Genomic DNA, 104,673 nt, shown 5'->3' on the forward strand with positions numbered 1-104,673 from the left:
ATCATCTGGAAAATGTAGTCTAAATTTATATTGCTTCTGCTGAAAGGAGTAATTTAACTGGCTGGAGAAAGAATATATTAAGCCATTATGTTTATAAATCTAGAGATAGGTTATAACTCTTTTTACACCAACTACCATTTTCTTGTTTGTTTTGTTTGTATGTGCTCTTCTATTGTTGCCTGAGTGTTGGGACTACCTTGAAATTATTAAGTAGCTTTATGTTCAAAAGAAAATGTGTCTGCAAGTTTAAATCTTGTGAAGATTTGAGAAAATCCAATGCCTTTGTTTGCTAGGGGAACATCACACGCTGTCCAAAAGCAAACTGCAGCTTCCTTTTCTAAGGAGATGTTCTCTTGTCTTTTTTTGATGCCAAGATATATAGACATGAATAATTGTGCCCCATATATGCCTAATGATTTCTGAAACATGAGTGTAAGCTGTTATTTCAAAGTCTCAGCTGCTGAAGTGCTATTTCATCAAATCCCAAGAGAAAGGTGAGTGGCTCCCTCATTTGCTGAATGCCTCACAGGATATCACAAAGGGACGGGTCTCCTTTCTCAGGGGGATGACACCAGAGGCACAGTGCTGGTCACATTGCCAGCCTCGGCCCTTTTCCGCAGAGAAATGCACAGCAAAGAAACACAGGAAGAAATAGCAAAACCACACCACAGTAAGAGGATCAGGAAAAAACTGATTCAGTCTTGGGGAGAGCTTTAGAACACAGGAATGGAATATTTTCTATAGAGACTTCTCCCTTAGTAAATAATTATTCTATTTCTTTGGAAATAGACATGAACAGATTTTAATACACATTTAACTCTGTGGGAGAGAGGCAATGTTGAATGCCATATAAATGGATAGATTGCTGGCTTTAGCATGTATGTGCAGATTTATTGCTGCGTTTTTATGGTCCTTTCACTACCTCTGAAATTGAATTTCAATAAGTCTTGAAACTAAAGCTTTTGAATCACATAGTGTCTCCTGCTGTACAGAAGCCAAACAGTAGGCCTGGTTATTTAACTATTGAAGACAATATGAGTCATGCAGCTCAGCCTGTCAGATGCAGGATAGGTCCCAATATTGTTCATCCTTGTTATTTCATTGACTTCATTCACATTTATCGTTAAAAATAATGTTAGTACAATTTTAAATGCATTTAGGTATTCCAGGCAAATGGTAATGGAATACTGAGCTGTCTCTTTTTAAGGTCATCAGATCAAAATTGGCAAGCATTAGCTTTAGTCTATACAACTACACAAATTAAGCTGACAGACTCCATGTTTTACAAGTGGACTCCATTCTTTGAACATGAGTAGTGAGTAGAAACATTTGTTAAGTATGAATACTGACTTACCTGAATTACAACTTTTCTGCTATTTTTCAATAGTTCTTGAAATGATAGGTCTCTTGCTCACTCTATAATACTTTTTATACTTTAGGAGCTTTATGATTATAAGATAATAAAAATATGTCCATTCTCACTACAAAGAATATTAAAGCTGACATTATGAAACACTTGTTCTTTGTACACTCCTAATGATAAGCTGACTGGAAAAGCAACCAAAACATGTACACCACCTTAAGAATAACTATTTTAACAGCAAACATGTAGCTTTAGTTGGTTTTGAGTCTATCTCACTATAAAAATACATATTGTTGTGAAGCATATATTAGACCACATGTTCATTTCAGTGTGCACTGGTGTTCATAAATCTATACGCTGAAGAAGATATTAGATCAACATTAGAATCTCAGTATTTGCACTGACAAAAATCAAGCCAGCCTTGAAAATTTTCTTTTATGAATCCAGCAAAATTCTCAGCATCTCAGGATGCTGAGATTCAGTGAATAACAGGTGTGTCATTCCCCTACCACCATCTGGAAAAAGGTGTTATGGCCAGTGCTCTATTACCAATCATATATTTGCTGCTGCAGCTCTCAATGAAGCAGGGATCAAATGGAAATCTAATGGACCATCAAGTTCCAGAGAAAACAGAGCTTAAATTGAATTGCTGTCCAGTCTTAATTTTACATCTAAGCATGCTGTCTTGAGACTACCACATTAGTGTCTTATGACCTGAGTAGTCTATTTAAAAATCAAAGAATAACCATTCAGTGTGAATTCATGTGACCACATTAAATATTTCCTTTTGACAGGACCATAAAGAACCTTGAATGCCACAGACTCGGCTTTGTCATACTCACAGCTAAGGCAGCTTGACACAAGTCCCAAGCAGGATGCCTGAGCAGCCTGTTAAACACACAGGCCTATTAAATTGGGAAAGAAAGGTTGATGCCCAATCAATACTGTAGTTCAGAAATGTGATAGATCAGAGTTGATGTTAAAGTAGCCCAACTGTTGGAAGATCCAAGCATCAGACTAGATAGGATTTTATCTGGGTAATGCATTCCCTGTGCAGTTTCTTAAAATGTTAGGCTATGGAGTGGGAGAAAGAAAGCACCATTTCCTCCATCTTTCAGAACAAAACTCAAGTTGCAAACTGTTAGCGTGCCAAGTCACATAGACCAGCCGGGGAAGAGAATGCCTAGATAGTGAGCCCCAAAGCAAAGCAGCCAAGGTATAAACACAAAATTCTCAACAACGTTAAGATTTAGGCTGCTAGGAACAGTGGTGACAGAATTGCAGTCAGGGCCCCTAGATGTTCTGAGGATTAGGCAGTGACTGAACAAGGCTTTTGAAGATCTAACTTTCAGGTTATATTGACCAATGTAGCTCTTAGACACTAAATCCCTGTGTGCATCCCTGTTTAGATATGGTACTGGTGGTGTGCCAGGCAGGAAGTTTATGGAGTGATATACTGTAATTCCTACAAAACTGTAATATCGGCTACTTTGATGAACATGTTTGAAGATAATCTTGCACATGCTCATATGACTACATCATAAACGTGCCTCTTTTTTCTCCATAGAGTCATTTCATTGAGGATGATTATCCAATTTACAACAAAGTCTTCAAACCAAGGACCATATCTGAGATCAGTACAAGGGACTAAACTGATCTTAGGTAACCCTAGGGATAAACTTGAAGTTATCTCTGATATACATCAGTACCCTCAAAGCACAGTTAGGTTTCCAGAATATCTATGCTAACGTCAAATGCACATTAACCATGAGAAGAATGCTGTAATAAGTAATTTTGAAGAAAAAGAGAACATTTCTCCAGGCAGTTTGCTGATAGCCTGTGAAATTTGTTTCCTCAGGGATTACAGAGTTTTATATTGAACTTTGAAAGGAAGTGATCATTTTAAGAACAAAAATTAAATTTTATTTCTGACAGAACAAATGTGGGTAATGTAACTTCATGCTTTTGGGCAGGAGCTGATGTCATAGGATTAAAAAGTAGAATTTTGCTTTTATGGTAACCTTCACACTGTTGGCAAGCTATGTTATGTCTGTCCTCTCCCTTCCACTGAAGCATTAGACAAAGCAATTGTTGGAAGTAGAATAATGTACCTGAAGGACCAAAAACCCAGTCTGGTGGAGCAGATTGTGTTTTTGTATTCAGAGCTATTTAACAAACCAACTTGTGAATTCAAAATCTGCAAAATCAGTACCTTGATAACTGTGGAGGATTATCTGGAGGAAAACGGACATGTGAGCAATCCAGCCCTAATGCTAATAGCAAGAGTGTGAAAGTAGGTTTTGCAGCCTACCGGTAAGGTTACTAGAGGGCATGCAATGTGGTGAGAAGCTGTCCTTGGAACGAGGAAAACAACTCCCAGATGTTCAGTAAGGAACTTACGGGCTTAGGGGAGTTTCTTTGCCTCCTCATGGACAGTATATGCTATCCAATCATATACCGTTCAGATGTGCGTGCTAAATGAACATGTACCAATCACTGTATAGTTTGATTCATGTGACCACGGTTAAGGCATATAAAAGATGCTATTCAGGCTTAATAAAGTGTCAGCATTTAATCATATTGATTGGCGTGCTGTCCATTAATCTCCTACAGATAACCTTCAAACAGGCTTTTATATTAGCCGGATGGATCATGGTAAAGCTTAGTCAAGACTGGAGTCTCATTCTGCTAGGTAATCAATAAACTTGAGAAACTAAGACTGGGAAAGAAAACAAACATGACACTTATAGTGTGCTATTAAACACAGTGTAGAAGTGCCTGAACTAACAGAAAGCAAATTAGCAGCACACCTTGAAGAGAGTATCCACCTCCGCCGCCTAAGGAGAACTTGGTGCTTTCAGGGGGGCTCACACCGTTGTAAGCTCTAACGGCCCCAGTCTTCCTGCTTCTCTCAGTCCACTATGACAATACCTAAAAATGCTAAGGGACACAAAAGATTACAAGATCACATATATTTGCTTAGCTGGCTTCTAAACACCTACCAAAAACAATTCTTACTATTACCTTCATATCTTTTACTCCCTTCTTCGTCAGGCATTTAATGTTCTTCTCCCAAGGCTTTTCAAGAGCCAGCTCCTTGAACAATTAGCCAGATCCTCTGCTAGCTCTGGCCAACAGCTTGGAGGTCCCTTTGTAATTCTTTGATCTCTTTCTTTGTTCTTCTGGATGGAGATACTGCTATGCTTCCTGCCTCGCTGCTTGCTTCAGCCAATATGTTTCAACAGAAATATTGAGTAGAATATTAGAAGGATTTACCAGTGCAATCATAAAAATCAGCAATAATAAAAAAAATGAAGAGCATTTTGAACCAGAGCAGCAGAAAGACACTTTAGCAATAAAAATTAACAATGTATCAGTTTATTGCGGTATGGTCCATTGCTTATTGAGTTAGTCCAGTTTCCTCTTCTATGGAATCATAAAGGCTTTCAGCAGGAAAATAATTTGAAAGACATTTGTTTATGTTCTTTCACTATCAAGAGAGAGATCAAACGTGTTTTTGAAACCATCTTTCAGAAAGAAGTGCAGTATAGAAAACAAGCTGCTTCCACTCAGCAAGGTGTGTTATGTGTATGGGAGTATTGCAAAGAAATCCTTCAGAATATCCATTTTTTCAAGGTGAAAGAAAATCTTTGTCAAATCCTAACAGTGAAAGAAAATGAGAAAGTATGATTAATAGCACCATTGAACATATCAAAATAAACCATGAAAGCTAAACAATCTAGCAATCTAGCATGTACAGAGAGCATATGAAAATGAAGACTCCATGGGATTTGTGTATGTTTTAGTTGTCTGCTGTATTTCTAAGTTCTAAAATTTATGCAAATGTGTTTCATTTGTGTAGTCCAGTGCTGAGCAAAGTTTCCAGCACTGGACTACATAAATATCCACTATCTCCCTTTACATTCCTACTGGTACAAATAGTGTATTCCATGGCTATTTGAGAGTTGTCAGTCCATGTTTCTCAGAGATTTGGGGTTTGCTGGGTTTTGGCTCCAGTGAGCAAGGCTGATTTCAGCCTCCCAAAGGAAATATATATAGTTTAAAGAAGAGAAAGCCTGAATCCTAAATATACCTTCTTTGCTTATTTCAAGATTTCAAACTGTTTCTTCTACCATTTTCTTTTAGAAATAGCAATACACAGAAAAGCCAAATAACAAAACCCTGAAGTAATGGTTTTCTCCCCTAATCCAAATCCTTGATAAAAACTCATAAGAATGTGACCTTTTCACTGAAACTCTGAACAAACACATTTAATATTTTTCATATTAAATATTCATTTCATATTGCAAAGTCTGCTTAAGCTGCAACTCATGAAATAGATACAAACAGGACTCACTAGTACCTGCATTATGTTGCTGTGCTAGTTTGAAAAAAAGCCACATAAAGGATGCTCAGAGAAAGTGATAAATCTGGGTAAACATCTTAACCTCAAGAATATTCCAAAGAGAGCTACATAACTGCTTGATCAATGCAAGATTGTCCTGTCACTACAACCAGTATTTCTTACAATGATGCCAAAAGAAAGAATTATATAGCTGAAACTTTGTATGTCTACAGCTAGACTCCTGCAAATGCATATACCTCTACCGCAACTCATATTGATTTTCCCACTATAAAATTCTTATTTGAAATCTATTTTAACTTTTTTGAAATAAAGAGGAATCCAAAATAAGACAAAGCATTCTCTTATAAAAGATCTCTGTCCAGGCAGGATACTTTCTAGTTCCACAGCATGGAGGAAGAAGTAGGTCCCAGCAACCCATTAGCAACCCAGCTGCACGAGTCTGTTCCTCTGAAACAAAGAATTTACAAGTCCCTGAAGAGCTAAATGAATATGTCTGAGGACAGTGTCCCACATGTTCAAAAATTCTCACAGGAAAGTTATAGTTAAATCCTCAAGGAAAGGTGGATCAGTGATGATACACAATTATCTTTTACCACCAGGTAACCTCTATTTTCTCAATAAAAAAAATTGTTTTACCCACCTGGGAAATATTCCTGGGTCACCAAATTAGTAGCACAAGCAGTCCCCTCACAGGTAGTTCTGATCCTTGTCTCCCTTTAATGCTAGTATATTTATGGTTCTGCTACCTCTATCAGAAACAGTATCAGTCAAATTAAGATCCTCTTATAACTCCAAAAAATCATTCCCTGATGCTGAAATTCTTGCCAGGTGTTACCCTCAACTGCCCAAGCACTCCTGTGGAAGGACTGTTTGACAAAATATTGGTTGTACTATAGGATGGATCTTCTAAATCGGGGAAGACCAGACATCCCACAGCCTGTCATTTAAATTATGCACATTTTTCATTTCCTGATTCTGGAAATATCACAGAATTTCTGTTACCACTAACTCATAGGTCACGAACTTCTATCATCTTGCTGTCATGACCAGTTTCGTTTTCCTCTGCTTAAAAACCACTGACACTATTTTTTTCTCCCTCCATCTCCCATGTTCTTCAGATTTATTCTCTGTTTGTTTCTGCACTGTTTCCCTGGAATTTATCACTTCCTTCCAGCATCCTTTCTTCTAACCTTCCACCTGCTCCCAAATGACTGGCATTATAGAATTCACAAATGGCTATTTTATACTTCCTTATAAAGCACACCCACACAAAAGCCCTAAAAGAACACATTTTAATAAAGCACAACCTTATTATTATAGAGTAAAAAAGCTGTTTATAGAACTTTTTTTTTTTTTTTAAGTCTTTCCACATCTCTAATTTCTATGATACTGTTGGTTTTATGACCACAGTTGATTGCATTTGTGCCATTTATATGATAGTTATACAAGATGCCATGCTACCCATTAGGTCAGCAGATCAGGTAATTGAAAGATTCAGAGTATATTTGACCAGAACCATGCAGTCAGCATGTTAGCAATAAAATTGGACATACCTAAATACTTTAAAGTATTATTATGATGAAACTTCCTTTTATCAGTTTGGTCTTAACTTGATATAAATTAGCAAAGATTAACTGATATGCCTAGAGCACTTTGAATTTAAATGAGCAGATTTGTCCCAGCTGCAGGCTTATTTGATTGCCAGAACTAAGGAGATAATCAAAACAGGCATGATTTCATTTGGGTTTGTCTTTTTGCTATAAACATCTGGAAAAAAATGGATCTTCTAACCATATAACCTTTGCTTGTGCTGCCTCTCAGAAGTATAGTATTTGAAAGGAAAGTACATTTTTCAGCCTACAAACTAGCCTCGCAATCCTTAGGTTAACCAGCTACAATGTTTCTCCAGTGTACCATATTGTGTACCTCTAAATGTATGAAATTACATAATTTTATAGATAGATGTCTCATCTTAAACATACCTTGCAAAAGCTGATAGCAAACTGCTGATATGAAGGTCAAGTATCACAGGCACTTTCATATACCCTGTATTCCTGTAAAGGTCAGTTTCCTATTAGTTTGAAAATACAAAGGTTGCTAGAGGGTACAGTATATAAACAAAAGAGCACTGTATTTTGATGCTGAAGATGACTATCTTTATTCTTTTATTCCATGCATCATCAGCTTTTTTAACATCCCACAGTTGAAAATTAATAGTTCGTGTTTGCCCCTATCAAATCCATCCTATTAGACTGCAGAGATAATTAAGATGTACAAGATGATTTTAGAAAAATTAAAGGAACTATGACAATGCTGGCAGGCTTAAAATTAAATATACCTGCTTGGCTGTTGTGAGTGATCATGTTTCCTTACTGCATCACTCTACTTACTAACGACACTCTTTGTGAACCAGCAGTGCACAGAAACATTTTAAATCTCTTGTCAGTCTCTATCTATCTCTAAAATGTATAAAAGGTGGCCAATTTAACAAAAAACCTTACACATTATTAAGTAAGTTAGGATATTATTTAAATAATTGACTCTCAGTATTTAGATTGAAAATCAGGCTTTTCACTTAAGTCTTGTGAATCAATCCTTCATGACAGATTGGATGCACATGCTGTCTCTCGTGGGGTTTTCCATAGGTTGGCTCCAGGAAAAGCTAACTTGGCTTCTGCTGACTTTAATGGGAATTTGATCGTGAATTTCCAAGAGACTGAGCTTAGTTAGTTGTCCACGGACACTATGTATAATTCTTTAGCTAAGAAAGCTAAAGCTAAGCTATTCTTTATATATAAACCTTTAACTTTTGTAGGTAAGAGTGGCATTGACAGTGCCCCTAAAGCTGCGATTAATGTTTTGTAATAAATATTTAGATAGCTTCATTCTGTTCCCTGGCAGAATAGTGTACATCACTACATCTTGGCAGCAGAATGTACCACCTAGGCAGAATAAAAGCAACTGATCCTTTGTCAAACCATCCCACAGAAAATGAACTCATTATTCCCGCATCTGAATCTGCAGAAAGGGGGTCACTCAGTGTCTGCAAGACAGAGACCTACATTTGATTGTGCTAATTCAAATGTACTGTCACAAAGCGGATTCATGCCATTCTCTGGATAACCTTGAGTAATACCTGAATTGTGACAGGTCACTCTTCCTAGTTCTGGTCATCTCAACTGTGCTTGATGGTCAAATTGCACATCTGGCCCTTGTCCTGGAGGGAAGCAATGGGTTTCTGCAGCCCTCTCCCCTAAACCCCAGAGCATGTGCCCAAAACCCTCAAGGAGTGAGACAGCAGAGACAGCTCCCTCATGGTGCTCCCAAGATGGCACCTAACCTCAAAAGACAAGACACGCAAAAGATGTAGGGCAATTAATGTATTTGGCTGCACATCTGACTGTGGAACACAAAAAAGCTAAAGGAAAACTAGCTCTACTCAATACAACAGAAGCAGGCAAACTCATCCCTGTGTGTTAGGAGTTCTGTTTTCTCCTGGAAAGAAACCTTATGTTTTAAGGAAATCATTTCTACTGCAAGCAAAGTCTGTGTTCATTTCACTGGGATAATACCACATCTGTATTTAACCAGATGTTTCCACATCTTAAACTCCCCCTCTTTACTCGGATTGTACTAGGATTGCTTTAATTTTCATACTTTGACCCTTTTCCCAATTAATGACCCATTTGTGGAAAGCATACACAGTTATATCTGTATTATATGACTCATTAAAGAGGTACTAGAAGCAGTATGTAGAATTTCCTTTGGTCTAAAATGAGTGAATTCATTAAATTCATACTATGAAATAGCCAATGAGGTCAATTTCTAACATCATAGAAAATAATAAAAGAAACAAATCTGTATATAAACATTTATTTTGTTTCAAAATAAATTAGCACCATTACTTTTAGGATTCATAACAAACACTCTAAACTACCATTTTTATATAATGACTCTTCATTTATGAAGTGCTGCACACACACATTTGTGTTTGACACAAACAGCCAAATGTCGCTTTCAGCTATTTGAGATGTTTGTATCAACCAGTTGTATTGATATATCAGGTGCTGGCAAAAAGAAGCAAAAATTTAAAGCAGTTAAATTCAGAAAAATGTATTTGAAATCCATAAACCCCTAAATTCATCATCAGACAATAGGTAAATAGCTAGATATTGGAAGAAAACATCCCATTGCATTCAGAATCATTGATGGCATCCAAATGGAGAAAAGAAATTTGTCTCACTTCTAAGGCATGGAGCATTATTGCGCTAATAGGCCATTAAATCACATCATCATCATTTGTACTACTACAGCAATAAACATAAATGCATCTTAAATATAAAAGCTCTTTCGTAAAGTTTATATTTGACAGGCTAGGTTCAGGCTAGCTTGTGGTAGTCCGTAAGCTTTCTTAGTCATGTCTTTCTTCACTGATAGGTTGAATCAAGAGGTTTTTGAAATGAAGCTTCATTGAAAAAGGTTGTATTAAAAATGGGGTCTTACTTCTTAACAAACTGGTGGCACATATCATTCAGACAAGGTAGACGCCCTTAGCACAAAACTGTAGAAATGTTTATACAGTGAACAAGGTGCATGATACAGGGATTAAAAGTGGATTTACCAGCAGGAGCAAGGAGGATTTTCAGTCCCCAGCTACAGCTGCTCAGAGCACTGCAGGTTCATTTGCTGAACTGAAAGGTCTTTCAGACTCCTGAGTAGGTGCCATCCTAAACTGCAGCATCCACACAGCAGTGTTGCAGGACGTACTAGGATCCAGACACATCATAGCCGCAAAAATGCCTTGCTGGAGCTTGCTCAGATTACGTTAGTCCTACTGAAAGGAAATACTTATTGCCCCTGGCTCTGGGGTGGATTGCTTGTGCTTATGTGACTGGTCTACCGGACTGCGCTGCTTCCAGTCTTTAAGTCGGATGGGTCACCTGAAACTCAGGACCCTCTGCATCACTTTCCCCTTCTGTCCTAACATCCTAAACAGAATATACTCTTAGTACCCCCATAAACAAGGGAAGGGCAGAGGAACCAGAGCCATCTGAAGAGACTGAAGACCAGCAGAATCAGCATAGACCCTGAGCCATGAAGAGTCAGGAGAACTACCCATGCGTTCCCACTACCTTAACTATTACATTAGCTACCATCAAAACATTTCTTGCTCCTTACTGCAATGTTAATCTCATTTACTTTATGTTGTCACATAAGATTTTCAGAGTATCCCCAGATCTTTGTGCTAACGAAGCACAACTGCTCTGCTATTGCAATGCAGAAATTTCAGTACACGGAAGGTAGGATTTCTTATGCACCCCAAATGTGTTTCCCTTGTATACAAAGCTAAAGTCCACCCAATAGTAGATCAAAGCTAAAAGCATCTGCTACTGACACAGCCAAAATTTCTGGCCTTCACGCTTTCTGGCCTTCAGTGGTAGCTGAATGGAGTTAATTCATGTTCTTCCTCACTGCTGCAGGAGAGTAGGTTAGATAAACATTTCTCAAAACGATTCAGATAGCATTAATTGAGCCTCAGCATGCACACAACATCGATGACCTCTCAGAGCCTCTTCTGACCTATTTTTTGTAACCTGTTTCAGGCTCTTCTCTTACAGATTCAGCTGGATGCTGCCATGTCTTCACATCTTCACATGCTTCTTTTAATGTCACAGCTTCGTTAATGGAAACAGAATTGCATAACCTGGTGAAAGAAAATTGATTCAGCTGAACACTTCAAAGCTGTCAAGGGATCTTGGAATACAGTGTTCAAAGGAACACCTCCCATCAAGACCAAATGTGTTCCTTTTGCTTTTGGTAAGGTTTTAATGTAATGATGTATCAGTAGCCAATAAAGAGAATGAGGTCGCACACTGTTGCTGAAAACATCAGTTTTAAGCCATGAGTAACAATGGATTTAGGTATTTCTGAAAAAGCTTCTCAATAATTTCTTTATTGGGAGGAATCAGCTGGTAATAGCCACCTCCCTGATTCAGATAGATATAACAAGACCTAACTTCACAGACTGCAACAAAGCAGATTTCACAGGATCAGTCTGTGCTATTCTTCAGATGCAATGCTGATGTCCCTCTGGACAGATTATTTATCAAAATATATTACAGCTGATTCATGGGTACTGAATACAAATAGCTACACTGATGTTAAGGATGTTGCTAAGCTAATAATGATAGCTATGAATCCTGGTTTACCATCACTGCTTTGCAACCATGTAATTCATTCCAGGAAGGTGAGAAAGCTATTAAAAAGTAGTATAATGTGCCTCGTTCTGTCAGCCAGTATAAATAGTGTAGGGGAATCAGAGAGTTTATCAGTGTCTCTCATGGTTTCGGATGTCTCCAAATGGTAGTTCTCTTCCCCTCTAGGCTAGCTGGGTATTTTGCTGCCTGTTCCTTAGTTACCTTTCAGAGAAATTGCCTGTAACTTTGTTAGTGGTAGAAGATTTTGGTTCTTTAGCTAATATTTTATGATTTCTTAGCAGAAGGACCAAAATTGAAAGCTATTTCTCTATCCAAAAAAAAAAAAAAAAAAAAAAAAAAAAAAACCACTCATCTGCTCAGGGTTTAGTCACAGGAATAGTAAAGAGGACTAAATCCCTCAAATAATACTCAGAATGAATGATTTACTCACCTTCAACAGTAAGTGCAGTTTTTTACATACTATGTGCTCTGAAACTGCACTCTATTCAGACTGTAATCAAAAGACAGAACAACCAAACAGTTGCCTTTTGAAAGAGGGCAGAAGTGGATCAAGGCAAAGGCACTATAGATGTGCTAGTGTTGTCTCCAAGATTTGTAGAATGGAAATCAGCCCCAGCCTGTCCTCTCTCCATCCAGAGATCCCAGAAAGATAAATTTCTCTTCATATTTTAAATGGTCTTTGTCAGTTCCTAGAGAATGCAAATAATAGTCAGACAGGAGGAATGGAAATGATGGTAGATGATAATATTCCCTAATAAAATGTATGAAATTAAATTTAAATTAATTTTAGTACATTCATTTTAGGCAAGAGATAATTATTTCCAGTGCTTAAAAAAATCTTCCACAGTTCTGACACAATAGTTATTAAATCTCTTCAGAAATTGTCAGTAGACTTTTAAAGCTGTAATATAAGCAGCCTTTACCTTAGGAAGTACATTCAGAGTGAAATAGAACCTGTAAATGGATTTTTCTTATCATCCATGAAGAAGTGTAAACTTAATCTAGTTGCTGTTTCTTTATCTCAATTCCTTTTTAATTGACATTCTGCTTAAACTAATGAAAAAACACCCTCTCTAAAGTCACTGCCATTAGTGCCTTATTCTGGTCTTGTCAAGAATGACTGACAGAGAGATGAAGCTTAAACACTGATAGTTGGAAATCTTTCTGTTAATCCAAAGTCAGTAAAATCTTCAGACTCTTCAAACTGAATATATAGCTATTATTCTTTGTATCTAACTTCAAGAGGATTTGAAATGGTAGATAACACGATTCAATAAGACCTTGGTACACTCTTAAAACTCCACTTAAAAAGCCTCACTGAGTTATTAGATATTGTGATTTATTCTAGAAAATGCTTTTAAAGGAACCTCAGGGAAAAAAACAAGAAAGCTATTGTAAACACAATCTTTCCTACCTTCCTATAATTCAAGCTGCCAATTTTCCTTGAATACAGCTGTTAGTCAGAGCTAAGATCCAGCAAATAAAACCAAGACTCAGAGAAACCCTAGGAAGTGAGGTAAATCTAGCCAAGTTCAACACAGTAAGTGTCTCCCAATTCCCTTGACTTGTGACAAAAGTAAATTTGCGGGACAGTAATGCAACTTGGTGACACAGGGCATTACATCTGTCAGATGCACATTACTAAGTTTACACTAGCACCTTATTACTTTATTAGATCATTGGGTTGGATGAAAATTTTCCAGTGAAGCAGGCTTTGGTGGAAAAGACACCCTTTCTAATGATAACCAAGAGTTTTTGGAGTTTTTCACCAAAACATTCTTGTTTTCAAAATTTTGGAGCAAGAAGTGAAAAAAAAAACTTGGTATAATTGAGAAAAGTTTTAATTTTTGCCAAAAAAGTATGTTTTGGATTGTAATAAAGCCATTCTCTAACCAACTCTATTAGTCAAGCATTTAATTAAGTTCACCAGTATTAATAAATTAAATACTAGCTGAGCAGCTGAGCACAAGAATAGCATTTTTATTTTCTTAAAAGTCCTATGACTGTTTACTTACTGTCCAGATCCAATATGGGGAGGGTTTTGTTACAATCCCAAGGACAAGATTAAGACGCTAAAACCGGTCAAATATTGTACAACCTTTTATTTTCCATGAAGTGGGGGGAAAGGTGGGGAAAGGCAAAGGGGAGGAGAGAGAGAAAAAGCAAGAGAGAGAGAAAGCGAGAGAGAGAGATATCACCACCTGTGGATCCAGCAGCATTCCGTTGGTCCTCTTCACCCTGGGTGTAAATTTTAGCGATGCACGTGCAGTAATTACAACTCGAGCAGGGTCCGACCCTAGGTTCCTACTGAAAAGCTCGGAGCCAAATCAAGGCAAATTAAATAAATTGTAATGACACACGTGCAGTAGTTACAGCTCAAGTTGGGTGCCTCTGAAGAGGGACCCCGAACAAAGAAATCCCTGGGCAATTATAGCTTTTTCAAATTAAGTTTCCCACCCCTCACACGGTAGTTCAGACCAATAGTAATTTTTAGATCTGGGGTCTCCTGCTCCTTATTGGGTCTCATCATTGTTCCTAGGCAGGCTGGTTTTCTCCCTTATCTTTACTGTTGTGGTTTCTGCTGACAGATGTGTTTTGATTCCTCGGGTCCCACCCTTGTCTCTCAAGGCCCTGACAGAGAGGTGTTGTTCCAGCAATTAGCACTGCCCCAGCAGTGACAGTAGGTGTTATCTTCCAAGGTCCTGATGAAGAGGATATAATCCAGACCCCCCCCCCCCCCCCCCCCCCAATTAACACTGTTTCAGCAGTGAGAGGAGGCTTTGTTTCCTGGGGTCCTGGTGCCCAAGCAGGCCTTACTTCAAAGCCTTGACATCCTCCCTCCTGGAGTGTGAAGCACAGGAATGCAAACTGCTTGTAACTCCCTTATCTCTGCAGCCTGCACCAGCTCTGGGGCCCTTTCTCACTGAACTAGGGAGTGCCAGCTCTGGGGCCCTTTCTCACTGAACTAGGGAGTGCGGCCTAAGGCTTCAGCAAATTTAGCTACTCATGCTAAGCAAGTTTTATAGAAGTTGTGCTAAGCGGCAGTAATTTACAGTCCAGGTCCCAAAGTCTCTGCCCGATTGTGGTCTGGTTCAGCGCAGGCTCGGTGTGTCCTGCGTGGTCGCAGGGAGACCATTTTGGGGGTCGCAGCAGCTTAGTCCTGTTTCCGCCAGGGACAGATGGCTTGTTTGGGGTTATGGTTTGCTTGCACCTTATGTACCAAGAAATGTTTAAGGCAAAAGTTCGCTCATCTGTCCGCCACACATACATTTTTCTATACAAACATTTTACCTATCAAGACATCTGGGGTGTTTTTGCTCTAATCATTTGAACTACAACTATCAACACACTTCTCAGAAACTAGGACTGTAATTCATTCTTATCAGAAACAGATGGCCAAGAAAGTGAAAGCAACAACAGCAGTAAAAGACAAGGCCACCTGGGTCCATCAAGCTGATGAGAAAAGCCTGTGAAACTAATGTCAGTGGTGTCTGAAGCCAACACAAGTAGGCTTTTAAAATGAGAAGAGCTAGGATTCAGACAGTGATAAATGGGAAAAAAAAAAAGAAAATCCCCATCAAGCAGTAGGTGAAGCAGTGCTGGGAATTTCAGGCATAGTCAGCATAATGAAACATTCCAAGTCTGAAGTGAATTAAAAGGGGGAAAAAAGGGACAGTCAAGCACAAAGCCATGGGGTTTATCTGGAACCACATTTGTGAATGATGCTACTAACAGGTAAAATCAATTCGATCTAGTATTTTCACACAATCATACAAATAAACAGAAATTAAAACTGTTGTTAAACTGCCTGGTCTATCTTTCCTGCCAGTGCAGGATGGTTTCTCTATTACAGAGATTTTTTTAAATATTGCATGAACCATCATAGGACATTCCCTGGAAATAGACAGATAGTTAGATTGCCACATAAAACTAAATTTCCTTCTCCTTTCTCTACTTTAAGCTGAACTGAGCACCTTCATTTCTACCAGAGCAGGTCTTTGTTCATAGGTTATGCCAGAAGAAACAGAATAACTTAGAATTTGTAAATAAGGATGATAATAGTAAGACTTCTTTTCTTCCCGAGATCCTATTGTTGACTGTCTGCACATGCCCTTGGAATCGGGAATGAAGCGTAGCTCAGCCAGGAGTGTCATTCAGTTCCAAAGTGATTTTCCGGTCTTTATTTCTCTTAGAATTGCTGTGCAGCATCAGTAAGTTCCAATAAGCACTCTGTAAGGCTTCTCCCTTTTTAATGACTTCAACCTTACCAGCTGCTTCTTTATTTTCTTCCTAGTTTATTGTGATTTAATAACTTCTCTAGCTCTGTAGGTATCTTCTGCTACATAGAAGTGAATGCTGGTAGATTTAGGGAAAAGAAATCCACAAATAATGCTGCAAATTTAAAAATGACTCTACTTTGACTGTGTTCATGCCCCATTCAAGCAGCCAACATACCACTTGAAACAAGTGCTACTTTCCATGAAGTTCTGCATCAAAAGCACAACTACAAAAGTTTCAGTGATTCCTCGAGGGAACATTAATAATAGTGGGTACTTTTCAAGCCCTTTATGCTTTTCCTTGATCATATCTATGGAAGAGCCCTGAAGTCTGAAGGCACAATGCACAAGATGCAATTCATGTGTTTGCTCATTGACCTTTCTGAGGAAGAATGCATACACACATATAAATAGCAGAAAATTGTTACATGATATAAAGCCACCAAGCTGGCCTAAATATTTCAACACAGTGGACAAAGTTAAGGAGTTTGGCTGAAAAAATCCTTCAGAGTTTGGTGGTCTCTCTTTATAGTTATCCATAAGATCACATGAATTCAAAAGAAAGCTGGCTGATCAAAATTTGTTACTCTTGTTATTTCTGCTTACAGATATAACATGTGACATGATGCTGAGTGGTACATATTCATAGCTGCCTACAGAGACTTGAGTCCCTGTGCTGCACTTACCAAAATTCACAAGGATACCCATATCTTACAGGCAAACAAGACTTAAAGGTACAGTACTTTTGAAAGATGTAGAGTTACAGTCTTAAATCACGATATTTATTATAGTGTAACAAAAGCTTTGTTCAAATAGAATTGCCAGTTATGCATTGCAGTAGCAGTTATCTGCCACTGTAGCCACTTTAAGCTTTTGGGTTTTATTTAAAAAGCTTAATTGGAAGTTTTTATTACTCCCAATTAAGCTTTTTAATTAAAAAGAAAGTTGAAAGAGGCTGGAGGCAAGTGTTGCTGAAACTCATATCCACAGACTCTGAGAAGAAAAAAAAAAAAGCATTTTGTAAAATTGCAATTGTCAGCCAGCTGCAGCTTTCAGTAACGCTTACTGCTGATCTCATTTACCTTGCCAGTGGCACACTGCAAATGCAGATACACACACCTAATTGGAAAAACAGGGTTTCAGCTTTAAATAGTACTACAAGGAAATGAATCCTGCTTCACTCCTGCAAATGACACATTATGTGAATAAAAAAATCTACCTATCAACACATCCCTGCTTTATTTTTTCTGTTAGCAATTTGAGCCTGGTAAATATTCTCTTACCTTCTACTATTCCAAGACCAGGCTAGATCCACCATATAATAAGCATAATGACATTCCAGTAGAAATGGGACTACCTGCACATTTCTGTCCAGTCTTCTACATATACAGACAGGGCTGACAGATGACCTGTTTAGAAAATGGGATCTTCTGACCCTTCCTTATAAAACCCAATCAATGCTTTTGGCCTGAAATCAGTTTTTATCTTTTCCCTCAAACTCACTTATTCAGAGTAGCTTTTGATTCTTTATTTGGATTAAGAAAAAAGTACTGTTTTAGAGAAAGGGTGAGAACTATTAGGGAGAGATCCTCTGCAACATTCAGCTGGCAAAGCAGAGATTAGGAAACCTTCACATACTCAGAAAATTGAGACTTTTATTATATAATCAAGATCTTACATCAAATCTCTAAAACTTCTGAGTGTCCCTAACTTCAGCAGTTTTGACAAGCCAACCTGTGGCCTCAACATTGCAGGAATGTTTGAATCTGCGGTTCTTATTTGCCCACAATAGAGCTATTGGTGCCAGGTACCACTTTCAGGTCCAAATTCTTTATTTTTCCCAAAGATCTGGGATGGTCCTTCAAGGTGCAACACTTTCCCTGAGCCCGACCCAAGGCTGCGGCGGTGACCAGAATCCATCCATATGTATATATGTCCATATATGGACAAAGTCCAGGTGTTAGCTCTCAAACACTGGCTTTAGAACCATTTCCCAGAGCAATGCTACTCAAATCTGGGCTTGCAGAGCTCCTTCAAATCATTCTGGTCTTTTCTTCTGCATGAAAACTGACCTTTGTCTCACCTATCTTTAGGTACTTACCGAAGCACCTAATTTAGGAGTCCAGCTGTCCTAAGCACTCTTGCTAGCAATGGACAGACATGTGCACTTGTCAGTCTCTCCACCCTGATTATAGGAGACCATTTAACTTAGGTGCCAAAATTAAATGCCTATGTTTAAGTGGAATGAACATGAGACACAGTGTCCTCAGAAAAAACAAATGCCATTTGACTGGGATAATAGATACATCATTCATTCTTGCACATTAACTTCTCCACTCTTTGGAAGCAAAGATGCTTCATGTTTATCCCTTCATCAGGTTTGTTCATAGAGTAAGATTATATTCTAAAAAATAAGGATGTCAGAATAGCGCTTCAAATTTACTCTATTATTTCTAGACAACATTTGATGAAAATATTTTCAAAATATATCCAGTGAGAAAGAATTTAATTTTAATATACACATTGTCAAAGTGCAGCCTAGTTAGACAATGGATTCTTTGTGAAATACGTATTCATTTTGAAAATGTAATTTTAGATATGTTTCCTAGATATAAATCTCAACAGAACTGCTTTTTACCCCACCTTTGCCTCAGGTTAAAACCTTATTGTGAATTACTCACAGAGAATAGATGTACTTTGCATAGGGCTTAGAGGACAAAGTTGTAGAAAGGAATGAAGATTAGTATTGCATGAATTTTTTTACATAGTTGAAGAGTGAAAAGTGAAGAGATTTTCCAACCTTCAAGCGGAAACATTTTTCTCATGAGCAAAAGGCATTTAATTCTGTGAGAAATGAGGGATTCAAGAAAGGTTGATTTCCTCCTTGTTAGTGTAGGTAAAGCTCAAATGTTGCCTCTGTTTTGAGCTAATACTAGAAGGCGAAGTGTGTGAATAGACACATACCATTTTTCTTAGAATGATATAAAACAAAGATTTAGAGATGTTCACTTGCTTAGACACAGTCCAGAGAGGGTTTTGATATTTTTAATAGAAATTATATGTCATGCTGGGTAACTCTTGAAATAGATAATAGAATCACCTAAGTATATTAATCTTAGAACTTTCACATCTTCCCGGTTCTGTATCTTTCCATCTCTTCAATATTTAATTCTGAATATTTGCCTGTTGTTTGTATGTCAAGGTCATCACTGAACAGCTTACTTATTTAAAGGGAATGTGCTTCCCAGATATTAGGAGTTTGAGAATCTGAGATCAAATTATAATGCCTCCATTTTAAAAATCTTTAAACTGATCTTATTTATGTCAGAGCATAGTGATTAACCCCATAAAATACAGTTAGCAATCAAAAGCTGTGTCCTGAAAATATATTGCTTTTTTTCTTTCCCGTCTCTCTGTGATTTCTTAAGCCAAAATGTCTCAGGATTGCCAGCACAAAGGATTTCTCCTACCCAGTGAACAGAGACAGCGACAAAGGGCATAACTTGTAACTCCCTAGCTGTGAATTGCGATTGACAGTGAATTCAGCAAGCGCAGCCTTGTGCTCTGCTGGCAGAGCACCCCTCTTCTCATACCCGTGTTTCGTTGTGCAGGCTGCTCCCCTCAAGGTCACAGCAGGAGCAATGAAGGAAAGCAGCTACATCTAAGCATCCTTCTCCTTCCTTTCCATCCTTCTCTCTTCTGCTCACAAACATAAGGCCCAAGGTGAGAAAAGGGGGAGTTCTGGTTCTATGTCCCAAACATAAGTTAGCACAGCTGAACCAGGGTGAGTCTGAGAGAAGAGCTCTGCCACTTATCAAAACCAATGGCAGCTAAGAGGCCTCTGCTGTGTTTGATCCTGAAGTAGTGCAGCTCTAATACAGACTATAATTCAGGAGAGAATATGGTATTTCAATCTACAATAAATACAATTAATAGTAACCATTTCATACTATGTAAAGATGCCAATCATTTTGTAGATTCTAATCTTTAAAATAGAGGTGAAAAGAAAAGATTGTTTCTCCTTCATTCAGTGCTTCATTAAGAATAAGCTTTTCTTTAAAAAAACACTGCAGGCAATATTGTAAATACATTTATTCTGATTTATTGGAGCCCTGGGATATTTTTTCCTGGTTATGATTTCATGTATTTCTCATGAATATGTCTCTTAGATATAGGCTGGTAACATTGTTATATGAGTCATTAAATATGTTTTAGCAGGGATTACAATAAGTTTACTTGTTCCCATATAGAAATGAGGCTATGTTGTTTGTTTTGCAAAATGTTTCTACTACTTACTGAGAATCTGCAGTGACCATGGTGATAAGACAGGGATAAAGGTTTCAAAGCCAATTTCATTTGTTACAAATGCATTATGTCATCTGGTATATACCAGCAAACATCTTTAGCAAATGAGACACCAAGGCAAATAAATCAGGTATAAATCTGAATCACTGGCTTTATTGTAAGAAGAATCACATTATTTACTCTGAGAAATTTGGTAGAATTTCTTCTTTAAAAAAGTTGTATCTCCTGCAGAGTGTGATACTAGTTGCAGGATTGATACCAGCATGGCTCCAGTGCCAGTGACTGGAGGGATGCCTTTCCTCTGATCCAACCAAATGAAGCTCATTGGGCTCTGAACCACGGACATAACTTTGGAAAACATCCAGGATTTGTCCTAGATTGGGGGGGGAGGGAACTTACTCAAATAAGTCTACATTTTTCCTTTTTTCTTACTAGACTGGCTATAAATGTCTGCCTTACCTAATCTTTCAATCAGTCAATCTCTCAGTCAGGGAAGTAAGGGCTCTTAAGAGCTGCTATGGTTCCGAGTAATTACCTGAACAAAAGACCATCTGGGATTGGACTAACTATTGGCTCATCTGTATTCAGCTGCATTTTCAGATCATGGAAAGAGAAACCTGGAAAGTACAAGGGAGGAGATGCAAAAGACAAATGAAAAGGAAAAATATATATTGTAAATGTAAACTGCAAAAAAAAAAAAAAAAAGGGTAGGGAGCTTTCACTAAGTTGCATTTTTGTTGGTTGATCAAAACAAAGATTTCTGTGAGAATATAGAGGTTACAGAAAAACTGTAATTAAGAAGGCTTCTCTGCTTGAGAATTAAATTTCTGCTAAAGTAAGAAATAAGGAGATAATGGACATTTGAACTACCAATAATGAAACACTCATCTGGGCTGTGTGAACCCCAGAATTAACTGCTATTTCAAATCAGACACAGTGGAAACTTAATATTTGGTCTCTCACATAAATCTCCGGATCAACAAGCTATTTAATAAACTGTAGACATTCTTCTTCTTTCCCCTGAATTACTTTGAAAAGTCTTAGTTTCACCCTGATGTGAGGTGGAAAATGTATAAGATAAATTTGGAAAGTTTTGTGGGATAAGAAAACTGTTTGCTATCCAGCTCTGGTTGAAACTGAACTCTGAGGCAAATTCTGTGTTCACACACATTGAGCTAGTCCTTCACTCAGGAAAACTCCAGTGGTCAGCACTTTTGTTTTAATCATTTTGGGAAGGACTATATACACAATCAGGCCTGATTTTTACCAATATTCTCAAGAGGACACATTTTCAGTTTATTATATTGGTGCAAACAATTCCTTGCAGCAATGCACTTATTTATGGAGACATTTTATTCAGAGATTCATAAAATATACCATTAGAGCACCTAGCTTGACAGCTTACATAAGACAAGTCATAGAAGCTGTCCCAATTACCACTGTGCTGAGCTTCATCTTCATCACTTTCTTGCATTTTTTCTTTGGCTTGAATCACTTTTTATTGCCTGCTTTCAGAACTACACTCCCAGCAGACAAGCTCGTAAATTCGTTAGTGGTCTTAATACAATAAAAGCCACCATCTCAATTGGCAGTAATTGGAAGCCTTGTTTGCAGTCTCAGCCTGTAAGCCAGGTATTGATTGAAAAAGGAGTCAGAACTCATATTCTTTCACTAGCTAGAAGGTGATCTTCACAGAAGAAGAAAGCTGTGTTTTGGATGGACACCATGCAGAAGCTCATAAACAAAAAAAAAGGAGGTATCAGTGAAAAAATAGCTCTATACATCTGGCATTAATCTTATATAATGTTTCCTGAAAAATTAAATATTTCATAATAATAAAAAAGATGTAGAAAATAAACAAATAAATGGCAGTTTCGAACTGAATCAAAAAACATTCCTCAGTAGTTTAAGGACTGACCAATACCAGCATGTTGAGAGGGAAGTTTGTTTAAATAGGAACTCTATATTTCATCCACATTAGCTATTCTCAGCTATGATTAATGTAAACATACATACACCTGCATGCTTGCAACCCTCAGAAACGCCAGAGGAAACTTGCAATTTTCTCAGAATATAAGACCAAACAAATGTGAAGAATTACGATCTCTTCAAACCTAGCCACACCTTTGAACATTCTTCTAAAAAACAAGAGTTCTTGATACATCTATGTAGCTTCAGTCTGTTTTCTTGTTTCAGGGCTGAAAGCTTGTATATGAGCCAGTGTCCACCTTCACCGGTTTCATGACCCTTCAGTGGTGCTCCCTAAACAGATGTTTAACTCTACAGAAGCCCAAATGTCCAAAAGGCAATTGAATTCCTCAGAAATGAGGCAAATCAGTAGAACTGATGTGCAGAGTAGGAGCATATCAGAGCAGCAAGTGACATAAAACTTGCCTTTGGTTGGAAGGACTATTGAAACAGCAATGTGATCACTCATTCATTTCTGGCAGTTATGACAGATGTTTTATACTCCCATGTGTAGCACTTTCCAATACACAGAATCACAGAATGGTTGAGGTTGCACAGGACCTCTGGAGATCATCTAGTCCAACCCTACTGCTCAAGCAGGGTCACCTAGAGCAGGTTGCCCAGGATCCTGTCCAGATGACTTTTGAGTATCTCCAAGGAAGGAGACACTACAACCTCTCTGGGCAACTTGTTCCAGTGCTCTGTCACCCTCACAGTAAAGAAGTTTTTCTGCATGTTTAGATGTAACTTCCTGTGTTCCAGTTTGTGCCCCAAAGAGAATGAAATTCTTTAATGTAGACATAGATATGTTCGTAGCAATAAAACAATATTGCTTTAAAATAATAATAAATGATAGCCACAGAAGAGGAAGAGCAATAAAGGTAACCCACAGCCCCTCTCACAGTACTTGGTATAAAGTAAAGCAGAAATGGATATTGGCAGCTTAGTGAACACTCTGGCAGCAACATTTGGACAAAAAAGAAGTCTTTAGTAGTACTCAGAAAAGCACCATACAAAACATCTTTTCTTTCCTGAACTGTTTTATATTTCTGCAGCTATAGCAATGAGTAACCTATTTGGAAATTCTGAAAAAACTTCACATATTTCTAAAAAAAGATTCAGAGCCATACATTTTAACATGTCTCATCATTATCTCCAGCTGTGGGGGCTGGAGATTGTATTATTTTAGTGCCCAAACCCAGAGATTATCAGTTGTAAATGTCAGCAGTAATTGCTGCCCAGAACACAAGCATGGTCAGTGGTTCTAATATGGCTTTGAAAATATAACTAATTAACCCTAAGTCGGTATCTTATATGAGGAGGTAGGTGGTTGCATGCTCCTTTAATATGAATATGCATATCCATAAAATGTATAAGTACTCACTGGAAGCTAAAAAGATTTGTGCTGGCTGTGGTGTTACTTTGATACTGTTTTGAAAACCTCCTTAACTGAGAAGGCTTCAAATGGACCAGAACTGACTATAACTCTCAGCTAGAATGTATGTGCATTGGCATACAGGGTGTTTAGTTATCTCTTTATAATATTCTGACACCTTCTAATGAAGTTTATGGTTCTTCTTTTCATAGTAACATGTGCATTACTTTTCCTGTCTACATTCTAGTTCCTCACAAAAATTAAGTCTGTGAAGTGTTTATGCAGATCCACTGATATCCTGAGCTTGGGTTCCCATTTCAGAAACAGGCATGATTTATTAGGAAGAAGTGGTGCAGGACATGAAGTATGAAAATCATTCCTCTTATTATAGCTGATGAATATCACAAGACACAGGCCAAACATAGGTCAGACTACTGCAATACCTTAAGCATAACAAAACTGAAAGGAATGTGTATTTTGAATCACAGCCAGGCAGTCAGAATAGCCAGTTTTTTTTATACAGGTATATACTATGCTCAGTCCTGTGAACAATTTACATTATTCAAGATTTGGAAGATTCTAGCACAGGTTGAGACTGTAAAGGAAGGAGAACCTTCAAAACCAGAAAACTGGGAGGAAAAAATATGTGCCTTCCTTCTCATGATTTGTCCTTTAGAAATTAGGAGATAATTCTGTCTTGAGACTCAGGCACTGAAAGCATTGGAAATGTAAGCATGAATGCCCCCCGTCTTTCCCCCCGTCAGTGAGTTACAGATCTGTACCAGTTATGGCATATCCCAAGGTAAAAATACATCAGTCAGAAAATCTGTAGCTTTAAAGGACTATGTTTGATTCACCCTTGCTGGCACAGAGGGTTGCAAATAATTTGAATAATTGCTGCAGATAGCAGATGGTAGAAATACTCCATTAAAAGATTTCCAAATATAGCTTAATTCAGCAAGGGGAGGGAGAAAAGTAGAGAAAATGTTCAAAGGAAATCTGGCAGAGAAAATAATAATAATAATAATAATTTTAAAAGAACCTAAATGGGAACTGAATGGGAAAAAAGGATGCCAAAACTGTCAGTTTTGGCTGTTATGTTCTGAAGGATTCCTTCAGACAAGAGCAGTCTGGTTCGCACCAACGCCGTTTCCAAGCGTACTGCTACAGCTGGGCAGAGTCAGTCTGCCACCACCTCACATTATTTCTGGCTTTGGACAGGGCACTGAATCAAAGGCATCTCCTGGTTTTCCCAAAACTGTTTCGTCTTTGCACTCTTTGTTGTCTCTGCTGGATGCTTGGGTGGCTCCTCAAGGAAGAGAAATATTTCCTTGAAATGGGGCAACCTCCCATGCAATGGCTTGCCCCAGGGCAAAGACCCTTGGAGCTCAGGGCTGAGCCGAGTTGATCATCCTTGCACTCCTCTTTTTCCGGTGGTAAAGGTACAAGTCAAGGTGAAGTGCATTGCCTGAGAATCCTAGACATATTACCACAGCAGAAATGGGACACAGTGCCATTGCTGTAAAATAATAAATCACCAAAGCTATGATTCTCAGGTGGAACTGCACTTTTCTAAAATCAGAGATCTGAAATAGAGTGAACCTTGCTGAATGCCCTTCCCCAGCACTGCAGTGAATGATCATCAATTATATTTGTCATATTAACAAATCATAGCAAGGAAGTAGAAGAACCCTGGTCTGAGGACGATATTGTAAATACATTTTGAAACAGGTGATAAAAATACACTGCATGATTAGGAGCAATTTGATAAAATTCTTCAGACTACTAATGATTAATCTGATCTGCTACTGTAAAAACAAATATGAAAAAGAGAAATATATAGGTTAGCCAATTCTTTAAACATCTCATAAGATCTTGAAAAAAAGAAGCACAAATGAGAATAAAAATGTGGCAGAAGAGGCTGACACTGGGTAAAATGTGTGACATTTTACAAAGGGAAAAATAAGCAAACAAGGCTTTGTACAAAGATAAGAACAGAAAGACCTAAGAAGTTATGAAAAACTTGAAAGAAAACACACACAAACATTTATTTTGGGGTTTGCCTCAAATATTGGGGTTCAGGACCCTGCAAACTAAAACTGTATTTAAATAAATCAGGAGCACAATTTACATTGCAACCTATTTTAGACACTTTAAAGGCAATAAGAGGAATAAATTTGGAAGGAAATAAACTCAATAAATGAGAAATGTTGCTAGATCAGAAAACATTTGAACCTTCTACTTACTTGTAGATGTAAAATTTAAGTCACATATACAGTCTTCCACTAAGACATGCAAATGACAGCATCTACAGTAGTAAACCTGCATTGCTGCATCAGTTTCACTATATTTTAGTTTCACTATATTTTAGGCACTAATAATATATTATATTATATTACTATATATTACTATTATATTATAGGCACTAATATTTTTGCACATGTAGCCTTTTTATTTGTGTGCACAACTGGTATTGCAGAAATGAAGGCATCATTTTAGAAATTTTGCACTGCAAAAGCCATGCATATCCACTACCACAGTGCATATTCACTAACATCTTTTGCCATAATAATGCTTCTAAGATCCTGCTTAAATGCTTCTAAACATCCAAAAACAGCAGAAAACAAAACAGGTCAAAAAAATGCAAGATTTCTCTTTATTTGCTTAAGCATTGAAGAAAGCTAAAAGAAGATCAAGCACTTCGAATACTGCAGCCTCCTTCCCTGGAAATATTTCTAATCAAACCAATACAAACAGAATAAAATTACATGGAAAGTAATAAAGTCTATAATCAAGACTGCTAGATTTCAGTGAGTGGTCTGCGACAGACTCTGTAGTTTCTCTTTTGAAAGTGTCACCATTAGTTGCAAAACTAGCACCATTAGCAAAAAAATTACTTTCTGAGAAAGTGAGGATGACTGTTTAAAGTAGAAATAAATAGCTGAAAGTATTCAAATACACAGAAAGAGCATTGCAGTATACTCTTATAATACTGAAAACATAAATACAAGCCCCAAGACAATGGTGACAAGAACATCCAAACATGAAAAACCGTGGTAACAAGACTGGAAACGTGGCTGGTGTTTGAATTTGTAATGGAGCAGCTGGAATGATTTGGCAGCAATGTGCCCACCAGCACCAGTTGGAAGAATACAACAAAGAAAGAAACCTTCTGGAACACCTACAGAAACAGAAGATATAAATTAGCTTGCAGATACTTTACAGCCTCTTCTTTAAACCAATAACTTCTGCACCTAGCACAAACAAAGGGAAAAAAGATGAAGAATGAAAAAAAGGAGGGAACAGAACCATAAATGCCCATTCCCAACCGAGCCCAGAGAGAAAATTGCAAATATACAGTGATTTCAATAATGATTTCAGTACTTGCTTTTTGAGTACTCAGATTTATTATTGGCACTAGAGGAAGAAGTTGGGTGTACTAGTCAGAAGCATAAGAAAGCATTTTGACATACATTTGTGAAGCAAGATAATTTTAACTTTTCACTTTGCGTCTCTCAGCCGAGCTGTCTTCTTGCTGTACAATGCCACCTGCAGGACAGCCAGCAATTGCAAACCACACTCCTTTTTGGAAAGGCTGAAAATGTTGCTCTGGTCATAGCTTTTAATAGCCATTTGTTTTCATGAAGCAATTAAAATCAAGAAGCCAAGTGCACGTAAGTTCCTGTGACTATAAACATTTACTGTACTGCTGAGAAGGGCTTGGGCTGCAATCAGCACTGTTACCACCCAGGCTGAAAAGCCATGGAATGATAATTTTTATGGTCAAGACAACTTCCTAGTCTGTGAAGTTGCTACAGTAGAAGATGAACTCCCAGGCAAACCTCGGTAAATAAACCGTTTTCTGAATTAAAATTCTCACTTTCATTCAAATGAAAGGAGGAGAGAAAGATGAAATATTTGTATTTAAAAAATGATACATATGTAAAGGAAATATTACATTAGCTGGCTTTTAAAAAGTAATTTAATTCCCCAGGACTTAATTAGCTCTGCCAACCTCCTTCATGTCACCTAGAGACACCACATACCTTTCACTGCTTGTTAAACTGAGGAAAGCAGAATCGGTGGATAGAAAAATGTACTTTAGGATATACCATGTGGAATCCCGGCCCTATTGATTTCCATAGCAAAGCTTTCACTGATTCATATGACTACCCTGTCATATCCACAATCTAGATATAAAGACTATGTGAGATTTTTCCTACATCAGTTTTTTTAAGTGTTAAGGGCAAAATGAATGTTGCACAAAGCAATTACAACTGTTTCATATAGCACTTGGTGAAAACATGAGGCACTACCTTCTGTGGACACAATGAATAAAAACAGAAACATTTTCCTTGCTGCTGGGAGGAACTATTTGTACATATTGTCCAGAGAATCGCTCTTTTCAGCTAACTATTGTTAACTATGGGAAGCAGCTAAGCTTCAGATAGTAGAAATGAGAAAGATTCTCAGCTGAGCTGAGTAAATCATGAGGAGTAAATGAGTACTCTTACTTTTGTCAGGAATATACTACCACCAGGGTTTGAAAAGGTGGCAGGGTCTGCTTGGAGGCAGAGCTGCCTTGGTGATATGAGTTTATACAGCACCTTGCACAACATGGTCTTCCTCTTGACAAAAGACCAGAGGTACCTAACATCCACCACCATCTTTACCATAAATGAGCAAAAAAAGCCAGGAAAAAAAAAAAAAAAAAAAAAAAAAGAACTTCAACCAGGGAACTACAAACTGGGCTTGAAGCACTATGCAAATGCAAATCTGGGATGTACGGATGTGTTGCGCATCAGACACAGAGGTGGCAGCTTAGGAAGAAGGTAGATTAACTTCAGAAGAAACCAACAAAACTGGTAAACACAGTATATGAGAAGAGGCTGGAGGAATGGGACTGGCTTAGTTTCAAACAAAGGAGAGGCATAATGAGAGTATGTGAAATATTGTCATAAACATGACAGTGATTAATTGTTTTCTGTGTACCTTCTGTATAGAATAAACTGGCATCATTGGTAAAAAAAAGAAGATTTATGCAAGGTTTAGTGAAAATCTGTCTGTTTGCAAGGAGAGTTAAGTCCTGGAACAGCTGGGGAATTTAAGAAATCCCTGTCTTTAGAGGTTTTTAAGAACAGATGAAGCATTATTTGGACTCTTGCCATTTAGACTTGTTCTTATAGTCTCAGCTCAAGAGTCCTGTGATTCAAAGATGTCACAGATTTCTCTTGTTTATTTCTTATTGGTATCTCTTTAATCATGGGTAGATTAAAAAAAAAATCCTAATGCAACCATAAATGGAATACAGTCTTTAATACCACTATATTGCTTGAAATAGAAAATTTTTAGAAAATTTGCCTGATTTTCTCACAATTTCAAAAATGAGGGACCTGTGAAGGGACTGAAAAGAGGAACCACAACAGATAGGCATTTCCAGGCACCAGTTCATCTTACTTTAAACTCTTACATTATGATTAATTTTAGTATTATACCAAGATGAGTCATCTCCTGGAGAGATGACTCCTATCTCTTCCCTTAGACTGTGGAGGGTCCAATTCAAGAGCTCATCTCTGCTCCTATGCAGGCATTTGGTTAAGATGCCAAACATTTTCTGCCTATTTTTTTCCTGAACCTGAGCAATGCCATAGAGCATTTAGGCAGACTGAAAGGCAACTAGTTTTCCTTCAGGAACATCCCTGCCTTTTCATTGATATCCTATAGAACTGAGTATTCAGAAAATGGAAGGTGCATTTCCAAATTGCAAACTGACTATTTGGGACCTGATGCAGTGATGCATACTTAGGTACCTAGTGCCACTTGAGATGCACTAGAGTATCTGAAAAATCCTTGCAGAGCTGGTACATATGCCATAGGACCTATGTGAGACCCACTCCCTTCTGGAGCTGCTGCTAGAGGCTGGGTGAGATCCCCTAGAATACCTCCGATGGCATTAGATGTTCATGTGTGAGCAAGTGAATCAAGCCCAAACTTGGTCTTCAGCCCTTGGGACTTATCCACCAGTCTAGAAATGTTGAAGCTGTAAGAGGAGATGATGACATAAATAGCTCTGTACCTCCCTCCCACATCCTCTGGCACAGTGGGAAAAGGCATGAAAAGGGATCAGGGACAAGAGAGGCAGGTCAGCAGAGCTTGGCTCCAGGGATAAGCAGCACAGAGTCTGTTGCTTTGAGGATAAATACATGGTCTGAATGACAAAACACAACATAAGGTGCACCTCCTTCTGTGAAGCCTCTTGAGGATAATAACGTGATCACCTTTCACTTATTATTATAAATAGGCCATTACACAGCCCTGACTTCTCCAGCCTCCAGTAATATTACTCCACTAGGAAAATAATAACCCAGTGGTAAATTATATTATTTCTAAAAATAGTGTGAGAAATTGTGGGTAACCAGAAAGGTTAATCCCTGTTTAATCTTCTGTTGCTGTGCTGGTACAGTATAAATCTGATGGTAAATGGGGGGCAGGAGAGTACACACATACAATACATAGTCATCTGAAAGTTTGCCTCTTACTCTGCTTTAGCACTATAATTTCTCATAAAAGGCTTGTGAACTAATAATAATTGCAGAATAATTACTAAAAAGAATGGCATTTATCTGCCTTTTCTGGCCTGATCACTTTGGATGCAAGAGCTCAGGGAAAGAAAAAATACTGCAGTAGAAATGCACAAACCATTTGTTTTCAGCATAGGACAAAGGGTCCTCAAAGGATGACAAAGATACTCAAAGGATGCATCTTCTATTCGTCCAAATGACTCTCAGATAGCTCTGTCTGTAGAAGTGCAAGATCAGGCAAGGCAGCTATTGAAAACACATATTTATTCTCTGCATGTTGTTTTTTGTTGCTCTCTGCTGTTAATATTATGCTTATGATACCAGACACTGCATAATATGACATTTCAAATGTATGGCACTGTGACAATGATATACGAGGAAATATTTACCAAGTCTGGCACAAGAAGTGGCGTTAATACTGAAAAGCAATGACTTACTTAGATTGGCTGCTATTTCTCAGTTTGCAGGGTAAATATTCAATGACACAGTCAAACCTGCCTGGGTGTATGCTCAAATGTGCTGAAAATGATCATACAATATGAATTAATTGTGTTAATTATGTAAAGAAATCATCTTTAATTTAAGATTTCAAAGCTAAAAGGTTGCAAAAACACAATTGAAGATAACTACACTGGGAGCACTACTCTATTCATTTCCATTTTTTGGAAGCAATTTCTCTTGAGTGACCTTCACAGACTGAGCATTTGATCTTCTTCAGGACAACTTTAAAAACAATTTGTGGGAGGAAAATTAGGAAACATACAGAATTTTGCTGCTGGACTTCCTTCCCCGCACCCTTGACTAGCACCTCCTGTTCATTCAGGACACATTCTCACATTTTAAAGATTCATGTCCCTTTAGCTCAATCATCTTAAAAGAGCTTTCCTGAAGGTCAACAAGAGACAAAAAAAGCATATATCAAAATGAAGGGAAGAGGAATAATCTAAGTGTGGGTGCCAAGAGTGAACCACAAAGAAACCAATCATGTCCTAGTCAACAAAAGCAGGACAAAGAAAAGAAAAGGGTCCATCTCTAAATTCCTCCCCCCAAAAAAATCATTTGGTTATTCTATATTGGCAGAATATATTATACAAAAATTATGAAACCATGGTAATATGTCCAATGATCTCACTGTAGCTATTGTTGCTACAAAGAATGCTTTGGTTTACATTTTCCTGTGGGTAGCTAAAATGGATAGCTGTATGGCCAAGGACTATGTACCAAATGGGTCTTTCCCAGATCTGTTTTCTATGGCAATGAGACAAAAGTCAGACTCCTATGGCCTTGAGCACGGCCAGCTTAACTTTTGGCTGGTGACAGAAGATCTATAATCTTCATGGAGGGCAGCTGACTCAGCACCACTACAACACCTTGCAATGTCGTACAATCACAGCTAGGATGACTCTAAGACTAGGAGGTTATCAGCCAAGCTCTTCCTAATATAATATATATTGAAGTCTTGGTATACATCCAGTCTTTTAGATCCAGAATTCCATTTGTTCAAAGGTGTTACATACTTGTTTCAGAGGTGTATATTTACTTGTTTCTGAGCTTTGAAAAGCTTTTTTTCCATGTATGACTCTGAATCCAGATCTTCTCCAAGTGAAGGAGTTCAGAAAGCAAGGAGTGTATTCTCTAATCCTATCTGGGTCAATTCCAAATTAATAAAATACTGAAGCCTGGTGTCAGGGCCAATGGTAATTTATATTACCCTTCTGTACATTAAGTTTTTTCTTTTGATAAAGAAAAAACATACTTGGATAAACAAAGTTCCATTATTCTCTAGAAACTCAGATCTGCCCTCAAAAATCAGACTGGGTTTTGAAATTCTGATAATAAAGAAAAGAATCTCTCCTTCAAGATCAGGTCTTTTAATGCTAATTTTCCTTGTTAAGTTTTATAAGGTATTCATTCATACTTTTAGAAAATGTCCAAGAGCTCATTAACTTAGTTCATTACCATAATGACAGTAACCTACTATACTTCTAAACCACAAAACAGAATGTCTATCTTAACTAAATACTCCAACAAAAAATAAACTAAAGGAATTTAAGGTTTTCCAAGTAGACATAAACTAAAAAAGCAAAAAACTTAAGGTCCAGAATAATATCTGTTTTCAAGTCCTGTTCTACTATTCAAACAAATAATAAGTCTTTCCATACAAGAGAGAGACACAATTTTAAGCTGATGTCCTTTATATTTTTCATTTACCAAAATCATTAAGTTTGACTGCTACAATTTAAAAATCACAATTTTCAAAGGAATACAAACACATGTTGGCAAAAGCACATAAATATAAATGTGTGTATGTACACTTCCATACTGTTTCATACATATATTTATAATACATTTACAGTTAAATATCAAATTGCCAGGTCACTTTGAAAATTGTAAGGTGCCTTTTTGTTTTCAGTTCATTCCTAAAAGTGTTGAAGGTGACCATATAAATGACTTGAACTGAGGATGTTTAATTTCATATTTCAGTGTTTGAGATAAGTTGTTATTTTTACTAGTGTACCAGGTTTTGGTTAGCTTTTCTAATTCTGCAGACATGGAATAGGAATGGCTTGCTCAACATATTAAATATCTAGCTCATAACTGCAATGTTAGAGTATTTGTTGGGAGCTAAACAGTCAAAAAAAAAAGTCAGCTCTTGAGTTTTCTGTGAATAACTGTCCCTTCTGTCACAGAACCTCATAACTGTAAGACATCTGTGTCAAAGGCAAATGGGGGCTGCCAGACCAGAGAGAAAGGGTCTTTAGATATGAATCTTGCTCAGTCAAACAGGTTGTCTTTTCCGGTTCTCTTCCAAGGTATTTTTGTGCAGTAAGTAAGTTTTACCAGGCACAGAAGCTCTTGAGAACAGGAGTGTAGTTTGCATTACTTTGTGATCATTGTTAATATTTAACAACAGTTCCCACAATTTTCTGCTTGCCATTTACATGAGGTTACTGGTTTAAATCCTTTTATAAGATGACAGATGGGGCAAGAAGGAACTTTGGAGTGGGATGGCATTTCAGGAATTATATGGAGTCAACCACTCAGGAAAGGAACGTTTTAATGAAGGAAGTGGAAGACGAAAGGAAAGGAGATATTCATTCTCGGCCATGAATAAGTAAAGTCCAAGCACTCCTATCCCAGAAAAGGAAACCACATAGAGACAAACTGTTTTTGATAAAAGAGGGGAAAGAAGGAGTTAGTTTAGATTCTGGAGAGGAACACAGCTATGTCACTTGTTCCCTTGTTGAAAGGACTTTGTGAAATCTCTAAGCAAAAGTCTTTTTCCGCCGGTGAACTGAGTGACCAATAAATATCAATTTGCTTTAGAAAAAAATCTCTGTCTATAAGTAATTTCTCACTATGTTGATAGCCTTTTTTCTCTAAAGCCCCCAACCCACAGCTATTAGGCTGCTTTTCAGTGAGCAGTATGGAGGGCTGTGTCCTCCAGGAGCACATTCAAAGTCGAGCAATCTCTCACCTATAAGTTTCATCTAGGATTGGCTTTGAAGGTGCTTAAACTTATAGTAAAGATTAGCATCCATAAGCAGAACCTGCAGTAAGGATGACTCCAGTGAGTTCCTAATCCATCCCCTTTATGGGACAGTGCATCACGACAATATTTGCTCTCTTCTTAACACAGATGACTTCCACATCACACTATTAGAAGATCAGATTCTAGCTCAACAGCTTGGGACTGACATGCCTTTTGAGGTAACAAAGAGAAGCAGATGAATAGATGTATTCATATATGTTTACTTTTGGCAGGTTGACAGAGAGTGTTTGACACTGAATAATAGGAGTGCATGGAAGGATGGAAAAAAACCATTTGCTTTCCTTTGCTTTTAATACACTATGCTGTCTTCTGGGACCTCCTCAGGAGTCACGATTCATTAAACTCAAAAGAATATCCCAGATAGATAAGATTAACAAGTAATAAAGCCAGTTATGTATATATACAGGCACTATATGGCCCAAATAGTGGGGACGACACAATTACACAATTACATTACATTAATTACCTTAATACAAGTTTTACCTTATTATGCAAGAAAATACTTTATAAATGCCATCATTTGATGTGTGATAGGCAACATCACAGTCATGTTCACAGCTAGATAGCGTAGTGTTCAATCTGCCATTCACGTTACCCAACTGCAGCAGAATCAACCACAACTGCTTTGGAGAATGCTAGACATTCAGAAGAAAGAAACTGAAAGAGGGATCTCTTCCAGATAGGGAGAGGGCAAGTCAGAGAGAGAGAACATGGACCAAGATTCCCACATGAACTGGGAGGGAACGGTTCTATGAGAGGGCAGAGTTCAGCACTTTTAAAAAGGAAATTTCTGCAGTGATGACCTTGAAAATTATGCAGAGAAAACAAAGTATAACTTTCAAAACTGCAGTGAGTGCAAAACCCAAAATTAGCAGAGAAAGAAAGAAGAATATTGGGAAACCAAATCTTTAAATATAAAATAGAATGCAAGAGAAAATGTGCCATATGCAACACTAGAGAGACCCTTAATAGAATGCTATCCCCTGTAAAATAACTTATTTAAGAAGAAGGTAAATTAAATGTTTAAGCCAAGATGGTAAGACATGTTCTAAAAGATTTGTCATAACTCAGACGGAAAGTTATGGTTTTCATACAAAATGGTAAATGAACAGCTTGTAATTTGCTGAGAGTTAAATCATCTGATCATAACAGTTTCCTCTGGACATGGAAATCAACACCATCAATCAGCAATAGAAGTTACAAATGAGTGTTGTTTACCTTAAAAGAATTCGAAAGTTCCCAGGGGAAATTTATTATGTGACTTCACTACTAGCTCTGAAAGAAGAAGTTGAAAATCTGTAGTATTCAAAGCAATATTTGAGGACCTAATATTTTGTATTTATTTTGCAATCAATTACATTCTTGAAACAATGCAAAACTAACTATATAAGTGAACATAGGCAAAACTAGCCACTTGAAATCATAATAATTAATAAATTTTCATCATAATCTGAAAGAATAATAATCTCTTTAACAACAGACCTGAAGTTATAGTCTGATTCATTCAGCATAACTTGCTTGGTGCTGTTAAAGCCAAGCTGCATGAAGGAAAAGATAGATTTATATTTTCTTCAGTATGAAAAATGTCAAAAAGTATTGAGAAGAAAGCTATGTTCAGTCTTGCAGAAAGATGATTCACCACCCACCCCTTATAGTCACCGAAGTCAGACACATTCATTACCCATTATGCTGAGGACTTTTATTTTTCTCCTTTTGGTGAATAAGCACTGAATTACCCATACCACTCAGCCATCTCACTAAATGCTGCTGCTGCTGACCAAAATAGTCATAAAAAGTCTATCTGTAAGGAACTCCAGACATTTAAATATATGGAAGTCATCTCTGCTAATAACGGAGATTTATATCCCATTCTGAGAGGGGTGTACAGAAATTTTAAAAATCACCAGTCAATACAAAAGCAAATCATCATGCTCAGTGAATGCTTGTGTTTTAAGACTCTTTCTTGGGAGAGAAGTATTCAGCAATTTTCAGGTGCAGAGTTTATAAAAATGTGAAAAGAAATCACTACACGAGGTGCTGACTTTATTCAGTTCTACATCCTCAAGGACCGTAATAGAATGCAACTAAGAGGCTGGGTTTTATCACTAGTCAATGTGTTTGAATGTAATTAACTTGATGCTACCTACATATTGTTGATAGTGTCCTTATTACAAAATCTACCTAAAATAAATAATAATGATTTAATCAAAATACTGCACTGCCAGACATGAACCCTATATACCCTGAATGGTGCATCAAGATCTGCTTGTTAATGGATTTGTGGAGCTTGAGAATAAACTAAGTTACAGTGCATGAGTGTTATTGAACTGCACAGAAAAATCCTCCAAACTATTATGTAAAAGATTCTCCACTTATTTTATTTTTGCTTATATATGGAGGTAACTGCTTAAGCATTTGCAGAAACTGGGACAGTGAGACAGGTTCAGTCACTGTATTAAAAATAATAGAATAAAAAAACAGTTAAACTGCCACCAAACTTGAGCCAAACAGTGATTTTATCTAAGAGTTTCATGGTTATTGGGTGTGCAGTTGATTACCTCTTGGTCTATATTGGATCCAAAATTATTTATTAATTGTGTGGGTTTATGCTTTGATAAAAATAGCCAGGAAACACACCCACCAATTGAAAGTTTTTTCCATTGTCTTTCACTTTTTTTTTGGCAAACTATTTTAACTATTCTGTAACTGGCTTGTGTTCTGCTCCACTTAAAACCAGAGCTCTATGCACCAGTGTGAAGCACACTGGGGCACTTGCAGAGGCAGTGGTTGTGGTAGATTTTCTAGAGCTGAATGGTAGCTGGCCAACCATGTACCAAGAGCTGATGAAGTAAGAGCTCTTTTAACTTAACCTCAGAGCATTTGGGAAAAGAAATTACCTAAAAGCATAGATGAAGTCATAACGGTTTAGCTCTTAGTGTTTTCCTTCTTACTCCTTAAGCAGATACCTGACAAATTCCATACATCTATTCAGAATGTATAAATATTAAGAAACAAGAAAGCACTCATAAGTACTGAAATGTCACTATCCATGTGAAATTGCTTTGATAATAATTAGGAAAAAAGCAATTACGTGGTTTTGGCCAGAAAACTAATACACGCTAATATTTTTATATACTGATTTACAAATCAAAGCTCTCAATATAAATTCTGGAAGCTACAGAACCAGACCGGATCATTATTCACATTGCCCTACACACAACTAGTTCAGAACTGAAGGCTAGCTTTCCAACACTCCCAGTTAAATGAGATAAATCCCATCCTTATTGACTAAGGCTGTGCCTAATTACCAAGAGAAAACACAGCATGATCCAGGATGTCGACTGTCCAACTGGGATCCTGTTGGAGCTTGGTTGGCCTTCTTTTCTGTGGAAATCAGAGCAAAGGGATGCAACAGAGAAGCAGTGTCATGCACTCCCAGGTTGCAGGCTGTAAGAGTCAGGATGTAGCCTAAGATAGCACCGCAATAAGATTAATAATTGCAGCTTACAGCTGTACAAAATTTCATGGCTGGAGATATGCCAGTGCAGCACAGCGTGGTGCTGCAGAGAGGTCCCTGACGCTCCCCAGAACAAGCTAGACAAGAAGCAACATAGCTGCCTAAAGCAAACCCTGCATCAGCTTTTCATCACAGCTAATTAGCTACATTAATTCAGCACACTGTCCACGATATATGCAAGCTAGATGGTTCAAAGCTAGCTTGCTTATGTCTTCATTTTAGACATAACCAGAATGCCCGGAAACTCATATAGACTTTACTTTACTAGTTTATACTTTGAAAATTGTTTCTGCAACTCAAGGATTAGAAACACATTTTTGTCACATGAAAAATTATTTTCTGGAGCACAGTTCAGGCCCGATGGAGATAAAGGAGGAGACCATACAAGGACAAGCGCTGAACTATAGGAGATACTCTACTGAACTACAACAAACAAAAAACATATCCATTATCTAGGAACTCATGTGACTCTTTGGCTTCATAATATCATCCTGTTCCCAATTCCTATAGGCTCAGAGAAGCTTAGAAGATAGAGTTGGAAAACAACTGTCCTTTTTTTATCCCTTCAAAAATGTTGAATGCCAAAATTTTAAACCACATGCAATAAGGAAGTATTATGCAAACATCTGTACTTTTTGGCATACATTTAGATGAAGGTTTTTTTGACAGGGCAGTCCCTTTGTGACCTCCAGAGCTGCTCTGGGGATCAGCTCCACACTTGGGTGTGGGACAGCTGAGGTTTGGCACAGAGTCAACAGAATTTGTCTGTCCTGTTGTACACTACGTGGTCTCTTCCAGAGAGAAGCATGAACAGTAAAATTAGCTAAGGGCTCATCTGATGGTCAGTGAATACAGTGCTCAGCAGTGAGCAGGCTGAAGGGTTCAGGAAGGTCTGATCCATCATTAATGATTCAAGGATTACACTTTGACTCTGTAAAAATACCATTTGTCTGCACCTACCTAAGCACCTTTATTTTATCCTGGATCCCTGAGATTAAAGCAGCAGGTATGCATGGAGTTTAAAATAACTTCTATTCTTTGCTGCATTTTACCTACTTTTCTTGGTTCGACGCATAGGCCTGCTCATATCTGCACTGGAGAGCAATGACCTAGACCTCCCCGCAGGAGCAAAGCCAGAGCAAAGAGATGCTATGACACAGGCCTCTCTTCCTGGCAACTAGCCAACACCAGAGCCTGCAGGAGGTAGAATTACATAATTTGAAAGGGATGTCTTAAAATAAAGCATGAATACCGAGCTAACACTTCTGCTGCTGCACCACTTTGAAATAACAGCAACTGTATCCTGAGAAAGCTGCAAATAGCCTAAGGCCTCAGCAGGAAGTCGGGCAAAGGATTTCCAGGCACAAAGCTGGAATGGAAGAATATATTTCCACACTGCAAGCAGTCACTGAAAACACTGATTGAAATTAGTTGTCATTTAGTTTCTTGAGGTCTGAAGACTGAGAAGTTGGAAGTGATCCATATTTATTCAACCAATAAAACTGAAAAGTGGGAACTAACATCAGCACACGTCTGTCATCAACTTGTCTGTTTGGTATATATACTATATGCTTTTCCCACACATCTTCATCTCTTTCTTTTCTTGGATTTAGCCTCTACATTATTTGGGAAAGAGATTCAGTCTTCCTGTGTCTCTGTCATATCTAATTGAGGTTATTACCGTAAAATCATTAACAGCAAAGGCAGAGAGAGCCACTCAGGAGACTTCTGACTCATACATAACATTGAAAGTCAACAGCACAATGACTCTTTTTTGGGGTATTCGTGGGCGGATGTTAGAATGACATGGAATTTACTTTGATATATTATATATATTGCCGCAGTATCTGAGGGCAAGAAGCAGCTTAATACAATGACAGGGCATAAGGCAAAATGCTCTACTTCCTAAGCACTGTTCAAGGTGGTGCAGAAAGATCACACATGAGCTCCACATTCCCCTTCTGGTAATCCCCCAGGCACAGGCAGTTCTCAGCAGGAACAGACCTTCAGCATCACCTTCCCCAAAAGCTCTAGAAACAGTGATGGGAACCGACAGGAACACAAGACACTCTGGTAGTCTCCAGCTGGCATAGAAGCTATTGCAAACTGGTACAACCCTTGTCCAGCTTTAACTTCTCCATTGCACCACCACCACTCCAGCAGCTGAACAAGCCTTGCCCTCTCCCTTTCCCCACAGAAGAAGAAAATATGGACCATAAAGCTCCTTCCACTAAAGACAATAATATCATTTGCTAGAAATAAACATGGGCTTATGAAGGTTTATTATTTCTGCGAAATAAAATTTGTCTAGGTTTGAAATTTTTATTCTAGAGATGATTTAATATGATAGAAAGGAAAAAAAAACCACAATATGACCTTTTGAGAAGAGCAGCTCCACAGACATGCTAAAATCTTCCTTATTCATAGTTACAATAAATACATTAGCTGACTCATTGACATTCATTACTGGATATGTATAAATCTTTAGCAAAATTTACCTTGCTGAAGCCTGATGCACTGTTGAAATCCCAGTGAAATTGTATTTAGGACATGTAGGAAAGGGTTCTGTGGTACATTAGCACGTTGCTGCCTCTAGCATAGACACAGAATTCAGCCTCTTGATACAGTTGTCCTGTCTACCAAACAGTCTTGGAAATAAATGTCAGGTGTGCTTCCACCTGAACTCAAATGTGAATCAAGTTATCTAAAGGAACAAACATAAACTTCCACCTAGAATAAAACACTTTCTACATGGCTAAAAAGCTACATGAGACCAGGAAAAAAAACATGAAGAAATCAATTCAAGCTCTGAAAGGAACTCTTTTTTATATATATTATATATATATAATTTATGGATATGCACACAGTAATCACTCTGCCTTGTTTTAAATGTCTGATGGAAACAGGCTTCACAGTTAATGCCACATCTTAGTCTCATGGGACATAAGGAGAAAACAGCTTGATCTACAAATGGAAGTGCAATTACATTTACTTACATCATGCTTTAATTTTTAGTAACATGGAAGAATCAATCTTACACAATTTACACTAGAAAAGAAACACAAACCATCCCAGGCAACAAAATATGCAATGAAAAGGAAGAAAAGTAGCTGAGTACCTTTCTAAGCAGTTTAGGGCTTGTTTGTTTGTCTGTTTGTTTGTTTTCTTGGTAAGAGAGAGAAAGTAGGTTTGTGCATTGTCATCCAGAAGGATGCCTGGTTGCACATATAGAGCTGATCCCAATCAGATTCAACATACACAGCCCCTGAAGCAAACGCTCAGCAGCACCAACTATAACTCAGATATTTTAAAATTCAAATACTAATAAGATTTTTTCAGAAGGGATAGATGGTTTGTTACAGTCACTTCCCTCTATAACTAATACATTAGCAAATTTTATTTTTTAATTCTGTTACTATGTGGCTAATTCTAATCCTCACTATCTTCATATAGCTCCTACCAATCATGTATTTAGGAAAAATACATGTTAATCAATTGATTCAAAGGTTATCAACGTATTTCTTATAAAATTATATGAACGTAAGCTTCTGAACATTCAGGATTTCAACCTGGGAGGAAGCATTTATACACAATTTGATTAAAACTAAACATAATAAACATAACTAAACCCATAGATCATGAGACAGCTAAAATAATCTCCAGCTTCCTTCTGTTTACTGGGGAGAGAGAAGTGGGATAATCTTTCCCCCATCCACCAAAAAAAAAACCCTCCAAAGTTTAAAACTCATCTCCAAGCACAGGATTAATTCAGTAAAATTACAGTTTAGCCTCCCCCATCACAGGGACCCCAGTTCTGAAAAAGACTGAATATCCTCCTTTCCTGTTGATTGCCAATAATGCTTTCCAGGACTGCATCCATGGCTGTTATTTATACCATGTTTTGCAATAAGAAATAATCATACTCATAACTGATTACAGAATCAAAATATACTTATTTTGCAGTTCAGTTGCGAATAAAGTAAAAATCTCATCTCAGCACAGCTTCTTCTACCATTGTAAGAATTTTAGTTAACTAATTGCACTTTTCACAGCATCCTTGCTCAGTACAGACTGGCAGAGAGACCAAACCTGATGGTTAATCAAGCTGTACTGCTTACTATTAGCTTAGCAAGACTGAAACAGCAAAGACTCAGTGGTCCTATTTCCCAGACAACCTGACAGATAGCTGTTGATTCCTCTGTTACAAGAGTATGAGATAAAGATCAGTTTGAAATGTAGCCCTGGGGTAATCATGAAAAAAAAAATCAAAGAAATGGACAATAAATTAACATTCTAATGTGAAAAGTACCAATCCAGATGTGCCCTGGTAGCTGAACTGATACAGGTACAATGTGCAAGGGAACAGGATGAATATAGGTGCCAATGTGTGAAAGCAGTTGTACAGACATGGAGAGGACCCAGGCCAAAACAAAATGTTCTAGCTGTATGTGGATTGTGCAGCTGACCTTGTACAAAACACTCTTCTACAGTCATTTGTATCATTTAAACCTTCTGAGTTTTCTCTCCAGCAGGAGTACCTACATAATGTACAAAGACAGGCACACAGTAAAGGGTGTTTCTTACCTTGAACAGCCTTCAGTCCACGGTCCTCATTCAGGAAAGCATGTAATGTAAAGCCTATATGTATGCTTATTCAAGCAAAGCTGTAAGTATGTACTTAAGTTCTACTGATACAGTGGCATTTAAGTATGTGTTTAAACACTTTTCAGAGTAAGTTTTTTCCAGAAGAAGAATAGGAGAAAGGATCAACCCCTCTGTCCTTTTACAGACAGGGAATGGAGGTTCAGAGAGATAAAACGACTTGCCAAAGGCCAGTCAGGAAGTCTGCGGCATGGCTAGGCACTAACACTAGACCAGCTGCTCCTTAGTTTGGTGCTTTAACACTAAACCATTTTTCTATTAAAAAGTTAATTAAGAAATGATGTACTCAGATTATTTAGTATGTTACTAGATAGAACAGATGACAGTCAGGTGAAAGTTGTGTAATATTCTAAAAACAAGAACGCATGCCTCCATCACTGAACACATGTAGAAGATAGTGTAAATGTTTTACTCTGCCATGTCGTTTTATAATGTTCAATCCACTGATGAGACGGAAAAATTTAATGAAAAATCATTCAACACAGCACAGAATTCAAAATCATCATCAGACTCCACAAAATATTACTAACAGTACTGATACTTAAAATGTTACAGAGTATGATATTGAACATCTGTGCTGTTATTGAGTCAGCAATTACAAAACACTCTATACCCTTGTAGCATCTCAAGTAAGCAGAAAACCACATCAAGGGAAATAACTGACAAAAAGGTCTAAGCTTAAAATTTGGTCCACAGATGTTTCTACTATGTTTTATTTCTTGCAATCAGATTGTAAGGTTCTGATTTTAAAATAAATTGCTTCAAAACTTGACTGCATCCTTTCACTGTAAGACAAACGAACAAGAATGTTTTCCGCTCAAATTCCTTTGCATCTATAAAATATACTTTACCCTTCAGCTAGTATCAGTATAAGGAGATTCTCCTTATTTCAAATTTTGCCTCCAACAATATAATTCTGGCTCAGTTATTTTCCTTTCTCTTCTCTACCTACTGGACGAGTTTAAACTCATATAATTAGCAAATGCCTCTAACACAAAAGACCCACTTATGATCAGAAACTAAGGAAAGCATCCATATTTGAGATGGCATTTTAAGCACATGCTTAATTTTAATCAGGAACTTAAATGGAAATAAACTCAGTCAATTTTTCCTACTGAAGGTAACACTTACTGGCATCAATCACTGGAGAGCTGATTGTGAATCCATGAAGAAACCTGATTTATTTTTCCCAGCTGAGGGAAGTTGCACATGTTAGAACACTGGGTCCTACTCTGCACCCGCAGCTCCAGCTAAATGACAGCCCCGTTGTCTAAGCTGCAGCTCAATTAGTTTGAAGGCAGGTGAAGGCATAGGCATCTTGCATTCCAAAATGCAATCAGGACCTGAAAGAGAGAAACAGAGAAGCCTTCACATTTTGCTGTGGAAATTCAGTCTAAAAAAGTTTTAGAGAGAATTAAAATGGGCAGGAATAATATTCCATTTCATGAGATGTATTCAACAGTTTTCAACTGAAGAGCAGAGCTGCGAGCTCAGGATTTCTTTCTTGCTGAAGCAAGTCAAACTTTCAGCCCATTCTTTTACTTCATTCTACTTAATGAATGGCAATGCAATACAAACCCTCTGAATCATCTCTGAGCCTACTTACAAACCATTAACCCAAGAAAGAGACTTCTGGGTTCTTTGATAATGCTAAGCTCAGAATAAATCCACCAATGTCCATCATTAAAATTGTAACGGATACACAGATATTAGCAGAGAGACATTTTCCCAAGGTATCTACAGTGGGAAGTTTTATTACATAACTAAGGAAGCTGCAATCTTCCCACCTACCATATTATCAAGTCACAGTATTTATGTAGACATTCACATTGAAGCTTTCACTTTTTAAAATCTCTATTTCATCTTCCAAGAGTTTTCAGATGCCTATCACAAAATTTGGTTGATCTGAAGACAGGTTTCAGAGAGAGTTGGCTGAAGATCAGTCCAGGCAATACTTCAGGTTAAAGGATGTATTGAGGAGCTAGGTGAAAAAAATGCTAAGCTTAACAATTTCTGCCAAAAAGTTAACTTCATGCAAACATTTCCAGATTTGGCATTTTCAAGTTTTGTGTTGGAAACATGTCTTGGATGTGGTTGCCATTTCAGGGGAAGGGTCAAAAGTCACCAAGCAGGAGACTGATCACAGCCAAATGGCAAAATACATAATTTGCCGTTTGGCTGTGATCAGTCTCCCGCTGAAAAGGGGGCCCCTGAAAAGAGGGCCTGAAAAGTCCATGTTCCAAGGCATAGAAAGCAGAGATTCAGCCATTTATTTACCATGAAGTACTTTTAGTCCTAAATACTCGAGTATTAACTCTTCCAGGATAGTGGTTCTCCATTTTTGCTCTCATTAATTTCTGGCAAATTTCAAAATATTCAGAATATTCTGGCAAATTTCAAAATTTCTTTGGCCAAGACCAAAAAGAAAAGCTCAGTCCAAATGAGCTTTGGGTCACCAACTGCTTTGCAAACCCAGCTGGTAGCTCAGTATGCCAAATTCAGCTCTGGCATAAGTATGCATAATTCCATCAACTTGGGTGGATTTGTGCCCAATTTCATGAAATCTGATTTCACCCTGAACTCTGAACTGCTCTTGGACAGATCTCAAAGCTGCTTCCGCTTATTATTTTGTACCACAAACAACTACTAAACTATTTAGCACCGATTTAAAATCAATTGCACAGCACCACAGTTACCCAGTCATCTAAATATACTTTCTATAGGTAGGGCTCAACTACACTTGAGGAGTGAAGAACCATGCAGAGAAGAGAATCATCACCAAACAAATGGATGCCAATAAAAGATATAATCAATAGGGGATTGCACAGAGCATTAGCAAGTGGACACATTTTGTGAGTTATTTCTTTGTATTTGATTAAAACTAACTTTTAATCTTCACTTTTTTTTCATGAGTTGGATGGAGTGAACAAGATATACTTTTTCTTCAGAATTAATCTGTGCACAGATCCCATGATCAAGCCCATAATAATCAGTGAATACTTTTGCCTTGTTCTTGGCAGAACTATTCAAACAAGAGACTCTAGCCAGCACCCAGACCACTGGAAAAATTTGTTTTGGCACAGTCCTAGGTGTGGATTTCACTGCTGGATATCTCTTACCGTTCTTCTGGTCCATCAGAGCAGCTACAGCAGCGCTGCAGGTCCCAGGCGCAAGGCCCAGGCGCTGGTCAGCAGATTGCCTGGCTGGCGCAGCAGACCCAGAATTGGCCTACACTTTCCTGCAGAGCAGACCTCAGCAAAACCATCTGGCAGGTCACCGAGGATGGATCGAGAAGCATTGAACTAAGGAGAGTTCAGCATGACTGAACAAACAGCGGAGGGGAAATTCTGACTGTTCCCCAGTTAAGCGCTCTAAGAGCATACTTAGCACACTTAGAGACGCCCTGTAAAAGACAGAGTGTCTTGAATGAATCTTAACAACTCATTGTATATGTGATATATTTGTTAAATATTAATAATAGCTCAAGAGCAATGAGAGAAACATGTGTGCTGAAGGAATACTCATGGTGATGAAGAACAAAACAGTTGAACCAAAAAAGAAGTAAATGAGAGTGCCAGCACCAGAAATGGGTAGGTATAATTATGTTCCAGTTCCCTTATTTCAGCATCCTCCCAGGAGAATTTGCTTAGATATTTCCTAGATATTTATTCCCACTATTTGATAGATACTCACAAAAACTTTATTGGAATTGCAATTTCTTCTTACACTGGAATTTCAGTTTTGTGCTGCACATATATGTAAACAATTGAGTAAAAAAAAACAATTTGGGGTTATTTATTGTAGGGTCAAAATCTGAAATCCAGTGTAGTTGTACAGAGATTTGTTTTTTTTTAATTTAAGAGCAATAAAAGGTTTTTTTTCTCGCTTCAATAATATTGGAAGTTTTGGAGCTCTGCATCCAAACAAGTTTTTGGCAGTGTGAGCATATGTTCATCTTTTATTATTGTTATTATTACATACCTTTTTTCCCAAAGCTTTGTTACCTATATCAGTTCCGTGCTTATCTATCACGGCATAATTTATCAGTTCCCTACCTGTGAGAAAGGAAAGGTTTCCTTTTCTTCCTTCTTGAATGTTATCTGCTCAAGACAAAATATAACACCTGCTGTTTTCTATCAATTACTTATGAATAGAAAAATAACACTACATTTGATACTGTATCTCTTTGTGAATAACTCAGCTAGTTAAGTTTTTCCACTGAATACAGAATTAATATATACACAATAGAATAGTATGGGCTGAAAAGGACACTTAGAAGAGAAAGAAAACAAGAAATAAGATAAATTTGCTTTTGTAAGCAGAAAAAGTAGCAAATGAAAATCAGTCACTTTACAAAGTACCCAGAGAGATAGACCAACCCCAGAAATCTGCAGACAGGCTCCATATATGTGCTAGAGTCCCTGCTGGAGAGGGATGAGGAGAGGCAGGAATCTCTGCGTGATAAAATCCCCCAGCCCCAGCCCCATGCTGGGCACCTCAGCCCTGCAGCACTCACAGGCCACCTTTCAGGCTAATCCACCTCCAAGATTGCCTGCTGCTTGGGACTCAGCACCTCTCTATGCAGGGGACCGTGCAGTATCTGGCACCCTTCGTACTAGGGTGAAGAAACAATTCAACATTTGACAAATATTCAATAAGCAAATTACAGGAAGACTCAAGTCATTCACAGAGTGCAAAAGCTTAAAGCATTCAGTGTGCCTTTCTGTCAGAGGCCACATATTGAGGCAAGCTTCGGATGAAAACCTGTGTCTCTGCGTGCATCCGGCTTTCTTCACCATGCACAAACACACTCTAGAGTCCTACAAACTGCTGCTGGAAAAGCAGTCTGACTACAGTCCTGTGGCTGTCATATCAGTGACAGTGAGGTCCTTACACAGGTGAGGTTATTCCAGAAAAATTTTGTGGAGAGATCTGAAAGCATTCCCCATTTTTCCTGTTACAGACTGTACCCTCAGCAAGGGCACTTTGATAGGAGAGATCAGCATAGCCATACCAGCGCAGTCTTCCTGCTCTCGGTCTGGCCTAAGGTCCTGTTGCTCTGCCCCTCTTTCCTCTTCAGCAGCTGTTGTGTGTCTTCCTCACAACCTTCCACTTTCTCTTACAGCTTTCTACCTCAGCCTTGGTCACCAGCCCCCTGTTGTACACAGGTATGCAAGGTCCATTGATGATGACCTGCATTGACTCTAAGAGTGAAAGTAACTTTGAGGGAAAAATAGAAACAAAAGGAGAGAGAAGGACAAAGAGAGGGAGGTAGGAGAGGGAGAAAGGGGAAAAAGGGGAGAGGGGAAAATGGGGAGTGAGGAAGCGGAAGAGATGGGGGGAGAGGGAGGGAAAACTCCCCCATGGCCACCCAGGAAGAGCAGCGATGGGGTCCTGTCTTGCTCTGCACATCCTCTCCAGTGAGGCAGGTGGTGATGATGATGATTACAAGATGATTTTTCCCTTAGTAGTAAATGTTTTTCACTGCCACCCACTCAAACTCCCAATGGGTTTGCTGCTGTTTATGTCACTATGAGCACTGACCGGAGCAAGCTAATCAGGCACAAACGTTGTACATTGATTGTTGAGCTTTTGTTCACATATATTATTGGATAATGTTTATTGAACATTTAAATGACTATCATCTACTTTGCTGTGCACTATGTCTGGTTTCTGTAACATAACCTAAAATCTACAAAATGGGGAGGGAGAGGGAGGAGTGATTCTCACTCCAGTGGTGGCTGGTTCCCATGAAATCCCACCGTAACTCCATCAGGGTTCACAGGGGCAAGTCCATGAGAACAACACAAGAATAACAGCATGAGAACAACAATGGAAAAATACTGCCACAGAGGCTGCAGAAAAAAACTGCCTCAGCAACTTCAAGGAGAGCTTACAGAGCTGCAAACAGTAAGCCCTTAGCAGTACTAAGACTAAGGCACTGCAGTACCTATGGCCGCATGCAACAGCCCAAGAGCATAGCCCATTTTGAAATGGGCAGCCCCCCCACCAAATCTTCTCTTTCACATGCAGGCAACTCAGACCTGTTTCAAGAGCAATATATATGAATAATTAATTCATAATTTAGTCATAATAATAATCTCATACACTTTCCTGATGTAGCTATCAACTCTTATAGAGGTTAGCAATGCCAAAACTAGAAATGGGTCTGCAGATTAAAATAGAATTGAGCTTTCTAAATCCAAAAGAACTGTAAAAATAATTTTTCCCATCCCATCCTTGAATTAAGCTAGTAGGCTCACTGCATTTCTGGCTTTTAAAGGAAGGGCAGGTTTATGACAGAAAACAGAATCCAAACTAGCAGGGGGATCTCAGCAAGGAGGCAGAGGACTGAATGCACATGGAGAGTAAATTATCCTCTCATCTTCTGAACTGCTCCCTCTGGATCACATTAATGACATACATTAGTTGTGTGCATCAGCACAGAAAAAAATTGAGACATGTTTATGAACAATAAATGATCTCTTTATAAAGAAGAGTTAGGTGGACTACATAGACAGCAGCAGCCAAGCTAGATAAATAAGCTAAGTTTTCAAGTAAACAATTTGTGAACTTCATTTTATTTCCAAGGATTAACTCTAATCTCTGCATTTGAATTTTGCCCTCAACTTCTGTTATAGGCGAGTTAAAATTACGAAAGTTTCAGTGAGATGGGCCGCCTTGCTGGGCTGCCGCCCATGTTCTCTAAATAAAGAGGTAATTTCAACTATTAGTATTCCTAGATTAACAGAGAAAGAAGGAGGACAGCTAAATGTCTGGGAAGATTCAAAAAACCTACTGAATATCCAAGACTGCGAACCAAGGAATTACTTTCCATCATAATTTGTAATGAAGTGACTGAGTACACTTAGCAGTATCACAGGCTCCTAGATTTTATTGGAATCTACTACTGAAGCTGAAAATTCCTAAGACTTTTAACTTTATTTGCCCCTATAAGGACAAAAGTCTTTGTTCTGGAGAGGAAAAGCACTTGAAGTTCCACGGCAATGCAAGACAAAGCAGACAAGCATGAGGACTTAAGTTCCTTAAAAAGTTATGGGTGTCCCTACTATGACTAGCACGGTAGCAGACACCACCTTACTGCTCACCACTGGGGCCATAGGCTAGCCTGCAGAGCAGTGACCCAGGACAGTTGAGCCCTGCTTCCAGGTTACACTGAAGCCTGCAAGAAGATTAAATTCCACATTACTATATGTGAAAAGCATTGTATTCATCAGGCTTTGGGTTTTCCTTGACATCCACTCTTCCCACACTTCGCCTGGAGCTGAGCTCTTGCAGGGTCCAACAAGGAGAGTGGGCAAGAAAGGCTGGTGGGTCAGTGCGGTCCATTTGCTAGGGATTGCTCTTGTTCATATCTAGCAATCCAGCCATGTAAAGTGCTCACTGCTTCCAAGGAGCAGGGACTGTAATGTCAATTTTCCCCCAGGATGCTCTATGACCATTATGTGGAAATTGGGTGATGCCACCATGACCAGACTAGTAAATAGGACTATCCTGTGTGTCCTATGGGTTTCCTATATTCTCAGTGGAAGATGTAGAGTCCCATTTTAACTGGACTCCAGCCTACTTTGGAGGTGCTACCTTCCCTATGCTATCAGTGGGGAGAGGAAAATGCCTAAATTAGGCAGACTAGAGCCTCACCTATGTTTGCATATATGCTTTTCTCCGCAGCAACTCCCCATAAGATCATTCTGTAGGAATAATACTAAATTCAAATATTAATTTTTCTCTTCCTTTTTTGTAGAAGGGGGAAAATACAATTTTAAGACAATATTTGTACCTTGTGATGCAAAATTTCTATTCTGTAACATCACATATTGTCATCTGCTGCTAAAGGAGAGTAGAGGGCTCCTGTCTGCTAAATAATCTCTCTTCTCTTCTATGGAAGCATTCTGAGTGAATGCTCGCTCCCACTGGAAAGAGTAGTCCCTCTACCAATCCTTTCTTTTTCTTTTTGGTGAATAGTCCTTTTTTTTCCTTCAAGTAGTCCTTCATCCAGTTCCTCCATCTTCCCATTCCTGCACTTGCAGATCCTGGATTGTTCTTTAGACTTCAGGACAACACATTTGATTTTATTGTTGATTTTTTTTTGAACAAAAGATAAGAATAAAAAACTGCAATGAAGTTTTTAGTGCCAGGTGTCTGAGTGTCATGAGTGCCAGCTGCTACCTGGCGCTGGGGGGGGCTCCCAGAAAGGCAGGGTAGGGCCTGGCCACCAGGGCCTGTCCCACCGCCCCAAGGAAGCAGGACACTGGGGGCAGCTGAGGCTGCCCCAGCCCCAGGGCGGCATCAGGCACTGCCATGGGGATGGGGACAAGGACAGAGGGCCCGTGGCCGGGCAGGGGCAGGGCTGTGACCCCGCAGGAGCTGTAGCTCTGGCTGGGACCAAGCACCAGAGCCTCAGCAAAAAGCAGCTCCCAGGGCCAGGGCTGGCCCTCACTAAGGCCTCCCTGCAGCAGGTCTGGGAGCCTCTCCCCACCGTTACCAAGGGACAGGGACAGCCCTCAGCTCTGAGCTGGCCCGGAGCCCCAGCAGCCAAACCTCCAGGAGGGGGGACCCTCTAAGGACCCTCATGATTTGTTAAATAGAGAATGCTACCAGTCATTAAGTTGCTAAACAACTACAGGTTATGATATCCCGTAGTATCTGTGACTCACTTGTTAACTCTCTATAACATGAACAAATGAAATAAAGACAGACCATAGCCAAATAGTAGTTCAAAAACACCCAAAAGCAACAGCCACTTGCCTTTCTAACTTACCAGAAACCGGGCAAAGCCACCCACCCACAAATGCCATGCAAATAACCGGCTACCTGGTTCAGCCAAAAGACTGTGAGGGATGAATTAACAAAAAGAGAGGTAGGGTCAAACCCAGTTGCCAATGCTTCAAATTGAGCAGTACTTTCAGAAAGAACAAAATGGTAGTTCTCCAGTGGGATCGCTCTTCACTGATACAGGCCCCATAAGCTCATCACAGTTACAGCTCTTCCCTTCTCCTTTCGTGGCTTCATCCAGAGACTGCAGGATCACCTATAGGATCTACAACGCCTGAGCAACAGGACCTAACCATGTCCTTACGTCGCAGCACAGACAAGTATGAATAATATTTCGTCACTTTTTTGAAGGAGTTTGTTCAGTTCATAAAAACAAACTTTTATGGGCCTGTAGGGTGGGAGGATCCTGCTGTATTTAAGTGCATCTCCGCAGTGCTAGAGAAAAGTCTGTTTGCAGATGGATAGCAAGAGAACACTGGATGTGGCTGAGGAAACCTAAGTAAGACTGTATTTCTACTATATCACTAGAACAATCTTCCTGCTCATCTACTCTTCTGGCAATGTATGTACTTATTAATCATAACGTTTGCTGTTGTTACTGTGGAAAGAGAGCTCACTTGAAAGCAGGCACTGAAAACAGACACAAAATTGTCACAACATTCCTTTTCTGTCCATAAGTTTTTCCTTAGAAAATAATGTGCTGGTATTTTTTTGTCAGTTGCAAGACATTTCCAGATTTATTTGGAATACTCAATGTTCATTTCCAAAATGCTGACAACTGTAAATATCAGTCTCCTGGATTGCTTCTAATCAACCCTAACTATGCCTGCTAAAACAGGATATTCTGGCAGGTGAAAATGTTTAGCAGATGATAATTTTCTTTTCATGAACAACCTATCAACCTCACGTTGAGAGGAAATAAAAACAAAAAAAAAACAAAAAAAGAGGGTAGAAGAGGAATTTCAGAAAGTTGGTAATAAAAAGCAAGCCTTTCAGCTTCCTTAAAACCCCACATATGCAAAAGCATTGTACTGCGCGCCAACGCAATGCAATAATTGCCCTCTCAAATTTTATCAATGGTCAGTAAGTATTTCAGGTATATTATAAAACCTCAAATTTTTAATTATTTTTTAAAACATAATATGCTGTTAACTCAAAAGATGATTTCTGTTACTTCCGTGTTAAAAAACAGGCACTCATGAGAGCAGTAGCACAGAGAATAGGACAACAGATTCATATTCCATGAGGTTTAGCTGCAATTACAGACAAAACAATCATCCTGGACTCTAAGCTTTACCTTTGCAAGTTTGCTATAAACTAGTGTCACCCAGTTAGAAACTTTTATAAAGGAACTCCTGAAAGAGAACAAACATAAAACCTTTTGCAGCAAGCCTCTAGGTCCTACTCAGATGTATACTCAGTTTTGAAGAATCTACCTAAACATAGACCTTGGTCAAATTCTGCTGGTGCTTAGAACTAACGGATCCTTGCTAAAACTGTGTGATTAAAATTGTCCTTAAACTTTCCTCTCACTGCACAGCACTACAGGAGGGAATTGGTTTAAAGCATGACATCCTCCAAGAAGTACAAAGCTACCACCAAAGCCTTGTTTCTGTTACAGAACGGATGATTGCAGGAAATCAGCATTAAAGGATGCATCTTACAACTGGCATTTAGCACTGTTTCCAGTTTTTCAAAGCAGTTCTCCCCTAAAAATGACTTTGCAATCAAGGCATTGTGAAAGTTGCATTTTTGTCTTCTCTCATAGATTTACACATTAAATGTCTCAATATACCAGTGAAAGAGCTTTTCCTTCTAGCTCTCAGGCCTACAAATTCACTCTGGGGAACTGGAAAGTTAATCTAGGTTGTCTCCAGTTTACACATTGGTACCCATAGTAAAGGTTTCACAAGCCAAATTTAACCCTTGGTTGCACTTCTGTAAATTCCTTAGCTTTAAATCAGGCTTTTAGTTTTGAATGCCACATCAGGTTTATTTTCTTAAATGGTTCTGAGAGAAAATGTTTCAAGTTGCTAGAGCTGAGATTGCAGAGCTAGAGGTTCATCTGAGCACCACTGATGCAGGGACTTAAGACCCTGATGAATATTGCCCTGCCATCATTCTCTACCATTGACCAACCCCACTTCATACACTCTTGCCTGAGTGTCTCCGCAGAAAATGCTGGGATATCTGTTTAATATTTTCCAAACTGCTTTGGTAGACTGCTGACTCAGTCATCTCTTCTTCCATGATGTATATTTTCCATAATGACATGTTGCACATATTATCAGTCTTTCTGATCTGGCATATGGTCATAATACATCACCACAAGGTGTTGTGGGACTTAGGGCAGAGGACTGAGGCTGAGCAAGAGCAAACATGCCTGTGCTCAGCTCTCCTTCCCGAAACTAAGTACATGCTTCTGCCGTACTAAAAATTTGCACAGGCTCAATTATTCTCCTCCATTCTTCAGGGCTTGCAGAAAGCTACACCTCAGGATTGGCTTAGGTTCAAAGAATTAGGACCAGTCAGTCTGGGATCAAGTGCAAGCTTAGGCTTGCACTGGAAACACAGCCTAACCATTGCATATAGCTATATAGAGAATGGATTAGTTTGATGGATAAACAAAGGAAACTATTGCCAGATCTGGCAATCAGGGGCATTTCATGAAAACTAATTTCACCTTTCAACCTTACCACTGAGTCTTCTGTGAGCCCATTAGTTTCAGACCAGCTAACATTGCAGCAAATCTAGAAAGCCTAGAAATTTCTGCAGCATAGCATTTTTACCTGTTTGTGAAAACACTTCCAAGTAAAGCAGACAATGTCTTGACTGAAAGAAGCCCCAGAGAAATCTGGTAATCTCTGTGCTTATTTGGATGCACAAAGCTCCACAGCAATTCTGGTACATTTCTGAAATAGCTGATGGCAACCCGTGCTTATTTATTTGTTCAGGTCTACAGGTTCAAATTGCCTCAGCTAACTTACTTGAAACTGATGCCACTATAAATGTTTGTAAATGTCAGAGACTATGCTCATGGTTGATTTTATATTACTTATTCCTTGTTGCTTTAAAAATGATACAGTGCTGTCCTATTTAAAAGCAGACCTTTTTCCAAGGCATTCAAATTCACCAAATTCAAGAGTTTCCTATTGTTTTGAAGTTTCTTTCATGGCAGAAAAATCACAAGTATCGTCTAGGCATCCTGCTTCAAGAAAGAAAGCTTCATTGTACTTCTATGTCACATTTAAATATGAAAAATTTCTGCAACCGATAACAGTTGTAGATTGTAGACATGGAAATGCTAAAGTTCTTGGCTAAATAAAGGAATAAGTGTATCCTCTATAATCTTTCTACAGCAAGGAAGAGTGTGGCCATTTAACAAAGGTAATTACTCTTTTTAGAAATAATTATCTGTTGATTCCATATATGTTATGATTTCCAGGTATTCAGATACAGTAGCATAGTATTATGTTAACAAATCCCAGTAACAGAAAAGAGACAAACTGGGTTTCTAAGATTACAAACTTGAAATTCATATGCTCATTTAATTTAATCAAGCAAAAACATCTTCATATAGCATGCCAGAATTTTTGATAAAGACCTTTACAGAATATAGCAACCTCTTAAAAATAGTGTGCAGTTTTTCCTATAACTCTGAATACATATTACATAATGGCTTCTGAACACATGACGTGACCTGTATTTCTTTTCCTTATTATAGTGTTGCATTGAACCCTAGTGTTGATTTGCCTTTGCAAGCAAATTTATATTTAAGCACATCCTTTATAACATGCACTGAGCTTTACTGCAATAGAGTTATCAAAAAAGGATGATAGAGATATCAGCAGCACATGCTAAGACTGAAGCCAGAGTGTTTGCTATAAAGAGAAGCCATGCTCCCCCCCCCAAACAGACCACCACCACCATTTCCTCTCTAAAATCTCTTTTTGAAGAATACTTAGAAGAGACAAGATTATGAGCCTTAACACAGGAAATACATAAAAAGTAGTCCAAATCATGTAATAATACAACTGCTCTTGTCATTAGCAACATCTACTGTCACATGAAGGATTCAGATTCAGTGTATATTGTGACCTAAAATTTCTTAGTTTTAGGTATACTTATATTAAGCTTTGCTTGAAATTTAAAGCAACAGCTAAGAAGAGACCACCACCAGAACTGACAAGACCAGAATTGACAAGAGACGCAAGAACACACCAAATATTAAGCACTAAAAATGACATGGCTACTCTGCACTTCAAATCAGCATAAGCCTTAGTGCCGTAGTCAATGGGATTCCATCCAAGACATAATAATGGCAATTCCTATGCTCAAAATTTGTATACTTTTCCCCTTCCATTCTGTTTATATTCTGCCAACAACAAAAAAAAGATTTGTTTCTCAACCTAATAATCAAGGATGCACACTGCTGTAAATATTCAGTAACAAACCACAGCACAACAATCCCATTTTTAATCTTAAAATAATGTGAGCAATAATCTAAACAGCAACACATTTATATTTCTGTCATACCCACTTAAGGAAAATCAGGTTGTACAAAAGCAAAAACTATCATTGGGATAAAGGAGCAAAGAAATGACTTTGAAACAGCACATACAGCTGAACACTTGTATCATTTTCAATGACCCAATTTTGCACTAGTGTTTGGATTTATTAGATAAGGACTAATGTTGGTGATACTAGACACTAGATAATATTCTAGAAATAGGGCGCTCGCTATTGGGAGAGAGGGAATGATCTAACAAGGAGAGATAAATCTGGTGATCTGACTTTGAAATGGATATATTTGTCAAGAGCTTTGAGTTTTCCTATACTTGAGCAAAACATCCTACTTAAACAATCTCACTACAACTTACACTTCTTGTTAAATAGATACAGTTTATGAAAATCTTGAGACCGATATACTTTGTTACTTTCAGTAAGCCACTATATAGTCTAAAGTAATTCTACATTTATAAAATTTTCCTATGTGGAAATGCTGTTTAGAATGGCAACACCCCTAACCTAGACACCCAGATATTAAAAACAGTCTTTTTGTGAATACAGTTAACTCCATTCTAAAATATGGCTTAAATGATGAGAGCAAAGCAACTCTTTTCCTGATATAATACACATCTTTAGAGGAAGTGAGGGGTGTAACCAGAAAATCCTTTTAAGTGATGACAAAAAGCAATGTTTCTGACATCTGAAAATGATAAAGATGCAAGACACAAAATAAATTCCTTATTGTCACCTTCTGAATGAATGAGAATATGAGTTTTTTTACATGCTGGATGAGTTCATAATATCTCCCTTACAGTTTATTTGAACTTTTCCAGGGAAGAATGATTTGCCTGGCCACATTTTATTACTTATAGAACTGATTAGAAGGAATATTCCTTCCTCCCTGAGACATATTGCAGGTCTCTGCCAATATCTGCCAAACACCTTTATCAGGAGACATACTGCAGGTCTCTGCCAATATCTCCCAAACACCTTTATCAGGATTCTTTTGTGGGAGTCTTTCTTCCAAAATGACAAAGGTGACCTCATGTAGCTGAGGGACGAGATGCAACAAAAAACCTGCATCATTAGCTATGGAGGGGACACTGGTTTAGGCCAACAACCAGTGACGAGCGAGCAGTCTCATGGAAAAGTCAATGTATTCTCTCCAAATGCAAGAGTGAGTTAGGAATATTGGTTATGAGAAACATACATTGTAGGATCAGCACAAATGCATAACATGCATAACAATTCAAAATACCTTCTTAAATTCATGAAAAAGCACCTTCCTCATTTGTTTCTGTGAACAAATTTGTCCTATACAAACAATAACTGATATTAAAAACTTTCCTAGGGACCTCTAGATTCATCATATTATGTAAATGATTGAATTCATAACTTTTCTCCATCTATAATGTAATTATAACTCTTCTCTGTGACATAGCAACAGACAATTCTCTGCAAGGAGATGATCCTAATCAGGTTAACCTGAATTTTGACATTGATTTGCATATGCAAAAAATTGGGACTCTGATTACTTATGCATAAAACAGCAGTTATCTGCCTCTAAGACATTTCCTACACTGGCATTGATCTGTTACCTTGCTTGACTCTCCCAGCTTCCAAATTGATCTTCTGAAGCAGTCTGATTTTCATATCACTGTTCTAAAGTCAGCAGCTATTACCCATAGCTAATATAATATGACAACACTCCTCAATGACCCAATCTTAAGATGCCCTGAGTAATTGCCATCGTTGAACATTTAGAATTATGCATGCTGGGAAAATATAATTCCTAAGTATAGTGTCTGTTTTGCACAAAGTTCTCTTCAGTTCCTCTCAAACCTTTTTTCTTGCGCTCTCAAATGTAAAATGAGCTCTGTAAATGTAAGTGCCTCAAAACAAATAAGTTTTAAAACAATGTTGTCTTCTACAGAGAACATCCTTGAAAATATAATGGAAGGAATTTTGACCAATTTTCCTTCAGTTTGCCTGCTACTGATAGAAGGTATATCACACTCAGTTCACATTACTTAAGCTGTTCAGGTATGCCAACATCTCATTAGAGTTACTCCTGAGCTTTGCAGCTAACTTTCCCAACACAGCTCTTTATTACAGTAGATGAATACTGACAAATAATGACACATAATCACTGTTTGTGTTCTTCAAGATGTTATCCTGCTGACCTGTTCTTTCTTTCTCAGAGTCAAATATTTCTTTTACAACAGCTCTTCTTCCAACAGTCAGTTAATATCCTATTTCCCATTGTCCTTAAGTGCAAAGAGCCCAGTTTTGCTGCCCTTTCTTCACATAAACAGCACCTTGCCACATAAAACTTGCCCTGAATCTAGCAGAACCATTTGTACAGTAAGCTGTTACGGGAAACTCAGTCAAGATACAGAACCGAAACTCAATCAAAATACAGACCGGAGCCCTTTCTGTTTAAAGAGGGCTTAATTCTCAGGTACGCTCTACTACTGCCTGTTTACAGTGCTCTGACAGCATAAAAGCACCTTGAAATGGGTGCAAATATGAATGATAGATAAAAATCTGGCCCATCCCACGCACATTTCTGTGCATGCATACCACAAAGAGATTTTGAGTTTGAAAGGCCAGCTGATACAGAATGTGCCCAGTGTGGAGGAGCAATCGACTGTGTTCCACAGTACAGAAGATGGAAAATGTATATCATTGTCTTTATTCTGAGTAAAAACATATATATTTTTATAGTCTCCAGTAGAAATAATTGAATGGCCTCACACATAACGAAGTGAGTTAAACAGGAGCAGGAGAGAGTTTTGTTGAAATTAATGTGGCCTTATTTATTTAACAGTGCCTTTCTCCTGCTTGGGATATTAATCTATTTAAAGGTCAGGCAAATTTTGGTTTGGATCCATTTTTCAGGGTTTTTAAAGAAACAGAAAAAAAAATCAAGCAAAAATAAAAATAAGGATTGTTCAAATGTCTTGGGAAACAGCCAAATTCTCAGATGACACTTAATTAGAAGCATAGCAAATGATGATACACAATGCAATCAAGTACAGAAAGGTTTTAGACTAAATCCCTAAGCACAAAGACAGCATATTAAGTTAAACGGAGATAAATTTAGAATGAGACTGACAGAAAAAAAAAAACCAAACAGACATTAACTGTTGAACAGAGAAAGTAATACTAAGCTAAGACAATCTAGAGAAAGAGATTCAGGATTTCTTGAGACCAAATAAACGTACATTTCTAAGAGCTAATGTGACCATACACTTTTTGTTACTTAAAGTTAGCTCCTTAACGGGGACTAGTTAGCCAAGCTTCAAATTCTGCTTACACATATAAACTTATAATTCATAGTGGGATACAGGTGCAGTCACTGGTCTTTAGGGGAAAAAAATCATTCTGAAGAACAGTGGAGATAGTGCAAATGAGAGAAATCTAAAAAAATGTTAAAATAGCTGAGAACAGAATAAAAATGCCTTGGAAAATGGCCAAATTTTCCCATTTTGGTTATAGCCAATTAGTGCTAAGCTTTCATTAGAAACCCTCTTTTAAAAGAAATGGAGGGGGATGTATTAAACAATGCCATTTTTTATGATCCCTTTATAGAACAGCTGGCTGCTTTAAATGTACTGACATTTAAAAAAAAATCCTATTGATAATATATGCTCGAGCTTGTTACATCTTTCAGCACTAACTGAGCTACAGGAAGGCAGCAATTTTGTCACCCAGGAGAAGTGCTTGAATTATTGCTCTGCTCTGAGGATAGTTGATCCTGCATCTGAGTAAATCTTAGAGGATTCATCAGCAACTCACTCAGCATGCTCTATTCAGTACTCCATTCAGTAACTTCCACTGGATTATCTTGCAGGGACCCACACTGAGATTTCATTAGTCCCATTCTCAATTTTGAGAAAGCTACATTCAGAGATTGCTTGAATCTTTCTTCCCTTGTACAGGGATTCTCAAATTCAGACATGACACTTGAAGAAAAGCTAAAACACATTTGTGAAAAACTGAGTGGAGATTATAGGTTTTTTAGATGACCCAGAAAGCTGGGCTGCTTCATTCTTTTCTTCAACTACTCTCTCTAAAATCATGCCATAACAGTAGGGAGTGAGTGTAGAAAAAGCTTGTCTTCTAATTTAGCACAGCTTTGTGGAAGCATTATTCTCTCACGGTTGGCGAGCAAGGGAAATGGTACCCCCACTGTATTACTCCTGAAGATGGTGCTTAGGTATCTGCAGAGATTCACACGAGACTGATGTTACAAATGACAAAATAGTACCTCCCTGAAGAACATAAGAGATAATTCTAGAAGCCAAAGTAAGAATAGTCAGTCTTTCAGTGCATTTATCTAAGCAACCACAATTCACAATCCAATGCAAGAGAAGCAGTACAAAAAGTATTTTCAAAGAAAACTCACTTGCCACTTGTCTAGGTACTTTTAATAAATAATGTGGGAGGGGGTACTAAAAAAAGAGTGCTGATCTGTTGGTCTTTGCCAACATATGTTCTTTCATAAGTTCTGGTAATGGATGGGCTATATAATACTTTCTGCAATAAAGAAAATGTTTAGCTTTATACACACACCTGCTAGGGTTTGAGGCAAAGATAGACCTTTACCCAGAAATCAATCATGTTATGGTTAGTTACCCTTTTCCTCATTAGCAAAACCGGCTGTAGAGTAAACATCTGGTCCAGACACATGGATCTTTAATCAGACATGGCAATAATTTGTTTTCCAATTTTCCATAACATCAAAATATATCACCAAGAACATAGCTTAGAGTAACCCTTCTGCTCTGTATTTTCCCCTGTGAAAAGAAATTTATTTAAGGCTGCAATCAAAAAGGGAAGACAATGGAGGGCTCAAAAGATGAAGCTGAAAAGTGTGTCCAGCTCTTAACTGTTTGCTGATAGAAATGTGATAGTTACATATGTAAGTCAAGTCTGTACCAACCAATTCAAGAGACCCTGGTGCTAGTCCAGTCCTTTGAACACATACAATACACACCTACCGCTGTTCACCTACAATTCAATACCAAAATGTTATGTAACTTAGTTTGCGGGAGAGAAAAATCATGGTAATGCCCATTTTGTTGACTGAGGAACTGAAACAGGGAAATAAGTAGTTGATTTGAGGACCCAGAAAGAACTGATTTCAAAAACAAGACTATATTTCAGGAATTTGTGGAAAGTCTGTGCTCTGAGTAACAATAAACACTGCTTGCTTCCTTCCATCAAAGCAATTTTCATCACTAGTATTTTCAGTGTGAATACTTAGCACCTAGTAACATGCTGCATATATAAAAATTCATCTTATGTTCACTTCTTCTCTTAATTTTGTAGCTATCAAGCAAAAGTTTAACCCACATGTCATTTTTCCTAGTTCTCCATGAATATTCCTTTCTGGCCATATGAATAGAATTGAGACCAAGCATCTTCTGAAGGAGGGGACAGCCTGCAAGGTTCAACATCCCTGCAAGGTACTAGATGGACAACTTGTGAGAACTGATTTAAAAAAATCTCTAAGATGGGAATGTAAGAGAAATTGAAATCATCCTCTGAAAATGCCTTTGTCACTGTATGTAACTACATAGAGAATCCTAGACAACCACCTCAAACATAAATTTAGACAGTAATTGTAAGAAGAAACCTCGCCCCCAAGTTAACATTGAAAGACACTCCACTAAAGTGAGACTAAGACCAGATTATGCAAGAATCTAGTCAGCAAAAGGATGTTTCCTTACCTCTGCAATTCACTTGCTTTGATTTTTTCCAAAAGGATCTTCTATCACGTTGATATTGTAAATTTATCTCTGTGATGAATCCCCAACCATTGCTTCGTTTCTTGTATCAATTGGATGGTATCAGTCCCAGGAATCTCTCTTTTAAAAAAAAAAATAATGTAAATATCTAACAGGAACAAGAATGAAACAACCAAATCATTTCACATAGACCACTGAATAGTCTTTAGATAGTAATGACTTCAACCACCTATTGACATGGCTGGAATGGGGCTAATGACTTAGATGAGAAAGATTCTTCATGACATCGGCAATCCTTTTGCCCTTTACTTGCCCCAACTACAATCTTTCTAACACTTTAATCAGTGAAAGAGGTTAAGGAAAGAAAGATGGCTCCTAATACAGTAATTTTATTTCCCACTGGGCACAGCGTTTCAAAACTTCAACTTTTAACCACATCTAATTTCTAGAAGTCATACCCCAGATTATTTATTTTTCAGACAGCAGCTTAAGTCATCTGAACAACTTTGTGAGCAATTTCCTTTACCCCATTCCTTCAGACATTTGCAGTAATTTCATAGGTACCAGCTCTTCCATTATTTTCTAGCTCATCACCTTTACTATCATTTTGACTCAGAGCTCATTTCTTTGATGTATAATAATTTGTTGAGAGAATGTGAGATGTCAAGGAACAGAAATATCTTCATCATCTAATGTGTAACATGATCTGCATGTCAGAAAGAAATGGTAGAGTATTATTTACAATTCCTCTCAACCATCTCTCTTGCGCAGAAGTCAGATTGTTACCATACAAATTACAGCACAGGATTTATTTCACACCAAAGAAACTTCATTTTGTTTAATATCAGAGAAGATGAATTATACACTGAGCTTTGTGGTGTAAAATTCTGTATTATACATGGTACAGTGTTAAAAAAGTCCAGCTCATATTGTTACATAATTTTTCACTAAGCTTTAGAAAAGCATCATCCAGAATGTTAGATTTGGGATCAATATGTAAGACTTCTTTCACGTCTCTTTTTCTTGCTCTGGTTTATTTTTTTCTCTTTCCTACTTCTCTTTTTGTCTTTGGTGTGAAAGGAGTCTGAATACAGCCAAATAATACAGACCCTCTTTCCATTTCATTGTAAACATGTGACTTGAATGGTGGCTAATGCAAGTTGGCTGGGTCTTGAATTAGTTGCTAAGATTGCCTAGTGCATCTGTCATTCCAGCTAGCAAAGTTGCAAATTAAAAATCAGCATCAACAATAAAAACTGAAATGTCAGCTTTTGTTTCCTCTCCCCTTTTGTGTCTATTTGTCTTCTTTTGTTCCTAGGAAAGAGGTATCAGAGTATAACACCTAAGAAAAGCAACAACTTGAGTCCATCTCAAATAATTTTTTTCTTTTCCAAAAAGGTTTTTAATACCAGCTGTAATATGATCTACTAGAGGGAAAAGTTCCCTCTAAAATCTCAATACATAAAGAAGGAAAGTTATTAAGGGATGCTGGTGAAATAAAAATGTTTTACCTTTTTATTTTAATATGTATTTTTATATCTATATTTTAAAGTTTATATTTCAAAACTTCTTCTAATCATTTACATTTCAAATGCTTTAATTATTCTCCTTTTTTTCTATATCTTTATTAAAAGGTTAAAGTAATTTTTAGTGGCAATTGTCTGCCATAAGACTAAGCAGGCCAAAGTCTTCATGCTGAAACTTCAAATCTTTAATATTGTACAGTTACAGAGTCAGGTTAACACATCTGATCATTTAGGAACATTTATTTCATCAAAATTAACTCCATCAAAATTAAGTTTATATTTTCAAACCATACAGGAAGTATGCACTTGTGAGGATGTGGGTATTTATGCCTGGAGTGATGAAAGGCAATATTGACCCCATCACATAGTATACTCACTTAGCAATCCCTGTGACAGTTCTGACAGTCAGTCTCCACCTGATATTTGCTTACTTTTCTTATAACTTCCCTCATGCTTTTTACCATCTCACCCTTCCCTCACAATGCCTGCTCTTTCCATTACATACAGCCACAGCAATATTTTCACTCAAAAGGCACCCTCAAGAATGTATTTCTCCTCAGTGCATAAAAAGCGTGATTCACTCATCCTAGTGTCTAATTTTCCCCTTCATTTAAAATTGAGTTTTTGTGAATGTTGCAATATGCTAGTGATCAGCTGTTTCAAGTTTCTAGCGGAAATTTCATTTCAGGCCTCTCTGCCTGGGAGTTCTCTGTCTTCGGTGAGGGTGTGAGCTGTGGCTGCGTCCCACCAGCATGCTGGGAGGGGAACTCATCATTCCATCCTCTGCTCCCCCCACACGCTTGCAGTCATTGGGAAATAATACAGGCGGGTGGTTCAAAAGGAAGTGATGGTGCACCCAACCAGTGGGATAATGAGAAAAGTACTGCAGTATGTATACACTGTGCAATAGACTTCCCAAAATTCATGAGATTTGGAGTTTTCCTACCGCACTCACTCTGCAAGCCCTGCCATAGCTGAGATCAGTTGAAGCTGTCCCACAAGAGCTCAACTGTCTTAAGAGAGTCTTTGACGCAACAACCTTCACAACAAATACTGTTTGATAATAAAAAGATTATATGTCAAAGGCCTAAAATGAATAAATGCTTGATCTTCCTGTGATAACCCTTGTTCTCTCTTACCAACTTATTGACGTATTTGTTACCATCACCTGTTTCATCCTGTTCAGTATTCTGTCCAGAGAATGATGTTTTTCCACATTTCTGAAAATGTTTGGCACACTTCTGGCCTCTGCAAGACAGGAATAATAATAATCACTAAACAGTAGCCTCCAGCCCTGGAATAGCTTGCAAGTTAATGTTGAATTAACATATCTCTGTGCAACATACTCTTGAATTTCAATTTTCAAGGTAATAGGAAAAATAGGAAAAGACTAAAAAACTAAATAAAACAAAGAGCAATAGATACACAGTCCTTCTGAAGGACAGAGATTTTTCCTTCCTCAAAGCTAAAAGAGGCTTTTCAAAATTATCTGGTGTTTGTTTTATGTAAACAAAAAACATAACTGCATAATAGGAATCTAAAAATAACTATGTGCATACTTCCTAAAAATATGCATACTTCATGTTGCTACTTGATAAAAAAGAGTAACACTATCTATAAGTAAGAATGTCAAGTATAGTAGTGTTTCAAAATCTACTTCTAACAGAGAAGGAAAAACCGCTACAATTTTGGCTTGCTGACTACAAGCTTAGCAGAATGCAAAAGTATAAGTGTAGCAGTACTGAACATTACCTTCTTGGCACTTGCTGAAGCACAGGGTGTACTTATTTGCATATCAATGCACCACATGTTTCTCCAAGACAAAGCTGTTTCATACCACTGCTGCTATTTGAACTTTGGAAACAAACAGAAAGGTTTCTGTATTATTGTTAAAAACAATGAAACTCATGCTTTGTGCCTAGGATACAGTTATTGTACACTGCCCTGTATCGAGCTGTATTAGTGGATGCAAAGGGAGCTTACTGTGATTGAGCTGCGTAGTGCTGCAAAGAAAATCATTTTATATTCAGAACACAGGGTTGTGCAAGTAACAGTGATGCCTCCCATCCAGATCTAGCAGAAGGTAATAGTCACTGTAACTTTGTTAGCTCGCTTAGTAAGCCTATAGCAAGACCTGGGAACTGACAATAAATTGAGATTAAGGTGATTTGTCCAAGGTCATACAGAAAAAAATGTGAGATACTTAGGAATGGAGTCTGGAGTCCCACTTACATGCGTTAACAAGACCAAGCTTCTTCTTTTCCCCATGGAGAAAGAAATATTTTTGGGACCTCTCATAAATCGATACTAAAAAAATTTGTGTCATACAAACCAGCAAGCTGCATTAGGAGAGAAATATAAAACCTTCCACAAAGGCAGTACCAAATGATCAGAAGCTTTGCCATGTCAAATTAGGACTCAGAGCACAACTCTGCCCAGAAGGTCACTTCTGAAAAAGAACAACCTCTTCTCTGCATGTTTCACAGTGATCTGAAAAGGAAAGCAAGTGAATGTTTCAGTCATGTAAAACAAAGAACACTTAAAACCACTTCTTCTAGCTAAGAGCAAACAAATTATTTTGAAATCTGAAGCTTCAAGTGCATGTAATGAAGCCATTATTGCACTTGAATATGACTCCTCAATCAAAATGCCTGAAACCTCTGCCATAATAATTTTATTTAGATTGAAAAGAAACCACTGTAGACTACTATTCAATTAACAGTAATTCTTTATTCTCTACTCCCTGGGTTGTCCTTACAATTTTCTTTTCCTTCCACATTGATTACACACACACAAAAAAAAAAAACATTCAGAAAGAAAGTATTTGGAAGTACATTCAAAGATTACCTGTCAACTTCCAACAAGCTGAATTTTATTCCATCACCCAACACCAGCAGAGGAGAACAAACTTTGCTCCCAAGCTCTTTGAAGAGTAGATGCTTTTAAGAAAACAGAAATAGAAACTGTGTCTTGTCTCTTTCTGTTCTGCAGCAACAATAGGATAAAGGGCCACCAAACTCACAGAATGGCTAAGGTTGGAAGGGATCTCTGAAGTCTAGTTCAACCCCCTGCTCAAACCAGGGTCAGCTACAGTAGGTTGCCCAGGACAGTATCCAGTAGACTTCCAATACCTCCAAGGATGCAGACTCCACAACCTCTCTGGGCAACCTGTTCCTGTGTTCAACCATTCAACCACCCTCACAGTGAAAAATTTGTTTCTTATGTTTAACCTGAATTTCCTGTTCTGCAGTTTGTGCCTGTTGCCTCTCATCCTGTCACTGGGCCCCACTGACAACAGTCTGGCTCTGTCTGCTTTACTCCCCACCCGCCATCAGGTATTCATGCACATTGGTAAGATCCCCCCCCCGAGTCTTCTCCAGGCTAAACAGCCCCAGCTCTCTCAGCCTCTCCTCATATGACAGATGCTCCACGCTCATCTTTGTGGTCCTTAGCCACATGTCCATGTCCTTCTTGCACTGGACCCAGCATCCCAGATGTGTCTCACCAGTAGAGTAGAGGGGAAGGATCACCTCCCTCAAGACCTGCTGGCAATGGTCTACCTAATGCAGCCCACATACCATTGGCCTCCTTTTTTACAAAGACACATTGCTGCCTCATGATCAACTCGTTGTCCATCAAGACTCCCAGGACCTACTCTGCAAAGCTGCTCTCCAGCCAGTTGATTCCCAGCCTATACTGGTGCATGGGATTATTCCTCTCCAGGTGCAGGACTTTGCATTTCCCTTTGTTGAACTTCATGAGGTTCCTGTTGGCCCATTTCTGCAGCCTATCAAAGTCCCTCTGAATGGCTGCACACCCATCTGGTGCATCAGCCACTTCTTCCAGTTTTGCATCATCTGCAAGCTTGCTAAGGGTACACTGTCTCATCACCCAGATCATTAATGAAGATGTTCAGCAGTATCAACCCTGGGGGACACCACTAGTGACTGGCATCCAGCTGGACTTCGTGCTGCTGATCACAACCCTCTAAGCCTAGCAATTCAACCAGTTTTTTAAATACACCTTAGTGTGTATTTATCTAGCCCATGCTTCACCAGTTTGTCCATGAGGATGTTATGGGAGACAGTGTCAAAAGCCTTACTAAAGCCAAGATAAACAACATCCACTGCTCTCCACTCATCCACCAAGCCAGTTATCTCATCATAGAAGGCTATTAGGTTGGCTAAGCAAGATTCCCCCTTCGTAAATCCATGCTGACTACTGCAAGTCACCTTCTTGACCTTCATATATCTGGAAACAGTTTCCAGGTTTATTTGCCCCATTACTTTCCCAAGGACTCAGGTAAGGCAAGTAGCTTCCTGCATCCTCTTTCCTGCCATTCTTGAAGAAAGGAGCGACATTTGCTTTATTCCAGTCCTCAGCAGTCTCCCTCAACTGCCATGAGCTTTCAAAGATAACTGAAAGTGGCCTCACGATGACACTGGCCAGCTCCCTCAGCATTCACAGGTGCACAGGAGACAGAAAGACACATCACAGTCAGATTTTGAACTGCACCTACTGAGACATTGAGACAGGCACTTGTGATAGACAGCAGCTCCCAGATCCTTCCTTCCATTGAGCTCAAATGTCAAGGCAGCAACCTCAAACAAAAGCAGAAAATCACTAATAAGGAGATGAGAAACCACTTAACTCTTTGAGAGTCTTTCAGATCCTGATCAGTTTCTACCAGGACACTTCATGACCAAACAAGGAAAGCAAATTTAACACAACTCCATTGGCAAACTGGATTGTTACACAAGAGTGTTACCTTGAAGCCAAAGCAAGAAACACCCAGCTAGGACAGGGGCTGACAATGCTGATGGTGAAGGTAAAAAAGAAAGGAGGAGGCAGGACAGCATCCTCTAGGCAGAAGCAAACATTATACCTCACATCTTATTTAAAAAGCCACACTTATAGTTCATTCATCTGAAAATGCTGCCATTAAGCCCACGAGCTTCTATACCCACAAGCAATCCCTGAGAGAAAAAAAAAAAATCCCACAACTAGAAGCAGACCTAGCCTGTGATGGGCAGGGATTCCTTACTCCTTGGAGGCTGCTGCTTCTGCTTTCTCACTGGAGGACTTCAATCTAACAGAGGAGCACGGTGGATACAAATGAATAGAAAGCAGGTAAGTCTCATTTGTGACTCTGTGAATTGCCAAAAAAATGCACAGCAGCTAAACTACACCTGTGAATCTGGTATTCCATAAAAAGTCTATTATAAGGATATCATTTTAAAACCAATTCAGGAAAAAAAAAACCATACTGTGAGTATGGCAGACATCAGAAGATAATATATAGATCTTGCCAGCCTGATAGTAATTGGTTAGGAGAAAAAAGTGGCAATCCGTATTTTATACATGAATGCTTTGGACAAGAAATAAAAATCCAGAGTCAAGTGTGAAATTCAAAACAAAAGTGGGACAGAAGGCCTAAAAACGATAAAAGATCCAGAGTTAACAAAGAAGAGGACTTTGGCAGAACCTAATCCTCAATGTGATATTTTGATCTCTGAATAAGGAGTGCAGGCTTCCAGGAGCTTATGCAGCATAAGTGAGATACCTCATGATGATGGCTTGAACACAGCCAGATGCAGAGCAGGAAGTCACCTAAAATCAGACTAAACCTGCAAACCAGCCAGCAACTAAATTTTAATCCCATCCCTCACTGCCCCTCAATCTCCTCCACCAGAGATCTGAAATTGTGTACAGTCTCTCAAGCACAGGAGCTCTCAAAGGGCAGGTGTAAAAAGTCCAGTTTTTCAGCCTTTTAAAAGCCAAGGTCCCTCTGCACATGTGCTGAAGTAGCATCTCACAAACACAGGACAACATGCACACACACATGCTAATGCAGAATCTTTGAGGTGGAAACACCTTAGAATGATATGGCAACTGATTAAAGGATTTCAGGATCACAACTCAGGATTTGGATGCCCATATTTTGTGAAATTCCCACTTTCAACTCTTTAACTCTGCTTTCATAATAGCCAATTGCACCTCTTTAAAATTTTGTAGTTTTGAACCTGGAAGGAATTACAGAAATAATCACCCTCAAGAGAAATTTTATCACTGCTAATGCTGCAGGTTCTAAGCTAAGAAACGAAACTGGCTTTCTTGTTTTAAAACCAGTATACTTCCAGTAATAGGTTTCACTGTATCCTGAGACAGAAATACCCAAATCCCATTGAAATACAATGGGATTAAATGCCTGAATTCTTTTAAAATACAATGGAATTTGAGTGCCTACATCCAATCAAAATGTAATGCGATCTGAGTACCTAAATCCCATAACCTGATTGAAAATCCTACCCTCGGTGTTTCACATGATCATGAATGCAGATGGGACTTTGAAAAATATATTGAATTATGCCTCAAATAGCAGAACAGAAGCTACACTTAATTCAATAACAGATTATCCCAAAGTTGTCACCTACAGGATTATTTGTATTTTTGACAATAGAAACTGGAGCTGCTGGACCGCAGTTCTGTGTTATACAGAATAGCAGTTCCTACATTCTTCTTCCCAGGAGAGAAAGTGTACGTACAGAGGTTGCATAAAGTCCTCTTTTGCGTTAATAGGCTTTTCTGATTCTGCAAGCCCTATCTCCTAATCAAGGTTAAATGAATTATGGTTAAATTAATGCTAGCTAAACAGCTAGTATTAGCAGAAATCTGTCTTTGGCCTAAAGGATTATGATGGCCTCCCAGATTTTTATGGGGCCTGTAATAAACGTACAAATTCTCTGGAGAATCCAATGGATGGAGGCAGAACGTGCATGGATCCTGGTATCAGTATGTGCAGAAAAGTGCTCCAGAGCAGTCCAGTAAATACATTCCCGTCTCTTACACATTAGCAACTGGTTTTCCTGTGCAGATGCTTCAATAAAGGTGAAATGCACGGTATTGCCACTGGGTGGCTCAGTCTAGCCTACAATGAAAGCCACAGCTTTGCTTCCACTTACATAAACAGCTGAAGAGAAACAGTCTCAACAATTACAGACTGCTTCAGCCAGAGTACATGGAGAAGAACCACTATAAAGAGACACCCAGGAAAAGAACGGAGCAATTTTAATTCACCTTAATCCTGCACAGTTTCTCCTACACCAGTGAAACAACAGTCAGAGCAACATCCCTGATGACTTTATGGGTGAATAGTGCCTTGTGATGTGAAGGCGCTGAGCCCACACTCCTCGGCAGCCAAAAATCCCACCAACTTCTGTGGCATTTCCAAACAACCAAGGCAATGCAGTCTCACTCCTTGTTCCTATACCGGCTCACTGTAATGAAAAATACCTGTCCTCCTCAAAGGATTTGGGATAGGTCATCATGAAAACTGACCTCAGTATGTTTCGAGGGTGTGTTAAAAACTGTATGTTACCTGTACTGTAGATGACTAACAAAACCACGTTTAAGTTGTTAGGATGGCTGACTGTCTAATAGACTGAAAAAGACACATTTAAACCTATCAATCGTTTCCAGAGGTGAAAATTCTCATTCATCTTTTAAAAGTAGATTCAATGTAGGTAGCACACTTTAAAAATATGTATTCACAGTAAAAATAAAGACAACATAGAATAAAAAGCTATCTGAAATTATTGTAATTCTCAGACATGGAAGATTACAGAAGAACTGTTCTGAACAACTGTAAATCAGAATTTCCTTGTTTCTAGCATTTTTTTTCTCTTAAGCTCCTATATATTAGAGAACATTTTCATCTTTAGTGAGACAAAGTTTCAGGCAGGCAAAGTTCAAAGTTCCTAATAGTTACATGCTGAGCATATTAGGTTCAGCAGTTCAATTCTGAAAACATAATTAATTACATCTAACTAAATCTCCTCAGATGTTGTGCAATGCATTTCAAAAAGCCAACGTATTATTTCAGCTGAGGACTACACATTTAAAACACAAAAATCCTTGTGGCATGGCTTCTGCAGTAGTCATTCACAAATGCTTTTCAAATCTATTAATTCTTTTCATAAGGAAGGCTAGATAGCCTGCCAAATCTGAGGAAACTGCTTGAAGAACACCCATTAAAAACACTTGGTTCAAAATCAGTTCAAAACAGTCTGATATACTGCTTAAACAATATGACACAAAAAACAAAAACAAAAAAACCTCCCTACAACTCTAAGAATATAATTCCAGGAGGAGAAGAATTACACGTCGGTTGCAGAAAGTGGCCCCCCAAACTAGTATATACTGACAAGGTGTTTCCAAGCAAGCAGGTGTTTCCAGACCTGTGAGCCCAAGTCCCAGACCTGTGACTGCACCAGGTGGGCGTCTGACAGCTAACGACAGGCCACCGGCATCCCCAAATCCCAAACAAAAATCCAAAGTCCTCAAAAACCTCCTGGATAAAATATCCAAAGGGAAAAATAAAGACAACTCCTCCCAGAAATAGACATGTGATAACCTTAGGATGGAGCTTGAACGGACAGACTTTCTTAGAAATTCTAGGCATCACATTTTTGTTATATGGTAAATAAAGTAAATACACCTTTGACACAAACACTGTTGTTTTTATATTCCCTGGAATACAATCCTATTCCTCCTTTTTTATATACTGTACATACAGGTTGCTACGGCATACTGAAATAGTGTTGTATTTCCACCACTATTTAAGGACAGTGGCTCCCCGCTCTCTGGCAAATTCACTGATCATTTTTAGCCCCGCAATTTAACACGGAGCTCCACCACGACACCTCTTACGCAGTCACACGAAAGCCCCGGGCACTACGGCAGGAATCGGCGGTGTCACTACCTCACACCACATCGCAGCTATTTATTTTACAACGCCCCCGGGGTCTCTACACCGGCAGGCACACAAGGCTGCTGCCCGCCCCCCCGGTCCCGGGCCGCGCTGTACCCGAGGGCTGCGGGGGGCCGACACAGGCACCAGCTCAGCGAGGCCCCGCGCCGGGCCCGCCGCCCACAGAGAGGCCGCACTCCCCCCACTCCCCTCAGCCACCCACGCGCGCCACGAAACTACCGGTCCCAGCGGGCAACGCGACAGCAGGGAACTACAGCACCCAAAATGCCTCGCGGCGGCTCTGTTCCCAGTGTGCCTGCGTGGAAATGAAGGCTCTCCTGGCTCGCGGGGCATCACGGTACCTGCAGTCCTTATGAGAACGCAGACTCTCCCCCACCGGCCGCGCGCCTTGCGGCGCAGGTACAGGACCGTGGCCCCGCCCCCTCTCGCGCCGCTCCCCGTGGGCGCGGCCCCGCCCCCGCGCGCGGCAGTGGGCGGTGCGGCGAGGGAGAGGGGCGGTGCCCGCGGTGGCGCGGCGGCGGCGGCGGAGGAGGAGGCGGTGGGGGTGGCGGCAGGTGAGCGGGGGGCGCTGCGCGGGGCGGGAGCGGCCTCGCGGGCTACGGGAGAGCCCTGCCAGCCCCCGCCATCTCGTGCCGGCGGCGCTGGCCCGTGGCGGGCACCCCGCGCCCCTGGGCGGCGGCGGCCCCCCGCCGGCGGGCGAGCGATGCTGCTGCCCGGCACGGCGCGGGGGGGCGCGGCGCGGCGGGCGGCCGCTCGCGGGGCTTCCCGGGCTGGCGCGGCCCTTCGGGGTGTCGCGGGGCTCGCGTCGCCTCCCCCGACGGTTACCGGTGACTTAACGCGTCCTGGAGTTGCGCAGAGCCGCTCTGGCGGAGTGCGCGGTGGCCTGAGCGCCGGGAGCCTGGTCCTGCCGCCTGCCTGGTGCGGCGGGAGGCTGCTGCCGGCTGGGAGAGGGACAGGCCACGGCGGGCGTTTGCGTCCACCTTGGCGCGTTTTTTTAATTCTGTTCTTTTTTAAATTCTGTTTCAGAACCGCTAAATCACAAAGCTACTAAACATAAACGCATCTTACTGGGGGCTTTCTTTTTTTTTTTTTTTTTAGGGGGGGTAGGGTTGCTTTCGGCTGGTTTACAAGCATATGGCCTTTCTTACTTGGTAGCAAGCTGTGGGGCGGTAGCTGCCTCCCTTCTATGTGCCTGTGTGTATGTTAGATGTTATAAATGGCCTTGTAACTTTGAGTCATAAGTAAAATACGTGGGGAAATACGCTGGTCAAAGTTGGCACAAAATCTTTATTTTTAAAAGTTTGTAGACCCTAACGCAACAAAAATGTTCCTGTAAAAGTTCCAGTAGTTCTTAAGGAAACATTCTGTCGTAGTAAATTGTTTAAAACCTGAACAGTAAAAATCAGCCTGACTTCGTTGTCCAAACAGGCGTACCTATAAGTAACCAGATCATAGTGTTGCATAAATCAAGTTTACTGAATCCAATCTCAGTGTTTAGCAAGGGTTGCTTTATTTATAATCTATTATCTGTGAGTTGCATAGCTTACATGTTTTTCAATCAACCTAAAAACCATTAGCTTTAAAGGATTTGGAGTTACCCGTAGCTTAGACTTGGAGGTAAACCCTTTTTAAATGTTTTTATTATAGTTTGTTTGCTTTACCCACAAAAAGGGGAGGTGGCTGTTGTAAACACTCGGGTAGGAGAAGTTGGTGTCATGCTGTTTTGTAGCATGTGACAGTAGGGTTCCTGGGACTCTGTCCTATCCTGTTTCATGTTTAGCAATTAAGTACTTCCAGTGACTGTTCTGATCTCTTCATTTCATTCTCAGCTTGCAGTTGGGAATCAAGCAGAGCCAAATACAAGTTACGAACAAGAAACAAATTTCTTCTGAAAAATAAAGAATATAAATATGTAGAGGAGAGTGAGTGCAGTGGCTGGTTTATGTTTTAGAAGGCAGCACAGTGATCTGCATGTTCTGAAGGTTGCTCTACAGCTGTGATTCTCCTGGCTTATTGTAATGGCATGTGAGACCGGTCTGCACTGGAGTTTGGATGTGTAGCTGACTCTGCACTTCCCTCCTTGGTGCAATTGATGTGAACTCTTACCTTATCTTGTCTAAAAGCATTTTATCAAATTAGTTTCTGTTGCTTCTGTTATATGAATTGACAGTCAACTTCTATATTCATAGAAAAGCCTTAAGCCCTAAGATGGTGACCTTCATCTGAGCATTGTATCCTTTTTCTAATGTTCAGCATTTATAAACTGTAAATTTAGTATTAGTGTGATTTTTTTTTTTTTTTAAACCCTGTTGCAACTCATAGCAAGAAAATATTTTAGGTATCTGGAAATTCTGATACATCTACAGTATAAGATGCCTTTATATGCATATAAAGGATTATATATATATATTTATGAATATGGTAAGTTCTGACATAATATCTGTGTATGCTTCTTTTTATTGAAAAAATACATCAGATTAAACACCCTGCTGTGCCTCTAGCTCACTTAACCTAAGTCTTCCATTGGTTGAAGAATACTTTTCTGTTACTGCTAAGAGTTCTGACGATCTGGCAGTGCATTGGTGGTGTCAGCCCCTTTTTTAATGAGTGAGTTTACTGTCTTAGTTTGAGTCAAGAAAGTCATTTAGAAGCAAATTTTGATCACCACCATTTAATATGCTTTGGCTCACAAAGTGGGGTGGTCTTGCAGTGTACAAAAGAAACTAAACCAGAAAATGCTCCCTGGGAACAGACCTAATGCACTTCAGCTGTTAATAAGCATCCCATCAATGGGAGCAAATTAAACTAGTCTGAAATAAAAACTGCTGAAGCATGTCGGGTGTAGATGTCGGATGCACAATAGTGGGCGCTTTGCTGTGCGGACCTGCTCATATTTAGGTGTGCTACTGGCTAGTGTAGGTTTATTTGAAGCAGGAAATAGTTTCAATAACTTGTATACAGCTGAAGAAAAGGATTTAGACCTTAGCCTAGCTACAGGAGAGTGTCTTGGCTCCAACACAGGTGTGACCAGCTGCTTTCAAACTGTGATACTGAAGCAATTCAACTGTGTGATATGCAAAGTCACATAACTAACCACAGGGCTATGCTGCACTAGGAGCTGCTGGAGAGTCTGAATCCCACACCTGAGTAGCAAAATGTGAACCAGCAGGAGTTTACAAGATTGACATCTCTACTCCCTGGGATGCTGCTAAATGACCAGCCTTATCCAATGATGAGGCAGAGATGCTCTTGAGGAGTCGCTGACCATTCAAAACTGATCTTTGTGACCATATTCCCATAGCTTTCAAACATACTTAGTGTGTGAAGATTTTACTATATAGTGAAAGGACTGGGAAGTTTTGCTTTCCCTAGCTGAAGGAATTACCTCAAGAGCTTTTCTCTGTCTTTCTTGCTGGCATGGGTTCATTTCATATTTACTTACTTATTCATTTTCAGTCATATTTCATACTGTTTCAAGCAGGAGAATGAAAATATCACCCTGCAATTAGAAAATGCATTCAATTTTTGTTCCAGTAGGTGATTGATTATTTGTATGACATGAATCGGATGGACAGTTTCCCATTTCACAGCAGCCTGCAGCCTTGTGGTTAGTGCACTCCTGGGCGAAATGCGTGGTGACTGGAATCCTATTAATCCAGAGATAGCATCTAATTTGCATCTTGTGTGAGTGCTCCTTCTGGTATTTTGTTAAAACAGGATGCTGCTGCTTTTTTGGCAGTTTGAGACTACCTTAATTTTATGTTACTTTCTTTGAAATGTGCGCACACACACACAAACACACACAAAAATTAATTTTGGCTTGAAATGATTTTGTTGTAGAAAAATACCAAAAATTATTTATTTTTTCCTCAAACTTATTTTATTCCATTTTAATCTGCTGCCAAAATCGATAACTAGTTATTATCACAACACTGGTTTTGATGTATGTGCCTGTAAAACTTAATTGCTCCAACTCAGGCTACGTAAAATCTGCCTAGTTAACATTTTTATGATATTACATGCAATAAAGTTATAAAGTTGTTTTGAAAAAATATCTTGCTTTGAAAACAGATCTGTCATACTTCAGTGAGTATATGTAATATATACAGGTAACAGAACATTTATTTGCAAATACAGTTTACTGTATTTTCTTTTGATTCAGGTCATGCATATTATTGCATGCATATTTGGTTCATATAGTGTGCTCTGTACATATTACAGAAACATAACTTTGAAAATAAAATTTGTACTCTTTATGCCAAACAGTTAAACTACATCAACTTTTCAGATGCTGACTTCTTCAATAAAACAGAATAGCACTTATTTCATAAAAAAATCTTTCACAATCTTACTTTTTTTTTCTTTCATTTTTATTTTGATAGTGAAAATTCAGGCAGAGACATGAAAAGGCATCCTTTAAATTATACAGATGTAATTTTAAGGCAGCATTTTATATTTATATTAAATTCCTTGTGGAAGTGTTTAACCATTGATACTGATATTAGCCATCTCAATATTGAAATAGTTTCTTCCAAAAGCAGTTTATTTCACTTAAAATAAAAACAAAAAGTTATGACAATATTTCTGTCCTCTCCTGCAGATACTGTTCTTGAAGATAAAGCATGGATCATCCAGTGGATGAACCTTGAACTCCAGGACCAGAAACTGAGATTTTTTTTCATGAAGCATGGCAACACCATATGTTCCTGTTCCTATTCCTATTGGAAGTTCATCTTCTAGTTTTACAAACAGAAACCAAAGAAGTTCTTCTTTTGGGAGCATATCAACAAGTTCAAGCTCCTCAAAAGGACAGCTGGAGGACTCTACTGTTGGTAGTTTTAAAAAGATGAGCGTGCCTGACCAGATTGGCTCTACGTCATCTGTGTGTAGTAGTCCACTTGTTAGGACTAAGTTTACAGGTATGGACACGTCTGTAGAATACTGTTCTCAGCCCGTAGAAGATATAGAGCAGAATACAGATTCAAGGAGCTGGGAAGATCGACCGTCCACGCCTACTATATTGGGTTATGAAGTGATGGAGGAAAGGGCAAAATTCACTGTAAGTTTTGGGGATAGTACAGTTCATCTTATATAGACATTCAGATAATGATGGAATATACTTTGTGTTCTCTTTCATAAATGAAACCTGCAGTTCAGGGATGTTGTAGTAGTTTGCAAATACCAATCTAGTTTCAAAGTACCATAGTCTGGCAGGAAAGTATCCTCATTTTACAGGTGGAGGAATTGAAGCAGTCTTTTTTGAAGGTGTGTATGTAAAATAGAAATGCTTCACACTACTTCAAGTATCATGAATTTCTGAAAAAGTCAAATTCCTTACAAAGTTACAATTCCTTGCAAAATTGAACTGGATACTTAAACATCTTAAAATGCAGTCTTTTATTTTAAATGAGCAACAAAACACCCTGATATTTACCTTTTACTGTTATTAGAAACACAACATTTACTTCAGTGTACAAACACTGTATACAGCTTCTGACATTGCTGGGTTTAGTTTCTAGTTGCGGGAAATCTGTTCTGTTCCAGAGGCCTCAGGGTAAGGTGTCACATGTGTGATATCTCATGGCAAAACACTAGCTTAACTGTTTTAAATTGATTTTTCTCAAAATATACAGTAGCTGACAATTTTTTTGATACACCATATGCAGATAAGGTATTGCTTTGTGGATATGGCTGAAACATTTCATTGAGATAGTTAAGCAATGTTTGTGTAGCTGATAGAAGTTGGTGGGGTACTAGTTATTAAAAAATCACAAATAGGTAAGAAGGAGGAAACAGAAGCATTTGTTCTATGGTTTTCTATGGTTCTATGGAGATTAGAAATGTCAGAAAGCTAATGCTGTTAGGACACTTAAAATACTAGTAAAATCATCAGGTTCTTTTACAAAGAATTAAATAGTGCTATTTTTTTAATTATCTGAAAGCAATATCCTGTCATAGGTTTTTAATATCATTGTGCATGACAGCTTAAGAGAAGAGCCAAAAAAATTTTTGCTTATGAGTTAAAAGGTTCTTTTTAAATAATATGTTCAAAGCTAAAACTATGAATAGTATTGTTGTATTGATGTGGTTTGGTCTAAAAATAGCATATTCCAGTATGCTTATAGGATGTTCTTCAACTGCATTTAAAATATGGAGTCAAAATAGTCATTGTATGTAGAAGGCCAGATTACAGTATAAATGAAACATTCTTCATAGTTAAAATGCTTGGATGCTTTTTTTGCCCTTTCTGAATTCACTACTTGTGTTGCTGTGTTTGTTTCAGAGAGCAACACACAACATAAGCAGTTAATTAAAGATAAGCTTGCAATTATGTTTTAAAGCTAGTGATTATCTAGTGCTAAAAATTTTGGTCGCTGCTGTAGTGCAAAATCGGTGGAAGGTAGTGGAAATAAAACTAAAGTCACTTTTAAAAGCTGCGGAAAGGAGACTTACTAAAGTTTTCGTACAGTTTGTGTAGTGTTTCATTGTTCCCAAGAACATGAATCTGAATTACTTATGCTGGCTGATGTACCAACTTTCAAAGTTAAATATTAGTGTATTTTGGAGTACATCCAAAATTCCTAAATGTGTTTTAGTGTGTTTCCATCTTTGAAAAAACTAGCTGGAAGTTTCCAGCTGCAATATTACATGATTATATGCATAGATGCTTTTTCCGCACCCTACCCATAGTCCAAGTCCTCTGTAATTGGAGTGTATTACAGTGATCTAGCTTTGACATAACAAGAGAAAGTCCTGCCTTCAGAGTCTTTTACAGTTTACCAAATATATATAAAGAATATTAGCTAGAACAACTTCTTGTAATAGCTTATTATAAACTTATGGAGTTTTCTTTTAAACTTAATTCACTATTATCTTACAAACTTTTTAATGTTCATCATGATAAGAATGTTGCTGCTTATTAAATGCTTACTGAATGTGATCCTCTGCCCTCCCTCTCCCCCAGAAAAGCCAAAAACCCCCATGCAATTTGCAGGGCATTACTGAACTGCTTTGTTGCATACTGTTCCCAGTGGGTGTATTCCCCTTTTTTCATAAATACTCCCAGGACATTTAATTTAAGGCAAATTTTCCAAAATAATTTACAAAATATTCATTTACTAAAATTAGCATTTTTGGTTTTGAATAATGTGCTTTATGATTATTTCTTAATTGATATAACAAGAAAAGGTACAGAGAAAGCCAAGAATAGCAGAATTTTGGGACAGGCTCTATACAAGAAGAGAGAAAATCAGTAGAGAACCTACAGCTCAGAAACAGATAGCAGTTGATCTCAAATTAGTCGGCTAATGTGGAATGTTCGCTTATCACTTGATATTTTTCATTTTAGTTCTTGAATTACTTGAAATTTTCATTGCTTTAATAAGTCAAGTGGAAATGATAGCGAAATGGTGAATCATCTAGAAACTGGTTTCTAATGCGTATTTTCATTGAATATTTTGCATTTATGGAATAAGGCAATTTAAGACTGGCTGAAAATTACTTGAGTTTGTTGAATTCATTTGTTGTTTTCCCCCAAAACTGGCTGAGAGTCAGTTTTATAATACTTGAGCTTTGTTTATTAATTGCAAGTCTTAAAAAGGGAAAAATACCTTTTTTGCTGGTTTTGTGGGAAAAACAAAAATATTTGTTTCAGGTTGACCATATTTTTTCAGCCAGTAAATCATAAGGCGTATCACGCTCCTTGTTAGACTTGTTAAGCCTACCATAATTTGGGAAGAATATTTTTAAGTTGACTAATATTTACATGGAAACTGTTTGAAGGGAGGGGCCAAGCTAGCTGTTTTTTTTCCATAAGTGCATATGTAAGCAATATTTTTGCAAAACTTTTAATAGAATACTCTGTGAATCAGCAAACCAATTCCAAAGCTGCTTGTTCTGTGTTTAACTGCAAACTAGCAGGCCATCTTCACAAGCAGTTCTGCTTTATGAAATTTTTGTAAAATACAGCTCCTTGGTTGTTTAAAGGTTAGTGTGACAGGAAGGGTAAAATATTTGGACCCACATTTATGCAAAATAATGCAAGAAAATATAATTGTATTTGAATGCTGGCTTTGCAGACATGTTATACTTGCAGAGCGGTTTTTAAAAGCTAATAGCTTTTTTATGACTGAAATATTGCCTTTACTGCAATATGTGGTCTGTGGGTGCTGCTGCTTCGAAGTAGAGTTTTGTGCTTAAAAGCGTAGATAAAAGAGGTGCTTGCTGAAAATTTGCTTTTGATTCATATTGTAGTTATCTGTAGATATTATAACTGTCTGCAACTTAATACCTTATAGAATACAAGAAGGCAAAAAGTAGTTAAGTCTCTGAGGTGCACAGAAGTCGGCTAACATTGAGGTTACCAGGTGCTGGGACTGTGACAGCAAAAATACATTTATCAGTTAAGAGAACTGGCTGTGAAAGCATGAAACACTGTGAAAGATTTCACTGTGCTGTAGATGAGAAAATCATTAGAAAATGTTTAAAGAAGAATTTGGTTAAATGCCAACTGAGGGATTGTTTATCATTACAATTCCAGAAATAGACTTTTCTTGCTCGGAGATTATTAGTTTAAACCTAAAAGAAAATGTAAATTGGGAAAGGTAACTCAGTGCAATTGCAAAATCTCTTTTTTCTTATATTGGAAAAAGTAAGGCTGTGACATGAGAACTGTTTTCCTAGACTTTGTTTAATGTTTTCTAGTTAAAGTTGTATTTTATTAGAATTGTTTGGTTCAGGCATTTGAATATCAGTCACTTTTGCCTTTCTCTTTTTTAATATACTGTGCTTTGCACACTCCCACTGCAGTCCTCCAAAAGGTGATTGATTTTTATTATTGTTATCAACCCATTTTCTTTTAAGCTCAGTTCAAAAGATCGAGTTACTTCTGGTTTACAACACCAGTATAATCATTCCGACAGTTATCTACAGAGGTGGTTGGGTGTTCATATTCTACCTGGAAAGACAAAAACTAATGTTCAAGACAAATCAAACTAGAGCAGGATCTTATTTTTTACCCTACATCCTTTTTTCTCATGAGCCCAGACAGATGAGCTGTGTTAAAGTAATATAAGGCTCAGTAACTGTGTGATAACTACTGTTGTCTTAAAAACAGATTGGCCTCCAGAATTAATAAGGAAAACTGAAATTCAGCAAAAGTTAAAGCAGATCTGTAAAATATATTTCGCTTATCTCTTTGGTAGCAGAGACTTCATTTTTTCATAGAGGGGAAATCTGGAAGCAGTTTCACAAACCTGCCAAAGAGAGAAGGTAGTTAATTATATTTGGAAAATATATTTAAAAAAATCTTTCCTTAAATTCTGAAATTTATTAATATTGTTGATTTAATTAGATTTTTTTATTCATGAGTTCTTTCTGTTTCATTAAAAGATAAAGGATAATTTCAACCTTCCAGCCAATGCAGCATGAAGTTCTGCACTTCTTTCTGATGTTCTTGTTTTTCCATACAGGTGTACAAAATACTAGTAAAAAGAAGTCCAGAGGAAAGTTGGGTGGTTTTCAGACGGTACACTGACTTTTCCAGGCTTAATGACAAGGTGAGTGATAAGTATACAGTAGTAAATTCTGAACTGACTTGTCTCACTCATTTTTGAATGAAACATGTAGGATTCCTCATTTTTGTAAAGATTGTGTCTATGAAAGAACTAGTTTAAGGAAGAGATTTGAAGCTGTTAGTGTGCTTCATACTTTATAGGGTGTGTTAGCACCAAATGTACAGGAAATTGCTTCTTACTAGACACACTTTTTTTGCCTAGAAATGAACAAGGACCAGTATCCTTTTGCAGAAATGATCAAGTAATATTTATTTAGACTTCAGTTTACTGTCTTGAGTGCAGCAAAATCTGCTTTTGAGGGGCATAGGCTGATAAAAACTAAAATTTTTTGAGCATCAGAAGTACTCTTTGTGTCGATCAATCTTCTTTTGTTTTTAGAGTCTTGGAAGTTAATTGTGACATATCAGATCACTGTTAGTGTGGAAACTGAAATTTCACATATACTTTTTTAGACTAGATACTTAGATATTTTGATTTTTACAAGTAAAGTCTCTATTCAGATCTTTGGCAAGAATGTTTGACTTCTGCCTTGATTTTTAAGAGGAATTTTTCCCTTTTGCATCATTGGCTTTTTTGTATTTTTTCCCCTTTTGTATCATTGGCAAGTTTTTTTCATCTTTTAGTATACATCTAAACAATTCTTCTGTTACAATTTTGGAATTCTCTTTAAGTCTCAGAATTATGGCACGTTTCAAGTAATACTGCTGGCGTTTCTACGTCTCTTAAGAGCTGAGGAGTAAATGACTATATGCTTTTATCAGTGGTTCAAAACACACAATGCAGCGTTTGCAACTCCTTGTTGATAGTGCTTTAATGACAAATACTAGAAATGAAATTTCCTGCATGTATACTTTTAGGATTTTCTGTACCATATTTGCTAGAAACCAATATAAACAAGAGGTATAATGTATAATACATTATGTTATAAGTTCATTTCTCCAGCCTCCTCCTTGAGATTGGTGGCAGGTTATTCATTCCCTGAAATGATATCAGAAAATTGCCATTAAATGCCTACTGAAATGAATATTTGAGTGCTACATGAATCATAGTTTGGAGTATTGACAGAGGGGAATGGCTTTTCAGGAAGACCGAGTAAGGAGAAAAGAGCAGGTCTTGCATTGTGTGTCTTAGGTTTATGCTTGTTCTCAAGTCCAAACTGAGCTGAGAGTTGAACTTTGGAAATGGCTGAAAATGGAGGAAACAATAGGGGCAGTGTAACAATAGGGCACGTGTAGATAAAATTACACAGATCAGATGAATGCAGTTTAGCTAGCTAATAGAAGGAGCTGGTGGACTTCATAGGGTTCTTTTTTCTCTGAGAGATCAGAGTAAATATACATAAGGCAAAATAGACAGGAATAGGATCCTGGAAAGGTTTTGAACGTAACTTCCATTACTTTCTGAAATATCTGTAGTACAGGGCAGCTGATAAAATAAAAACTAATGGGAGTAAAAGACATCAGAGTCGTGAACTCTCCTTTTTTTGAGAAACAGAAGTGCAGAGTGGTTAAGCATCAGAAGAGTAGAATTCAAGCCCAAGAAACTAGAGAGTTTTGACATTCAAAAAACTTCTTTCCAGGAGATAAAAAAGTATATGAAAACGTTATGCCTATTGAAATAAGATAAAATACAATGGCATATTAATCTAATGCAAAGGAAAGATAAGTATGTTACTGGTATGGGTACATGAGAAGGCCTCTAGTGATTTCAAAATCAAAAGCATTCAGTCAGAAGAAAAGAATACACAAATAGAGGTCAGCACAAAGGATCAGCACAAACTTCGAAAGAGTAAGGCAGAACTGCTGAGATGCAGGACAAACTGTCACAGGATGACTGAAGCAATTAAGTTCTATAAATCATTAGAGACAGAAGTGATAGAAGGAGGCAGGAAAAGGTAGGTGCATTACTTGGGAGCAAACTATGGAAAGCAAATAGCAAAGGATACAGCAAAGATTAAAATAATGTCTTTCACCATAATTTTAACAAAAATGTTAATTTGAGAGCATGTTGAATACAACGGAATCTGAGGGATTAGGAGCAAAAGCTAAAATAGAGACATTTGGCTAGTTGCGTAAGTTTTGTCACTTAAGGACATCTAGTGGATTGGAGAAATGTGTGAAACATGCACTTCTGTCTTGAAAAGGTGCAAGAACTTTGTAAAGTAAATTTATTACTCTGCCTGGAAAGCTGTTAAATAAATAATAAAGTGGCCAGTTCTTAAGAATCAAGAACTTAACTATTTTTCCCTGAGGCTGTGCAATCTTTTCCTCATGTGACATGCATAATCTATCACATGATGATGGAGAGAGACATCTAGCAAAAATGCTGGATCCAAGCAAGCTGTCACAGGCAGCATAACTTGTATGACCCATAGTTTTTCTGCTGCATCTGAGGAGTGCTTGAAAAAGAGTTCCTCAAGACTGTGCTGTTGAAAATGGATCTGCTGACAGCAACTAGCTTTCTCACTCTTCATCCACAAAAGGAGCAATCTGTGGGTAGACATGCTTTTCCCTTACGAAAGAAACAATGTGATTTGCATAAACAGACAAGTGAAATCATCATTAAGCAGAAATCCAGCTGGTTGAAATGCTTTCCCAGCTGTGGTTATCTATCATCCTCTCTGCAATTAAGATTATACAGGACCTTCTTTTGTTATCTTTTCTGGGTAAAGTTCCATTCAGTATTTCATTAACTAACAGGGATTGCGGAGTGTGGAGGATACTTAAATGCATGGTGTTAATGATAATTTTGTAACAGGTGAAGGAATTTTGGATGAGCAAAGATAAAAATAGTCTAATAACAAGAGGAAATTTGGTCTGAGACAGACATGTACTTAAGGAAAACATTAAATGCACAAATAAAGAAGAAGGCTCTGACAATAAACAGTTGTATAGATAAGGAACTAAGAGTCACCATGGACTACAAATTGGCTATGCAATAACTGCAGTCTTAAAAGGCACCCTTCTTCTGATGTGAGAGTGTGCTTCTATGAACAAACATAAGCCACTAAGGTGGTTATTTCTTTAAAATGTTCAGTGAGATTCTAGCTGGAATACAATATCTGGTTTTGTTACATTTTGTTGGTTTAAATTTTTTTTAAATTAATCTGCCAAAGAGTTACCCAGGAGCTTTTTCAGAGTCCATAAAGCATAGTTAAAAACAGCAATCTTAGTGTCACCATGCTTCAATTTGCTATGCAAAGGTCAGGATACCCAGTGAACAATTATCCTGCAGCTATGTAAACACCAAGCACTAGAATGCTTTTTGGGGAGATTTTGGAATCTCTGTCATTGGAACGTTCATATGAGTGTATTAGATGTATTCAGTACATCTGGGAGAATTTTGCTTGATCCTGTCTTCACTAAAAGATTTACTGGTTCTTGTGGGAATTGCAGTTATGTTATTTTTGTAAAACCTGTTTTTGTTCACTGTAAATCCTCTTAGAGATTTTTTGTGTGTGTGCATCAAACATTTCATTTAAGAAAATACGTGTAAAAATTGTTTTTATGAAAGCATTAAGGTTTTGTTATATTCATGCATAGTAGAAAAATAAGTAAATCGGTATTCTTGGACAAACCAATCATTATATAAATTTAAGCCTTGATTTAATTCCATTTCATTTCTGAATTAAAAACAAATTCTAGGTATTTCTGACACTGGATATTCCTAATTGCTATTTAAGTAAGCCAAGAATATAATTTTGAATGTTAGTACTAAGGTTTATACCACATCTGGGTAGTCTGGGTCTTTGAGGAGCTGCTCTTTTCTAGAAGTTTTGTGTAGTGTCATAATTCATTCTGATCCAAAAAAAAAGTCCCTGCTAAAAAAGATGAGTTGCAGTGTTGTAGATCTGTAGTGGATTTTATTTATATAGTACTTTTTATCCCTAAGTACTTTAGAAGATGCTTACTCATCTGACACTTACTACTTACATAATGTTTTCTTATACTTACTGACTCAAGGACATGCAGTAGCAAAGCAGTTTTTTCACCTCTGTTTTTATATGGTGAATTTGAGAGGTCATTTGATTGCTTAAGGCAAAACAGCAAGTGGTAGAACTGTGTCTAGAATTTATACAATAGTTTGGATTGTACTTATGGTTGTGAGATTTACTTATTGCTTGAACCTAACAGAAGATGACAACATCCTATAATTCTGAGTAAAATTCAATGCCTTCATCAAATTCAGTATTTCATGCTGACATTTTTTTGTGCATCTCCATTCATCTTTGGTTTCTATTTCAGCTAAAAGATATGTTTCCAGGCTTTCGATTGGCTCTTCCACCAAAGCGCTGGTTCAAGGATAATTATAATCCTGACTTCTTGGAAGATCGACAGTTGGGACTACAAGCATTCCTCCAAAACCTAGTAGCTCATAAAGATATTGCCAACTGGTACGTCATCTATATTTTGTTTGTGGGTGGTGGGTTTTTTGTACTCAAACCCCTAGTATAGGCCATTAGACTCTAGCAGTATGACTTTGAGCAACACAGTATAGAATTTCATTAATGTTCATGTTGTGCATTCAGTCATTATGTGCATTATTTGGTTTCCTTTTAAATTAATTACACTTTAATTTAAGCAAAAAAGGGCATTGCAGTATTTTGAATTGTTCATGGATAACTATGAACTGCATGCTGTAATTAATCTTAAAATGTTAGACTAACCCATTTTTACTCCTAAAGTATTGTTTTTGTACGATGAAAGCAGATTTGATGTATTAGTAGTCTATGTTACAATCAAGTATTAGGTTTTCCTAATGTTAAGCCCTTACACTATTATGCAATTACTTCTTAAAATGTGCGTTAAACTGACATAATGTGCATTACTTGACACAATAGTAATAGAAGTATCTTTATAGATTATGTAAGTAAATGTAAACCACAAATCAAAGGAGACTGAAGAAGAGTCTAAAACATCATAGTATGATTAAGTAAACAAGTGCAGAAGTCTTACTGACCAATATCTTTTTTTCATACTGAAGTGGAAGATCCTTCCAAGCCTGGCAGATAAGCATAATTCTGGTAAATGAAATGTAACATCATATTAATATAGGCTGAAAGAGAACTTTAAGAAGCAAGTTGCTAGAGGGGTAGCTGTTAGTTCTGAATACCTTTTCCAACATCAGAAATAGAAAATCTGTTGGAGTTAGGTCAGAAGATGATCAAGAAGTAAAAGGAGAGAAGGCTATTGCATAACTCCTAAATGCATTTTTCATACTAGCATTCATTACAGAGGAATTGAGAGGTTGTTTTACCACTTCCATTCTTTTGAGGAACTATCTTCAACTGAAATGTCATTAAAAGTGAATAGTAAGAAATTGTCCAGAGCAGATGGCATTCCCTCAAGAATTTTACAGGAACTAGAATGTAAAATTGCTGAGCAAGTACCTGTGGTGTTAGAGCATTTGATGCGCACATTTGCCTTAGCTAGTTAGAAGAATGGTTGGTATTACTTTTCATACCTTCTTTTTTTCCTTAAGAACTTGAACATTAAGGCTGGGAACTATAGACTAGGTCTTCTGATGCTGCTTATAATGGAAAACAGAAATGGTAAACAGGTGAATAAAAGTAACACTTGAGAAAGCAATAACGTCTTTTGCAGAGGGAAGTCTACTGTACAGATTGTTAGGAGGGAGCTCATGTGAAATGTTTGAAAGGTAAAGGGAGAAGGATTGAAGAGAATTTATGAGCATTACCCCTGGAATTCTGGATCACAGTTCTGGGCACTGATGTTCAGCGTATTTGGAAATGATCTGAAAACAGTAGCGACCAATAGGCTTATGAAGTATTGTAGAAGGATCCCTAGATACTGAGTGACTAGCAGATTGAATTCCATGTCATTAAGTGCAAAACAGCAGAAAGTACATACAGAATCACAGAATTAATTAGTTGTTACAACCCAGCATTGACGTAAATAGTTTTCTGAACAAGCTCAGTGTTTGGCAGTAGTCAAAAGGGTGCATAAAAATTGTTCAAGAGGAACTTAAAAGCTAAGAGAAAATTACATTATTGCTATGGAAATCTGAATTGTACTTTCACACAGTCTAATACTAAAGCACAGTATTCTTTTGCAAAAGAGGGTATGCTTGAAGCACAGAGAAGGCAAGCAAGGGCAGATGAAGCTTCAGAATAGCTTCCCTACGGGAAGAATTCAGCTGAATTTAATCTTTCTGTCTTGGGGAAAAAGATGATTAAACAGGGCAGGTGAAATCATGAAAGGGATATGGGGAAGGTGAGTAAAGAACACTAATTTTTTTGTTTGATTCGTAGTCAGTGTCACACTAAGTTACAAAGCTTTGTGAGATATTAGAGGCAGAAAACATAAATTATTTCAAAAGAAATTGGGATCAGCTGTGGTGTTTGTCCATCAGTGGCTATTAAACATGATTATCTGGATGAAATATATGACTGAGAAGTATAAGAATTTCCTGGGTTTAAAATTGTACAGTGGTGGGCGTGCCAAAAAATTGATTCTTCTCTAAACATCTGTTACTGTCATGTTGCTGGACATAGAATAGTGAGCTAGGTGGACTTTTGGTCTGACTGAACGTCTCTGAAGACCTTATGCTGAGCTTCATGTTGTTGTAGCTAGTCTGAGATTTCAGCTAACTTGTTCGTATCTTGATGATGATCCAAAATGATTGGACAAAACACAGTAAAAATCTTTCATGATCTAATGCAAAAACTAATATGTAACTTCTGGAATACATTTCTAATCAGATTTAGAAGGGAGTTTAAATGTTTGTGGAATTGGTTTTTAGAGCAGGTAGGTAATTATAGTGTGTTTTGTTTTTTAAGAAAACTCAAGTCTTGGCTGTGTAAGGCTCTGTCTTAAGGTTTAAGTTATTTTAAGCCGTACAGTTTAGGATGTAAGGTTTGCATCTAATGAAGACCTGGATTCGTCATGAAATTATTAAATTAGGGAGGTTTGATCTGTCTGAATTTCTTACCTGCTTATCAGAGAATAAAAGTTTCTGTTGAATTAATATTTGCACCTTACAGGAGCATTGTGAGAATCTGACCCTGCTTCTGCCATAAAAGCTCACCCTTTTACTTCTACAGTTTTGCAAAGAAATCAGAAACTACTTGGGTCATACCAAAGCCAAACTACCCACCTGTCTTTGTAGAGAAGTCTCTTTCATCTCTCTTTATGCACTGTATTAGTATTGAGATATTGAGAGTGTGTAGGAAACACACCCTTTGGATACGTTGTTTGGTATACCTGCTTGATAATAACACTAGATTCACAAAGTAGTTTAAAGGTAGAACGTAGGATGGCATGCAAATGACTAAGTTCAGAGTCTGCGTTTTATGGATTATTTCTTATCTTTTGTCTTGTATTGAAGATTTGGTGAAAGATCAAATTGAAATCCACCCAGAGTTCAGTATGTTCAAGAAAATTCCGCACAACCCAGGAGGTGCGAGAAAGAAGTTTAACCTGCTAAACAAAAGCCTCAGCTGGCCTCATAAATGACAGCTCTTCCCTGCCTCCACCCTGTGCAAGGAACAGCTTGAAAGGGAGGAACTCAGCTGTTGAGTCTTGTCCTACAGCCAGAGCCTGTGTGTGCAGCACTGTCCTCCCTGCCCCAAGTTGCTGCCCTTAACACTGGTGTGCACTGGCATTGCTGCCTCTCTCGAGGATGTCAGCTGGCTTAGGAGCCAAGAAGAAAGGAAGGATCCATTCATAGCAATGATGCTACATGATGTGGAGGATTTCTGTGAGCTATCATAGTCTGAAGACAGAGTTTTCTCCTATTTGTTAAATGAAAAGAAGAGGTATAATACGTGCAGGGGAAAACAGGGTCAAAGCAGACTCTCAAAGCTAGGTTGCAAAAGGGTATTTCTGCCACCAGTGGAACATTTTTGTAATAGAAACTAAACATGTTTTCAGCGCTCTAAGTTGTGGTGACCTGTGGCTTTAAGTGTCTTGATTTCTGTATATACAAGACTGAACCTACAGCTCTTGATTTCAAGATGTTTCCAAAACTATAGAAAAGGACAGAATTTTCTGCAAGCAGCTTTAGGGAGAACAAAAAATGCGTATGAACTATTAAATAGATTATACACGTAGATTGAATATTTATGCACGTTCATTCTTTTGGGTATTCCTTTTTTCACATGCAAGCATTGCTGGATGTCATATCATCTTAATATTACACTTAACTACAACAGAACTATTAGCAAAACTTAGGAACTAAATATTCTAAAATACGTTTGAACCAAGCTAGGTGAATGACGGATAAAGATATTGAAGAAAAATGATCAGAAATTTTTCCATATGTGACAAATTCTTCTGAGTTAGCCATATGTGAGCTCATTCGGTACAATTTTCATCTTTATGAAAAGAACAATTCAACCATAAAAGATGTACTTGAGCGTCACGTGAGAAAAGGGTCACTTCAAATTAGCAGATTAAACAGTCTGGAAAACAAATACACTGTTCTTTTTCCTTGAAAGAGTACTTTCTGTGGCTAAATAACCTTTCATTTGGTAAAGTTTGGGGTTATGTTTCCTAATAATTTAACTAATTTAATGACTTGTCACTGTCCATCACTTTCTGAGCTAACAGGAGGGATAATTTTGTGTTAAGTAGCAGGATTTTTTATTATTTTTTTGAATACTTGGGAGAAACTGTTGTAATTGTAGAAGTTTAGGCCGTGGCTTGCACAGGTCATGAATTGATTTATCTAAGTCAGTGTTGGGAAGAGTTGAAAAAGGAAGGTTCGTAGTGAAAGCATGGAGGAGATCTCCACTGTGGACCACATCTATCACATAGACTAAGTGGGAAAAGGAGTGGGTTAGCATAATAGGAGAGGGAATTTTGGGGGATAGTGTAAAGGCTGCTGAGGTGAAGTTGGAGATGAAGACAAGAATTCAGGTCAAACACTGGCCAAAAAAAAAAAAAGTATCATCAAGTCTGCAATGGGGACTTGAAAGCAGGCGTATGCAAATGCAGGAACAAAATAAAGGTGAAATACAGCATGCGTTTTAGATAGATACTCCTCAGAGCTTTCCTAAAACTAAAAGTCATGGTATAATCAGCAGTTCAGTGTTTGCTGAAAAAGTGTTTCTCTCCCTGTTTTGCTTGCCAAACCTGAACTGTTTGATCAGACTAGTAACTAGGGAAAAATAGTGTCCTTTCTTGTGTTTGTACTTAGTGTTTGTCTCGAATGTATGGAATGAGAGGAAGGCAGAAAACTACTTCCTTTTGCCCTCACCTTCCCATGGGACTTGCATGGGAGAAAGAAATAGTGAATTCATTTAGATTCACATCTTCCGTTTTTGTGTGTTCGTTGCAATAGAAGATGATTTACAGACCTGTAAGTAGTGAGTGCACAGCACAGAATTGCTATTAAGTATAGATTATTCTGATTTAAGGGTATTTGTAGAAGAATGAATAAAACGGAGCAGGAAAGGCTTAGTGAGAAAATTGGGTGAAGATGCATGTTTGGAGATAATTGCTTATATAATCTCTGCAATTGGAGATAATTGAGATACCTTGTTTTGGAGTAAACCAGAGGATTGTACATACTGTCTTCTTCTGGCCTTTACAAAACAGTGCGTGGATGAGCATTACAGCTGTTAAACAATTTCAAGATGAATGCATTAGTTGCAAATGTATGTTTAGCAAAGACTCGTAGTACATCCATGGCCCATTAACCTTGGCAGTTTTTTCTTTCAGGACTTTTTTTTTTTACTGTGTATTTGTCAATGCTTAGCAAAGTGGAGACACGAGCATATCTTTCACTGCCCATGGTTAGTTCCATTGATACACCCTGAAGACATCTGTGTATGAATTTTAGCAGCATACTTTTTCATTCACCTTTTGATTCTTATTTTTACCAGGAGAATTTTTCAAGCATCTTCAATATCAAAGTGATAAACTTCTCAGTTGTCATGCAGTAGTGATTTCACTGAAGCTCTGAAAAAACCCACTCTAAACTGAATATTGTCCTCTGTTTTAAAACTCTTAAGAGCACTTGTGCAAACTTTTAAGTTAGGTTATAAGTACTGTCCCTGGTTAACACATATACCTGACACTTAATAGTTTGTTAAAATTATTTGGAATGCTTGGGAGTAATGTAAGGGTAAATTTTTGTTAAGTCCCTTGAATAAATATTGGCATCATATTTAAGTATTGTTGCTTTTTTTGTACTTTAACCAATTCACTTTATTTTATTTGGTAAAGCCTTGCAGTGAGAGAATTTCTTTGTCTGGATGATCCTCCAGGTCCTTTTGATAGTCTAGAAGAGAGCAGGGTAAGTACTATGTAATATGACAAAAGCAAAAGGCAGTAGTCGTTGTTAGAATATTGTAAAAATCTGCTGAGCAGTGCAAGTGTTGCAAATAAAACATTTTTCTTTCCACTTTTTCACAAAAAACTGTAAATGCATGTATTTCTAAAACTGACACATGATTTTTTGATAACTGGTGCACACTGATAATCTTTGACCACTGTACATGATACTTGTCCTAAGATGTAGTCTCTTCTTTTTGCCTCTACAAGCAGCACATGAAGTCGGGGGTTTTTTGTTCGTTTGTTTTGTTTAAGACAACTTCTGGTGGTAGAAGAGATTTTGTTCTGGATATGAATAAGGAGAGTCTATGAAGATTTAGTAGACGCATTGTCACAATGTGTACAAATTAGACTTTCAGTCTTGCAGTAAAATGTTTGTGCTGTGAAATCTAATTGAAGAATTAACTCTGACCACCAAAAATAATGATTAACCCAGGCACTTTCAGTTAGCGAAGAGAATATATTTTCATATAGTGTTGCGAATAACTGATTCAAGTAGTCTCATAAGACAGCAGCTTTTCAAGATGAATTTGAGTGAAATGGCCAGCTAATGCTCTAGGCTGCAGCCTGTTTTGCTGAAGTGTTTCACCAGCACACAGAGCTGTATCAAGTATGTCTAGAACCAGTCACTTTAGTTTTTTTGCTTTATAGAATAAAAATGTTTTGGAACGGTGCATATATTGTTAATACTATAGAAATTGTGAATGTTAAGTGACCTCCTTCAGCTAGGTTTATTTTTATTGCTTTTGAGTGGGAGTGCTTTGGCTCTGGTTCCACTACTATGTACATCCAAAGGATTTGGTATGTTTTGTGTGTTATGGGCTTTCATTTGACTTCTACATGGTGACTTTTCATCTTAACTATTTAATTGTAAGTTGATGAACTAAAATGATAATGAAATTACAGGAATTATTTGTTCATATTAATTAGGAAACAAACTTCTTCATAGAGATTTTGATCATACATACTGTGCTGAAGTCTCATCAAGGTTTTCTTTCACCATAGGGATTTAGGCAGACTGTTAAAATAGATCTGCTGCTTTTGTGCTGGTTATTAACCATTTCGGTAAAATTGTCACATATAGTTATCAGCAAATTACAGTCTCCAAGAGATAATGCACCTTATTATATAGTCTCCATTCTCCCCTTGCCCTTTTCATGTTAGTAACCATGCCCAACTCCAGGACAAGGGCTGCAGTTCATATCCTTGTTCCTAGAGCTCCATTTTAGAACCCAAAAATTATTTCTATTTCACCTGCCGTTACAATGTCATACAAAGCATTGCAAAAGAATTCTTCTGTTACTGTTTTCCTGCTGCTGTAAAATATCTTATCATCATAAAATATCTTCTATAGTCTAATATATTTTCTGTTATTCCAGTCCAGGAAGGACTCACTGAATCGCATATATCTTTTTTGAAAGGGGTATAGTTACCTGCACAATTAGAACTTACTTAGGCCTTTTCATGTATGTAATATCATACTTTTAATAGGTGTCTAGTACTTAACTGTGCAACATCCATCAACCACAGAAATTCAGGCAAAATATTGCATAAAGCAGTCTTTTCGTCATACCTTGGTAATTGTTTCCACAAGTCATTTCCCAGTCATCTGGGTTTCATGATCCACTGAAGAACAAACTCCTCTTTCAGCTGGGCTGTTTCTGTTGCTCTTTCAGAACTTCTGGGAGTATAGATCCCATCTGGATTTTATAACTCTACAAGGCTCTGGCTGTCGGCTCTTGAAGGAGCAAGATACTTCATTACACACAATTCCCCTGATAGGTCTTTCTCTGCTTTAGTTCATCTTTCTTTAGAACATGTTTCTTTAGAACATGTTGATGTTTTCTTATTCAGTTCTGAACACTGACTTCCTTTACATGTTCATCTGATGCATAATTTCGACTAGAGATGAATTTTTCAAGATTTTTTTTTCTGTTTTCATACAGAACAATAAAACAATTCACAACTCCTGTTGAATATTTGTAATTATTCTGTAAATAAGGAAATGGGTACATATGCATAAATCTAAAGGTAAAAATAATACTACTAAATTATATTCTTGAGAAACTAATGACCAATTTTCAATCAGGACAGCAGCAACCCTGAACAGTCTTACAGTACACACAAGAATCCACTTAATTGGCTTGATGAAACAGGATTACTGCTTAGCTGGAGTGATTGCTAGGTTTCACTAAAAATGGTTGCTGTGAAGAATGAATTGCATGCCATGTGTTCTCATCTCTAGTAGATGAGAATAAAGCTATGGCTTTACTGATGATTGATCTTCAGTACTTGTCAGTTAAGATAATTTTGCTATCCCAGTCAGTAAAATAAATTAACTTTAAAACCGTCAATTAATGTAAAAATTCAATAGAAATGGATATTTGATAAAAAATACTACTTTTTTTAATGGTATAATTACAGGAAAACTTAATCTTTTTAAAGAAATTTATTATACGTTTACTTGAATTAAAGCAAAGAATAGAATCTTAATGTTCTAGATAACTTTAAGATCTTACAAGAACAGTGTCTTAACCACATTGTTTTTTATTGAGTTCATATAAAATACTTATGTTCAGTATATTCCATGAATTAGTTGTTAGTTGCATGTAGAATTAAGTCAAGAAACCTGCTTAGGTTTCTTATTTACTAAGAACACATAAATTATTAAATCAGAATTGCACACTACTGTTGGTAGACTTACTGTTACTAGTAATAGCAGGCTCTGTGCCAAGACATCTGTCATTTCCTGCATTGAATGGTATTGCATTATACATTAGCTCTGTGCATTAAGTCTTGAGATTGCTCCCTCAAATTCATTAGGGTGTACTATGTATACATGTCATCTTTTGAGCAGAGTAACACAAAATACCTACCATGATGGAGTATTTAGTTGTCTTAATATTAAACTTTTTCAAACATTTTTTTCTATTGGTCTTACATTCGTAACTGTGAATTCGTAACAGCTATGTATTGGTATGTAACTGTGCTACTTTCCATCTCTATCCTGGATGAGGGAGAAAACATGCAAACATGCAATTTGTCTGAGTAGTCTTTATTCTCTATCATGAAATTGCTAGAGGCTCTGACACTTGCATCTTTGAAATTGACTTCAAAGTCATGTGAAAGAAAAGCTGATATGAGGGGAGAGGGGTAGGAGGGAGTTCAGCTGATCTATACAGGCAGAAAGATTCACGACTAGGGACTGCACGTCAAAAGATGGGAACCTCTTTTTGAGAATGGTGCTTATTTTGTAGTGACACAAACATCAAGCATGCAGCAAAGTATTTGCATTGCAGTTCGGTGTAGTGCATGTATTGTTCAAAGCAAAGTGGCATGTTATATTAAAGACAAAACTAGCCTGTTTTTTTTTAAAGTTGTATAGCTCTTTATGGTAATCAGTACAAAGAAAAACAGCTACAATCCTGTTACAGTTTGATATTTCTAAAAGCAAAATAAGGTGATCCACTGAAGTTAAATGGAAAGTATTCTTAAATCTTTCTCTTAGGCTTTCTGTGAAACTCTGGAGGAAACAAATTACCGTCTACAGAAAGAGCTGCTTGAAAAACAAAGGGAGGTTGAATCACTGAAGAAATTGTTAAGTGAAAAACAACTTCACATAGATGCTATTGAAAGAAGAATTAGGTATGTAGAAATTGTACAATTTTTAGGAGTTTCTTTCCACAAGTATGTTTTCCCTGGATACTCACAACCAACTCGGTGTTCTTGGAAACATGTTTTCCACATGATTGCTGCACTCAAGGAAGTATTTTCAATAATCTTTCTCATGTATTGGCTAAAAAGCTGTCATTTAGTACAGATTGAGCGTTATTCCAACTTTCTTCCTAAAATAACACAGGTTATGTTTCCTAATCTTTTAGTTCTTGTAAAGATGTGGTAAAGATTTTGCCTTTGAAATTCTGGATAGGTGGAACGCCTAGCTAGAGATGATAGCAGTAGAAAAAGTCCTTTGAGTTATAAAACTTACATACTCAAAGCTTTGATAGAGCATAGTGATCAAGTGATTGTACATCTATATTAATGGCTTTAACTGTGTTGCTCTGAGGTGCCTGGAATGATGCAACAGATAGCTTTGAAATAGCATTGGAGATTGTCTGTTTAAATTCAAGGGAAAAAATGGTGGAGTTTCATAATAAAACTTTATGGTGCCTGTCTGCTAAATTGTGCAACAGACCCAGGGGAGTTGATGCTGAAGTACTCAGTCAGTCTGCTGAGTCAGTCATTGTGGACTTTCCTTAGGAAAGCAGTAAATTCCCGTGGTCCCTTTAGAAGCTATTTTAATAGTGTTTGGATGTTCATTCTAGCATATGCCTGCTGACTAACGAATTACACTTGGGGGTATATGGTTTAAGTTTAAATGGGCTAGATAGGAAAAAGGATATAAATGTAATTGTTGTGACTTATTGCAAATTGTGATCCAAATACCATAGTCAGCTTGTTCCTGAAGGGAAGTAATGAGGTTTGAAAGATGCTTCCCCTGTTTGAGAAGGAAGTTACGACTCTTACTGCTAGCTTAAACACTGATATAGCCAATAAAAATTAAATAACTCGCGTATGGCTATGATGTGTTCATCATGGTAGGAAATTCTTTGTTACTATAACTAAAATAAGAAGGTATGAGTAAGAAAAAGGGAATTTTTTTTTAGTGCTTTCCCTGAAGATAGATTTCTTAATACTAGGGCACCCTGTTTCCCAGACTGTATTGAAAGCAAGTCAAGTAGTAGCTGAAGTTTAGATGAGAAATAATTGCTGTGAATTTTCAGTTGTAAAAGTAAGTTACTTAACTCTTCCATTTCTGCTAGAGTAAACCTCTGACCTTGTTGAAGGAATTCGTTTGTCTGATGGGAATTGAACCCACCAAAAGAAAAAAAAAAAAATTAATTTGGCCTTGTTGAAGTGGAATTTTGATCTGATGACTCAACAGGAATTAAGCATCTTTTGCCCTTACCATCTAGAGGCCAAATACTTAAGATTTATGTAAAGTACGAGCGGAACAATTGGGCAAGGTATCAAACTTGTAGGCATCTACCTACCTTGCTGGATTTGGCCCTAACATAATATAATTTTAGAAAATACTACTACTGTATTACTAACAATGCATGCTTTTAAAATATAACAGTGGAAAGAATAGTACTTAGAGCAATTAGAAAGTAGTGAAATAGAGTAAGATTATTTTCAACACAAGTTTGTGTACAAACCTTTCCAACTGAAGTAGCAGCTTTTAGCACTAAATTAACAAGTTTTCCACACAGAAAAGTATTTTGGAAACAAAGTTTCTTCCCCCCACCCCGAATTCTGCGTGGCTGTATTTTCATTTTTAGCCAGGCTAGTAGGATTGCCAACTCACGGATTGCTGTTAAGGAAAAGCTCATTACCTGTCTCTTTTATTGTTAATGGGAAAATATATTGCTCTGATAAACTTATATGTGAGTATAAAGTTACAATGGAGAAGCTTGAGAAACTATTCAAAAATAAAATCTTTTTATCATCCTGTTTTGATTTTTAACCTGGAAGGATTTGTGTGGCTTAGATCATCTGTTTCTAATTTCTTACCTAAATTGTAATCACTTCTCTGGGACTTGATTTTTTTTGTACAGCCACTAAATTGTGATGCAACCAGAGGACTGAATTCAGTTTAGGAATGAGTAGCTGGAGCAGATAAACTATTTAAATAGCTGCTCAGTGCAAACCCTGCATCTCTGTAGTCATAAAAGAATTGGGGCATGTAGGAGTGAGATTGATAGTTTTCCAGAAATAGCTAAGTTTTAAGTGAAATAAACAGGTCTTCACTGATGAATGTTGTCCATAAACGGATTGGTGGTACTCTGTTCTTATTTGTTATAGGGATTTATCTTTAGGAAAAATGACTCGTCAAATGTCAGGAGAAGAGAGTGAGTGCAGTGGTGAGGTGGAGTCTTCTGCAGTAGAAGCAGACCAGGGTACCCTGGGTGAGGACAGCTGGTAAATACTATTTTATTTCACATAAAGTATGTTTTTATTTTTCTTAAAGTACATTTTTAAATGTTTGTTCTATATAAATACTACACAGCTGAGGAATTCAGCATCTTATTGCACGTAGCTATCCCATGTTTCATACAGGCCCTCAGGATAGATTGTTTTAGTATAGATGTGATCACTGGTGTAAGTGATAAGTTGAACAAGTCTTGCAAATGTTTGGTGGATTGCAGACCTAAAACTACTGTGAAGAATCATGTTAGTTTCCATTTGACAAAACTTATTGATCTGTTACTGCAGCTCAGATAAAGAGACTCACGAGGTGTGCTGGAGTGGCTCTTTGGCTGGAAATTCTGTACCAGAAATTGAAGTCGCTGAAGTAGCGTATACTGCTGATGAAGAAGAATAGATCAGTAGCAGCTGCTGTTACCTTGAAAAGTGATGCTTGGGACAGACTGTGGGTAGGGGCATATAGTAGCTGTAAAGAATTTACAGCAAAGAGCAAGAATGCACATAGTGAATGTTTACATAAATCCTTGCAAATTATTGACATAAGAAATATACTCAGTGCTGCTTTGATTTCAGTTTTTACCTAGCCTTTATATATTTAATATATTAAAGTCTAATAAGGGCTAAAATCAGCTAAAATTTAAATAATGTACATATGCGACTTGGCTGACTTTTCTAGTGGAGTGGCAAAACTTCATGTTACGTCAGCAAACACATTTAACTAGCATGTCATATGTTGCCACCGATGTGACACATTTGATGTGTTCATCTGTTAGGTATTTGTGTTTTCATATTCTTATAGCCATAAATTAATGCTTGTTGAAGTAAAAATGGACTCATCTTACATTTAATAAGAGTGTAGAATTTGTTGTTTTTAAATTCTAAAAATAAAGATTATTTCTCTGGAAATTTTAATGCAATGCAATAGGAAAACTTACAGTACCAAGAGAAAAATACTTGCAAAATGGGATTATGGTTGGACGTTTTAATCAAAAACTGGTCATTTTTGCTGAAGGAACTAATGAGACCCCCAAAACACTGTGTATTTACATCCCAAGAGAGCATGCTGTGATACTTTTAGTTCGGTAATGCTGCATTTAAATCTGGTATATCTTCGCTATATACCCACGTAACAATATGTCAGTGAGTTTGCCTTTTACCTGGAACACTACCTCTTACCATCCTGCAAATGCATTCATGCCTTGTTTAAAAATATTCTAGATTATATGGAGATAATTGAAAGACTTGTAAAGAAGCCATATTTTTTTTCTGCACAGTTCATAACTAGATTGAATCTAGTTGCAATGTATTTTTGTTTCAATGTATTGTACACATGGGGATATTGCTACATATGTTCTATAGCCTATTTTTCAAATTGTATTAAGACAGGAGATGCACTTTATTATAATTAAGACTCCATTGTGCCAAGGTCAGTTGGCTAATTGGTTGAGAAAGGGGAGTTGCAGGGAGAGGATTATGTAGTGCCTTTTTGTATTTTACTTGTTCATTACTGCAGAATCTTGTTAAAGTGCTCTGGGTCAGCTTTATGGAATCTTTTGACAGCTTGTCTCTATGCTTCACTTATTTACTGAAAGTGCCTTGTTTTATTCTGCTTTTCCAATAGGAAGAATGCTGTTTTGTTTTAATCTTTTTTTTTTTTTTTTCTCCTATACCACCCACATCTTTGTTTAATGTTGTTAATATGCAGTGTCTTTGTGCTGGAGTTTTCAAAGGGAACTTTGTACTTCAGGCCGTGCATACAATGACCTTTATGCAGAACTGTGTAAGCCTTCCTGGTGAAATAAAACTATGGACAAAACACCTGTCTTCTCTTTTCCACTGTAGAAAATATTCTGAACACCTTGTCTGTTAAAAAAAAGATAATATTATTTGGAAAGAGACATCTCTTACCTCAGTGATTTCATACAATTACTCAACTTTTGTTCTAAGTTCCATTTGTCCTTGTACCAAAAATTGTCTGCATGAATATGAGTGAGAATGCTGTAACAACACACCAGAAAACTTGCTGTACTTCTGCTGAAGATTAAAATGAAAAATGACTCATCTTTTTTATGTTCTATATGAATCCTCATAGGCATTGAGTGAACTCAATAAAGTTATGACACTTCTTGAAAATTCATGTAATCTTTTGTTAGATGTTACTTATTTGAATAGAAGATTGAACTGCGTGTATTTAAATTGTTAGCTTTAGAACTATAAATGTTTTAAAAATTTTGAAAATGTGCTTCACCATATATGATAAGAATTTTTAAAAAGTATTTATTTTATCTGGGTAAATCTGCAAACTTCATCACTAAAGATTAAAACGATACAAACATTTTACAGTTTAGTTATGAGAGGGCAAAGGAATGGGAATTTTGTTGTGCTCTGTCTTTAAGCTTATAAGATATTTTGCTATCTCAAAATATTTAGTATCACATGAATAGACACTTTTGTTTAATTGAAGTCAAGAATCCCTTAATCTGAGCTGAAAAACTGATTTTGTTCAGCAGCCGTGGTAAGTGATATCACTTACAGATGTTATAGGTGAATGAATGGTTATCCCACTAATACAAATGCTGAATTCTTTGATTTGTGCAACCTAAGGTGGTCTGTGACATTAATAGAGATGGTTTCCAAGTCTGTCTTGTACTAAATTTTTTCTAGTGTTCTTGCTCCCATTCTGGCACTGTTTTCCACCCACTTTCTGAAATATTGACTCGTCGCTGTGATTTTAACTGCAAGTTGGCATTTTCTGTACTATTTCATTCATGAGAATTGGACAATGGAATTCTATTTGGGTTCTTCGCAGTGAGTGGAGGAGCATTTGAACTGAAATCATAGCAGAGTCAACTAACTGTAAGGATTGCAACCAGTGACAGACCTACTTTCTTCTCTTGTGTTGTAGATAAATCACTGTAAAGGTAATTATCTTTAATAGTTCAACCAGTGATTTACAAATTCATTTTATCACAGTTCTAGATTTTGATACATTGTACCCAGCTTAATCTTACTGAGGTTTTGCTCTTATTTCAGATTATTTCTGAAAGTTAATAATCCTTCAGAATTTTTCGATCCTTCAAAGCACTTGCAGTCTGCCCACGCTCTGTTTCTCTGCTTTTGATTTGTATACTCCTAAATGAATTAAAATGCTGAGTAGTACTGAATCAAGAATGAGTCCCTATAAAACTCCCACTTTCATACCTTTCCCACTCTGACAACCATTAATTCCTGTGAGTATAATAGCCCCATTGAATGAGCTCAGGGAAGGGAGCAAATTCACTAGTTCATGAAACTGCACCTGACAGTTGTAGGAGAGAATAGCCAACAAAGTGTTTTCCAGTATGTTACTGTATTCATTTTCATGTGTTAAGCATCTGTTTGTTGCTCTGGGGTTTATAGTTGCAGAGAAAAGGGGCAGGGCAAGTGGGTATGTCCAGGTGGTATGTCTGTCCCAAACTGTTTTTTTTACCCTGTACATCTGCATTAGACAGCTAATTAGCTTGATTTTTTTCAGCCTGTGGTTTCCACTCCTTATTGAAACATTGCTGTGGAGCAGTAACAATTATCCTGCCAGATGTCTGGGTTTCTGGTAAAATTGGTAACATGCAACTTTCTGTCAGGAGTTTTACATTTTTTTATTATTATTTTATTTCTATGCTACAGCAAGCTCTAGCAATCACGGAGAGAGGAATTCTGAAGACTCATCCTGTGAAATTGGTGCTACTGCAATTGGTTTTTTGTTTTGTTTTTTTAATGAAATGTCAAATGCCACAAGTAAATAGGCTAGGGTCATAAATCGCCAAGGGAAGGCAGAATGCTGTGGGGAATATTCCCATTATGGAATACCAGGTCTTTCCTTCTGTCATTTCTTTGTGTATTTCAGTTAAGTCTTTGGCCCATAGATTAGTACCTCTGGAGTTCTAGACAGATTCAACATTCAAAAATAGACATAGTTAGGTACTTTTCCTGTAAAGTATAAGATGTATTTTTAAAGGATCCTGGAGTATTTGAGCTTTATTCTCTAATACATGTTTGTTTGTTTAAACCTGGAAAGCTGGTAATGTAGGCATCTCCAAAAGAGATGTCTCTTTCTAATACCAGTTGGTATTCTGGGTGAACAGTCCAGTGGCAGTGCATCTTTTTGTTCTACATCTTGTTTTTATCTTCATCACTTTTTGAATGCATAAGACTTTATACATTTCCTACCTGGAGGAAAAGATGAGAGAGAAGGGAGAAGAGGCAGGGGAGAAAGAGGCAACTGTTTACCTAGTTTACACTTCAAGAGTTTTTCTGTTTGAAAGTGAAGGTGAATTTAATGATTTGTTAACCAGCAGCATTTCTTCAGTAAATGTTATCTCTTGTGTTGCAAGGGTTTATGTTCTGTGATATCCTAACCCATTCAGAAACTTCTTTCTACCTGGATTTCTAGGGTTTCTTTATCCACAACACTGGATTTTCTTTAATGATTTGTTATGCTAGGCTTTTTCCTAGTCTTGTTTCTGAGGGCAATCTCTGAATTTGATCCTTCTTGTGTACTTCAAAGAAAGCAAACTGAGCTAGGCGTTCTTTATTAGATGTTTTTAACCTGTCTTTTCCAAAGTTCGACTTACCATTTGTTATGTGACGCAACTGCAGAGTTTTGGAAGAGCAGAACAGTGGAAAAATGCAGCTGTCCTTTATTTTAAACGGAATAAAGGATTGACATAACCTTACCTTGTAAGGGATATACATGAAAAACTTCAGTCATCCCCACTTAGGAGTTACAGTGACTCCTGGCCATATATATCATGCTATTGGTTTATAGATTAGTCTCCAGATGGATGACTTGAATGTTATACTGGAATAGAAAATGTTTCTCTTTAAATTTCTCCTAGGATTTATGAACATAGAACTATTCTGATGATTGCTCCAAGGTCAGGAGGACACTGTCATGAGATACATCTAAACATAACCCAATCCTTCATATGCAGAGCATCTTTTTCTTCTGGTGGGCACATTTCATAAGGCCCCAAAATGCTCTTCTATCCAGCAGCATCAAAATAAACTGATGTGAGCTTTAAAGGACACTGTTTAGCAAGGGTCAGTCTGAGTTACAATTAAGCTGCTCGAAGCTGGGCTGAAAGAGAAGGTTTTTTCCACTGTCATTTAGAGGTAACAGGAAGGCTAGAGGAGCTGTTCAAAGGGCAAAATTTGTTTTGTCCTTAAGGACAAACTCTGTGCAGCTGAATAAATCAGAAATCCTGATGTTTGAGTCATTCTTGTGAATAATATTCTAGCTGAACTGGCAAAGCTGCTTTTTTTTTTTTTTTTTTTTTTTTTTTTTTTTTTGGACTATATATATTTTTTAACCTCCAACCAACGTAAAGGAAAAGTACTGTGCAACTCACTTGTCTCTTATGTGTAACCCAGATCCTTATCCTGTGCCTAATCTTTCTTGTGTAAGTTATGCCTTTTCTGTCTCATCAAAGACGATATTGTTCTGAACTGGGCCTCTGCCTTTGCTTGCAGTTATCACAGTGTTGTGCTGGGACTGATTCAGGCCAGCATTCTGGTATTGCTTGTAAAGATCCCAACATGTGAGCAGTGTGGCTCTGGAAAAAGAGGAGACTTGAAACTGGGGAAGTGGGATCAGAAAGCTTGAATAATTTCCATCAGTCATCAGTAGTGTTGTCGCTGTTAGCTAGAGCTGAACCCCTTCTGTTTGAGGAAACAAGGATGTGTGACCACGGAGAGCATTCACCCTGTGCTATGCTGTCAGCACCACCATGGCCAAGTCTTGCCTGCATGTGGGCACTGTAGCTTAGCTGGTTAAAGCCTCTGCCTCATATGCTGGGGATGCTGGGCTCAACTCCCAACAGTGCCTGAATCTCATCTGCCTTAAAGAGAGCTGGGAGGTTCTGCACAACCCCTTGTTAAGCCTTCAGGAGTAGTGTCCTTGTGGTTTTCAGCGCAAACTCCATGGAAACTTTTGCCCCCTACACAATCCGAAAAGTTTGCTGTTTCACGCTTAGCATTCTTTTGACTGAAGAACATCGAAGGGTGCTCCAAATATTGCATTTATCCCCAATTTGTACCTGAGATGTGTGTTGTATTACCTCTGCTTTGCAGTTAGGGGAAATGAGGAAGAAAGTGATCATACGATTCACCCTAATTGCACAGTAAGTCAGTTGGTATAGTCCTTGTGTTACTGCTGATCTCAAACTTGTCACCAGGTTAAAATTAGATGATTCGCTGCTCTGGTTAGACTCCTGTCTGTGTACAGGAACTGTGTCTTGGGATAACTTGATTAGGTTTCAAAAGGATCTAAATATCCTAGCTCATAAATTATTACCCAATTCTATTCTTTTTTTTTGGGGGGGGGGGGTTAATTGAAAATGTTAGGATGCTTGCATTAACATAGTGAGAAACAAGCCTCTCTGCTTTGAAACCCTTGTGGATTAATACTTTTCATCTAAAAGAAACCACAGCGGTTTAATGGAAATGCTGAGGATGACTGAAATGCTTTTCATTTGTTTGTTTCACAGTTATGCAGGTTTGTCAAGTATTGCTCATCGGGCAAGTGCCTAACTGGAGAAGGCTGAGTATTGACCATTTAAGATCTTATTACTGGTTCACATGCTTAAAAATAAATAAATGTAGTTTAAGAAGCAGCTGAGACATGTGGTGAATCTCCCACAGGACGTCTTCTCTTGAATTTCCTGTGGCTCTTTCCTGGTTGTTCTCTGCACTTCTGGTAACCAGATTATGGGGTGGGTAGCTTGGGATTTGAAGGGCGCTCTCTCTCCCTTGTTCTGTAGTCCATATATTCCTCTTACAGGGGCAAGCAGGGGTTTCAGGTAAGAGATGCACCCTATAATGGCACTTACTTTGTGCATTTTGGTAAAGTCTTGCCCTGGAGTTTTCAGTATCAGTTGCTAATTTAGAGAACTTCTAGCATAGCTTGTAGTATAATGTAAACCTAATAAAACACGATGCAATTCTTAGATTTGATTTTGATAAGTGGATAATAACTTGTGTGGGAAGAGGCAGATGAGAAAAGTGTCTCATTCTATGAAATCTTTTGAAAATATTAAAATCAGCCATTCAGTGAGATAGTGATGTGCCTACAGAGGTGTTGCTCCTGCTTACGTGTACAAGAAGGGCCCAGATAAGCCAACTTCCAGTGGAGATCATTTCTTTTTCATCTCATACACCAATCAGATTTGACTCACTCATCCCTACTTAAATAGGCAATTAAAAAATAAGGTGCAAGTGTTGCAAAATTGATGTG

General features: G+C 37.9%; 1 protein-coding gene and 1 long non-coding RNA gene across 9 annotated transcripts; one reads left to right on the forward strand and one right to left on the reverse strand.

Annotated features, from left to right (window-relative positions):
* Positions 1–3,920: 3,920 nt before the first annotated feature.
* LOC112983509 (uncharacterized) lies at positions 3,921–72,016 on the reverse strand. 7 transcript variants are annotated; one of them, XR_010387929.1, is made up of 14 exons: positions 71,884–72,016; positions 65,620–65,711; positions 65,155–65,262; positions 64,525–64,626; positions 63,941–64,020; positions 61,229–61,366; positions 43,977–44,166; positions 43,317–43,528; positions 12,378–12,636; positions 11,125–11,433; positions 10,351–10,563; positions 7,712–7,783; positions 4,388–5,023; positions 3,921–4,303 (listed from the first exon to the last, which is right to left on the reverse strand). It is a non-coding gene; the product is annotated as an uncharacterized LOC112983509 (long non-coding RNA). The 7 variants fall into 7 exon arrangements; XR_010387926.1 differs by having other exon boundaries at positions 4,388–4,585; positions 10,351–11,433; XR_010387924.1 differs by having other exon boundaries at positions 10,351–11,433.
* Positions 72,017–72,299: 283 nt separating this feature from the next.
* On the forward strand, positions 72,300–99,536 carry SNX16 (sorting nexin 16). Of its 2 annotated transcripts, XM_026100696.2 has the most exons (8): positions 72,321–75,226; positions 76,143–76,601; positions 81,013–81,099; positions 85,362–85,510; positions 91,308–91,377; positions 94,924–95,060; positions 97,281–97,397; positions 97,692–99,536. In XM_026100696.2, exons 2-8 carry the CDS (start codon positions 76,230–76,232, stop codon positions 97,798–97,800), a joined length of 1,041 nt encoding a protein of 346 aa, XP_025956481.1. In that variant the 5' UTR covers positions 72,321–75,226; positions 76,143–76,229; the 3' UTR covers positions 97,801–99,536. The 2 variants fall into 2 exon arrangements, with proteins under 2 accessions (XP_025956485.1, XP_025956481.1); XM_026100700.2 differs by lacking the exon at positions 97,281–97,397 and having other exon boundaries at positions 72,300–75,226.
* Positions 99,537–104,673: the final 5,137 nt, after the last annotated feature.

Source organism: Dromaius novaehollandiae, chromosome 2, assembly GCF_036370855.1.
Source record: "Dromaius novaehollandiae isolate bDroNov1 chromosome 2, bDroNov1.hap1, whole genome shotgun sequence".
In the NCBI taxonomy this organism is placed as follows: domain Eukaryota; kingdom Metazoa; phylum Chordata; class Aves; order Casuariiformes; family Dromaiidae; genus Dromaius; species Dromaius novaehollandiae.

Coding starts and splice junctions, on each gene's coding strand:
- SNX16 (XM_026100696.2), top strand. CDS start 76,230: ATGGCAACACCATATGTTCCTGTTCCTATTCCTATTGGAAGTTCATCT. Junction 85,511..91,307: donor CATAAAGATATTGCCAACTG/GTACGTCATCTA, acceptor TATTTGGTAAAG/CCTTGCAGTGAGAGAATTTC. Junction 95,061..97,280: donor GCTATTGAAAGAAGAATTAG/GTATGTAGAAAT, acceptor TATTTGTTATAG/GGATTTATCTTTAGGAAAAA.